Source organism: Podarcis liolepis (assembly GCF_965112155.1).
Source record: "Podarcis liolepis genome assembly, chromosome: 16".
Lineage (NCBI taxonomy): Eukaryota > Metazoa > Chordata > Lepidosauria > Squamata > Lacertidae > Podarcis > Podarcis liolepis.
This window is the reverse complement of record NC_139567.1, coordinates 730,060-874,238: the sequence shown is the minus strand read 5'-3', so window position 1 is coordinate 874,238 and position 144,179 is coordinate 730,060. Positions and strand designations below refer to the sequence as shown.

At 46.9% G+C, this 144,179-nt stretch overlaps 1 protein-coding gene across 9 annotated transcripts; it reads left to right on the top strand.

Annotated features, from left to right (window-relative positions):
* Positions 1–27,347: 27,347 nt before the first annotated feature.
* Positions 27,348–117,263, top strand: TACC1 (transforming acidic coiled-coil containing protein 1). 9 transcript variants are annotated; one of them, XM_083480426.1, is made up of 15 exons: positions 27,385–27,528; positions 29,254–29,378; positions 68,670–68,785; positions 84,904–86,047; positions 92,344–92,379; positions 94,836–94,896; positions 96,468–96,594; positions 102,842–102,903; positions 105,346–105,486; positions 107,520–107,596; positions 109,637–109,680; positions 111,604–111,764; positions 113,162–113,268; positions 113,999–114,119; positions 115,284–117,263. In XM_083480426.1, the coding sequence occupies exons 4-15, from the start codon at positions 84,921–84,923 to the stop codon at positions 115,350–115,352; spliced, it is 2,133 nt and encodes a 710-aa protein (XP_083336552.1). In that variant the 5' UTR covers positions 27,385–27,528; positions 29,254–29,378; positions 68,670–68,785; positions 84,904–84,920; the 3' UTR covers positions 115,353–117,263. The 9 variants fall into 9 exon arrangements, with proteins under 9 accessions (XP_083336551.1, XP_083336553.1, XP_083336552.1 ...); XM_083480423.1 differs by having other exon boundaries at positions 96,468–96,681; XM_083480425.1 differs by lacking the exon at positions 92,344–92,379 and having other exon boundaries at positions 27,348–27,528; positions 96,468–96,681.
* Positions 117,264–144,179: the final 26,916 nt, after the last annotated feature.

Genomic DNA, 144,179 nt, shown 5'->3' with positions numbered 1-144,179 from the left:
TATGAATAAGGCACAAAGACAGGTAGTCACCAAGGATGGTAGACTACCGAAAACATTTTTCAAGATGACAGACAACTTGGACTTAGTCGATATTTGGAGAACAAAGAATCCATTGGGAAGAGAGGGAACTTTCTTTTCTGAAGCCAAGATGACATGGACTAGAATTGACCAAATATGGGTAACTAGAGGAATGGCACCAAAGACAAGAAAAGTGGAAATCTGCCCAAAAACCTGCTCTGACCATAATGCTGTTAAGATGGAAATGAAACTAGCACCAACTGGCTCCTTTAGCTGGAGGATGAATGACACCTTATTCAGAGATGAAGAAGTGCTTAAGAAGGCCCAAAAAACCTTGAGACACTATTTTGAGATAAATATGAGCACCAATGTGGAAAAAAGAGTAATCTGGGATGCAAGCAAAGCTGTCATGAGCGGGTTCCTGATACAACAGAATGCAATAAAGAAGAGAAGTCAAAATGAGAAGAAAGATAAAATTTTGGGGGAAATAAAAGAAAGTGAGAAGAAATTGAGAGCAAAACCAAAGTCGCATGAGATTTTGAGAGAAATAAAGTTATATCAAGTACAATATATGGAAATGATGAATCAGGAAATAGAATGGAAAATTAAACAAATGAGACAAAAAACATTTGAATCAGCTAATAAATGTGGGAAATTGTTGGCCTGGCAAATGAAAAAAAGACAAAAATTAAATACTATCACAAATTTAGAAGTGGAAGGAAAAAACATACACAATCCAACTGAGATCAGAAACTGTTTCCAGAGGTATTTTAAACAACTATACACACAAAGGCCACAGAAAGAAATGGACATAGGCCGATTTCTGAAGACAAATGATTACAAAAAATCATATTTTTTTTTTGTAATCAAAGATTACAAAAAAATCTCTCAAGAAAGTAAATTAATGTTGAATTATAAAATAACTGTAGAGGAAGTAGAAGGCGCCATCCAAAACATGTAATTGGGCAAATCTCCAGGACCGGAGGGCACCAGAGTCGTGGAAAGAAGCGTACATTACACTTATACCGAGAACAGAGACTGAAAAGACTCAGCTTAAGAACTACTGCCCCATATCATTACTTAATGTGGATTACAAAATCTTTGCAGACATTTTGGCCAAGAGATTGAAAAAAGTTGTTGGGTGTAGTGAAGGGTTAACCTTCTGTGTCTCGAGTCTGAGAGCAGGCGCTTACAAGGGAAGTAAGCCAGGACATGACGAAAGCAGCTTGGAATGCTGTGAGCTGAGTGAAAAGTGAAAGCAGCTTTGTTACGCAGCTGCAAACAGAGGGAGAACATGCAGCTTGATTCAGATGGAAGTGCTTGTTTGTAAATATGCTACTTTGAGCAAATAAAGAGATATTAGGACAGAAGAAACGTGTTGGACTTAATTCACTGCTCTTTCAAATCACACGACTGCTGTGCAACTTTGCTATCTGCTAATTGCTTTACGACCTGCAGAGGCGTGCAGGGGAAGCGTGCCGGACACTGAACTCTAGAGCAATAAATCTACCTAACAATGGTTATGGGTCGACGTGAAGCATGTGAGAAAGGGCTTTGAAGCTTTATCTGCTGGACGTCAGCTTGATCGACTGCTGAGAGCAGAGGGCAGATCGGAGGAGGCTGATGGAGTGGGAGCTGAGAGCCACATCGTCCGGGTTTCCCGGTTTGGCTGCTGAGTGAGTACCTTTGGAAAAGCCAACAGAAGGGAGGCAATGGCTCAGCACTGTGAACATGGCTTTGAGTTTAAACTGCCATGTCAGAAACTGACTAGCCAAAATTGGTTGCAGTGGAGTTTCCAAGTAGAGCTGTTGCTGGTTGGGGAGCAGCTGTGGGATGTAATTCACCCCACACAGAATGCAGCAGGGAAAGCAGAAGCTAAGAGGGCTGCAGAGCAAAGTGAAGTTGAGAAGCATGTGTTTGCTTTTTTGGCAGAGAATGTGGATGCTCATTTGGTGCCAGTTGTCCTGGGTGCAAGGAAGGCCAGAGGCCGCTTGGCTAGCACTCCAAGAAGCTTGTGGAGCTGGGGTGGGAAGCAAGGGCCGAGAAGTGGCTGCATCCGAAAGGGAGAGGCAAGATGGCGCCGGCCACATTCTTGAGAGCCGACACACAGCTGGGAGGAGCTGGGAGCCCCCAGGGGGGGGGCGAAGGGACTGTTGTTGTTGCTAGCAATGCTGCTGGTGCTTTTGCTGACCCTGGGAGCTGTGTGGATGCTGCAACGTGTCTGTGTGAGGAGCCTGGAGAGAGAACAAGTGTTGGGAGCCCTTCACCCATCAGAGGGGGTGCAGGAAAACATCCTGGAGACCCCGTGAGCAGTGGGGGGGGGGCAGTGAGCAGTGAAAGCTCAGAGACACCTCTTTCTCCAAAAGCTGCCAAGAGTTGTTTATGTCGTGAGTCGGAGCCTGGGAAGCTGGAAAGAGCTAGAGGCTCCAAGGTCGGCCACCTGCAGCAAGTAGAGATAAGAGCTGTGGAGTTGTGTGGGGACGCCGAGACAAGTCCGGTCTCCAAGGCAACTGAGAGAGTTGCATCTACGGAAGCTGTGAAGGTCGTGGGCAAGTCTTCCTGCCGGGGGAAGTCTGTTGCCGTGACAACCAGAGGGGACATCTGCAGAAGCCCCAAGGAGGGGGGTAGTGAGGAGATTGTTGCCCTGGCGACCCAGAAATGTCAACAACAAGACTTTCTCACTGTAATAATAGACTCTGGTGCAACAAATTCATTGGTGCCATCTCCTGGTCTTTTGAGGAATTGCAGGACAGTAAAATCTGAGAAGTTTGTTACGATTGCAGATGGAAGCAGAAAAAGGCTAACAGAGACAGGCTTGTTCTTCTGTCCTTTCCTTAAGCATGAAGTCAAAGCTTATGCAGTGCCCGGTTTAACTAACTGTTTGTTAAGTGTGCATGATCTGCTTATCGATGGTTTTCAAATTTCTTTTGCAGGTGACAAATGTGAATTCTCCAAGGATGGGAAACACGTGTACACAGTGCAGTCTAAAGATAATTTGTTTTCTGTAAATGTGCCTTTTTCCACAGGAGAGGATGACACCGAAGATGCAAAGGGCCAATGTGTGAATGTAGCGCCCCTTTGAATTAATTCATGCAGATTTGTGTGGACCCATGTCTGTTGAGTCACTGGGAGGTTCGAAGTATTCTCTGCTTTTGATTGATGATTTTTCGAGGTCTGCTTGGACCTTCTCTCTGAAAACGAAAGGGGAGGCGGCTAAAATGATCAGGGATTGGATCACCGCAGTTCAGGTAACATTTTCCACCAAAGTTCGTGGTTTTCAAAGTGACAGAGGTTCTGAATTCACTGGTTCTGCTTTACAGGATTTCTTTAGGGAGAAGGGGATTAGCCACAGACTGACCGCTCCTTACTCTCCACAACAGAATGGACTGGCAGAGAGAAAGAACAGGACGGTGCAGGAAGCTGTGTCTGTGATGTGGGACGCAGGGCTACCCCAGAAATATTGGTCTGAGGCCTGGCACTATGTGGTCCATACGCAGAACAGAGTGTACAACTCTAGTGTAGGAAATACACCGTAGAGTTATTTGTCCTGTCTTCACGCTTTTTATGATGGAGGACCGCTGTAGCCACCCCCAACGACACGTTCTCAATATGGAGGGGGAGGGAACAGCTGCAGTCGCCTGCGGTTCCTGCACAATGTTTGCCATCTTCCCAAAGGTTGCAGGCAGCTTTACCTGCAGCAATTGCATGTTGATTGCCCTCTTAAAAGACAAAGTCCAGCAACTGGAGGAACGTGTAGCTACGCTCCAAAGAATTAGAGAGCTGGAGCTCTTCTTGGAAGCAACAGAGCACACCGTCTCCACCAAGGAGGAGACAGGGGACTCCCCTGAGAAGGAGGCTAGTTCACCAACACAGGAGCCAGATATATGGAGAAACGTGACTCAAAGAAGTAGGAGGCCCAGGGTTCGCTCTGATTGTTTAGAAATACACAATCGCTTTGAGGTCCTCTCCCCTAACATGGAAGACGAAGAGCAGACTCCATTTGAGGATCTCTCCCTCATTACAGTCGATCAGGTATATGAAGACGAGCAGCAAAGTCAGTCCTCAGGGAATGTGCAGGCGATCTTGGAACGGACAGCTCACGGAAGAACCCCGACCAAACCTAAGAGGAGGCGTGTAGTGGTGATAGGGGATTCCCTACTGAGGGGAACAGAAGCAGTGATCTGTGGGCCTGACAAGATATCTCGGGAAGTGTGCTGTCTCCCCGGGGCTAAGATCCAAGATGTAACTGAACGACTGCAAGGAATCATAAAACCCACTGACAAATACCCCTTCCTCTTGGTTCATGTGGGAACCAATGACACTGCAAGCAATAGCCTCCAGAAGATCAAAAGAGACTACGAGGCTCTCGGCAGGAAATTGAAGCAACTAAATGCACAAATTGTCATCTCATCTGTCCTCCCAGTTGAACGACGTGGCCCAGGGAGAGAGGGAAAAATAGTGGAAGTGAACAGCTGGCTTCGCAAATGGTGTAAACAGGAACGGTTTGGATTCTTAGATCACGGACTGCAGTTTCTTGAAGATGGACTTCTGGCAAGCGATGGGCTGCACCTCACAACGGGTTGGGAGAAATGTTTTTGCCAAAAATCTCAGAAACCTCACCAGGAGGGCTTTAAACTGACTAATGTGGGGGAGGGAGACAGTGCTCCTGAAGGTAGGAGTCTATCAATTGATGAAGATGATCATCCAAATGTCATAGACCAAATGAAGCAAACAGCACGCAGACCTAGTGGTGGGAGGAAAAAATCCTTAAATAAGAGACATGGGGGAATGATTAATGGACTTCAATGTCTGTACACTAATGCGCAAAGCATGGGAAATAAACAAGATGAGCTTGAGCTCTTGGTACAGCAAACTAAATATGACATAATAGGCATCACTGAAACCTGGTGGGATAAGTCCCACAATTGGAATGTAATAATGGGGGGATACAATCTATTTCAGAGAAACAGACCAGACAAGAAAGGAGGAGGAGTGGCGTTATATGTCAGGGATGTGTATACCTGTGAAGAGATCCAAGTTTTAGAACCTCAAAGCCAAAGTGAGAGCATTTGGGTCAAAATTAAGGGAGAGAAGAATAACAGAGACCTCATTGTGGGAGTTTACTATAGATCCCCAAGCCAAATGGAGGACATAGATGATGCCTTCCTGGAACAGATGGCCAAGCATGCAAAAGGAAGGGAGATAGTAGTAATGGGGGACTTCAATTACCCAGATATTTGTTGGATGTCAAACTCAGCCAAGAGGATAAGGTCAAACAGATTCCTCACTGGCCTTGCAGACAACTTCATTGTCCAGAAAGTGGGAGAAGCAACAAGAGGAACAGCCATTTTAGATCTGGTCCTAACCAATGTTGATGACCTGGTTAGTGGGGTAGAAGTGGAAGGATCATTAGGTGCGAGTGATCATGCTCTTCTGAAGTTTACTATACAGTGGAAAGGAGCAGCCAAGCATACTAGGACTCAATTTCTTGACTTTAAGAAAGCCGACTTCATAAAACTTAGGGAAGTGCTGGGTGAGATCCCATGGACAGTAATACTAAAAGGAAAGGGAGTTCATGATGGCTGGGAGTTTGTTAAGAGGGAGATAGTAAAAGCACAACGTCAGGCAATACCAATGAGACGGAAACATGGAAGGTGCTTAAAGAAGCCAGGGTGGCTATCTAAAGAACTTTTAACTGAGTTAAGATTAAAAAAGGATGTGTACAAAAAATGGAAAAGGGGGGAAACCACCAAAGAGGAATTCAAACAAATAGCCAGCACACGTAGACACAAAGTCAGAAAAGCTAAAGCACAGAATGAACTCAGGCTTGCTAGAGAGGTTAAAAGCAACAAAAAAGGTTTTTATGGGTATGTTCGTAGCAAAAGGAAGAACAAAGAAACAGTGGGGTCACTCAGAGGAGAAGATGGTGAAATGCAAACAGGGGGCACAGAAAGGGCTGAACTCCTCAATGCCTTCTTTGCCTCAGTCTTCTCCGATAAAGAAAACAATGCCCGACCTGAAGAATTTGGAGCAAATGATTCAGCAAAGGAAACACAGCCCAGAATAACTAAGGAGATAGTAGAAGAATACATGGCTAGTTTAGATGTATTCAAGTCTCCAGGGCCAGATGAACTGCATCCAAGAGTATTAAAAGAACTGGCAGATGTGATCTCAGAACCACTGGCAGTCATCTTTGAGAATTCCTGGAGAACAGGCGAAGTCCCGGCAGACTGGAGGAGGGCAAATGTTGTCCCTATTTTCAAAAAGGGGAAAAGAGAGGACCCAAATAATTACCGCCCCGTCAGTCTGACATCAATACCAGGGAAGATTCTGGAGCAGATCATTAAGCAAACAGTCTGTGAGCACCTAGAAAGGAATGCTGTGATCACCAATAGTCAGCATGGATTTCTGAAAAATAAGTCATGTCAGACTAACCTGATCTCGTTTTTTGACAGAATTACAAGCCTGGTAGATGAAGGGAACGCAGTGGATGTAGCCTACCTTGATTTCAGCAAGGCATTTGACAAGGTGCCCCATGATATTCTTGTAAAGAAGCTGGTAAAATGCGGTCTTGACCATGCTACCACTCAGTGGATTTGTAACTGGCTGACTGACCGAACCCAAAGGGTGCTCATCAATGGTTCCTCTTCATCCTGGAGAAGAGTGACTAGTGGGGTGCCACAGGGTTCTGTCTTGGGCCTGGTCTGATTCAACATCTTTATCAACGACTTGGATGATGGACTCAAGGGCATCCTGATCAAATTTGCAGATGACACCAAACTGGGAGGGGTGGCTAACACCCCAGAGGACAGGATCACACTTCAAAACGACCTTGACAGATTAGAGAACTGGGCAAAAGCAAACAAGATGAATTTTAACAGGGAGAAATGTAAAGTATTGCACTTGGGCAAAAAAACCGAGAGGCACAAATACAAGATGGGTAACACCTGGCTTGAGAGCAGTACATGTGAAAAGGATCTAGGAGTCTTGGTTGACCACAAACTTGACATGAGCCAACAGTGTGACGCGGCAGCTAAAAAAGCCAATGCAATTCTGGGCTGCATCAATAGGAGTATAGCATCTAGATCAAGGGAAGTAATAGTGCCACTGTATTCTGCTCTGGTCAGACCTCACCTGGAGTACTGTGTCCAGTTCTGGGCACCACAATTCAAGAAGGACACTGACAAACTGGAACGTGTCCAGAGGAGGGCAACCAAAATGGTCAAAGGCCTGGAAACGATGCCTTATGAGGAACGGCTAAGGGAGCTGGGCATGTTTAGCCTGGAGAAGAGGAGGTTAAGGGGTGATATGATAGCCATGTTCAAATATATAAAAGGATGTCACATAGAGGAGGGAGAAAGGTTGTTTTCTGCTGCTCCAGAGAAGCGGACACGGAGCAATGGATCCAAACTACAAGAAAGAAGATTCCACCTAAACATTAGGAAGAACTTCCTGACAGTAAGAGCTGTTCGACAGTGGAATTTGCTGCCAAGGAGTGTGGTGGAGTCTCCTTCTTTGGAGGTCTTTAAGCAGAGGCTTGACAACCATATGTCAGGAGTGCTCTGATGGTGTTTCCTGCTTGGCAGGGGGTTGGACTCGATGGCCCTTGTGGTCTATTCCAACTCTATGATTCTATGATTCTATTATTCTCCTGAAGACACCTAGTTTGATTCTTCATAGGGATTTTAACATCCATGCCGACACGCCCTTACAAGGGCCCCTTGGGACTTCATGGAAAGCATGGCCTCCATGGGGCTGTCCCTGAATAAGTTTGGCTCAACTCATAGTCACGGACGTGCCTTAGTCCTGGTGTTCACCTCTAGTGACGTGGGTGATCTGACACTATGTAAAAGCAAAACAAAAGTAGTGCCATCGTCAGATCATTTCCTGGTGTAACTGGACTTCTCTGCGACCCTTCTCTTCTGCAGGGAGGTGGGACCAATTTAGATGGTCTGCCCCAACCACTTAATGGATCCAAATGGTTTCCAGAGAGTGGTAGGGGATGTTATATCCCATGTTGATGGCCTTTCGTCTGATTCCCTGGTGGCCGGCTGCAGTGCAGAGTTAACCAGGGCTATTGACTGTCTGGCTCCGAAGCGCCCTCTCCAATAGCATGGAGCCCAGACACCCCTATGGTTTTCCCCAGAGCCGAGGGCGATGAAACAATTGCTGAGATGGCTGGAGCGCTGGTGGCGGAAAACTCATTCTGAATTGGACCAGACATGGGTTAAAGCTCAACGTCGAGCCTACCAAGTGGTGATAGCAATGGTGAAGAGGACCCTCTTCATCACCTCTATTGCATCTGCAGAAAACAGCAGGAGGAGACTCTTTCAGGTGGTTTGCAATCTAATGGAACCACTTTCACCATTGGGGCCCGGTAAGGCTGAGACCCTACCTGCCCGCAGACTGTCTCACCACAGTGGTGCATGCTCTAGTTATCTCCCGCTTAGACTACTGCCATGCGCTCTATGTGGGGCTACCTTTGAAGGTGACTCGGAAACTGCAATTAATCCAGAATGTGGCAGCTAGAATGGTGACTGGGATTGGCCGCCAGGACCATATAACACCGTATAACACCTGAAAGACCTTCATTGGCTCCCAGTACATTTCTGAGCACAATTCAAAGTGTTGGTGCACCTTTAAAGCTGTAAACGGCCTCGGCCCAGTATACTTGAAGGAGCGTCTCCACTCCCATCGTTCAACCCAGACACTGAGATCCAGCACTGAGGGCCTTCTGGCGGTTCCCTCCCTGCATGAAGCAAAGTTACAGGGAACCAGGCAGAGGCCCTTCTTGGTAGTGGCGCCCGCCCTGTGGAATGCCCTCCCATCAGATGTCAAGGAAATAAACAACTATCTGACTTTTAGAAGACATCTGAAGGCAGCCCTGTTTAGGGAAGTTTTTAATGTTTGATCTTTTATAGTGTTTTTAATGTTTTGCTGGGAGCCACCTAGAGTGGCTGGGAAAACCCAGCCAGATGGGTGGGGTATAAAGGAATTATTATTATTATTATTATTATTATTATTATTATTATTATTATTTCTTGGTACAAAGGTTCAAGACCCAATGAGGTTGGGGGAAGCACCTTTTGCCTAGCAACAAAATGGAGGGAGCAGGACAGACCACAGAGGAAGCAGAGCCAGCCATACCATTGGGGAAAATGAGGCAGCTGCTTTAAGTGGCAGACACTTGAAGGGTGGCATGTTAAGTATAATTGGTTTAATTGACCCTGAAATGGGAATGGCTATGTGTGTTGCCGAAAAGATTTAACTCTGGGGAAATTCCACAGTAGTATTCTAAAAGACTCTGAGCTTTAAGTGAGTTGATAATTCTTTGCTAGCTGACACATGAGTGTCTTGATCACATGAGAGGTATTGAACTGTAAATTCAATATCTTGGAAGGGTGGTAGAATCTTTGCTCTCAGATTCGGTGAGAGTGAGGATGTAAATGACGCTCTCCAGGAAAAAACAGCTCCAGGAAAATGGAGGATGTAAAGAGAGAGAGACCTTTGCTGATAGGTTTGTAGAGTATTCACATTTTCTAAAATGATGAGTCTGTGCTAGACAGCACAAGATGCCTTATGGAATTATTTGGATGTATCTTTGATGTTTTTGTTTTGTTTTGAAGAAAATTCTACAATAAAAGTTTGAACAAACATATTGGCTTTGTCCATATTTTACTTCCCAAAGGGAGTCAGTTTCCATGCATCCAGTCACTTCACACTCTGCAATATTCATATCTGCAATATGGCGATACTGGAGAACAGAGCTGTATGGGCTACACAGGTGGTCTGTACCCCCCTAAGCTTGCCTGCTGTGGCCCTCAGGTGTGCAGTGCTAAATAAGAGTCAGTCGTCTGGGCATTCGTACATGGACTACAGGCGTCCAAATTTAATTGGGGGGGGGCAAGAGCATGCCACTGCTCTCAGAAGTCTGAGGAGGTGGCAAAGGGGTCAGCGTTGAAAATGTGTGTTCTTCCCAACTCTAAGTCACCTTTGGGCCTCCAAGGTGGGGGTCTCTTCTGTATCCACTGTTCTCACTTTTACCCCTTCCATCTTTTATCTTGCTCAGAACTGAATTCAAACCAACATCCTTTGAAAACAGAGAGAATAATGGGATTGCAGGAAATGAGTGTGCCACAAGTTTGAGCTCACTGTCTGAAATGCACCAAGGATGTGTAACTGCAGGGCAGAGAGGGGGAACAGCAATTACATCCACCAACGCAGCCAGCTCCCAGAGCAAATTAAGTGCCAATTTTCTGCACTGCTGAAGAGTAAAGAATAAAGATGATAAATAACAGGAAGTTTCAGATGAAAAGAAAGAGTGAGGCAAAGGAGGCTGACTGGCGATCAGCCAGCAAGTCAGCAGCAAATGCGCAGGCCCAGTCGCCCTCTGCCGGCCAGCCAGTCTCCAAGGGAGGAAGCGGCCTTTGTGTTGGGATCAAGCACATCCCACTTTTGTCTATTATTCATTAGATTTATATGGTGCCCTTCAATGTAAGATCTCAGGGTGATTCACAGAATAAAACACAGGTTAAAAGCAAGCAAGTAATTAAAACAAAAACAGCAAAACAATAGCACCCCACCTTTCCACAGACACATTTAAAAGGCTGTAGAACCGTGGTTCCCGTTTAGGGGTCTGGGGACCCCAGGGGGTTCACAGCACCTTCCCTGGTCAGGGACTCACTTTAGGGCTGTGGGATAAATTGCCATGCCATACCAGTATTGAAATTACTGGTGAACAAAAGGTGGAAACCGACAGCCGGGGGGGGGGGCATCAGTCTCTCCTGCTGTGTTTGCTTTCTCCCTTCTCCCTCCTAACTGATGAGAAATGGCAATAAGCTCTCACACAAACCAGAAGACTTTTAAAGTTTAACCAGTATGTTGGTGTCATGTACTGAGTTGAATAGGATCCAAAAGGCAGCAGTCTGATTGGTCCTAGAATAATACAGCAGTCTGATTGGTCTGCAGGAACCACCCAATCCAGCTCCAGATGGAAGTGAATCCACAACCTGATTGGCTTGCAGGAGAATTCTGGAATTAACCAATCATGTGCACCCCATTGTGTAACTAATGTATATAAAGCAGATACTTTGGGGAAACTTCCATTTCCCTCCTCACCACTATGAGCTGAATAAAGAGCATGAAATTCACTCTCGACTCTGAGTATATTTCAGTTGGCTAGACAATCAAAGATCCAGCGGCAAAGTAAACGAACACAAACAACAAAGAACTGGAAAGTGCTTCTTTCTTTCCTCCAACACGCCCACACCCACCAATGAAAAAAAGGGGGGAAGTGTTCTTATTTTTATTTTCCCCCTAAATAGCTTTCCTCCATATTAAAAAGGAAGGTTGTTTGTTTGTAGGAGATTATCTCTTTGCTTGCTTGCTCTCCTTCCCGTTGTGATATATCGTGATATTGAAAACCAGATATCACCCAGCCCTAACTCAATTATCTTATTAATTGCACAGTGAAGGTCACCATAATGATCCACAGGTCATCCAGCCTCTGCTCACAACCAGCGCCTGCTTGCTGGCAAGGGGAAAACTTGTGAAAGTGTTGTTGCATGGCAAGTGAGCTGAGATTGGGCACAAACCTCTGGCACAGTGTCTTAGGGCTCTTGAGATTGGAGGTGGGGGGAGAGTGCAAACAGCTCACATACTTATTATTTTTAAAAATGCAAGCAATTCTTTGTCCTTGCTCTCTACTCTTTAACTGAAAATAACTTTGTTATAAGAATTATAAGGTCTAAAATATAAAATAAATGTCCATAAACCTACCACGCAAACACATTCATAAATATATAAACCACATGTCTGAACAGTACAGGAAAATAGTCCTGACACCATTTTGACTCTCACAAATTGACCTTAAATGTTCCTCTGCAAGGAGGAAGGAAATGGGAAAACCTCCCCATTGTGTCTTTGCTCACAAATCCTGTCTTATGGGTTTATCTGTGTATGAATAGGGTGAGCCTGTGACCTGGATTCAGGAACTGAGTATTTACCATCACAAAATAAATGCCCAGAATGCCCAGAAAATGCAATCAGTGACCATTATCAGGTACCCTGGCAAACAGGATTTCTGCTGTAGACCGCCCCTTCTATGATGTATGGGGTGGTGGTCTTGAGCTGGGGCAGGGATTTCAAAAGTCTAAACACCTTTGTTCTGGGTCCCTCCTGCCTCTTGCCTGTGGCTGTGAGCACCCTGTTGCAACGATTAATAAAGATCAGGCTTACCAGCTGCTTTGCTTCCCAATATACTCTGGTTGGCCTCTGTTATTTTCTCCTACTGATAGGTAACCTACATAAGGGCTCTATTTGGACTATTGGGAAAAAGAGCAGTTTTTTTTTTCTTATAACAAACTTCTGACTGCTTTTAATGACTATTGGGTTTAGAGGACTCTTCTGCTGCTTGTAGGGAGGGTTTTCAGTGAATTTTGCCTGATGGGTTTGGGATTTCTCATGTTTCATCTTGGATGTCCAACAGGGAAATAGCTAACAAAATAGCACTAGGATTAGCACAATAGCTCACCCTTTGATGATTTTGTTTAGTGCTAGGGCTGGGTGATACTTCCTTTTCAACATCCTGATATATCAGCCACTAAATACCAGTATATGGTGATATATCACAATGACTGGAATTTATCTCGGTGGCTTCTTCCTGCCTTATGGACAGAGATACATGACCCAGCTCTACACAGGGAGTGAGTCCCAATGCCTCTCAAGCGCATGTGTGAGCTGCAGAGCATCGGGGCTTCACTGAACTGCTCAGCTTGGGATGCAAGACACCTCCCGCCCCCCAGCTGAATGAGCCAGTGGTGGACTGGGGGCTCCATTAACTGCTTAGCTGAGGGGAGCAGCAACCCTGCACCTCTCAGTGGAGCAGTTTCATGGGGCCTGCACCTCACTGCTGGCTCGTGTGAGCCAGTGGCAGGATGAGGGCTTTGTCAAACTGTCTGGCTGAGGCAAGGGCAGCCACACACTCAAGCTGCATCACACCTCACCAAGGCAGCTTCTTTCTCCCTCTGCCAGTATGAGGACAGAGTGGGTTGGGGGTGGCTTCACTCAGCACTATATCAATGGTGAAACTGCTGCCGCTCCTGAACCCCTCTGCCTCCAGTGCCAGCTGCAGGGAGCCAAGAGCAGTGGTGGTTTTGCCGGTGATATACTGTCAAATGAAGCTGCCATTGCAGTCTGTTTGGGATGTGAAACACAGAGCAGTCAAATACAACATCCCTAGAGCGGACATAAAAGGGGATGTCTGTGTTGCACATTTAGCAGATTAATTGCACTGCAGAAAGCATGCTGGGGAGACCACACACACATTCAGGAAACAATGAAGAAACACAAAAATATATTTTGCTTGGCTTTAATTACAAAAACAAAAACTCCTCTTATTTTAAATCTATAAGTATGACCCAACTATCAACCCATTCACCAAGGTACTGAAACAGGTACACGCTGCTCTTTATATGCTGTACCCAGTTGCTGACACAGCTTAATTAACACAACCAAACAGCACCTGCTATACTGCTTCACAGCTGTAAAACTAGGTCATGATATTTACTCTGGCCTTTAAAGAGATACACATCTTGTGAAACAATAATGAACCTTAATATTTAAATAAACCATTTAGTCTGGACCAGCCAGTCGCAACTTCCTGCTTCCTCCTAAGCTGGGACAGACTTCTTCTGCATGTAGCCAGAGGTGGGCATGGCCTCATCTGTGCAGGTAACAAAATACCTCAGCGGAGGCCGCCATCCCTCTCTTTGACTCGAAAGAAGCAACATCTCCTTAAACTGAGATGCTATCTCCTTATGGGATAGTTTCCAGGTATATTACTTTTGTAACTTAAGCCTGCCTTCTGGGATCCATTTGTGAACAGAATGAGTGCGTGAGTAAACTCTTTTTATACTTTTATAGAAGACTGTGTTGTGTCTATCTTTTATGAGGGACTAAAGGGGAAATTACCAAGGAAACTTATTTTAGAGGCTTATGCAAGCCTGGCAAACGCTATCCGCTGCACAAGTTTGAAAAGGGGACTGTTACTCTGCTAAATTTAAGAACTTGTTAACACAAAATGGAAAGGATATACAGTGAATTTCTTCAGCTGCAGTGGTGCCCCACAAGACGAATGCCTTGCAAGACGGAAAACCCGCTAGATGAAAGGGTTTTCCGTTTTTCAATGCGCTTCGCAGGATGAATTTCCCTATGGGCTTGCTTCGCAAGATGAAAATGTCTTGCGAGTCTTGAGATTTTTTTTCGCTCCCCCCCCCTTTTTCTAAGCCGCTAAGCCTTTAATAGCCTTTTAGCAGCTAAGCCGCTAAGCCTTTAATAGCCGCTAAACCGCTAATAGCGCTAATCCACTAATCCGCTAATAGGGTTGCTTCGCAAGACGAAAAAACCGCTAGACGAAGATACTCACGGAACGGATTAATTTCGTCTTGCGAGGCACCACTGTAATTAAACAATATATCCTCTCCTGACTCCCTGAACATTCCCACAGTCTGCCCCTCATACCGGGGACTCGATGGCCCTTGTGGTCTATTCCAACTCTATGATTCTATGATTCTAACTTGGACAGTTTTTATAAGATATTTATTAAAGGTTTAGACAATAAAACAAACTTCACATTCACAACCAAAAAAGAAAAACACCGTCACAATCAATCAAAGAAGCCAAAAAAGACAAAGAAAACATACAAAAAAGACAAAAAAGCATAAAAAGGACATTAAAAATTATTCAATTTCTTGAATATTATTTCCATAACCCTCTTTCCTGACTCCCTCACATCTCCCTTTTCTGTGTTCCCATTTACAAAATCTTATTCAGCAATACTTCACCTTCTTTCAACTAACTTGGACAGTTTTTAAAGGGGCTTAGACAAATCCACAAATGGTTGTTTTATTTGTTGTTACATATGTGCCCCTCCTTTCCTCCAAGGGGCCCAAGGCAGCATATGTGGGTCATCTCTTCTCCATTTCTGTCCTCACAACAACCCTGTGAAGTGGGTTAAGCTGAGAGACTGCGACCAGCCCGTGAGTTTCATGGCTGTGTGGGGAACCAAACTCCAAACACTGCCTCTCAATGGCCACTAGTCATGAAGGCTACATGTACTGCCTGCAATAGCAGAGTCAGGATGCCACTGTGTGCCATTGCTCTCCTGTCCTGCATGGGGCTTCCTGCAGACATCTGACTAGCCACTGTAAGCCGAAAAGGCTGGATTGGGTTGGATTCAGTTTTAGCTTTCCTTAACCCCCCTCCCCTGACCTTTGGGCAGAGCTCATCAGGGGTGTCGACAGCAAGTGCAATCCCATTCTTGTCCTTACACACTGTCAATCTACACATATGCCAAACAAGTGTTTTGAATAAGGCTCCTGGGTTGCAGATGTGCAAATAATATCTTAGCCATTCCTTGGTTCTGTGCTCCCTCTGTTGGACATGTCTTCTTTCTTTTTGTCTTTGCGGGGATCTGACTTTTTTCCTTTGCTTTATCAGGTGGAAAAAGACAATAAGCATTTTTAAGGTACTAGAAAAACCCACAATGTCTTGTTTCTGTCTATTCCTATTCATTATCTGATGGGGAAGCTACCAGCTCTCAGCCCCACCAGCTGAAGAACTGGCTGTAGTTTATCCACTGAGCAAACAGTGTTTCTGCTGTTGATTTGGACACTTCATTGGCGTGGTGAATCTGGCCTAGGAAGGAAGACACTGACCCTAGTGCATTACACTATTCTACAGGCACACCCACCCACCCCCACTCACATGTAATCAACTCGTGTGTGACTGCATATATGCATGGTGCTGGGAAATAGATTAAAGAAATATAATCATACCAGGAAATGGCAGGGGAGGGCTGGAGAGTCCTTGTGACTCGCAAGGAGTCCCTCTCTGGAGCCCAAACAGGACGTCAGTGAGGGCCGAGAAAGTCCCAAAGAGACCAGAGGCTCAGTGGGGCTTTATTTGGGCTGCTCAGCCACAGCTGACATGCGAGACAGCACAACAGCCACCGCCACTGCTTTTCCACACATCCTCCAGCCAACCTCAGAGCTTCAGCTCTAGTTGGAGAGAGAGTTGTGTGGAGAGATTGCTGGAGAGCAGGAAAAAACAGGCATTGGGAGGCTGCTACCCACTTTATGTGATTTCACTTATGCACATGGGGCCCCCAGAACATAACCCCTACATAAGGGGGAGGGACTCCTACATTTCCTTCACTCTGCAAACATACACAGAACCACTATGACAAATAAATAAATAAATAAACATACACAGAAGGACTATGACAAATAAATTATGGCACAAGCCAAGACAGCCAGCAGGATGGATCTTTGCTCTTTGGGGGGGGGGGATGATATATTTTTTTCTTGATTTCCCACTCTAAAAACTAGGTGCGCCTTATGGTCCGGTGCACCTTATGGAGCGAAAGATACGGTACCTGAAACAAAACTACAAGCAGGCTCTTCTAATAGTCTTGTGGGGTGTCAGAAAGAGAGAGTTTTTTTGAGTAGGAACCTACTCAGAGGATGGAGCAACTTTGCTTCAGCTGCCAAGCAGGCACAAGTCAAATGTCATCCGCTGAAGCCTAGGGAGCAGGCAGGGGACACAGGACAAAATATTACCTCCACCTCATCCTGCCCAGCCCAAGCTGCTACTACAGAGTACAGGATCTGGAGCAACTTGTCCCCCAATCACAGCAGGGTGACTGTATATAACACACACACCCCACCGCCACTGCTGCCCCAAAGGAGGGAGGCCATCAGGTGGACAACTCTGGGCCCATCGTCTTCCGCAAACTGCTGCCTCCAAAACATCTGAGGATGCCCGCTTGGGAAAGGCTGACTCAGCTTGGGATAGGCTGTGCAGCGTGTGGGACTGTCTCTCTAGTACCTTTCAAGAGTGTTTAGATTTTTCCAATTTATAGATCACTTCCCACCAGTGTTTGGAATGAACTAATACAGATTAACAAATCTAATGAATTAATTCTGACATCTTTGAATAACAACTGAAAGCAGCTCTTATTTCTGAGTGAACCAGATGTGAATTAAGTTCTTTTTGGGTGGAACTTTGGGCAGTTTCTGATTTAGTTTGACCTTTATTCAACACTGGCAGTGGGACAATTTCTTGCCCTGCACCTGAAGGCAGACAATGGGTTTAGGGGGCAAAACACCACACATGGTTCTGTCTTGCTGCTGCTCTCCAGCCCCACGGCCCCAGCACCCACTTCCAGAGGCAGATGCCGAATGACAGGGTAGCCCTGGGGGAGCCTGGCTTCACAACGGAAATGGCTGACACACCCATCAGCAAATCAAAGGCCACCTCAGTTGTCCCACGCAACTTGAAAGTTCACTGGGTGACCTTGGGCCACTCTGACTGCCTCAGCCTAACGGACCTCACAGGGTTGTTGGCAGGACAAAATGGATGGAACAAAATGGATGGAAATGTAAAAGTAAGTGACTTCTGGTTTACCGCTAAGCCCTTAGGGGAGAATCCAGCTTTTCGGGGGGAAATGGGGGCTTTGCAAGGGCGTCGCAAGCCCCCAAAAACCTCAGGAGGAAGATCCTGAGGGCAGGTTCCCAGCTAGCCAAGAAGCGGTCTCTCCTCTGCCTGAAAAGCTCCTTTTAGGAGCAGAAAGAGCAGCAAAATCAAGACGCCGGCGCGGGACGCCATTTTCTACCCTCAAGAAGCACAGCCTCAAGCTTACCCGGCACAGCGATAGATTCAGAAACACTAAAAAATCCGGATTTAATTGGTGGAAAAAGTTAAAAATAATGATTAACAATGATTTGGAAGCAGCGGGGTGGTAAAAAGGAGGTCAGCCCTGACTGGGATCTTATTTATATGCAAGAAATACCCACGGAACAACAAAACAGTGAGTTGTCCTACAGCGGAATATTTAATTTAATATAAACACTTTACTTTATTTAAGACTGTGCATTAAGCAAAGGAGGGGGGGTGAAAGCCCTTATTAAGGGGATTGTTTGTCTTTTTCGTGAATTTCTGGGACTGCAGGAGGAGAGTGTTCGGGGAAATTTATTACTTTCGTTTTAAGAGAACTGCGTAGTCAATTGTTGTTTTTTTTAATTGATTTTTATTTGTTTTGCTACATCAAACATTAAAACAAACGAAAAAAACATACATCACACATACAGACAAAAAAGAAATACATAAAAAAAGAAAAATAATAATAAAGAAAACAAAAGAAAAAACATCTCCTAACATAAGATGCCAACAAATTAGGTTACATTTACTAAATAACAAACAACACTAATTGACTTCCCTTCAACTCGGTTTCAGAATATATTATATGATTTTTTATCTGCAGTTTCTTTTCCTTAAAAAACTCTTTACATCACAGGTGTTACGTCATACCTACTGTAATTTTTAGATTTTTTACCTCTGTTTCCATGTATGTCATAAATTTATTCCATTCTTTGTTAAACTTTATGTCTTTTTGATTTCTTATTTTATGTGTCATTTTTGCCAATTCTAAGTAATCAAACTATTTGCAAGTATGCTAGCAAACAGATTGAAAAAAATATTGAATGAGATAATTCATAAGGATCAAGCAGGCTTTTTACCTGGCAGACAGATGAAAGATAACATAAGGAATATAGTTAATATAATTGAATATCTGACTGCCAGAAATGAAAAGCAAGCGATGTTAATTTTTGCGGATGCGGAAAAGGCCTTTGATAATATATCTTGGGAATTTATGTTAAAGAATTTGGAACTAATGGATACTGGACAATTTTTTCTAAAAGGAATGAAATGCGGTCTTGACTATGCTACCACTCAGTGGATTTGTAACTGGCTGACTGACCGAACCCAAAGGGTGCTCATCAATGGTTCCTCTTCATCCTGGAGAAGAGTGACCAGTGGGGTGCCACAGGGTTCTGTCTTGGGCCCGGTCTTATTCAACATCTTTATCAACGACTTGGATGATGGACTCAAGGGCATCCTGATCAAATTTGCAGATGACACCAAACTGGGAGGGGTGGCTAACACCCCAGAGGACAGGATCACACTTCAAAACGACCTTGACAGATTAGAGAACTGGGCAAAAGCAAACAAGATGAATTTTAACAGGGAGAAATGTAAAGTATTGCACTTGGGCAAAAAAAAAATGAGAGGCACAAATACAAGATGGGTGACACCTGGCTTGAGAGCAGTACATGTGAAAAGGATCTAGGAGTCTTGGTTGACCACAAACTTGACATGAGCCAACAGTGTGACGCGGCAGCTAAAAAAGCCAATGCAATTCTGGGCTGCATCAATAGGAGCATAGCATCTAGATCAAGGGAAGTAATAGTGCCACTGTATTCTGCTCTGGTCAGACCTCACCTGGAGTACTGTGTCCAGTTCTGGGCACCACAATTCAAGAAGGACACTGACAAACTGGAACGTGTCCAGAGGAGGGCAACCAAAATGGTCAAAGGCCTGGAAACGATGCCTTATGAGGAACGGCTAAGGGAGCTGGGCATGTTTAGCCTGGAGAAGAGAAGGTTAAGGGGTGATATGATAGCCATGTTCAAATATATAAAAGGATGTCACATAGAGGAGGGAGAAAGGTTGTTTTCTGCTGCTCCAGAGAAGCGGACCCGGAGCAATGGATCCAAACTACAAGAAAGAAGATTCCACCTAAACATTAGGAAGAACTTCCTGACAGTAAGAGCTGTTCGACAGTGGAATTTGCTGCCAAGGAGTGTGGTGGAGTCTCCTTCTTTGGAGGTCTTTAAGCAGAGGCTTGACAACCATATGTCAGGAGTGCTCTGATGGTGTTTCCTGCTTGGCAGGGGGTTGGACTCGATGGCCCTTGTGGTCTCTTCCAACTCTATGATTCTATGATTCTATGATTCTATGAAAGCTATATATTCAGAACAGAGAGCAAAATTGATTGTAAATAATATAGTAACAGAAAGTATTGAAATTACGAAAGGTACAAGACAAGGGTGTCCATTATCACCATTACTATTCATATCAGTACTGGAAGTCTTTCTAAGGACAATAAGGAGAAATGAAACAATAAAAGGAATTTCAGTCGGTTGGAATGAGTATAAAGTGAAAGCCTATGCCAATGACTTGGTACTAACAATAGAAGATTCAGTTACAAGTGTGAAAGAAGTATTAGAGGAGATAGAACAGTTTGGGCAAGTGGCAGGTTTTAAATTGAACAAAAAGAAAACTAAAATGATAATAAAAAATATGAAACAGGACCTGGTGGAAGTGTTGCAGCAGCAAATTGGTATAGAAGCAGTTTAAAAAGTTAAATATTTAGGAATTTGGTTAACTTCAAAAAATATTGATCTTTTCCAAAATAATTATACACCGGTGTGGAATGGAATTAAAAGATACTTGGAAATATGGGGAAGGGTGGAACTGTCATTTTGGGGAAGGATTTCTGCTATTAAAATGAATGTGCTACCAAAGATGTTATTTTGGTTTCAGACAATTCCAGTAAACAATTTTTAATGAATGGCAAAAAACAATTTCAAGATATATCTGGCAGGGAAAGAAGCCGAGAATACAGTATAAGTTGCTAACAGATGTTAAAGAAAGAGGAGGCTTCGCCCTGCCAGATTTGAAATTGTATTACAAAGCATGTTGCCTCTGCTGGTTAAAGGAATGGATGTTATTAGAAAATACAGATTTGTTAGACTTGGAAGGTTATGATAACAGATTTGGTTGGCACGCATATTTATGGTATAATAAAAAAAAATTCCATAGAGGATTTGGAAATCACATATTTCGAAGATCTCTAATAGAAATATGGGATAGGTATAAAAACCTATTGGAACGTAAAACACCGCATTGGTTATCTCTATTAGAAGCAATGAGCATGAAAAAGATCGATGTGTGTGGGAAATGGATAACTTATGGGAAATTAATACAAAAAGAAGGAAGTAAGTGGAAGATGAAGCCATATGAGGAAATTAAAGAATATGTGAATGATTGGCTGCACTACCGTCAGGTCAATGAAATGTTTAAACAGGATTTTAAAGAAAAAGGATTTAATGAAAATAAATCAAAGTTTGAAGTAGAGATATTAAGGAATAACTATAAAATTTTGTCTAAAATGTATAAATTGCTGCTTGAATGGCATTTGAAGGATGAGGAGTTAAAGTTGGTTATGATTCATTGGGCTAAAGATTTTGGGTATAATATAAAGCTGAGTGATTGGGTAAAATTATGGAAAGAAGGTTTAAAATTTACTGCATGCAATGCCTTAAAAGAAAATGTAATGAAAATGATGTATAAATGGTATATTACACCCGTTAAATTAGCCAAAATGTATAGTTAGCAACAAATGTTGTAAATGTAAAGAAAAAGAAGGAACATTTTATCACATGTGGTGGGAATGTAAAAAGGTGAAAAACTTCTGGGAGATGATATATAATGAGATGAAAAAAAATGTTGAAATATACATTTATAAAGAAGCCAGAAGCATTTTTTATTGGGCACTGTAGGAAGTGATATAAATAGAAAAGATTTTAAGCAGTTTTCATATGCAATGACGGCAGCAAGAATATTATTGGCACAAAAATGGAAGCAAGAAGAATTACTGATGAAAGAAGAATGGAGGATGAAATTGATGGACTATGCAGAATTAGATAAACTAACAGGAAGAATTCACAGAATACTGGAGTAAATTTACGGACTATTTGAAAAGTAATTGTGATGATCAGGTTATGTTTGTAGGTTTGCAAGAAGTTTTGTGAGGTGAATTATTTGAATTATTGCAAAAATGGATAAAGGGGAGGATGGTTAGTTAAGACAATTAAAGGCAATATGAACTTAAGAAATGCAGAAGAAGTGACAAGAATGGTGGATCATCAGAGGTGCTGATGGAAGTCCAAAACCAGATTGTATAAGATGTGAAGTTTTGTGGTATGTATTATAATTTATATGTTAAAATTAATAAAAAAATATTTTTTAAAAAAGGAAATGTAAAAATAAATAAATAAAATGAGTTTATCCCATTCATTGCCAGGTTAATTTAAGGAGGGGAGTTGCATGTGTGTAAGTGTTTTTAAAATGCAAAACTGCTCCACAGATTGGGCAGGGCAGGTTTTTTGGGAATTTCACAAACAGGCCAGCCAACCTGCCATGTGGACAGGCAAGTTGAGCCACTGCTGTTTCTGGGACAGAGGGCGGGGGTTGAACTGAGTGAGGATCTTGCCATCACACCCCCCTCCCCTGCAATTATATCTGCCTTGGCTGGTTTTTCCTTTCTAGAAGGAACCACTAGGTGGCTCTGCTCTGCTCTAAAGGTAAAGGTACCCCCTGACCCTTAGGTCCAGTCGTGACCGACTCTGGCGCTCATGTCGCTTTACTGGCCGAGGGAGCCGGCGTACAGTTTCCGGGTCATGTGGCCAGCAGGACTAATCCGCTTCTGGCAAAACCAGAGCAGATCATCACGGGGCTTGGGCTGGGTGTTCGCCACCGTGTGTACCCAGCCCTACCTCTCTTTCAAATCGGAACCAGTGAAGGTTCCCAGCAGATGTCAACCAAAGTGGCAGCCCCTTTGCCCTATGGAGACCAACATATAGGAAACCAACTGAGCTCGTGGCCCTTTGCAGTTCAGCTTAGCAGAGATCACAGTAACCAAAATAGCTGCCACGCTCTCGTGATAAAAACAGGAAGATGGCATCTGGGAAGAAGGCATCCTGGATTTTGTCTTGAAAGTGTTGGAGAGTATGATAAGGCAGCTTTCTATGTTCCTATGTTTGCAGCCCAGAGAGCAAGTGGTCCTTCGTGAGCATTTCTGGGTCCTAACAAACAAAAATATTTCACTGCACCTGCGTTTTTATCTATTTGGACTCTGGGCTGTTTTTATCCCCTCAGCCTTCACTGGTATCTTTATCCACATAAAAATACTCCCTGCATTTTCCTGTGGTCAGCTGCAGGTTGTAATTTAGGTGTGTATTTATGGTCCATGAACAAAGCTATTTAAAGCCCTGCTAACTGCAAACTGGTCTTTAGCAAAGACAAACAGAGCCAGCAGGAAGATGCAGGTGAAGTAGCCTATGGGCCCTCCTCCCCCCCTTGTCTGTGCTGGAGGGTGAGGGTCCCCAGGATGGGTGAAAAAAGAAGGAGAGGTCAAAAGAGCCAGTGTGGACAGGCACCTGCGGAGAGAGCACATCCGCCAGCCTGGTGTGGCATCTTCGCCCGGGAACACAGTGGCAAAGAGCCTTACCCAGCTGCTCCCCAGATGCTACAAGGTGCATCAGTCCCAGGCAACCTGTGTAGAGTATCTGTTTATACCGTTTCAACCTGTCTTGTCTATTTCTATCTGGCTGCAGTTGAATAAATCCATTGATTGGATTAATTCAATACTGGCTTGTATCCAACTAAATTGTGCTCAGGATAAAAAGGTAAAGGACCCCTGACAGTTAAGTCCAGTTGCAAACGACTCTGGGGTTGTGGCGCTCATCTCGCTTTAAAGGCCAAAGGAGCTGGCGTTTGTCCACAGACAGTTTTTCCAGCTCATGTAGCCAGCATGACTAAGCTGCTTCTGGCGAAACCAGAGCAGCACACGGAAACGCCGTTTACCTTCCCGCCGGAGTGGTACCTATTGATCTACTTGCACTTTGACATGCTTTCGAACTGCCAGGTTGGCAGGAGCAGGGACCGAGCAACGGGAGCTCACCCCGTCATGGGGATTCGAACCGCCGACCTTCTGATCGGCAAGCCCTAGGCTCTGTGGTTTAGACCACAGCTCCACCGGCATCCCTCAAAAACTTGCTTCTGTCTTTCAGAAGGTAAATTGAAATAACTATTTTGCACATTGCTTGAGGTTGCCAGCTTTGTTTTCCTGCCCAATCTCCTATGTCCTAAACATGCAGAAATTTCAGTGGGGCAGTTCTCCACCCTCCACCACTTTGTCTCCATGCCTGGCAAAGCCTCACCTGCTCAATGTCTTTGTGTGCAGGTTGATGTTCAAGTGAGGGGCAGAGGGCCAAGGCTGGCCAAATTCTGAGTTTATACACCGACTCACCTGGACGATAAAAGTGGGAACTGGTCTACAAAAGCATATCCCACTATAAATCTGTAGGATTTGAAAATGCCACAAGACACTTGTTTTAATTGGAGTTATTTTTCCTTTTCTTAAAGCAGTTTATTGTGAGAAACAGTTGCTGTTGCCAATAACACCAAAATGCCTGAAACTGTGTACAGCACATGTGTAAAGCACCTCTACCTCTCTTTCAAATCAGAACGAGTGAAAGCAGTGGAGGTCCTGTGTGAGTGTTTGGAGGCGGTTGGAGGATGGATGGCGGCTAACAAATTGAGGTTGAATCCTGACAAGACAGAAGTACTGTTCTTGGGGGATAGGGGGCGGGCGGGTTTGGGGGACTCCCTGGTCCTGAATGGGGTAACTGTGCCCCTGAAGGACTAGGTGCACAACCTGGGAATCATTTTGGACTCACAGCTGTCCATGGAGGCACAGGTCAATTCTCTGTCTGGGGCAGCTGTTACCAGCTCCATCTGGTATGCAGGATGAGACCCTACCTGCCCACAGACTGTCTCACCAGAGTGGTGCATGCTCTAGTTATCTCCCGCTCGGACTACTGCAATGCGCTCTACGTGGGGCTACCTTTGAAGGTGACCTGGAAGCTACAACTAATCCAGAATGTGGCAGCAGCCAGACTGGTGACTGGGGGTGGCCACTGAGATCATATAACACCGTCCTGAAAGACCTACATTGGTTCCCAGTATGTTTCTGAGCACAATTCAAAGTTGGTGCTGACCTTTAAAGCTCTAAACAGCATTGACCCAGTATACCTGAAGGAGTGTCTCCACCCCCATCATTCAGCCAAGACACTGATGTCCAGAGCCAAGGGCCTTCTGGCAGTTCCCTCACTGTGAGAAGTTACAGGGAATCAGGCAGAGGGCCTTCTTGGTAGTGGCAGCTGTCCTGTGGAATGCCCTCCCATCAGATGTCAAGGACATAAACAACTATCTGACTTTTAGAAGACATCTGAAAGCAGCCCTGTTTAGGGAAGTTTTTAATATTTGATGTTTTATTGCTTTTTATTATTATTACATCTGTTGGGGGCCACCCAGAGTGGCTGGTGAAACCCAGCCAGATGGGTGGGATATAAATAAGTTGTTGTTGTTGTTGTTGTTGTTGTTGTTGTTGTTGTTGTTGTTGTTGTTATATGAAATATTTTTTTGTGATGGTGTCTGTATATTCTCCACAGAAATGAACAGCACAATGGATGGATCTTTGCTTCCGGGGGGGGGGGCAGCAACCCCCCTCCAAAAAAATACTAGATTGTGGCTTGAGTGTCAGGTGTCATGTTCTGGACCAAAGTCAGATCCCACAGAGAAAGCAGCAAAACTTGGAGGCAACTTAGAATCATCATCTAGTTCTAGTGCAAGAATCTTTTGCCCAACGTGGGGCTTGAACACACAATCCTGTTATTATGTTGAAGCTTGTTGGACCATGGAGGGAGCACCTTGCTCCATGGAGGCTGAGATCTTTTGAAGCCTCTGGCTCCAGGCTCCTCCTCCAGACTTCACCCCTTGTAGAGGACTTCAGAGCCCTAAAGGGCCAACCTTCTGACCTGAAGATGGCCATGCCGCCACCGCCTCCTCCTCCATTCCATAGCCTCCTTCCTGGTGTGCCCTCTAAGCCGCTAGATGCCAGATTTCTTTGTTGTCATTAGAAAGGTTATGAAGGGAGGCCATGCTTCTATGGAGCCTTCTGAGTCCTGTGCACCATTCAATGTTTCTCCATCAGTGCTATTGTCCACACCTTCTGTCTTCACAGAAAGAGCAGAAGATGGTCCAGATTTTTCCAGTTCTGCGGGATGAGCTGTCAGGCCACCACAAGTAAGATAATCAATACTGTAAAGCCAATTATGGTGCACAAGTCACGGCAACTGGTTCTTCAAACTCTGGGTAAGGTGCCTGCAGGGGTCTAGACTCTGGCCCTACAGACCTCCCTTGGTGGTCTGGGAGGGTCCTTTGGGGACTCCTGTCCAACAGCCTCAGGTGCAAAGGTCTCCCGTCTTCATTTCTGACCCCTGACCCAGACGTGGCTCCCCATCTGGTGCCCCAGCAGTCTCCGACTTCGTGTCCAGATCATGGACTGGCTGGGTGCAGAGGAGTGGTGGGAGGCACCATCTGGGGAACCCCAGGGAACCCCCGGGGGAAGAAGGCTCAGAGCCAGGGGACTGGATGATGATAAGTGGTCAGAGGGGGAAGAGGGAGAAGACTGGGAGGAGGAGGTGGTGTAAGCTGAAGAGGCAACAGGGCTTAGTGAGCAGGAAGAGGTTGTGGCAGAGAGCAGTCCAGAATCAGAGGCAGAGGTGGAGGCTGGAGAGGAGGAGGGCCAAGAGGCAAGCTGCTGAAGAAGCCAGGATATCTCCCCTTCCTGCTGTGACCAGCTCCCCTCCACCCTGGTCTCTCAAAACCCCAAGAGGAATAAAGAGGGTTGGCCAAAGAGAGAGAAGACAAAGGAGCCTTAGGTTGCTAGGGAAGGAACCAGGGAAGGAACATTAGAGAATGGTGGGAAGGTGGGGACCTTCAGTCCTCACAACTGCCTCATTGATGCAAGACCTACTGGGAAGAGTTGCCATGGTCAATAGGCCTGTGCTGTTTGGGTAACTTTGTGTAACTTCACTGACACCGGGGATCTTAGTGCTGACCTGTTCCTGACTCTGGCTCCTGACATAGATTCAGGAATCCTGACACTGGGGCCAGGAGTGGGGAGCCTCAGCCCCAGGGGCTGAATGTGGCCCCCCAGGCATCTTTCTCTGGTCCTTGGGACTCTCCCCAAGCCACAGCCTGCCCCCATACACCCTTCATGATGACTTTTGCCCACCCACCCAGCATCCTTGAGCCTGCCTGGGGGGAGAGACAGGCTGACTGCACCAAGGGAAGTGTATGTTCTCTGCTCCACTAAGCTTTGCCTCTGGCCTTGTGCACTGCAGGGATTTGGCCTCCAGAAGGTTTCTTAGAAAAGAATGTGGCCCTTGAGCTGCAGAAGGCAGCCCATTGCTCTCTTAACCTAAAGGAAGCAATTGTAGTCTTCTTTTTTTAAAAAGGAAAAGGAAACAATCTGTGCAAGCTCTCGAAAGTTCTCTGGTGGAGAGGCCTCCTGCTCTCGCTGCAGCGCATGTGTGCATTTTAACAGCATGACAGGAGTGGGGCTGTTACTGGAGCAGGCAGGAAAGGGGTGAACATGCCCAATCCAACCTGGGTTTCCGTTTGCAAGGCTGAAATCCAAGGATTCTCAAGCCCCACTGCCAAGTCCTGAGACTCAGCCCAGGCTGTCTGGCTGGGGGATCCCCAGCGCACTGTCAAGTTCCTTTTGCCAAAGATTACAAAACATCCATTTCCTCTGACCAGAAGCTTTGCTCCCTCGCGCTCTGACAGATACCCCCATCCCGTCCCTCCCTGCCTTGGTTCGTCCCCTTTCTTCCTCAAAGCTCCTCCGTGGCCTCTTCCTACTTCGTGGTTGTTTCTTAAGATGCAAGGAGCAAAGGACTTTGCAGCTGGAGGAAGGTAGGACGCAATCAGAAGAGGGGAGTGAGGGGGGCAGCCACACAGAGCTTGGCTGTTGCTTCAGACCAAGGAGGAAAAGAGCAGGGGGAGGAAAGGGACTTTCAGCACAGCACACACATAAAACGGGCCGGGCCCCCCACCCCACCCCACCCCCGCTAATCCTGGTGACTGCAAGCAGAGCAGAGAGGCTGGTATGTCTCTAAGTTGCCAGGCACAGTCCATCAAACAAATTATTATTTGTGTGTATCACAAATGATTAGTTTGATGGACTGTGCCTGATAGGTTAGGGACATGATGTGTACCTCATATGCTCTTTTTTTGGTGACGTGATTCCTCTCTCCCTCTCGCCCCCTCTCCCTCTCTCTCTGCAATGACTTTCCTAGGCTATATAGTACAGGGTGAGTAGTGCCCATTGAAATTGGCAGGGCAGAAAGGGCGATCCAGGATGGGCAGAGGCAGAGTTAATGCATTCTAGTCACACACACACACACACACACACACACACACACACACACACACACATCCTCTTGCAATTCTAGTTGTAACAAGCAAAGCAGGCAGGTGGGAGCAACTGAGGTTGGTGGGCAGTTCCTTATTTGCCTTAATGGAGCAGCCTCTACTGTGTAGTGCATGGGACCTTAAAGTTCATGTACAGGTATTTCCATGTGTGCACTTTGCAGTCAAGATGTACAGGCCCAGAGGTTTAGCTTTTAGAGCAGACTTCATCAACTGGGTGCTCTCCAGATGTTTCTTCACAATTCCCATCAGCCACAGCCAGTCAAAAACATCTGGAGGGCACCAGGTTGATAAAGTCTGTTCTACAGAAACTGGTGAGAAAGCTCAACTCCAAAGAGTGATAACTCTAGTAACTCTTGCAAACCATTTTTGCAAGGCATTCCTCAAGGCCAAAAATAGGGACAAAATAGAGACAGGGGTTTTTCCAACAATGTGATCCATAAAATAGAGACCATGGTAAATAAGGGCAGCTGGAATGTCTGGAATGCATCAACCATGGAGATGAGTTGTGTGCTAGAGTTCTGTAAAGAGCAATGGCTTTAAAAGAGGATTTGACAAATTTGAGGCAGAGAAGGCTGTCAATGGCCGCTAGCCAGGATGGCTCTGCCCTGCCTCCATACCTGGATGGTCATGGCTATCAGTTGCTGGGAGAGGGTTCTTGTGCTCAGATCCTACTTGCAGGTTTCCCAGGTGCACCCGCTTGATCACTGTGATAACAGGATGCAGAACTAACTGTTCATTGTTGAATAACTGCCCCACAATTGGATCAAAACAATTGCTCTATAAACACCAGATAGAATCTAACCTCCACATGGGCTATCAAATCAGAACCAATGCTCAATGAAGGTCGGGCTAACCTCCCCATAAGCTTTGTGCAAGCAAATCAGGAGGAACACTCTGGGGGAGTCCCATGAGAGCCTGAGGTTGTTTCATAGGGGCTGCATGCTGACAACCCAAGGGATCTCTCCCAGCATTGATGAGATCGTAGTTGTCATTGCTCAAATGTCCTGAGGGACATTTAAAGGAGCAATGCAAGTCATGGTGAGACAGTTGTGCTTAGTCACACGCCCCAGGAATACATCAGGAAGGCTGCCCTTTGGCTATAGGGTGAGGGAATGGTCTCAGTTTGATCATTTCCCAGCACACGGAACTTTCCATGGGGTTGGTTTGCGTGGCTCATCTTTCCCATCTGTTGCTCTTTCCTGGCAGCTCCTGCTATGGCACAGCCTGAGGAGCAGCTAGCAGAAGTTGGAAGCGGTGCTGAGCTCCAAAGGCTCTGGGACGGGTGCTGGCTGCAGAGGACGCCTTGAACTTCAGAGGCTGCACCACACAGGGTGAGTTTGCCACCTCCCTCCACTTTGTCTAAAGAAGTCTGAGGGATGTTTCCAGTGTGTGGAGTATTGGGCGCTGCCTTGGACCAAGTGACAATTGGTTCATCTGGTTTCATGTTGTTCACAATGACTGGCAACAGGGCTCTCTCCCAGTGGTTTGGGGGAAGGGTGTAGCTCAGTGGTAGAGGATCTACCAGGTCAGGCTGGGAGTGAACCTTCCCTGAAATCCTGGAGAGTCACGGCTAGCAGCAGAGTTTGTAACCAAATCCATACTTAATAAACAGAATACTGAATTAAAAGCTAAGCATATGGACCTCCTGATAGTTTTAAATAAGTGCTATACAGGTAGAATTTTTCCAAATCTTTATTTACTGTATTTGTTACTTTATTACATATACAACAGTGGCTTCTATAATGCTGGACTTATACAACTAAAGTGGGGTGTACAGGGTGTTAGGAGAGGGGGTAGCACCTCTGGTGGGGGACACATCATGCTCCTTCAAGAGTAGTTTGCCCACCTTGTCCCCATCCTGCACTCAACTCTCACCTGTGGCTCCTAGAAATTGTCAGAATGTAACTGCAGCCACAACCCCAGAAATGGCTTCAACTGGCTGGCTAAGCAGGTGAGGTTGGCTGGTGGGTCTTAAACCCTTGGAGAGTTAGGGTCTTCCCTGCATGCAAAGATAGGCTCTGGCGGATGGAGCAAGTGAGGTCAAGAGTGGGTCCAACGGTCATGAAGGCGGTTTCTGCATGTGCTGGAGAGGGAAGTGAGGGGCACATGGGGCTTGTCCACCATTCCCCATCCAGGGGAAGGAAAACTCTGATCCTAAACCTCTGCTGTCTTGCGGGATATCTTTGGGAGAAGGAAAGGCTCAGGAGGAAACCCTACAGAAATCCGGAGCGGAGTCCCTAAGACGGTTGGGTGGCACCTTGTACACCTCCTTCCAGCTACTACTGCAGCCCAGCTGGGCCAAATGTCTTGCTCTGCCTTCCTTTGGACCCCATCAGTGAGGCTGAGAGACAGGGAGGCCTCCAAATACATTGCCCAGGCTTGCACCCAAGGGAGGCCGCTTCAGTGCTGCCAATGCACCTTACCCCTGGAGGCGCACTCCATTGTCTCTCGAGACAGACAGATGCAAACTGAGTTTGTGTACATACTTAGGGTACATATTTAAATGGCTTGTTTATAATTCTATTTGGGAATGATTCATGTTTTTATGTAGCAGCATTGTTTTATACTTTTTGGGTGTCTCATGATCATATTATAAAGTAGTTGTGTTCTGTGTTACAAATGAAGCATTGCTGGGAGTTGTTTCTCCACCCCGCCCCCCACATATTTCTTATCAATAAAATATTTGGTGTGGTACCAGCAGATATTTATTCTGAAAGTGTGGCCCAGAGCAGTGGCGGAGGAAGCTTTTCCGGCACCGAGGGCGGAGCGTGCACACGCGGCAGCCTGTACTGTCGCTGCACCCTCAACCGCTGTACAGCTGGGGGGCAGCAGGCCATCTTGTCACACACACCCCCAGGTGGCACCCGGGGCACGCCCCCTGCCCCCACCTTCGTACGCCCATGGCCCAGAGAAAATAACTTTGAGACCCACTGACCTAGATGGGCCAGCAGGGCTTTTTGATGCCAAACATGAGAGCAGATGCCAATGGGCTCCACTGCACAATTTAAACAGGTCTTAGGATATGGATGGTCAGGGTACAGCATTTTATTTTATTTTACCTTTTGCGCTGCCCAAATTTATGTGTTGATCTGCTGTCCATGGGGTGCAGCAACTACCAAACTGGTCACAGAGCTGTAGGAAACTGCCTTGTTGAAGAAAGATCTTAGGTCCGTCTAACTGAGTAATGATGACATTGGCTGGCAGCTGCTCTCAGGAGCTTCAAAGATAGCGAATCGTTTCCATCCTCACCTGGAGATGTTGGGAACTGAACCAGAGGTCTTGTGCATACAGAATGTGAACTCTACCCTTCAGTTATGGCCCAGTTCACCACCCACACCCCCAAAACTGCCATATACCCAGCACTGAACAGTCTGTAGCACAAATCCTTACCATCAACTGCTCCCTGATCCTTTTACTTGGAGATGTCAGGAACTGCATCTGGGATCTTTATCATGCACAGCACCTGCTCTGGCACAGGCTATGGCTCCCAGGGTCTTCTGCACACACACACACACACACACACACACAGCTCCAACTAGGGATGAAGAAGAAATTCAATATTTAAAGGCAAATTTGCATTATTTGTCCCTTCTAAAACAACACAGCAAGATCCTTTGAAATACACACTTCTCTGAATTTTGCAGTACCATTTTTCCAGCCAAGTAATCTGCACAACTACTATACTAGGGTGAAGCATGCATGGAGACACATGTACTAGTGAAAGTGACATACAAAAATGGGAAAATGTGCTTTGCAAATGTGTATATTGGGCAAAGCTGCATATAAAGGTGTGTGCTTCAGGAAAATTTCATACTAAAATGCTGATGAATTTTCACAAGGACTGCTTGAAAGAAATTTGTAAGTTCATGTGGAGGTGTGAATACCAGAATACCAGAAATCAAAAACTGAGAGAAACCAAAGCAAACATCCCTAGTAAACAGATACAATAAATTCTCATTTGGTGCTTCTTCATCTCTGAGTGTGTTGGCAACGTTTTTACTGTGGATTCCACATATCTAGTTAAAGAGCAAGCCAGGGGCCAGTTGTGTGTGTTTCTCTTTAAAGTTGGGCCTCAGTTTTGTGGGACGGGGAAGGGGGGGATGAGTTATTGCCACTTGGCAGAACTCCCTGTTTCTGAAAGCATTATGAAAACCTTCCCAGAGAGAAGCGATGACATTCTTGGGACGCCAGAAGAGCACTGCAGTCCTCCAAGAGCCAACCATTCTGCCTGCTCTTCTGCCATTTACTGAAGAGAATTGACTTGACCATTGTGCGCCATCTTTATCTGTTGCTACTTGGGCTTCATTACTTGACTATGCTTTCTTATTTTAGGCACCTCAAGCTTTTGCCTAAGGAGAAAACAAGGGTGATTTTTATTGCTGTTGCAAATAAAAATAGCTACTGATTTATTTTAAAACCCCACCCACTGCCTCTCCCATTAACAAACTTTCTTTGACCAACCAAGACTTGAGAATCTCACTGATCTCATCTGGGGTCTGTGCCTTTCTTACTTTCTTATGGTAGGGCAGGGTGGGCTTTTCCAAATTCTGCAATTGTGCATCTCTCCACATCAAGAAATAAGTAGTTTGGACAGGCAAGTAGAAAGGCAGGCAGCCTTTCCCAGCTCCAGGGCTACGTCTCCACCTGGGCAGCCTTCCAGGGGCCGCATGCTGGGGTAGGCAGGGCCAGAGGCAAACAGTGTGCAATGCAAGAAACTTTGTACCACACAAAAGACAGAGGTTTCTTCACATAGGTATCTCCATCCAAGTGAGCAAGAGACATTGTCACCATTCAAGGAAACATTCCAGCCAGGCAAAAGCTCCCACGGAGGGTGTGGAGCAGGGCAGTTGAGGGACATGGCCTGGGTTAGAGACCTGAGGGCCTCTGGTGCTCTGCTTGGTATTCCTTCCACTGCCACAAAGTGGCAGGAAGTTCCACATGCAGCTTTTGACAGGTGCAGTTTTCTGCTGTTGCTTCCCTCCCTCCACCAGCAAGCAGATTGCTGCTCTTCAGGACAGCTGCATGCACCCTCCTAATGGCATGTCCATCTATCCAGTACTGATACTTTGTTCCAGGACTGAAAGTTTTCCTAGGGCTGCAATTGCATTTTCAGGGGAAGTTTCAATTCTGGCATTCCTAGCTGTTGTACAGATAGAAACACTTCCTGCTAGGAAAATGAGGCGGCCTAGAGCACTGCTGTCAGGAAACACACAGGTGCCCCTCTCACAGGTACTTACGCATGGCACTATATGCACACAGATGCCCAAAAAAGAGCAAGCCGATTCCATATGAAGTTACCATTTTCTTTCGGCTGGATTCGTTCTAGTCCCTTTAACAGCAGCCGGCGCTGCTGGGTGTTTTCCTGGCATGGGGATAAAATCTCACCAGCTTCATTTGCACCTCTAAGGAAGCTGCTATATGCACAGAAGCAAAGCCACGAGAATACATTGGCAGCCCCATTTCCAACAGCAAACCAGGACCGACCAGCCCTCACCGTGTGCTCCATACAGCAACTTATTTTATTTTATTTTATATTTTACCAACTCCACTCCTGTGCTTTTGATGAGAAATCAGCAAGTGACATATTTCTTGGCACCAAGCAGGATGGCTTCAGAGAAACTTCACCTGAGAAATTATTGCGTTATAAAGGCACAGGCGCCCCGCCAGAGAAAACATTGGTTTCCGGCGCAGTTAACAGAAGAGAACTATAGCTCCCTCGGCTCGCTTCGTCTCCACGTCAGGAAAAGACTCGCTGGCTCAACTTCGATGTCTCTGAGCTATTATTGGAAAAAAGCAGAGGAGCACTGCAGCAGGAAAAGTTGGCAATTCCGGCTCCTACGGTTCCCTCGCGTCCCCTCTGCGCTGCTCCTGCGCTTGCAACGCGGCCGATCTTTGCCCTTCCGCACCTGCCGGCTGGGTCCGCCCCTCCGGCCGGAGCTGGGCGCGGCGCGTCCGCCTGGAGCTGCGAGCCGGCGACGCCCCGGCCCGACGGGCGGCTCTCCCCGTGGAGCGAGGCGCCTTCGGGGGCAATGGGGGGGACCCTGAGCCGCCGCGGGCAGCAGCCGCCTCCGCCTTGCAGGCTGGACGGGGCCGGGTAAGTGCAGGGGGAGAGACTGGCAGGTGACCCTCCCTGGCAAGGGGGGTGTAACTCCCCCATTGTGAACCCGGGACGGTTTCCTTAAGAGTGAAACGATGAGGAAAAGCTGGTGGGGTAGACAGGGTGGTGCAGTGGTTAGAGCGTCCGAGAGCCCACGAAGTGACCTTGGCCCAGTCCCTATCTCTCAGCCTAGCCCACCTCGCAGGGTTGTTGTGGGGATAAGACGGAAAGGGGAGGCGTGTGCCCGCCCTCCCTGCGCTCCCTGAAAGGTAGTGGGATACAGATGACAAAATAATAGCTCCCCTCTTGTTCCGGTCAAAGCTAAGGCTGATCAGCCCCCTATGAAAATTGGAATTTTTGAAAAGCCCCGGGCTGCTCGGAGGGAGGCGTTTTCTGTGCATCATAGTTAGGCTGCAATCCTGGTCGTCTTTGCTTGATTAGAGAATAAACTTCCTTGACATCGGACAGGCTTCAGTGAGCCTGCAGAGGATTGGGCCCTTCTTCTCTTGTGGGTCAAAGATGGCTTCTGGGTGGCTGTCTCCATCCCACATTCTCCCCCATTGATGGTCATGTTCTCTTTCCTCTCTTGGAGGCAGAACTAAGGCTTCTGAATGGGGAGGGCAGTGCAGTTGGGGGCTTTCCAGGCACCTGGAGGCAGGGGGCAGGAGGGAGACTTACAGACTGCGGCCTCCTCTGCCCTTTTGTCCCACTGCTGCTGCTGCTGCTGCTGCACCTGGAGCAGCCAGAAGGCTGAGCCTGCCAGCCCGGCCCACGGGCAGCCAGGGGAAGTTTCTGCCATAGCGGTTTGGGGGGGGGGGAACCTGCTTATTTGGAGGCTCCATAACCTTGGGCCTCCCCAAGGGGGTATTTTCCCTTGGGGTTTATCCTCTGGAGGTGACAGGATTCCCCCTGAACTGTTGTTTGTGGGTGGGCTTCCTCCTTGGTGGAACAACTGTGGCTGGAAGGAGGCCGGCAGGCAAATGGGGGTCAGACTGGCTTCTAGTTGAGACGCGGAAGGTTTGGAGAGTGGAGCTTGGGGTGAGAGCGCAAATGCAGCACCTCAGCTGATGGTGTCTCTGGTTTTTGCTGTTTTCTATATCTCCTGTAGTTATTGTACTTTTGTGTTTGCAATTACTGCAATTTTATTATATTTTCTTTTGCATTAATCTGTTCACTGCTTTGGGGGCCTTCAGGCCAAAAAGTCCGTATAAATAAACCAATCAATGAGTGAATCTGGTTGAGAACAAGATGCTGCCCTAGATGGGCTTTTGGCCTGATTCAGCACAGCATTCTTGATCTTTTGCAATCCTGTTCTCATGCTCTCCTGTTCTGCACTTGTCTACCCCTTTGCAAGGGCCCCCATTAACTTTCATGGACTACTGGAGATAGGACAATAAACCAGCTGAGCCTCTTCTCTGTGTGTCTACATCAAAGTAACTCCCACTGTGACCAATGGGGCTTACTTCCCAGGAAGTGGATTTAACATCCTGGCCTCTGAAATTTGTGACTAGTCTAGCAGCTTTATTTTGACATCTTATGCCATAATAATAATAATAATAATAATAATAATAATAATAATTTATTTATATCCCGCCCATCTGGCTGAGTTTCCCCAGCCACTCTGGGCGGCTCCCAATCAGTGTTAAAAACAGTACAGCGTTACATATTAAAAACTTCCGTGAACAGGGCTGCCTTAAGATGTCTTCTGAATGTCAGGTAATTATTTATCTCTTTGACATCTGATGGGAGGGCGTTCCACAGGGCGGGCGCCACTACTGAGAAGGCCCTCTGTCTGGTTCCCTGTAGCCTCACTTCTCACAATGAGGGAACCGCCAGAAGGCCCTCGGCGCTGGATCTCAGTGTCCGGGCTGAACGATGGGGGTGGAGACGCTCCTTCAGGTATACAGGACCGAGGCCGTTTAGGGCTTTAAAGGTCAGCACCAACACTTTGAATCGTGCTCGGAAACATACTGGGAGCCAATGCAGATCTCTCAGAACCGGTGTTATGTGGTCCCGGCGGCCACTCCCAGTCACCAGTCTAGCTGCCGCATTCTGGATTAATTGCAGTTTCCGGGTCACCTTCAAAGGTAGCCCCACGTAGAGCGCATTGCAGTAGTCCAAGCGTGAGATAACTAGAGCATGCACCACTCTGGCGAGACAGTTCACGGGCAGGTAGGGTCTTAGCCTGCGTACCAGGTGGAGCTGGTAGAAAGCTGCCCTGGACACAGAGTTAACCTGCGCCTCCATGGACAGCTGTGAGTCCAAAATGACTCCCAGGCTGCGCACCTGGTCCTTCAGGGGCACAGTTACCCCATTCAAGACCATGGAATCCCCCACACCAACCCTGTCCCCCAAAAACAGTACTTCTGTCTTGTCAGGATTCAACCTCAATCTGTTAGCCGCCATCCATCCTCCAACCGCCTCCAGGCACTCACACAGGACCTTCACCACCTTCACTGGTTCTGATTTAAAGGAGAGGTAGAGCTGGGTGTTATCTGCATACTGATGAACACCCAGTCCAAACCCCCTGATGATCTCTCCCAGCGGCTTCATATAGATATTAAAAAGCATGGGGGAGAGGACAGAACCCTGAGGCACCCCACAAGTGAGAGCCCAGGGGTCTGAACACTCATCCCCCCCCCACCACTTTCTGGACACGGCCCAGGAGGAAGGAGCGGAACCACTGTATGACAGTGCCCCCAGCTCCCAGCCCCTCTAGACGGTCCAGAAGGATGTTATGGTCGATGGTGTCAAAGGCTGCTGAGAGATCCAGCAAAACTAGGAAACAGCTCTCACCTTTGTCCCTAGCCCGCCGGAGATCATCAACCAGCGCGACCAAGGCAGTTTCAGTCCCATGGTGAGGCCTGAATCCCGATTGGAAGGGATCCAAATGGTCCGTTTCCTCCAGGCGTGCTTGGAGTTGTTCAGCAACCACCCGCTCAATCACCTTGCCCAAGAATGGCAGATTTGAGACTGGGCGATAGTTGGCCAAATTGGCCGGGTCTAAAGATGTTTTTTTTAAGAAGCGGTTTAATGACCGCCTCTTTCAGCGGGTCTGGGAAGGCTCCCTCACAGAGGGAGGCATTCACCACCCCACGGAGCCCATCGCCCAGCCCTTCCCGGCTCGCTTTTATCAGCAGGGATGGGCAAGGATCAAGGAGGCAGGTGGTCGGTTTCACTTGTCCAAGCAGCCTGTCCACATCCTCGGAGGTAACAGATTGGAATTGATCCCATGTAACAGGACCAGACAGAACTCTGGCACTCTCCCGCCCTGGCCCTGCTCCCATGGCGGAGTCTACCTCCTTCTGAATCTGAGCGATTTTATCTGCAAAAAACTTTGCAAAAAGCAGGAGATCTTGGGGTCCCTACCAGGCCCCGGTGGTACAGGTGGTTCCGATAGATTGCGAACCACCTGAAAAAGTCTCCTGCTGCTGTTTTCTGCAGATGCAATGGAGGCGGCGAAGAAGGCCCTCTTCGCCGTCACCATTGCCACTTGGTAGGCTCGATGTTGAGCTCTAACCCGTGTCCGGTCTGATTCAGAATGAGTTTTCCGCCACCGGAACTCTAGCTGTCTCAACGATTGTTTCATCACCTTCAGCTCCGGGGAAAACCACGGGGCTGTCTGGGCTCCATGCAATCGGAGAGGGCGCTTCGGAGCCAGACAGTCAATAGCCCTGGTTAACTCCGCATTCCAGCGTGCCACCAGGGAATCAGCTGAAAGGCCATCAGCTTGGGATAAAGCATCCCCTACCACGCTCTGGAAGCCAATTGGATCCATTAAGTGGCGGGGACGGACCATCCGAATCGGTCCCACCTCCCTGCAGAGGGGAAGGGTTGCGGAGAAGTCCAGTTGCACCAGGAAGTGATCTGACCATGGCACTTCTTTCGTTTCGCTTTTACTTAGTGTCAGATCACCAACATCCATAGAGGTGAACACCAGGTCTAAGGCATGTCCACGGCTATGAGTTGGACCAAACTTATTCAGGGACAGCCCCATGGAGGCCATGCTTTCCACGAAGTCCCGAGCGGCCCCTTGTAAGGTCGTGTCGGCATGGATGTTAAAATCCCCCAGGACAACCAAGCTAGGTGTCTCCAGGAGCATATCCGCCACGACCTGAAGCAGCTCGGGCAGGGAATCCTTGGTGCAGCGGGGAGGTCGGTACACCAGTAGGAATCCTGTACTGCCCCTATTGCCCAACTTCCAGAACATGCACTCAGAAAACTGGGTCTTCCCAATAGGACGCCTGGTGCAGACTAATGACTTCCTAAAAATCACTGCAACCCCCCCTCCCCGCCCACATGACCTGGGTTGCTGTGCGTAAGAGAAACCTGGTGGGCAAGCAGCGGCAAGGACAGGCCCATCTGCTTCATCCAACCAGGTCTCTGTCACACATGCCAGGTCAAATCCTCCATCCACAATCAGGTCGTGGATGGCAGTGGTTTTATTCATCATTGACCTGGCATTGCACAGCAACACTTTCAGGTCATGTGGGTTTCCCTTACTGATTACTGTATCCTTCCGGTCAGGACCAGACCTGGAGGCAGGGATAGTCCTCAAACAACGACTAAACCTGCCTCCTCGGTAATGACATGGTCTGGTCTTAGCATAACTCCTCCTCCTGCCCGTGATCACTGAGATCGGGTGTCCCAATACATCCCCCCCTGTGGAACCTGCCCCACCCAATCTATTGGCTGAGGCCCACTCCCAGGCAGCCATGACCCTTCCCCTTAAAAAGCAAAATACAAACTATATAATAATTTAACAGAATAATAATAATAAAACAAAACAGAACAGAACAGAACAAAACAAAACAAAGCAAGAAACAATAGCGCTGACTAAATGCTTATCCCACCCCAAGCAAAAATAAAATAATGAAATAATATAATATTATAAAAAACAACAACCACCATTTAAGGTGCTGCAAATTAAAATCAATTAAAACATTTAAAACCATTTTGTCCATTGCTGCCGGTAGCTACTCAGGCCTCGAAACTGTAGTGGTAGTGCAGGCCCCGCCCCCTTGGCCGGATGGAGTTGGCAGGAGAGGGAGCGGTCTTCCCAACACTCACGCGAGCAGCAGCAGCTAGTCTTTAAGGTGCCACAATCTTTTTGTTGCTGCTGCTGCTGCTTTTGTTGAAACACAATGCTCTCCCCTCTGGAATTTGTCACAGTAAGCTAGCCTGATGGTTACTCACTTGGATGCATTTATAAATGAAAGTATTAGAAGTGTTGGAGGGTGAAAAGGATTGGATGTGTAAGACTGGAGGAGGATTCTCTCTGTGCTGTGTTGTACCTGTGGGCAGCTGTGAGGTGGGTGGCAGCCCAGTGGGAGAGCACTTGTTTTGCCTTAGGGGCTCTGAGGTTCAGTCTCTGGGATGGTCAGGTAGGGCAGGGAAACTCTTCTCCCCAGGGCCCCAGAAAGCTGCAGCCTGTGAGTGCGTAGCCAATGTTCCCCCAAATAATTACAGGGTGCTACTTGGTTAAGGGTGCTGAGAGTTGTTAGGGGACCCCATTCCCACCCCAGAGCTACAATTCCAGAGTCCCCTGGGAAGAAGGATCAAATGTGAAGCCACTCTGGGAAGCCAGAACATGGTACCCTAGTACTTTAAATGTACTGTATGTTGTGACTTTGACCTAACATGGATGGAAAAGGTACAGCGAAAGGGCACACCAGTTCTGCCAGGTGTGACTAAAAGGCAAGGGGACAACTCCTGTTGCTGCCTCATTTCCTGCCAGGCTCTTGCTCCATGACTTTTGACAGCTCCCTGGCACACAGATATTACACAGGTGGAAGGTATCCTGTTGCTTCATCTCTCTACCAGCAATGGAGCACGTGCCATGCACACACCTTGTCTCAGGCAGGTTCACTCTCTGGCATCTCTAGAAAGGGCTGTCCAGAGCCCTGGAGAGCTGCTGCCAGTCGGTGTAAACAATATTGAGCTGATAAAAGGCATGGGAGCTCTACAACACTCCCCTAAAGCCCCCACATGAGTGCTGACTCTTCTACTGAGACCTAGTACTGTCTCAGTGCTTGCTGCTTCCACACACCCGCCCCCAAAGCAGTCCACCACACCTGCCCAACCAGGACACTTGTCAATAAAGAATTAATACATCACAGAGGTCCAAATCCTTGTTTTCTCTCTGTAGCCCTTGAGACCTTTGATGAAGTTCATGCAGCTGCACAGCTTCTGCCCCCACACTCAAATCCTGCCACTGAAATTGTGCTTATATAATATGTCCCTACTGTACTGGTTGAGAGAAATTAACACAACCAGAGGACAAAAGATCTAGGATTGAGAAAATATGGAAAGTGTTTATTGATCATACACGTGCAGATGCCCCCTGCCCTCAATATAGACTACAGAGCTTTTCAGTTACCTCTTTACCTTGAAACCCTGTAAAGAATAAAGGAGAACCATCATGATTCACATTAGCAAACCCCTCTTCTTCCCTTACTCACCTAATGAGGAATCCAGGAAGATCTAATTCTCCGCTCCTTCTGCTTGGCTGTGATCCATGTTAAGTAGGAACATCTTTTTTATTTTATGTTTCTCTAAAAGATAAGATACGAATTAAAAACAAAAGGGATACAAAGGGGGAGTTACTAACTGAGGCTTACGACTGCTCAGTACTTGCTGATAATCTTCACACTTGCTATCTCTGCATGGCAAAGGTGTCCCTGCCCAGGTAAGGAGAGGATAGTCCTCTTCCCCACCAAAACAGGGAGAGAAGAGTGCTTTGCAACTTGGAAGCCACACTTGCAAAAGTCCCCCTTGCCCACCACCCAATGGTTTCACATTTACACAGGCAGCAAATGTGGGATGTCACACAGAGACCATTCTGGAATATGCTGTCTTACAACCTAAGCCCTGGGTTCCTGTTATTAGTTCCAGTTGTATTTTGTTTTGTTTTTAAAAACGTTCTAAACTGGATTTAGATGTTACCATGGGAAGTCGTGCAGCAATTACAAACTATCTATGAGAACCCATTTATAATTTTTGGTGAAAACAGTTCTGTGAGAAGAAGCAGCAGCAGATGCTGTCTTGAGGACACCCCCGCCTTAAAAAAAACAGGTTCCAAATTTGCACCCCACCTGAACATTATTGGCATCCATCTGTCTTGGGAGATAATGGAAGAGTGTGCCTTCAAGGGTAAAGTCATACCATTGGAGAGTTATCGCACCTGCTGTGGCTGTAGAGACTGATAGGGGAGAGACATGTTTTGTTGCAGCTGGGGCAGTGAGCACTCAGGGCTGATTTTTGTAAGAATGGATAAGTTTGAACTTCTTGCAGTCCATGGGACTCTCAAGAGTCTCTTCCAGCACCATAATTCAAAAGCCTCAATTCTTCGGCGCTCAGCCTTCTTTATGGTCCAACTCTCACTTCCATACATCACTACTGGGAAAACCATAGCTTTTACTATACGGACCTTTGTTGGCAAAGTGATGTCTGCTTTTTAAGATGCTGTCTAGGTTTGTCATTGCTTTTCTCCCAAGAAGCAGGCGTCTTTTAGTTTTGTGACCACTGTCACCATCTGCAGTGATCATGGAGCCCAAGAAAGTAAAAACTCTCACTGCCTCCATTTCTTCCCCTTCTATTTGCCAGGAAGTGATGGGACCAGTGGCCATAATCTTGGTTTTTTTTTATATTGAGCTTCAAACCATATTTTGCGCTCTCCTCTTTCACCCTCATTAAAAGGTTCTTTAATTCCTCCTCACTTTCTGCCATCAAGGTTGTGTCATCTGCATATCTGAGGTTGTTGATATTTCTTCCGGCAATCTTAATTCCGGCTTGGGATTCACCCAGCCCAGCCTTTCGCATGATGAATTCTGCATATAAGTTAAATAAGCAGGGAGACAATATACAGCCTTGCCATACTCCTTTCCCAATTTTGAACCAATCAGTTGTTCCATATCCAGTTCTAACAAAACCTTATTAATGTTGCTTTTAATTTGACATGCTCTTAATTTTGACTAACAGTCAGAGGGATAGTTAGGATGATAAGGATATTGCCTCCCTCTGTGGGTGATGGATAGTCATGTCTTCTACAGTCATACCTCGGGTTACAGACACTTCAGGATGCGCATTTTCGGGTTGCACACCGTGCCAAACCCAGAAGTACCGGAACAGGTTACTTCTGGGTTTCAGCACTCGCGCATGCACAGAAGAGCTAAATCGCGCTTTGTGCATGCAGAGAAGTGCCAAATCGTGACCCATGCATGTGCAGATGTGGCACTGCAGGTTGCGAACGTGCCTCCCACACGGATCACATTCACTACCCGTGGGTCCACTGTATTCTGCTTTTCTGTATTCCTGCTGAAGAGCTTTCTTGCATTTGGTCCTGTTAAGATGTGCACTGGCTGTCTCCCAGCAACAGTGCTGAGTGAGTGTCAGTGTGTTTGCAAAGAAAAGGAAGTTCCATTTTGTTTGAACACAGTCAGTCCTCACACTGCAGAGATCTGTAACTGAGAGGTGGCTTGACTGTGTTTTCTTTTTGGCTGTGATCCTGTGGAACACAGGAAGGCGCCTCATGCCAAGCCAGGCCATTGGTCCACTGAGCTCTAGATTGTTGGCACTGACTGGCAGTAGCTCTCCGGGAGGCATTCCAGCCCTGCCAGGAGATGCCTTTGGAGATGGAGCCTGGGTCCTTCTCCAATAGCTATCAAACCCCTTGAGGATGTACTGTTTCTGTCTCTGGCTGTCACTCCAACTGGTATTGCTCCTCTGTTTCTTAGCTGAAATGCAACTTGAAACGTATACTGCATGACCAGCTGAGTCACAACAGCGGTTGCAGTTCATCTCCAGGGCACCACGTACATACCACAAATCAGAAACCGTTCGACTGAAATAAATTATGCCAGTTTGCATCTCTCTTGTTGCTTTATTAATTGTGCCTCAGATCTGCAAAGCAGTGATAGGGACATTTCAGCCTGGGCTATCCCTGCTTCAAAGCTCTGGAAGTTCTCTGTCACCCCAGGTTGCATGAAGACAGTTGCTAGAGTTGGCAGCAATGGGGGAAGCTGGAGGCTGAAATCCTGAAGGCAGAAACATATTCTCTGCTGGGCGGGCAAAAGTCAAAGGCCAAGCTCCTCACCTTTGCCCGGGGCAGAGTCTTCTTACTGGCTCCCAGTCCCAGAGGCTGAGAAAGGGCATCCAGGATTTCCATGGCAGAACTGATGCTCTGCATGCTGAAACTCTGGGAGCTGCTGCCAGGCAGACCATGCTTAGCTGTTAGCGTGACTCAGTACAAGGCAGCCCTCTGGGATGAGAGGACACACCCAGCCCCTTCTGAGCCCCATGAAGGCTTGGCGGTTCCAGGTAGCTCATTTGACCATGTTCCAGGTAATCCCACCATGACATTCCTGGTTAAGCCTTGGAGTCTTTGAGAAGTCCTGAGGATGGGGGTACTGGTGCTTTAGTGGCAAAGGAATGGAAGACATGGGGGGAGACACACCACCCCGATCTCCAAGTGATGCAAGATTGCAGGAGTTCCAGGTGATTACCAGTGTTTGTGTTTCCTTTGGAAATGAGGCACAACAGAGACTGTGGAGTCCTTGTGATATAGGGTTTATGTACACATATCTACGATGGAGGAACTCACAGCATTACACACCCAGAGGTTCTTGCTTCTCCCGTGGTCTCAGTCTTGAACACCAGCAGAAATCAGCCACGGCCCTCTGTCTCTCTACTCTGTGTTGCCACTTTTTCTCTCTCAGCTCACATCCCAGCCAACTGCAATTCTAAAAACAACTCCTCTCCTTTCAGCTCTAAAACTCTACTTCAGAGGCCTCTGACATGGAGCCACTCGCTTTGTCCCCCAAGACTCATCTTTAGGGGGCCATCACCAGGCTAGCTCCTGCCTTGTATTTCAACATGCTAAAGCCAGGAATTAGAAGGGGGGTCCCGGAGTCAGAAGGGGAGTCCAGGCACCCCACATATTCATAACAATATTGAAATCTAAGACTGTGGCACAATGTGGTCCCTCCCTCTGTATTTTGAACTCCCAACTCAGACCCAGCCAGCATTGCCATCGGTCAGGAATTATGGGAGTCAGTGGCCTCCATGGGGTTGTCCCTAAAAAAGTTTGGCCCAACTCACAGTTGTAGACATGGCTTAGATCTGGTGTTCACCTCTATAGATGTTGGTGATCTGACACTAAGTAAAAGTGAAACAAAAGAAGTGCCATAGTCAGATCACTGCCTGGTGCAACTGGACTTCTCTGCAGCCCTTTCCCTCTGCAGGGAGGTGGGACCAATTCGGATGGTCCGTCCCCGCCACTTAATTGATCCAAATGGATCCAAATGGTTTCCAGGGAGTGGTAGGGGATATTTTATCCCATGTTGATGGCCTTTCAGCTGATTCATTAGTGGCCCGCTGGAATGCAGACTTAATCAGGGCTATTGACTATCTGGCTCTGAAGAGCCCTCTCTGATTGCATGGAGCCCGGACAGCCCTGTGGTTTTCCCCTGAGCTGAGGGTGATGAAACAATCTTTGAGATGGCTAGAGTGTCGGTGGTGGAAAACTCATTCTGAATTGGACTGGACACGGGCTAAAGCTCAACGTCGAGCCTACCAAGTGCCAATAGCGACTGCAAATAGGACCTTCTTCACTGCCTCTATTGCATCTGCAGAAAACAGCAGCAGGAGACGGTGGTTCACAATCTATCGGAACCACCGTCATCACCGGGGCCTGGTAGGGACCCCAAGATCTCCTGCAATGCTTTTGCAAAGTTTTTTGCAGATAAAGTCTCACAGATTCAGAAAGAGGTAGATTCCACCGTGGGAGCGGGAGAGTGCTAGAGTTCTGTCTGGTCAAGTTGTGTGGGATCAATTCCAGTTTGTTACCTCCGAGATGAGTGAACAGGCTGCTTGGACAAGTGAAACCGACCACCTATCTCCTTGATCCTTGCCCATCCTGGCTCATAAAAGCGAGTCTGGAAGGGCTGGGCGATGGGCTCTGCGGGGTGGTGAATACTTCCCTCTGCAAGGGAGCCTTCCCAGACCCACTGAAAGAGGCGGCCATTAAACCCCTTCTTTAAAAAAAAACATCTTTAGACTCGGCCAATATGGCCAACTATCGCCCAGTCTCAAATCTTCGATTCTTGGGCAAGGTGATTGAGCAGGTGGTTGCTCAACAACTCCAGGCATACCTGGAGGATGCGGACCATTTGGATCCCTTCTAGTTGGCATTCAGGCCTCATCATGGGACTGAAACTGCCTTGGTCGCACTGGTCGATGATCTCCTCCAAGCTAGGGACAAAGGTGAGACCTGTTTCCTAGTTCTGCTGGATCTCTCAGCAGCCTTTGATACCATCGACCATAACATCCTTCTGGACCATCTAGAAGAGCTGGGAGCTGGGGGCATGATTATACACTGGTTCCGCTCCTTTCTCCTGGGCCATGTCCAGAAAGTAGTCTTGGGGGATGAGTGTTCAAACTCCTGTGCTCTCACTTGTGGGGTGCCTCAGGATTCCATCGTCTCCCCCATGCTTTTTCTACATGAAGCCACTGGGAGAAATCATTAGGGAGTTTGGGTTGGGTTTTCATCGATATGCGAATGATACCTAGCTCTACCTCTCTTTTAAATCAGAACCAGTGAGGGAGGTGAAGGTCCTGTGTGAGTGCCTGGAGGTGGTTGGAGGGTGGATGGCAGCTAACATATTGAGGCTGAATCCTGACAAGACAGAAGTACTGTTCTTGGGGGACAGGGGCGGGCTGGTGTGGAGGTCTCCCTGGTCCTGAATGGGGTAATTGTGCCCCTGGTACACAGCCTGGGAGTCATTTTGGACTCACAGCTGTCCATGGAGGCACAAGTCAATTCTGTGTCCAGAGCAGCTGTCTACCAGCTTCATCTGGTACACAGGGTGAGACCCTACCTGCCCGCGGACTTTCTTGCCAGAATGGTGCATGCTCTAGTTATCTCCCAATTGGACTACTGCAATGCACTCTACGTGGGGCTACCTTTGAAGGTGACTCGGAAACTGCAATTAATCCAGAATGTGGCAGCTAGACTGGTGACTGGGAGTGGTTGCCGGGACCATATAAAACCGGTTCTGAGAGACCTACATTGGCTCCCAGTACATTTCCAAGCACAATTCAAAGTGTTGGTGCTGACCTTTAAAGCCCTAAACAGCCTCAGTCCTGTATACCTGAAGGAGCGTCTCCACCCCCATCGTTCAGCCTGGACACTGAGATCTGGCACCCAGGGCCTTCTGGTGGTTCCCTCATTGCAAGAAGTGAAGTTACAGGGAACCAGGCAGAGGGCCTTCTCAGTAGTGGCGCCTGCCCTGTGGAACGCCCTCCCATCAGATGTCAAGGAAATAAACAACTATCCTACTTTTAAAAGACATCTGAAAGCAGCCCTGTTTAGGGAAGTTTTTAATGTTTAATGCTGTATTGTGTTTTTAATATTCAATTGGGAGCCACCCAGAGTGGTTGGGGAAACCCAGCTAGCCAGATGTGCATGGTATAATATGATGATGATGATGATAATGATGATGATGATGATGATGATGATGGACTAGGCGGACTAGGGTAGTCCCCTAAATGTTCCTCTGCCACCTCCTTCCCAAAGCCCAGGAAGTTTCTGCCCAGCTTAGGGAGGGAGTCGGAATGCTCATACAGTATGCGCAATGTCGCACACACACCGCCCCATCGTCCTTGCAAGCTGGCACCTCTGGCCCTAACTGTTCCACTACCAAAAAAAATCACCACACGCCACTGATGGGAGTTGTAGTCCAACAACATCTGGGGGCACCATGTTGGCTTTTCCTGCTCTCCTGTTGAATTTATTAAAACCATACTTCACTTTCTCAGATTTGGCAAGAATGACCTCCACCTTTTGGTACTTTCTGGGGGAGCTTTGAAGTGCTAGAAATGTGTGCTGCTTCAAAACTGAGAAGCTGAGAGTCTTAAGATCTGGCTAAAATATTGTGTGTTGGATGCAATTCTGTGCTAGTCATATGCAGAGCTAGAAAAGGATAGAGCCCCTGCTTGAGTGCAGAAGGTCCAGGTCTAGTTAAATAAAGGATTGGGTAGCAGATGCTGGTCGGGGGCGGTGGGGGGGTGGAGGAACCTGTGCCTGAGACCTGGAGAGGTCTGTCAGTTCCAGTAGACAATACTGGGCTAGATGGATAAATGTGTTGACCTGCTAGAAGGCAGCTTCTGATGTTCCCATCCCCAACTGGTAGCAACAATATTTTAGGCACCCAAGTAAATCAGCACATGGAGTTTCTTCTACCACTCTGAACCCATTTTCTATCGCAACATTTTGTCAGTGTATGGGGATGCACAGCCTGTTCCTGTGCGTGTTTACTCAGGAGTAAGTCCAACTGAGTTTGGCAAGACTTATTTCCAAAGAAGTGTGCATTGTCTTCCTGAATCCTTGGACAGTTGCTGTAAGAACAGCTTATCTCCTCCTGTATTTATTTGCAGGCTTTCTCACAGCCACATCAGGGCCTCTTCCCACTCCACGTTTCTTAGCAACTGCAAAAAATGTTATGTAACTACGGTTACAGGAAAATTATATGCTGAGGGATGTGCGTGTGCAGCCCTGATGCCAAGTGGTGTGGGAGTAAGCCAAGGCTGCAGAGAGTCTAGAGAATCTCAATGGCTCAGATTCTTCCAGAAACAAAACCACAGGCCTGCTGTTTGCTGTTCTGACTCTGGAGAAGGGAGCCTTCTTTTTCTGGTGCTTTCTGTTGGAAAAGCCATCTCAAAGCTCCCTCTAGTGAGTTTTGCTGCTAGAGCTCCCAACAGAGTGAGGGTAGCATTTAACAACTCCAAACTCAATCACAACTGAGATTCTGGACTCCTCCAGATGCTTTGCTCATTGAACATTTATTCTGACCCAGCTCCACCCCTCATCCACAGTGCTTGTGAGGCCCAGTGTCCTGCCTATTGTTAGCAATGAGGGAATCTAACAGTTTCAGTTTCTTCTTTTTCCAGCCTCAGATTCAGTTCTCCACATTTCCACGTCAGTTTGTAATTTTTTTAAGTGCTCGTGAAAATTTACCTGCATTTCAGGGCAAATTTCTCCCACTATCCACATTTTGTATGCAGTTTTGTCTAATTGATCCATTTTTGTTTTTAAATTTTCATAGTTTGGTGTCTACATTTTTTTGCACATTACTTGGCTGGAGAAGTGCACTGTAGAATTTGGAGAATGGCTGAGTTTGTGGCCACCTATTGTTTTGGAAAGTGCAATTTCAGTAGATTTGCCTAAGCATAGAAGAGCTTACAGGGGCATCGAAAGGTTGGGAGAGAAGGTGCCTCTTGTTGCTGAGGCCTGTTGTGTTTCGTTCTAGGTGCTCCATCTGGCAGTCACTTCACTTTCACATATGTTCATATGCAATTAAAAAGGGGGAGCCTGCAATGAGAAAGGGGGGCCTGTGTGCACATCTAAGATCACTTCTTAATTTTAACCTAGAGTGGAAGTGTTTGCAGGGGGGTATGAAGGTGGGGGGGTGGCACACCTCGGGTGCCACCCGGGAGGGTGACAAGATGGCCTGCTGCCTCCCCCCCCCCCCCAGCTGCAGAGCGGCTGAGGGCACAGCGTCCGTATGGGCTGCCAAGCATGCATACTCCCCTAGGGTGCCAGAGAGGCTTTCTCTGCCCCTGAGTGTTTGCATTTGGCTCTGAGGCTCTGAGCAGCAGCTGGGCAACTGTGTGCTGGCTGTGAGAGGAAAGCCTTCTGGTGCTCCCTGCTTGAACATCCGTCCTTTCTTGACAAAGGGCAGGGACAACAAATATGGACCTCAGTGACAAGAGCCCTGGCAAGGCACAGATTGAAATGGAGCCAATTCCCTTTCATTTTTTTTAAAATAATATTTATTAAAAGTTTAAGAATTAAAGAAAAAAGAAAAAAAGAAAAAGAAAAAATAAACAGTACAAATCAATACATTACAATACATATAAAAAAGCAAAAGACACAATACATCAAAACAAAAACAAAAGCAAAAACAGTTAAAAACCCACCCAATATTTCCATATCTTTATCTTTCAGTAGCTTGTTTCATCGACCTCCTCACACCTCCCTTTTTGTGTTCTAGTTATTAATTATTTCAGCAAATCCTTTCCATCTTTCACTGTTTTCTGTCATTTAATTATCTTAATTTATTTTAACCTTATCTTACCATTAAAACCCTAAAACTTATTTATACTTAACTCCTTATAACATTTCTACTAAAGCCATATAATTTCATTCCAACATTTTTCTAACACTCATTAATTTTGCAACATTTCTCTAAATAATTTTTTAAAAAAACTTTTTTTCCAATCTTCCTCCACCGTCTCTTCTCCCTGGTCTCGGATTCTGTCAGTCCTTTCTATCAATACCATATAGTCCATCAATCTGGTGACCTTCTGTCCGAGGCTCTTAACTCTCTTCCATGTCCCTTCTGCAGATCTTCTTCATATTTATACATGCACTTTACTTTATCTTCTGCTGATCTTGTTCTTAATTTCCTTCCTTTGGCACTGAGGAGTAGATCTCGGGGAAACTCCAACCTAACAATGTCTTTATTCCTTCTCGACAGGTCAGCCCATTCTCCATAGTCAGAACTAAAGTCCAAAAGATATTTCAGAGCGCCACTCTCCCCCTGACCCAAATCCAGATCCCAAAGGCCAGAGCATCCCTGCATAGGAGGATCTATCCAACTTTCCTTCTCCAATCCAAGCAGGGCTCCATCCCACCAAGTCTGGCTTTCTCTAGATTCGATCATAGAGGGCAACAGCTTATGTTCATCAAATTGCCTCTGTGAGGCCGGGGCTCTCTCCACTTGAATTACTTGAGGTTCAACAACAACTTTCTCCTTCGTCTTCTCCGCAGCTTGCCATGTCAAAACAGATTCCTGGGTCAATTCCTGAGTAATTTATGTATAGGTATTCCCTTTTTGTCCCAACTCAGTCATTTTTTGTCCCAAATTGTCAATTTTAATAATCATCACATACATCTTCTCATGAAGCGGTTCCAGTAAAGCACTTGTCTTGCAAAATGCAGTCACTAAGGCTTCTTCTGTCAACATTCTTGTCCAAGGTCAGACTCTGATTCTCACGCTCTTTAATCTCTGCAGCTGGAAAATTCCCCAGCTCCACTCCTGCAACAGTTTCAAAAGCTCCCTCTAGGGGAAACAATTTCTATTTGTATCCATCCTTTTAAACGCAGATCCAGCGACAGAGTTAGTTTCGATTTTCAGTTACTTTTTTTGCTCCTTTTTAAGTGCAAAAGGAAACAATGGAAACAATATATTTCTCTTATTTAACTATCTGTCAACATACATTTTATTCACAGTCAATGAACTTTCCCAAAACGTCAATCTTACTGGCAGCCCATTCCCAGGTTCGAAACGGTGGTGATTTACTCTCACTCTCTCTCCTGCAGGCTTAAACGATCTAGAATTTCCCCCCTCTTCTCCTGCTTCCAAGGGGGGTTTAGTAATTTTAACCGATGGAGATTTAATCCTTTACAAAAGACTTTCCAGGCTTTAGCTTGCAACGTCTTTGCTTCAATCTGTTTACAAAAGAGGAAGGCGGACTTCCTGTTTGAAGCCTTCCCGTTTCGGTGCCAAACTAAGATGTTTAGAGATCCAATTTTCCGTTCTACTCACGGGTAGTTGTTTAGAGTCCAATTGTTCACAGGAAAAAGTCAGCACTCTCCGGCAACAGCAATGCGGCTTCACTCCGTGAAAGAAGCAGTCGATTCGAAGCACCGCGCCGCTCACCCCACGTCGCTCCGGATCCCCGAAACCGGGTTTCCCCACGAGTAGGGGAGGCGCAAAAGGTGCCAGCCGAATCCCACATCCACAGGCTTCTCCCGCCTGTGGTTTTTGATGGGTCTCCGCCTCGCCGTGGTGGTCCAGATCCTGATTTCCACGGAGCGGATTCCTCCCGATCAGAGGAAATCTGCCATTGCCGGAGGCGCTAACCCGGAAGTCGAGCCAATTCCCTTTCATGTGAGCCTGGCATTGGCTGTGCCATCATGTTTCATATGCTCCCACAGTATGACTGTCCTGCATCCAAGAAGAGATGCTCTGCTGGGAAGGAGCAGCTCTCAGGGAAGATTTCAGCCACAGTGATGGGATCATGTTCCAGCACCTAAATCTAGTAAACACACAGTGTTATCAAGAATAGACATGGACGGATCTTTTGGTTTCAGTTTCTCCCAATTTCTTCTTTTTTCTAATATTAAATTCTCTTCTGCCCATTTCCACACCTGCAAGGTGTTTTTTTTAAAAAAAAAAAAACGTCCTGAAAATTCAGAAGCATTTTAGTGTGAATTTCTTCTCAGATATACAATTTTGCATGTGGTTTTTCTTCATACCCTGAGTTATCTTCATTTTTATAACACTTTCCCCTAATATATATGAAATATACTCAGAGTCGCAAAGTGATTTCATGCTCTTTATTCAGCTCATAGTGGTGAGGAGGAATGAATGGAAGTCCCCTCACAGTATCTGCTTTATATACATTATTTACACAATGGGCTGCACATGATTGGCTAATTCTGGAATTCTACTGTAAGCCAATCAGGTTGTGGATTCACTTCTATCTGGAGCACGATTGGGTGGTTCCTGCCAACCAATCATACTGCTGCATTGTTCTAGGACCAATCAGACTGCTGCATTCTGAATCCTATTGTTCTAGGACCAATCAGACTGCTGCATTTTGGATCCTATTGTTCTAGGACCAATTAGACTGCTGCAGTTTGGATCCTATTCAACTCAGTACATAACACCCCTCCCCTCTAAGTTCCAGTCCTGCCCGGGAGGTTGCATTCATAGTCCTCAAGGTACGTCGGCGGCCTACGTGTGCGTTGCGGCCTGGGGTGTTCCCTGGTCCGGGGTTCAGGTTCTGGCTCGTGTTCCAAGGATGCTGGCTGTGATGGGGCTGTTTGGTCTGGTGCAACTGGCTCGCTCAGTCGTGGTTCTGGTTCCGGTGTCCTTTCGGCCTCACGGGTCCTCTCTGTATTTACTGATTCTGCCTCTCCTGCTGGCCCCTCTTGCTCTATGGGCCTCACTGCCCCGCTGTTCCCTTGGGACTCCTCTGACCTGTCCTCCTCCTGGTTTTCTCCCGGGAATCGTCGCCGTATCTGGTCGCAGTGGCGGCGCCAGCATTGCCCCCCATCCGTTAGCACTTCGTACGACACGGGGCCAGTGACCCTGGTGACTGTGGCGGGTACCCATGCTGGGCCTGCCCCAAAATTCTTTGCATACACTGGGTCCTGGGCCTTGAAGGTCCGGGGGTTCCTGCCTTCCCCCACCACTACCTCATCCTGAGCTCTATCGGGGTAAAGGCGGTCCAATCTGATTGCAAGGCGCCGACCCATTAGTAGTTCAGCGGAACTCTGGCCAGTCGTTGAGCTAGGGGTGCTGTGCTGTGCTAGAAGGAATGTGGCAAGGCGGTACTCCCAGTCCCCTTGCGTCATGCGGCGAAGGGTGTCCTTGGTGGTCCGCACCATGCATTCTGCTTGGCCATTGGTGGCAGGGTGGAACGGCGCCGAACGGATGTGGCGGATGGCGTTCTGCGCTGTGAAGGTTTGGAATTCTCCTGACGTAAATGCAGTCCCGTTGTCTGAGACGAGAGTGTCAGGGAGCCCATGGGTTGCAAACAGCCTGCGTAGTACCCGGATGGCTGCGGACGTGGAAGTGGATGGTACCAGTGCGACTTCCAGCCATTTGGTGTAGGAGTCCACCACTATGAAGAATGTTTTCCCCTGAAAGGGGCCTGCAAAATCCAAATGCAGGCGTGACCATGGTGCTCGGGCGGACTCCCAGGACTGGACTGGGGCCCTTGGGGGATCTGGGCGGGATTCTTGGCAGGCCTGGCAGTGTTTGACCCAGGCCTCTATCTCTCCATCGATCCCCGGCCACCACACAAAACTCCTGGCAAGGGCCTTCTTTCTTACTACCCCTGGATGTGTCTCGTGTAGGGCTATGAGGACACTTTTGCGGAGGGGCTGGGGAACAACGACTGCTTCCCCATAACAGGCACCCCTTGTGGGCCAACAGTTCATGTTTGCAGGTTGTGTAGCCGGCAACTTCTGGCCCGGGGCTGCTGCTGGGCCATTCCCTCCACACCCAGTCCAGGACCCGGGAGATGACCCTATCTTTCTTGGAATGGTGTGCAACTTCTTGTGCCTGAATGGGGCGGTTGGGAAGCAGCTCCAGGCTCATAACCTCCTGTGCAGGTGCTGGGTCAGGGCCTGTTTCCGGTAGTGGTAGCCTGCTGAGGGCGTCCGCATGGCCCATCGCCTTCCCAGGTCGGTGAATCAGTGCATACTGGTAGCTGGCAAGGAAAATTGACCACCTGAGGACGCGAGGAGACAGCACTTGGGGGGTCTGCTTTTCAGGGGCAAACAAGCCAAGCAACGGCTTGTGGTCAGTCACCACGGTGAAGGGCTGCCCATACAAGAAATCATGGAATTTTTTTACTCCCTTCACGATTGCCAGACCCCCCTTGTCGATTTGCGAGTAGTTCCGCTCGGTTGCATTGAGTGTCTGGGAAAAGTACGCCACCGGTACCTCTCTTCCATCCAGGAGTTGGTGCCCCAGGACAGTGCCAATGCCATAGGGTGAGGCGTCGCATGCTAGCACCACCGGCAGCCTCTCGTCGAAGTGTGCCAAGACTGAGTTTGAGACAAGCAAGTCCTTGACTGCCTGGAATGCGGCCTCCTGGCGCTGGCCCCACACCCAAGGGGCCCGCTTGTCCAGGAGTCTGTGTAGGGGCTCCGCTACCGCCACCTTGTGGGGAAGGAAGGAATGGTAAAAGTTCAATAGTCCCAAGAAGGCCTGAAGTTCAGTCTTGCTCTTGGGCGCTGGGGCATCACAAATGGCCCGTACCTTGTCCCCAGTCGGGTGGACCCCTTCTGCGTCCACCATAAATCCCAGAAAGTCCACCTGAGGCACTCCTAGTAGACATTTTTCCTGCTTCACCTTGAGACCCGCCGTCTGGAAACAGTGCAGAACGGTGCGGAGGCGGTCCTCAAACTCCTCTGGTGTGGGCCCGGCAATCAACACATCATCGAAGAAGGGGGTGACGCCACGAATCCCTTTAAGGAGAGAGTCCATTAGATTCTGGAATATGCCTGGTGCCACGCTGACACCGAATTGCAGCCGCTTTACCCTGAATGCTCCTCTGTGCGTCACAATCGTCTGTGCCTCTGCTGTAGCCTCATCTACTGGCAGCTGTTGATATGCTTGAGCCAAGTCCAGCTTGCCAAAAATTTTCGACCCAGCCAGGGTGGCAAGGACATGGCTGACCACTGGCACTGGGTATGCGTGGGCTGTGAGGGCCTTGTTTATGGTACATTTGTAGTCTGCACAGATGCGGACCGAACCATTAGGCTTGACGGGTGTGACGATTGGGGATTCCCAGGGGGCATTAGGCACTGGCTCCAGCACTCCTTGCTCCACGAGTCGGTCCAATTCCTCGTCTATACGGGGTTTCAAGGCGAACGGGACCCGGCGGGCCTTGAGCCTGACCGGTCGTACTGCGGGGTCAAGCTGTAGCGCAATGGGGGGGCGTATACTGTCCCAATTTCCCATCGAAAACCCCTGGAAATTCCTTGCATATGGTGTCCACGTCCACTTGTAAGCTAGTGTGGTTCACCCCGGTGACAGCTAGCCCCAGTGGTCCAAACCATGCCAATCCCAGTAAGCTAATGTAGGGGCCCTTGACCACAAGTAAGTCCAGTTGCCGCGTCCGCCCTCGGTATTGCACCCTGAAGGTCCCCACCCCCATTGTGAGGACCTTACGTTTCTGGAAGTCCTGGAGGGTGAATGGGGCCGGCCTGAGTTTGGGACCCCCAGTAGGACACAGTTTCCTTAAGGTCCTTGCTGAGATTATGGATAGAGTTGAACCCGTGTCAAGCTCCATGCGGCATGGGGGCCCCTCTATCTGTACCTCTACATAAATTTTCTCTACGTTGGGGTGGGGCAACTGGTATACCTGGAAGTCTGTGAGCTCCGTCGAGTTGCCTTGGTGCGTTGGGCCCCGGGACCTGGGGTTCTTGGATTGGTCATCTGATGCCTGGTGTCGGGTGGGCCGAGCCCGACACACCCGGGCAATGTGTCCCGATTTTCTGCACTGCCTGCACTCAGCATTGCGGAAACGGCAGGTCCTCCTCTCGTGACTCTCCCCGCAGCTTGCGCAGTTCCCTCCTTCTCGTCGAGGCAACTGTGGTCTGTGCGCTGCTTGAGTGCGCTGCTGCACTCGCTGCACCTCCTCCCTGTCTGATCCTGAGTCGTCGGTGAGGTCTTCGTGGTGGACCCACGGTGGGGATGGCAGGCTCGGCCGTGCCTCTTGCGTCGACCTCTCGGCAGCTTCTGTTGCCAGGGCCTCCTCCAGAGCGACCTTGAACGTTAGGTCCTTCTTAGCATAGAGGCGTCATTGCAGCTTCTCATCCTTCAGGCCACCGACGAGGCAGTCACGAAGCATGTTCTCCAGCTCTGAGAAGTTGCAGAACCGGGCGGCTTGGCGGAGAGAGGTCACAAACCCAGTTATGGTTTCCCCAGGGGCTTGCCGCTTTGCGTAGAAGGCATTTCGATGAGCCACCACTGAGGGCTGCGGCGAAAAGTGCCCCTTCAGCTGTTCCATTATTGTTTTGTATGGAACAGTAGCGACGTCTTCAGGCGCAAGGAGAGCCCGGGCGATTTCAAACGTCTCCTCTCCGCAGACGCTGAAGAATATCGCCCTCTTCTTGGCGTCTTCTTCATCAGTGACCCCTTTGGATTCTAGGAGGAAGGTGAAACGGGAGGAGTACACTTCCCAGTCTCCAGATGCTGGGTTGAATGGTGAGAAGCTGCTGTTGGCTGCCATTCTGAGTTCCTTGTGTCCCGGAGCTGAAGCCTGGATACACGGTGCGAGGCAGCGGTGCGGCAGTTGGCAGTGCTGCGGTGCTGTGTGTGGCAATCAGCTCAGCGGGATCCCATCCTCGTCGCCAGTGAAATATACTCAGAGTCGCAAAGTGATTTCATGCTCTTTATTCAGCTCATAGTGGTGAGGAGGAATGAATGAATGTCCCCTCACAGTATCTGCTTTATATACATTATTTACACAATGGGCTACACATGATTAGCTAATTCTGGAATTCTACTGTAAGCCAATCAGGTTGTGGATTCACTTCTATTTGGAGCAGAATTGGGTGGTTCCTGCCAACCAGTCATACTGCTGCATTGTTCTAGGACCAATCAGACTGCTGCATTCTGAATCCTATTGTTCTAGGACCAATCAGACTGCTGCATTTTGGATCCTATTGTTCTAGGACCAATCAGACTGCTGCAGTTTGGATCCTATTCAACTCAGTACATAACAATATATGATGCTGGAGAACTGTGTTGCCAAATTTGGAGAAGTGCAAAATTTCAGTGTTTTTGGAAGTGCAGATTAATTATTTACACATAAATATGAGAAACAACATCAAAAAAACGAAGATCATGGCCACTGGTCACATCACATCCTGGCAAATAGAAGGGGGGGAAATGGAGGCAGTGAGAGATTTTACTTTCTTCGGCTCCATGATCACTGCAGATGATGACAGCAGCCGCGAAATTAAAAGACGCCTGCTTCTTGGGAGAAAGGCGATGACAAACCTAGACAGCATCTTAAAAAGCAGAGACATCATCTTACCAACAAAGGTCCGTATAGTTAAAGCTATGGTTTTCCCAGTAGTGATGTATGGAAGTGAGAGCTGGACCATAAAGAAGGCTGATCGTCGAAGAACTGATGCTTTTGAATTATGGTGCTGGAGGAGACTCTTGAGAGTCCCATGGGCTGCAAGAAGATCAAACCTATCCATTCTTAAGGAAATCAGCCCTGAGTGCTCACTGGAAGGACAGATCCTGAAGCTGAGGCTCCAATACTTTGGCCACCTCGTGAGAAGAGAAGACTCCCTGGACTTTACCCTGATGTTGGGAAAGATGGAGGGCACAAGGAGAAGGGGATGACAGAGGACGAGATGGTTGGACAGTGTTCTCGAAGCTACCAACATGAGTCTGACCAAACTGCGGGAGGCAGTGGAAGACAGGAGTGCCTGGCGTGCTCTGGTCCATGGGGTCACGAAGAGGCGGACACGACTAAATGAGTAAACAACAACAATGAGAAACAAATGGACTTTCTCTCCTGAATTGGCAAGGGAAACAAATTCTTTGGATTCCCATGCCCTTTATTTCTGAGGCTCGTCATTCCTATTTAATTTTTTCACCCTGTACCTCATAAACATCTTTTCTACCCTTGGGGCCTTTTTGACCACCTGTCCACCATGGGGCCTTTCTTCACCTTCTGAATTGCTGGTCATTGCAGGAACAATGGTTTAGAAATTGGTGCCTGGGTATTTCTTCTTCTCTCCTTGTTCCTTTTCCCTTGTGTATTGTGCTTTTTTAAGACTGTAAACCTGAGGGTGAGGACTGTCTTGTTCTGCTTGTAAGGAAGCCCCTCTGGGAGAGTCTTTGGCTGAAAAGTGTGGTGCAAGTGCTCCAGATAAATAAATGCATACATGGAGAAGCCTTTTGAAATTGAACCTGGGACTTTCTGCCTGCAGAGCAGATGCTCCACTTCTGAGCACACAGCAGCCCTCCGGATCCTCTGGGGCTGTGTTCCCTTTACCACAGAGCAGTGATGGCGAACCTTTTAGAGACCAAGTGCCCAAACTGCAACCCTAAACCCACTTATTTATCGCAAAGTGCCAACACGGCAATTTAACCTGAATACTGAGATTTTAGTTTAGAAGGGGAGCTTGGCGCATCCCCGCGGAGAGACAGTGGAGCAATACAGTGGTGCCTCGGTTTTCGAACTACTTAGTTCTCAAACTACTTGGAACCCAAACACTTCAAACATGGGAATGAGTTTTCTGGTTTTCAAACCTTTTCCAGAAGTGGCCCTTGCTCTGTTCTGAGTATAACATCCGTTTTGAGTGCCACACTTCCATTTTAAGAGGGAAGGCGGGCTGGGCAGCAAGTGAGCAGGCACCTGCTGCCCTCCAGTGCTGGGTCCCTCCACTGCCACAACAGCAACCACCCCATCCTCCAGCTCCGGAGGCGCTGAGTGAGGGAAGGCTGGGCTGGGGCGAGCAGGCAAGGGATGCCGCCTCCACCCCCAGCCTGCTCGTGCTCCTGAGGCGGCTCTGCTAGGCAGTGTAGCTGCTTGCACAGGAACAGGAGCTGGATCGGGGCTGCTGAGCTGGGGAGGGACAGGCTCCATCACACTTTCCATTGAGGGGTTCGCGGCTGCACTCCCCTCAAGGGAGAAGTTTAAAAGAGCCCCCACCTCCGCATGAGATCCCCTGCAACCCCGTGAAGGCAGCCAGGCTGAATAGTTGCTGAGGTTGGGGAAGGTGGAGGCAGCCCAGAAGATGCATCTGAGAGCCCCTGCACCACCTGAAGGCAGCTAGGCCCTCCCCAGCTGAGCTGCCCGATCCCGCTCCTACTTGCGAGCAAGCATGAGCATGGCTGGAATCTCTCATAGGGGAGGCTTCGTGCTTCCGAGAGACCCCGCCCTGCTCCTGCTTGCGATCGGGCAGCACAGCTGGGGAGGGCCTAGCTGCCTTCTGGCGGTGCAGGGGCTCTCAGGTGCAGCACGAAGCCTCCACTCCACTTCGGACTTCGCTCCCACATCGCAGGGTGTGTAAAGCCTCAACCTCGCAGCAGCAGCAGGAGGAGGAGGAGGAGGAGGAGGAGGAAAGCGGCTGCTTGGAAATCTCGGCGGCTCACCAACGCAGCAGTGCCCTTCTGAGCGCGTGCATAGCGCTATGCCCTCCCCACCCACAACGGAGGCTCCCCAAGGGAAAATGTGCACCCTGGAGGTTGTGGCTCCATTTTGCAACCCCCCACCACCACCCTATCGGAGGCACTTCTACTCAGACACAAGCTGAGCTGAGGACTCGACGCGCTGCCCTTGCCTTCTGTCGGCTCTGTGCTGGGGTGAGGGCTCTTGAGTGCCCCCTCTGGCACGCGTGCCATAGGTCTGCCACCACCGCCATAGAGTAATCCTAGCCTGACCTGGGATTTGGAGGAAGAACATGCCTGTGAGTCTTTTGTGGCCACCCCCTCGCCTGCCCTATCTTCTTGCTCACCTGGCAGGAGTCTCTCTTCTTGGCAGCACATGATGTCCTGCCCAGACAACTGAAGGATGTTGCTAATGCCCTCCTCCAGATTGGCTGCAGCTTCTCCTGGTCCTCATCTAGCAAGTGCTGGTTTAAAGGAATTTGCTGTTCTGCGGCCTGACTTTTGGCAGTCAGGAGAAAGTTGAGCTCTGCAGCATCTGCTCCTCTCTTTCTGTTTTGCAGCATTATCTGCAGGGTCATGTGGGGCTCCTGTGCTGCAAGCCAAATTGCCAAGTGTTGCAACCAGTTGCACATAAGCTATTCCTAGGGAAGGGGTTTTTATAAGAAAATTGGCACCAACTTCTGCCTCATGAACCTTAGAGTGGTAATGAAGGATGATCTGACTGTGTGGCTATGGGAGGGGGAAATTGCTCCCTGTCTTCCCTTGCAACAATCATTGTGTGAAGAATTTCTTAAAACAGAAAAATCGACCCTGGCAACCATTTCTAATAGACGATTCATCCGCATGCCTTATTGACAGAAGCAGGTCCAGAGGTCATTGCCCCCATCCTCCAGGGCAAGCTTTGTGTCCTCTCCTGCTGCTGCCGCCCCACAATGCCTCTGGATAAGCCCACATCCCAGACTTGCCATTGGGGGGCTGGTCTCCAGGCTCACTGGAGAGAGCGGTTTTTCTCCAGGGGGGCAGTTCAAATGGACTTCATGCCCAAAGGGAATGGGGACTCCAATAATGCCAAGAATCTTGGGCTGTGCCTTTACTCTGGAGATTGCAGCAACCAAAGGCAACCAGCACAGCTGGATGGGTCACCAAAGCCTGTAGCAACTAAAGGGAGGGCAGCTGTGGTGGGGGGCTTTTCAAGCAAAAGTTGGGTGGCCATCTGTCAGGGATGCTTGAGCTGTGCTTCCTGCAGTGCAGGGGGCTGTAGATGACTCTTGGGAATCCCTTCCTGCTACACAATTATAGAGTTCTATGATCTCTTTGAAAGGTGTTCAGCTGAGTGAAGTCTGCAGGATGAGAAGGGACCTGCCTGCCATTTTACAGTTGTACTCCTTGTGCTTCCTCACGACGGAAGGGATAAGATTACTCAGTAGTAAGGGAAATGCACACTGCATGTTATCATGAACCCATCCTTCCCCTTGCTTTCTAGGCAGCCTCCCTTTGCTGAAGTTTAATGGACTCCCTTGGAGTAGACTTGTCATCCTGATGACATTGTTCTATGGAAGTGTCATGTGTCTGGGTGGCATGTTGGCCCCCATGGTGTCTTGCCTTCTCTGCCGGCCATCTTTTGAGAGCCAGTGTGGTGTAGTGGTTAAGAGCGGTAGTCACGTAATCTGGGTAACCGGGTTCGCGTCTCCGCTCCTCCACATGCAGCTGCTGGGTGACCTTGGGCCAGTCACACTTCTGTGAAGTCTCTCAGCCCCACTCACCTCATAGAGTGTTTGTTGTGGGGGAGGAAGGGAAAGGAGAATGTTAGCCGCTTTGAGACTCCTTAAAGGGAGTGAAAGGCGGGATATCAAATCCAAACTCCTCTTCTTCTTCTTCTCTCAATGCATGAACATGTCCTGACAAGCAAGCAGGCACAGGGGATCTGCAGCTTTAATCCTCCTTGAATAAGGAGTTTCCTCGCCAATACAGGTCTTGCTACAAAAGTCGGGTGCCTCCCCCACTCCCTGCTGAGCTGCAGCAAAAGTCCATGGGGCTCCAGGTGCTCACCGGGTCTGTGTTCCTTTGGAGAATTGACACACGGCAGAGACTGTTGTAGATTTAAGAACTACGGCTTATTCACCTTTTTACATGTCTGCATGGAGAGAGTCCAGATCTTACAGCTTGGTCATTTCAAGAGGAGCTTGTCCCCCATGGCAGTGCAGCCCTGGAGTCCAAGGCATCTCTCCCAGCCAGCCTGCAGCCAACCTGCCCAAGATGGATCCCAATCTTCCTTCCTCCTTCTTCTTCCCAAACGCAGCTCTGCAGCTTGTACTTTCATCCATATCCCAATTAATAAAAATCCTGCCATTTATTAATTTTTAGGGTTTAGGGGGGTCCCACCCCCAAAATTTATATATATATTATATTATATTATATTATATTATATTATATTATATTATATTATATTATATTATATTATATATAACAATGTTATATATATCTCATTGCAGACATCTCTAGTAACACTGTTTGAAACAACCTGTTTGAAAAACACTCCCTTTCTCTTCAGGTCACATCCTTCAGTAGCCATGCTTCATACCCTCCTCCATCAGGGTTTTCTCCTGGCTCAAATATGTCCTTGAATTCCATTAAGAACTCTTGCCTACCTCCATGGAGGAGAGAGGTGTGTGTGAGTGTGTAGAAACGATCCTATTGTACAAAAGCAAAATGTATTATTATTAGAACAAAACAAACCAGTAAGCCCCTCTCCAACAAACACATTCAAAAGGCCATAGAATGTTAATCAGCCAAAGGCCTGGTTATAGAGGAACATTTTTACCTGGTGCCTAAAGGTGTATCATGAAGGCACCAGGCAAGCCTCCCTGAGGAGGGCATCCCACAAACATGGAGCCACCACAGAATAGGCCCGTTCTACTGTCGCCACCTTCCAGACCTCTCATGTAGAAGGCACTCAGATTATGATTGCAGAGTCTGGATCACTTCATATGGAGAGAGGCGGTCCTTGATGTATCGTGATCCTGAGCCATTAAAGGCTTTATAGGTCCAAACCTTTATGTATCCAAAATGTGTATTCATTGCTCACCCACTTCTGCCTCTGGCTCTGCTCCCCAGTGGCCTGTGTTCCCCCAGAGGGTTCCCATGAAGGGAAGGTGCCCCTTTGACTGGAAAAGGTTCGTCACACACCCCTTACAACTGGGTCCCTTCTCCCAGAGACTGTCGTCAGAGTGCCCCTACCATAGGAAGTCTACAGTTGAGTTGTGAGAGTCAGTGCCTTTGCCGTTTTTTTACCAGCACCACCCCATGTGCTCTGAATGCTTTCCCTAGGAAAGATCCCTCAGCTCCCATGTTGTTCTCTCCCCAGAATCAGGACAGGGTAATTTTTTCTGTTCTTTCGGTTTTATGGTTGGAGGTTTCAGCTCTTCTGTTTTTTTACTTGTTGGGTCTTAGTTGCTGTTTTTAGCTCCTATGAAGAATTTTAGCTCTGGTTTTGTGATTTTTCAATATATACCGGTATGTACTGGCTTGGATTTTATGTCTTATTGAAGATGTGTGTGTGTGTGTGTGTTGCTATGCTTTAAATGCACATGAAAACCCATGCAATAAATCTAGTAGATATCAGAAATGGCAATGTTGTTGTTGTTGTTTAATCGTTTAGTCGTGTCTGCCTCTTCGTGACCCCATGGACCAGAGCACGCCAGGCACTCCTGTCTTCCACTGCCTCCCGCAGTTTGGTCAGACTCATGTTGGTAGCTTCGAGAACACTGTCCAACCATCTTGTCCTCTGTCGTCCCCTTCTCCTTGTGCCCTCCATCTTTCCCAACATCAGGGTAAAGTCCAGGGAGTCTTCTCTTCTCACGAGGTGGCCAAAGTATTGGAGCCTCAGCTTCAGGATCTGTCCTTCCAGTGAGCACTCAGGGCTGATTTCCTTAAGAATGGATAGGTTTGATCTTCTTGCAGCCCATGGGACTCTCAAGAGTCTCCTCCAGCACCATAATTCAAAAGCATCAGTTCTTCGGCGATCAGCCTTCTTTATGGTCCAGCTCTCACTTCCATACATCACTACTGGGAAAACCATGGCTTTAACTATACGGACCTTTGTTGGTAAGGTGATGTCTCTGCTTTTTAAGATGCTGTCTAGGTTTGTCATCGCCTTTCTCCCAAGGAGCAGGCGTCTTTTAATTTCATGGCTGCTGTCACCATCTGCAGTGATCATGGAGCCCAAGAAAGTAAAATCTCTCACTGCCTCCATTTCTTCCCCTTCTATTTGCCAGGAGGTGATGGGACCAGGAGCCATGTTGTTGTTGTTGTTTAATCATTTAGTCGTGTCCGCCTCTTCGTGACCCCCTGGACCAGAGCACGCCAGGCGCTCCTGTCTTCCACTGCCTCCTGCAGTTTGGTCAAACTCATGTTGGTAGCTTCGAGAACACTGTCCAACCATCTCATCCTCTGTCATCCCCTTCTCCTTGTGCCCTCAATCTTTCCCAACATCAGGGTCTTTTCCAGGGAGTCTTCTCTTCTCACAATGTGGCCAAAGTATTGGAGCCTCAGCTTCAGGATCTGTCCTTCCTGTGAGCACTCAGGGCTGATTCTCTTCAGAATGGATACGCTTGATCTTCTTGCAGTCCATGGGGCTTTCAAGAGTCTCCTCCAGCACCATAATTAAAAAAGAAATGGCAATACTTACTGCTTAATTTCACCATCAGTGATGAACAGTTGCAAAGCAAGAAAACATGCCTGTGTGTGCGCGCGTGCGTGTGCACACACACGTGCACACACACACACAAGCCAAATAAGGAAGGGCATTGCCTGAGTGTGGGGGAGAGGTAAAAAGTCAAGAATGTAAATAACTCAGGCGTATGATGAAGGAAAATACAAGTGAAGGCTGTCTTATCTAGATCAGGCAGAATTGGCTAAGAATGTAAGAGTCCTGCTGCATCCAGCCAGTTACCTCTGGGGAGCTTACAGGCCTGGGCCCAAGGGCAATAGCCTTCCCTGCTGCTGATCCATCAACAACCCATATTCAGGGGCTTAAGGTTGCTGATATTGCAGATAATATGTAGCCCTCATGGCTGGTAGCTATTGATAGCCATATCTTCCACAAATTTCTCTAATCCCCTTCTAAATACATAATTATCATTATGGGTGCGTAATCCCATATTTTATGGCAACAAACTCCATACTTTAATTTGGGTGGGGAACCAGACCTGTCCAGCTCTCCTCTACCAAGTGCAGGCCAAATGTGACAGGTGGGTGCAGTGACTTCAAGCCTGCTTTCTGCATCTGATGTCACACAGGTATGGCTCTGGGAAAACAGCTCTGGGTCAAACTGGAGCACATGCTAAGCCACATCCAGCATGCGGGCTAGAAGTTCCTCACTCCTTGTTTCACTAGATGCTGTGTGAAGACGCACTTCCTTTTCTCCACCCAGAATCTCCCAATATCTATTCTTCACTGGATGACCCCAGTTTGCTTTCCTCCTCTTCCTTATCCACCCACTTCCCAACATGGTAGTCTTTCTTTGTAAGATTATCCTACAATCAGAATGTTAGCAGGTTGCATGTGGGGGCTGAGGAAAGAGATTGTTTGGTGACATGTTTTGAGAGCCTGGTTTTGTGCGCAGGTGTTGCGCTCAGCGGAGCAATCCATGGTGCTCCAAAAAGCTGTTCCAGTTATGCATTTCCCTAAAGTCAAGCAGTGTGCCAGAGCAATGGAAGCATTTCTGCTGACACTTTCCTTTGTAGTTGCTTAGCCCTGAGATGGTGAGGTTGTGGCTTCAGATGTCACATCGCAGGAGAGAGGATGTCAGCATTTGTATCAAATCAGTTGCCAGAGCCAGGACATTATGCACTACCTGGACTGCAGGACTCAGAACACCTCTGTGGACCAAGTTACTGGGAATGGCAACCAAGTTGTGCTCACATCCTGCTTGCAGAGTTCCCAGGCAGTGCTAGATTAAACCCTGTGGAGGCCCCAAGACAGTTGAAATCTCCCCCCCCCCTAGTGGGATAACATTGAACTAAAAAAGCTTGAATGTAATCCCCCCCCCCCCCAGATCAAATCAATATTATTTTCAGCGGTTGTCACATGGGGCCCAGAGGCTGGTGCCTACTCTGCCTATTTGGTAATCTGGCACTGTTCCCAGGGGCATCTGGTTGGACAGAGTGCTGGTCTGGAAAGGCCTTTGGTCTGATCCTGCAAGGCTGGTTGGTTGGCACCTGTCTGTCTCCATTGGAGACAAGGGAGGTCAAGTCAAGCTGTTGGGAGGTTGCAGCGCCTGCTGTGGCTGCAGAGTCTGTGCAGCAGGAGAGACAGGCTTTGCTGCAGATGCAGGCTTCCAGTTGTGCTGCTGCAGATGCACCCGGGCGTTTCTTCTCTCTGCTTCCTGCCAGTGGTGCGGATGCCGGGCCTGACTGACTGTCTCCAGGCAGCCCTGGATTTAGGATATTCGCCCGTGCTCCGGGAGCTGCGGTCGTCTGCCAAGGCTCGCCCCTTGTCCCCAGCCCTGCCTCTCCTCTCCCGTGGCGCCGCTGCGGCTGATGGCGACTCCTTTCGTCTCCCGGCGACCAGCCCGCAGCTCGTGCTGCTCCCTCGTGAATGCGCCTCCGCAGCCCCGCCAGACGTGGCGTGTTTGGGGCACCTGCCCCTCTTAATCCCCGGGCCCGCTGGATGGCCGAGCGTAACGTGTGAAGCGGCCGTGCGCGTGCAGGCGGGGCGAGCTCGCCGGGGCGGCGCTCGGACGGCTTCTGCTCCGAATTGGGCGCGCTCCTCCCGCGCGGCGGCGGCGGCGGCGAGTCCGCGCAGGGGCGCCCCGGACGGGCGCGGCAATGGGCTGAGCGAGCGCGGCCGGTCCGCGGAGGCTCCTCTGGCGCGGCCCTTGGGCCCGATCCCCTTCCCGGCGGCGGCGGCGAGCGAGCGAGCGAGCGAGGGAGGGAGGCGGTGAGCCGGGCGGAGGCGGCGCGCAGAAGCGGAAAGCCGCGCTCACGCCGGAGCCCGTCGGCGCCGGATCCGCGCCTTCCTGCCGGCGCCTCTGGGCCGCCCCTCCATTTTGAAGGCAGCCTCGTCCCCATGGCGTTCAGCTCGTCGTGGCAGCTGCTGTCGCCCGTGCAGTGGGCCAAGTGGACGTGGTCGGCCGTGCGCGGCGGCGGCGGCCCGGCGGGGCCCGAGCAGGACGGCCTCGCCGGGGCGGACGGGCAGGGGCAGCCCGAGGACGACGACGAGGACGCGCAGGCGGACACCAAGTCGCTGAGTCTCAGGCAAGGCGGGCGCCCTCGGGGGTCGACGGGGCCGTTTCACACGAGACGCGCCGGGCGCAGCTCGGGGCGCGGGCGGGCGGGCGGGCGGGCTGCGCGCTCGAGGGGCGCCTCGTGGGTCCCCGGGCCGCTCTGCCCAGGCCGGGCTTCTCCGTGGCGCCGGGAGCCAGACCGGCCGCGGGGATCGGCAAATGCACGTCGGAACGGCCTCGGTGGGAAGGCCCATCTTCATGTGCAGGGCATCCTCTGACATGCTGGGTGCGTGTGTGAATTAGCCCAGATCGGGCATCCGTGAGGAGCAAACCTCTGTTTTAGACACATCCATCCACAGCGTATGCGCAGCTAAAAACGTGCTAGATGCCTATTTTGTTTCCTGAATGAAGTGTTCCAAGAAGCTGGGTCTTAGTCCTTCCACCACATTTTGACTATCTTTACTGTGCCTGGAAGAGAAATCCCCCTGGAGATGTGTCTCTGAGTAAAGGCAAAATGTGTTTACTTATCGTAGCGGTTGTATTCGGGGCTCCATAGGTGAGCCCCCTTCTCCTCTTGCAGCCGGTTCTCAGGCCTGCCTTCTGTGGCTACTCTGTGATAAGAGGAATGCTCTCCGCATTTGGTGCTGCTTCTCAGGGAGATTTCAGAGAGGTCAGGGTTTCTAGGTCAAACTTTTTTGGCAGCATTAATTTCCGGGAAGTAACTGCAGGGCTTAACTCTCCTTGGACCTCACTTCATCTCTTGGAGGTAAATGTTCTTACTTCTAATACCAGATGCTTCTAACACATGCTCAGAGGCACTCCCTTGGCTGTATGCTGCTGTAGAAAACTGGTTGTGGGAGGACAGCCTTACAAAGTGAGGCTCAGCCAAAGTCCTACCTATAAGCAGATGAAGCAGCTGCCTCAATTCATCCGGCAATGAGGCAAGGTGGGAGGCTGCCTGAGTGACATTCCATAGGCTGGGTGTGAACCACCTCCCTCTCTATCCCAGATTTCTATTGGGGTTGCTAGTGCTTGCTCTGGAGAGCGGAGGCACTTGACACATGCTTTTAAGGCCAAATTCTTTATCACGGCTTCACAGTTTCCATACCTGAGCCCTGGCACAAAAACTGGGTCTTGGGTTTTGCTTTACTTCTTAATGTATGATGAATTAATACTGTGAAATGCAGCCCTCTCCCAATTTGCTGGGGGCCACTGACCAGGGAGTCATGCCTAGTTGCAACTCCCTGCAGAGTGACCCCCAAGCATTTGCAGACCTACAGTTTCCTGTCCTGTTTTCTGTTACGGGTTAGCAAGTGGGGCTGAATCTAGGGCTGAATCTGGCCCTCTGAGGCAGCCTAGAGAAGAGTGGCTGATGCAGCAGTGGGACTTGCTGGCTCTCTGATTTGGAGGGTTGCCCTGAACCCTCCTGCTCAGAATCGCTGCCCAGTGAAACTGATGAGCAACCAGGGCAGGGATGGAGAACTTGGGGTTCTCCAGACGTTGTTGGGCCGCAACTCCCAACGTATTTGGCTATGCTGACTGAAGCTGATGGGAGGTGGAGTCCAATAACATCTGGAGGGCCGCAGGTTCCTCATCTGTGGTCTGCTTCAACCGCTATTAGCTCTGTGTTATGGACAGAGGGTCCCCATCAGGAAAGGCCTGAGCAAGGACTTCTGCTTGCTCAAGGGGTCTTCACCCCACCTGCATCACCTGCACTCCCTAAAATTGGCTCTGGGGAGTCCAGAGAACCCCAGAAGCGTGCACGGGTGGAAGAGAGGCCAGCAGAAATATTTGCCCTGATCAACACTCTGCAATATTGAATTCCTCCCTGAACCTCCATATGCAGAGACAGTTATGCTTCAAGTACTAGACATAGGCAGCAAACCATGGGAAGGGTTGGGGAACCTTGATCCCAGGGGCTAAATTTGACCCTCCAGTCTTCTCCACCTGGTCCTTGGCCTCTCCTCAAGAAGCACCCCTCACTGGCTTGACCAAGGGACTCTTTTTGCCTGTACAAAGTTTGCATTCATTGCTCCTCCCACTTTTGCCTCTGGCCCTGCTGGCCACTGGCATGTGGCCCTCACAAGGTTACTCAGAAGGAAATGTGGCCTTTGGACTGAAAAAGCTTCCCAACCTCTGCCATAGTGGGGATGCTCTGCTATGTGTGTTGGAGCATGCATGTGCTGAGACAGCCCCATGGCTGTCAGGGATGTCATGAAGTCCTGAGCCAGCTCATTTTGGCCACCTTGGCTTGGATATTGAAGTCCCCCAATACCACCATGTGAGTGAGTGGATCCCCCAAGGGCACCATTGGTGAGTTTTCTCCCTGTGCAAACCCTACTGGCTGTTTGCCTTTTAAGAACATGTGTCTGTTAACTGCAAAACTCATAATGACATTGTGCATTGTTTGGCCATGACACAGACGTTATTTTGTCTGATTCATCAGAAGTCTCAGTAAGAGAAATTCTGAGTGCCTGGCAATGGCCGGGAAGGTTTGTTGAAACCCTACTTGAGAAGATGTTCAGAGCTGGGCTGGGAGGAGTGGCTAATTTGTCCTTCTCTTCCCTCTCCTTGTCTGCAGTTCAGATTCAGAAGGCCATTTTGGGACTCCCGAGGCAGAGACCCCAGTCCGCTCACTGGGGAAGGAGCTGGAGGAGCCATCCCTGCACCTGTTGGAGTCTGAGACTGAGCCCAAAGGTAAAGAGGCATGGAGGTTCCTTTTCGCACCTTTCTAATGGAGTTAGAAGATGCCATTTGATGCACAGGTGCCTCTTGTGCAGGCAGACTTGATGGTCTTGCAGACCCCTCTGTGAAGACCAAGGTTGCAGATCATCTCTGTTTGGCTGCTTTGGGAAACAGGGTGCTTGGCTGCAGCCATGTCTAGCAGACAACAATTGTGCAGCAGCATCTTGGTTTGTGTCTGTCAGTTTCTATAAATAGGTGATGGCCACCCCCCAGTCCCTCTGGGTTGTGTGCCGTCTGAGGGAAGGGTGTCATTTCTCAGGGGTCTCCCTGAAGTCTCTTAAGGCAACCTACTATGATAGCTTCTACAGGTGAGATGCTCCGCCACTGAGCAATGGCCTTTCCCAGGCTTCTGCTAGAATGAGCATCTTTGGACGCTTCAAGATGACCTGCTTATTGGGCCTTCATTCTGATTTGCTTGCGGGAAGGTTTGTGTCCAAGCAAGGGCTATCTTGCACTTCCTAATGTGTTCTTCTGTCACTTTTCTGATCTGGTGGGGAAGTGGGTTTGTTGCACAAGATCTCTTAATCAGCTTCTGCTTCACAACCTGAATCTGCTGTTATGTGAATCCCACCTGAAAATAGTAAGCATTCTTGGAGGCACCTTTCATTGTTGTTGTTTTTTTCTATTTTCTTTTTGCTGCAACCGACTAAAACTCTTCCCCTCCGGGAGTTCCTCAGCAGCATGCAGTTCCAGAGCCTTGGCCTGGAATAGTGCAAAGGCTCCTAGCATGTTCAAGGTGCAGCTCTTGGAAAGGCAGCTCTTTGCTTCACCCTCCCCATAGTATATTGGGACCAGTTTTGGGCTCGGTGGGCTGAACCCTGCGACCATGAGGTGGGAAGCTCAGGCAGAGAGGCCTGGCAGCTGAGCTCTAGAAGGCAAAAAATCATTGCATCTGCTTTGATCTGCCCATGCTGGAAAGCAGAAGAAACACTTTTTTGCTATTGTGAGTTAGAATTTGTAACAGTTCATTCAGTAGCTATTTTCATTCAAATCTGTGTAGCCTTGTTCTGAGAGCTGCAGAGATACTGTATCTGCAGAAACACACTAAAGTGCCAAGTATTTTGTTGTATGTGTTTATTCTTGGTCACAATCTAAAACACAATTCTATTAGCCAGTGCATCTTAATGGACAAATGTTTGGGCTTAGATCTGGTTTTGAGCCACAGTGCTGCCACAGATTTTCAGCCTCACCTCCCCCCAGTGTAAAATAGTGTTGTTTCTCTCACCTGATTTTGAACATGAACATAGGCGCCGACTCCATGGGGCTTGAGGGGGCCCGAGCCCCCTCAAAAATTCGTTTGGGGGGGCTCCGCCCCCCCAATAATCTCCGGCGCCCCTCCAGCAGAGCGCCATCGCCGCCCCTCCTCCAGCCCAAAATGCACAGGGTCGGGCTGCATGCCTCCTGCCCTCCCTCCCGAGCAAAAGCTCCACCCAATTTCCTTCGGAGCTGATTAATAGGCACAGCACGCTCTCCCCTATTCGCTCACGAGGAGGCGGCGCCACTTTATTTGCATATTCATGAGCTTATTTATTATTCATGAGCTTTCCCGGCCCCCCCCCCCAATATTTTTTATAAGTCCGCGTCCCTGAACATGAATGCTTTGGCTCCATTTGTATGTAACATGAAGCCAAACCATCATCTGCTGGAGAGGAGATTGTGGCTGCTATGCTCCTCTCTGGTTGTGCTGCTGCTCTGCTCAGCCATGGTTTGGTTTCGTGTGTCCACTCAGTGTGGGTTGGTGTCGAGAGCAGGTATGGTTGGGCACCTGCCAGGAGCCCACGCCCCAGCAGGGGTGCCCTTGATGGGAGCCTCGTGGACCTGCTCCCGCTTCTCACTGCAAGCGGCTTGTTCACCTGCCTCTCTCTTTGACCCAGACCCAGAGGGAGTGGGCAAACAAACATATGATGGCAAGCTGAGGAGGTGGAGTGTCTGCCATTGTTTACTTGCTAGCTCTTCCCACAACAAGCAAGAAGGTGATGAGAAAGAGCAGCAGCAGCAGCAACTGGTGACAGTGGGCAGCGGCACTGGGGGTTTCTTGCCCAAGAAGCCCAACCCCAAAACCTGTGGCATTGGTACTGAGATCAGATACGCTGAAGCAGAATGCAGTTGCCCCCTCTCAATGTAGCCTTCCCCCAAATAGTCTAGCCGTGCTGCACCTTCTGCGTGTTCCAGGTGCATCCTGAATATGGATGCTACAAGAGTCTGGAACATGATAGCTCTTTACCTTAGCTCTGGGGCAGTTTTAATCCTTATTGGTGATGCTGCTAACATTAAAAAGAGATTTTTGTGTCTCACAAAATGGCCAGGGACTTCCCCTTGGTTGTGGCAGTTGCACTCCCATTATTGTTGTGAGTGCCTAGTATCTTTCCATTGTTCTCTCATGCCTCACTGACATTTCTCTTCTTCCTCCTGGACTCCCCACCGCTCTCTGCAACACCACAATCCTTTTCCCCCCCTGAGGAAGTGACACTTCCTGCCTGCAAGGTTCTGATTGCTTAATTCCACCCCTTTTGAAAAGGCTTCTTGTGGCCGTTGAGGGTGCTTTGGTCCTCTGACATCCTTCCAGCAAATGTATTGAGAGAGGCAGCCTGGTAGAGAAGCTGCCTGGTTTCATGGCATATGCATCTCTGCCAAGGGAGGGAGGAAAGAGGCCGCTTGCTGCAGTTTCTACTGATGGGCAATGGGGTGGTGTGGAGAAGGACATTTCAGGGCATCCCACTGTCCCCATCTGGAAATTCTTGGTTAGTGCCCAAAGAAATGTAGGTGACCTGGTTTACTCTGCCTCCAGGGATATTTAGCCAGTGGGTATTTTGATATATTGCAGCTTGCAAATCCTGTGCTTTTTAAAAGGGCTATATTTGGAAGAGCTCACCTAGTCCAACATCCTGCTCTCAGGGTGGGCTGGGGTGGGGGAACCAGATGCCCGTGGGAAGCCCATATGCAAGATCTGAGTCTAGCAGCAATTTATGATTCTCAACATAAGCTTCTCAGCATTCAGAGCCATTTTGCTTCAGACCTTGGTGGTAAAAGATAGCCAGTGTGGCCATTAGTCTTTGCCTTATTCTGTGCCTGCAGAATTCTAGGTGCAACCTGCTATTTCTGGCAGAGTTTGCGTTCCTGGGAACTTCAAAACTTCTTTCAAAAGCAGAAGAAAGTTACTAGTTCTCAAGGCCTGATAGCAATACTTTGCTTTTATCCAGCACTTCGCCTAAAGCATTCACCCCCACCCCCGGTGCATTATCTTAATACTGTACTTAATGTTGCAAAATGGGCCAGTATTATCGCACCTGCATTGTATTGGGACTGATAAAATGTGGCTTGTCTAGGGCTGCTACTGGGTCGTGTGCAGCAGACACTGAATTTTGTTGAGTTGACAGAGTGGCTGATATCCAAAGTCCTGCTCCTGGGAAGGCTGTCTTTCAGCTCTGTTTGGTTGACAGCTGGCTGTGCTGGGCCAGGAAGGATGGTGCACATCCATCTCAGCTAATGACCATCCCTACATTCTTTGGAAGAGAAATATGTATTATTATCTTAAATGCTTTATTTTTGTATCTGTTGTTGTTTAGCCATCTTGGGCATGATATGTGGTAAGGCAGGATGCAAATGTTCACACATTATAATAAGTTAATTGCATGTTATTGGAACAAGTACTTTTTAAACCCCACCTGAGCCAATTGCCAAGGCCTGCTGTTGTGAGAGGAAAAAACTCCACACATTCTTGGTGGTTGGTGGTTGAAGTGTTTTGCTGCAACCTGGGAGGGGGGGTTTAAATCTCCCCTCAGCTCACTGGGTGACCTGGGACCAGTCAACCTAACCCCCCCCCCCTCCCACAGGGTTGTCATGAGGAGGGGGAAGAACTATGCACATACCTTCTTGAGCTCATTGGAGGAAAAGCAGGATAGAAATGCCAGGAAGAAGAAAGTTATGAGGTCCAACTGCAGTGCCTCCTTTGGGTGCTGTGAAGAAGCCACTGGCCCCCATCATGGGAGGTGAGAGGTGTGGAGTTGTTGTTGTTATTTGGGAGGGAATTGCGAGACTTTTTGACCTTGTTTAGGTATTGTAGGAGTAGGTACCATATTGACTGCCTGAGAGTTGTTGTTTGGACTGAAGCCTGCTTTTGTCTTTGAGCATATAAGGAAAGGTCTTGGCTAGTTAAGAAGATCTTGGCCAGTGATGGCGCTCAGTCTCCCTCCCTCCCTTTCTCTCCCCGCCCCCAAAACTCTCTGGAGCCAGATCTGATTTAATGGCTGTTTGGGAGGAAGAGAGAAAACTGTTTCTCCCTCTCAGCTGAGGTTGACTCAACACCAAGTCACAGAAACCACAATCTGTTTTTTTTCTTTAAAAAAGAAGAATCAGTATTTGGACTCTTCCCTGATTGAGTGTGCATAAGAGTAAAGGAGGGTCCTGCTGGGTTGGTCCAAGAGTCTGCCTTGTCAGCATCCCATTTCCCACAGCAGCCGGTGAGGTGCCTGCAGGAAACCCACCCGCAGGGCTTGGCAACTACAGCCCCACCTCTCTGCTTTGGCATACTGCCATCATAACTTGCAGCCTCCATGTCATCTGCTTCTCAAAGCTGTTTCAAGCTGGAGGCCATCACTGCCTCTTGTAGCAGAGAATCCCAGAGTTCAGCTGGGTGCTGTGTGAAGAAGGCCTTCCTTCTGCCTGTCCTGAATCTCCCTTGTGTCCTAGTGTTATGCAAGAGGGAGGAAAATGTGTCTCTGCTGTTTCCAAGCCATGCATACTTTTAGAAACCTCTAAGTAGGGGCCTGATTTCACCTTCATAGGCAAATCATGGGATCTATGGATCCATCTTTTCCTGTCCTTAGCTGCACGTCTTCTTACTGCTTATATCACAGCAGGTTGAGCCTTGGCACTGTGAATAGGTTCAAGAGCTCATCTCTGAAAGGAGGAATTTAGCCGTTCAAGGGTGCAGCAGTTCCTCCTTCCTCTCCACTCCATTGCACAAGACCTGCTCGCTGGGTAAACTGTGCCTGCCAGTTTGGAGATGACAGACTGACTTTCAGAATTCTCCAGTCAGGCTCCACCTATTAAAGCGATGGTATTTGAGGCTGGCCAAACATCACACAATGGTGCCCTTCTCAGCAAATCCTCAATCCTCCTCCCAAAGTCTGTGCTTGGAACAAATTGTGTCAATGAAGGGAGTTTGTGTGCTTCTGCACAAGTGATCCCCATTGCAAGGCTCTGGTTTGGATAATTCACAGTATTGCTGGGAGACGGAGGGAGGAAGGCAGACAGAGGATCTATAGAGGTGCTCAGGATAGAAGGAGCCCTGAAAACACCTGCAAAAGGTTTTATTTGGTCTTTGGTTTTACACAGATGTAGCAACCTATGCAAGTTCAGAATTTCTCTGCAGCTGCAAAAGACATTATTATTTATAAAGAGAAAGGAAGCTGAGATTCCAAGGAAATTATGTTCAGCATTTTATTCCCGATTTTGACAGTTTACACACACATACATTTCTTTCAACAGGGCTTGCAAAAGATATTTTGGATGGGTGGTGCCAGAAGTGGGGAGGATTTGCTACCTTGGATGCCCAAATGTTTTCCCTTAGCCCTGTATTCTGCAAATGGACAAATGCATGGCTTGCAAATGGTTTTGGGTACTGTACTTTTTATTGCTGCAGCCTCTATTTCTGCTGGAGCTTGACTAATACATCCATTGAAATTCTCTTGACCTGAATGGCTTTGCTAGATTCCCAGAAGGCCAAGAGAAGCATGTTTTCTGCAGGTAGCACGTGCCATTCGTGCAAGCGACCTGCTGCCAAAGTGGTAGGGAGCTCTAAAAATACAAATAAAATGTACTAACTAGGGCATCTGTTTCATTTAACACACACCTGTCAGTGGCTAAATAACAGAGGTGCCATTCCACAGCGATTAAAGGGTTTTCTCTTATGCACCTGTTGTATGTGAGGCCTACAAGCAGCCACACTCCTTAGTGGAGGGGCAACCCCACTGCCACACATTTTTCTCTTTTGATGCCTCTGCCTGGCCACTTTAATTTGGCTGATCCCATGCTAAGCTGGGGGACCTTTGGTGCTGAACTACAACTCCCATCAGTCCCAGTAAGCAGGACCAATGGTCCGGGATGGTGGGAGTTGTAGCTGAGCAATGCCTGGAGGGCCAGTGATTCCCTACACCTGAGCACAAGCAGGTTGGTTTGGGGTCATTCCATAAGGACCAGACACTTCATTTTAAAAGAAGAAAGCTGAGATTCTCCATAAATGGAACCCTGCACAGCTTTCCCGCACACAGGTCTCCAAAGCTGCCCACTTTCAGGCTGGCAAGGCAACTGTGTGTTTTCTCTGAAACCACCATGTTCAGAAGTGACCTATATAATTTTTTGTACCTGATGATTCAGAATAATTGCAAGTCTTTGTTTCTCCATGCAGTTGGGAGAGTTTAGCAGGCAGACATGGCAGGATTCCCTTCTCTGCATGGTGTGTGTGTGTGTGTGTGTGTGTGTGTGTGTGTGCATAGATCACTAATTTCCAAACATAGCTGCCTCTCAGGATCTCTGGTTGTGGTCACCCATGTCACCCACCCAGGATGCATGGTGCAGCAACAAAACTGCTAGCACATTTGCAAATCTAAACAGGGTCTGGTCTGGTTTCAAATTGGACAGAAGATTGTGTGTTGAGATTCCTGCATTGCATGGGGTGAGACTAGATGCCCCTTGGGATCCCTTCCAATCGACCACCCTCATTACCTCATCCACATTACCTGCTCCTTTTTTATGGTTAGGCTGGGGGTTGAGCCTGGACCCCTTCTGCATGCAGAGGTGGTGTTTTCCCACTTAGGAGTCCTAGTCGCTTGTTCTCCCCTCCAGCCACAGCTTCCACCAAATGAGAGGAACCCCCCCCCCCCATCTCAGTCAGCATGCCTGCAGTCCTTGAAGTGCAGTGGACTGAGCACCAGTAGCCAGGAGCCTTCTGTAATTCAGTGGGCCTCTTGCTGCTTACATTCAGCCCCCAAGAGACAGTGGTACCTTGGTTCTCGAATGCCTTAGTAGTCGAACAACTTGGAACCCAAATGCTGCAAACTGGAAATAAGTTTGTGAACCTTTTTCAGAAGCCGAACATGTTTTGTTTTGAGTGCCACACTTCTGTTTTGAGTGTCATGCACCGGTGGTTGTAACTGACAGTAGTAACTATCAGGGCAAGGGAAGAACAGCCCCCCTCCACCTGCACCGCTCGCACCACCTGAGAATTCAAAGCTTCCCCTCGTCGCCCTTTCAGCTGCCCTCTGCCCCGCTCGCTGTGTCCTGTCAGGGCGAGGGAAAAGATGCCCAGTGGTGCCTTGTCCCGGGCCAGCACTGAGTGAGGGAAGGCTGGGCTGGACTGCAAGCGAGTGGGCAAGGGTTGTCCCTCCGCCACTACTGCTGCGGCAGCAACCACCCCCTGCAGGTCCTGCTCCCTCTGCCCTCCTCCGGTTCCGAGTGTTGCCCGTGGCCACCGCTCCAGCCCCCAGAGCAACGCCAAGCATCTCAGCCCCATCACTGCCTGCCTTCTCACAGGGTGCAGGGCAGCGTGGCAGGATGCAGCCCCGCTGCTGCAGTACGGGTTCTGCTTGTGCCAGCCCTGAAGAAGCCGAGGAAAGGGGGCTGGGTGCGGGGAAGGGATCCAGAAGGGCTGGGGGGGGGGGAAGCTGCTTTGGGGGAGGGGTCATTCCGCACCAAATCACCTGATTTTAATACTCGACCGTGCTCTCACAACATTTTTGAAGTAAAAAATAAATACATACTTTTTTTTTTGCTCATTCAGAAAGGTCATATTGCATACAGTGGTCAAAACAGCATCTTTGACCATATTCCATGTATGGAAAACAAAATAGCTTTGACCATAACATTGCAGAAGTGTTTTACACAATAAAATGAACAAGGGCTCTGAGATGTGTTTTGTTTTTATTAAATAATCAATAAAACTTAATTTTTAAAATATATCAGATGACATTGTAACATAAGAGGGTACAATTTTATCTATTCTCATGAATGTGTGAGTTATTTCAGGCTCAAAGAGACCTTAAAACCTGTACCCCCCCAAAAAAAAAATTGTAAAAAATTTACTTCAAAATCAATTTATTTTATAACGACAAAAAACACCCTGCTTATTTGTAAAACATAACAAGTACATGGTTAGCCCATTCAACAAAAAAAGGATGATACATGTGTTAGTTGTGGTTTGCGCGCTATGGCTTATCAAACCTACCGGGAATAAAATGACAAAAATTCACTTTGAATGGTTGATGACCCTTTTCTGTGGCACTTAATACCATTTTTATACCTTTTTGAAAGATACGACAATTAGCTTTATTTTGATACCAAAATAAGCCCAATTGGTCGAAAAATAAGTGAAAAAGGAGCTTTTTCTTTTCTTTTCTTTTTGAAGCAATATTTATTGAAATTTTACAAACAATAAAAAGTTTCAAAGTTTAAACATAAAAAATAAGAACAAAGAATAACCCTAATAAAAGAAAAAAGAGCTACAAATATACAAAAACAAAACACGTGAAAAATGCAAAATGTTGTTGTTGTTTAGTCGTTTAGTCGTGTCCGACTCTTCGTGACCCCATGGACCAGAGCACGCCAGGCACTTCTGTCCTCCACTGCCTCCCGCAGTTTGATCAAACTCATGCTGGTAGCTTCAAGAACACCATCCAACCATCTCATTCTCTGTCGTCCCCTTCTCCTTGTGCCCTCCATCTTTCCCAACATCAGGGTCTTTTCCAGGGAGTCTTCTCTTCTCATGAGGTGGCCAAAGTATTGGAGCCTCAGCTTCACGATCTGTACTTCCAGTGAGCACTCAGGGCTGATTTCCTTAAGAATGGATAGGTTTGATCTTCTTGCAGTCCATGGGACTCTCAAGAGTCTCCTCCAGCACCATAATTCAAAAGCATCAATTCTTCGGCGATCAGCCTTCTTTATGGTCCAGCTCTCACTTCCATACATCACTACTGGGAAAACCATGGCTTTTACTATACGGACCTTTGTTGGCAAGGTGATGTCTCTGCTTTTTAAGATGTTGTCTAGGTTTGCCATCGCCTTTCTCCCAAGGAGCAGGCGTCTTTTAATTTCGTGACTGCTGTCACCATCTGCACTGATCATGGAGCCCAAGAAAGTAAAATCTCTCACTGCCTCCATTTCTTCCCCATCTATTTGCCAGGAGGTGATGGGCCCAGTGGCCATGATCTTCGTTTTTTTGATGTTGAGCTTCAGACCATATTTTGCGCTCTCCTCTTTCACCCTCATTAAAAGGTTCTTTAATTCCTCTTCACTTTCTGCCATCAAGGTTGTGTCATCTGCATATCTAAGGTTGTTGATATTTCTTCCGGCAATCTTAATTCCGGCTTGGGATTCATCCAGCCCAGCCTTTCGCATGATGAATTCTGCATATAAGTTAAATAAGCAGGGAGACAATATACAGCCTTGCCGTACTCCTTTCCCAATTTGGAACCAATCAGTTGTTCCATATCCAGTTCTAACTGTAGCTTCTTGTCCCACATAGAGATTTCGCAGGAGACAGATGAGGTGATCAGGCACTCCCATTTCTTTAAGAACTTGCCATAGTTTGCTGTGGTCAACACAGTCAAAGGCTTTTGCATAGTCAATGAAGCAGAAGTAGATGTCTTTCTGGAACTCTCTAGCTTTCTCCATAATCCAGCGCATGTTTGCAATTTGGTCTCTGGTTCCTCTGCCTCTTCTAAATCCAGCTTGCACTTCTGGGAGTTCTCGGTCCACATACTGCTTGAGCCTTCCTTGTAGAATTTTAAGCATAACCTTGCTAGCATGTGAAATGAGTGAAATTGTGCGGTAGTTGGAGCATTCTTTGGCACTGCCTTTCTTTGGGATTGGGATGTAGACTGATCTTCTCCAATCCTCTGGCCACTGCTGAGTTTTCCAAACTTGCTGGCATATTGAGTGTAGCACCTTAACAGCATCATCTTTTAAAATTTTAAACAGTTCAGCTGGAATACCATCACTTCCACTGGCCTTGTTATTTGCAGTGCTTTCTAAGGCCCATTTGACTTCACTCTCCAGGATGTCTGGCTCAAGGTCAGCAACCACACTACCTGGGGTGTACGAGACATCCATATCTTTCTGGTATAATTCCTCTGTGTATTCTTGCCACCTCTTCTTGATGTCTTCTGCTTCAGTTAGATCTTTACCACTTTTGTCCTTTATTATGGTAATCTTTGTACGAAATGTTCCTTTCATATTTCCGATTTTCTTGAACAGATCTCTGGTTCTTCCCATTCTGTTGCTTTCCTCTATTTCTTTGCATTGCTCGTTTAAGAAGGCCTTCTTGTCTCTCCTTGCTATTCTTTGGAAATCTGCATTCAATTTCCTGTATCTTTCACTATCTCCCTCGCATTTTGCTTGCCTACTCTCCCCCGCTATTTCTAAAGCCTCGTTGGACAGCCACTTTGCTTTCTTGCATTTCTTTTTCATTGGGATGGTTTTAGTTGCTGCCTCCTGTATAATGTTGCGAGCCTCCACCCATAGTTCTTCAGGCACTCTGCCCAGCAAATCTAAATCCTTAAACCTGTTCCTCACTTCCACTGTGTATTCATAAGGGATTTGGTTTAGATTGTATCTTACCTGTCCAGTGGTTTTTCCTACTTTCTTCAGTTTAAGCTTGAATTTTGCTATAAGGAGCTGATGATCTGAGCCACAGTCAGCTCCAGGTCTTGTTTTTGCTGACTGTATAGAGCTTCTCCATCTTTGGCTGCAGAGAATATAATCAATCTGATTTCGATGTTGCCCATCTGGGGATGTCCATGTGTAGAGTCGTCTCTTGTGTTGTTGGAAAAGCGTGTTTGTGATGACCAGCTTGTTCTCTTGACAGAACTCTATTAGCCTTTGCCCTGCTTCGTTTTGATCTCCAAGGCCAAACTTGCCAGTTGTTCCTTTTATCTCTTGATTCCCTACTTTAGCATTCCAATCCCCTATAATGAGCAGAACATCCTTCTTTGGTGTCACTTCTATAAGGTCTTGTAAGTCTTCATAGAATTGGTCAATTTCAGTTTCTTCAGCACCAGTAGTTGGTGCATAAACTTGGATTACTGTGATGTTAAAAGGTCTGCCTTGGATTCGTATCGAGATCATTCTATCATTTTTGAGACTGCATCCCAGTACAGCTTTCGCCACTCTTTTGTTGACTATGAGGGCCACTCCATTTCTCTTACGGGTTTCTTGACCACAGTAGTAGATATGATAGTCATCCGAACTGAATTCGCCCATTCCCGTCCATTTTAGCTCACTGATGCCCAGGATGTCAATATTTATTCTTGCCATCTCATTTTTGAGCACATCCAACTTACCCAGGTTCATGGTTCTTACATTCCAGGTTCCTATGCAATATTTTTCTTTACAGCATTGGACTTTCCTTTCGCTTCCATGCATATCCACAACTGAGCGTCCTTTCGGCTTTGGCCCAGCCGCTTCATCAGCTCTGGATCTACTTGTACTTGTCCTCCGCTCTTCCCCAGTAGCATGTTGGACACCTTCCGACCTGAGGGGCTCATCTTCCAGCGTCATAACTTTTATATGCCTGTTGTCTTTGTCCATGGAGTTTTCTTGGCAGGAATACTGGAGTGGCTTGCCAGTTCCTACTCCAGGTGGATCACGTTTGGTCAAAACTCTCCACTATGACTTGTTCATCTTGGGTGCCCTGCTCGGCGTAGTTCATAGCTTCTCTGAGTTCTTCAAGCCCCTTCGCCACGGCAAGGCAGTGATCCATGAAGGGGAATAAAATGACAAAAATTCACTTTGAATGGTTGATGACCCTTTTCTGTGGCACTTAATACCATTTTTATACCTTTTTGAAAGATACAACAATTAGCTTTATTTTGATACCAAAATAAGCCCAATTGGTCGAAAAATAAGTGAAAAAGGAGCTTTTTCTTTTCTTTTCTTTTTGAAGCAATATTTATTGAAATTTTACAAACAATAAAAAGTTTCAAAGTTTAAACATAAAAAATAAGAACAAAGAATAACCCTAATAAAAGAAAAAAGAGCTACAAATATACAAAAACAAAACACGTGAAAAATGCAAAATAGAAAACAGTTAAAAAGAAAAAGAAAGAAAGAAAGAAAGAAATCAATATTTTCATATCTTATACTTCATTTACTAGTTTCCTGACTTCCTCACACCTCCCTTTTTGTATTCCAGTTCAGATATTTAATTCAGCAAGTCCTTACCCTCTATCATTTGTCCTTGCTCAACATCTTAACCTATTATAAATATATATTTTCCACCATTATCAATCCATATTTACATATTCTTGTTAATCTTTTTACCAGTACTGCTTGTTTTCAATCCAACAACTCTTTAACATTCATTAATTTTACAGTATTTCTGCAAGTAGTCTTTAATTTTTTTTCCAATCTTCTTCCACCACCTCTTCTCCCCGATCTCGGATTCTGCCAGTCATTTCTGCCAATTCCATGTAGTCCATCACCTTCATCTGCCATTCTTCCAGGGTGGGTAGATCTTGTGTCTTCCAATACTTTGCGATGAGTATTCTTGCTGCTGTTGTGGCATACATAAAGAAAGTTCTATCCTTCTTTGGCACCAATTGGCCGACCATACCCAGGAGAAAGGCCTCTGGTTTCTTCAAGAAGGTATATTTAAATACCTTTTTCATTTCATTATGTATCATCTCCCAGAAAGCCTTTATCCTTGGGCACGTCCACCAAAGGTGAAAGAATGTACCTTCAGTTTCTTTACATTTCCAACATTTATTATCGGGCAAGTGATAGATTTTTGCAAGCTTGACTGGTGTCATGTACCATCTGTAAATCATTTTCATAATATTCTCTCTTAGGGCATTACATGCCGTAAATTTCATACCTGTGGTCCACAACTGTTCCCAGTCAGCAAACATAATATTATGTCCAACGTCTTGTGCCCATTTAATCATAGCAGATTTCACCGTTTCATCCTGAGTATTCCATTTCAACAGCAAGTTACACATCTTTGACAAAATCTTAGTTTTGGGTTCTAACAGTTCTGTTTCCAACTTTGATTTTTCCACCTGGAAGCCCATTTTTTTATCCAAATTGTATGCCTCTCTTATTTGGTAACAATGAAGCCAATCTCGCACTCTGTCTTTTAGTTTCTCAAAGCTCTGCAATTTCAATTTGTCTCCTTCTTGCTCCAAAATCTCCCAATATTTTGGCCATTTGGCCTCCATATTGGGCCTTTTCTGAGCCTTTGCCTCCATTGGTGACAACCACCTTGGGGAAAAAGGAGCTTTTCCCTTCACTGACACAGAAAATGCATTAGCCTAAATCATGTGAAAATCGAAATTTTAAAAAAATTCTCCTGCGCCCAATTTTGGACCAAAAAATCTTTAAAAAAATTTTGTGGTTATCTCATAGGTATCTACACATAATTTTTTGAAGAAAATCTGAGTCGTGAAAGCACATGGTACCAGGTAATTGGGCGTGGAATGACCCAGAGAGAGAGAGAGAGAGAGAGTGCTGTTTTAGTGGGGAGAGAGAAAGGGCTGGCTTGGTGGGGAGAGAGAACTTATTTATTTATTTATACATACATACATACATACATACATACATACATACATACCCCGCCCATCTGACTGGGTTTTCCCAGCCACTCTGGGCGGCTCCCAATCAAATATTAAAAATACAATACAGTCATACCTCGTGTTGAATGTGCTTTGCATTTCGCCACTCATGCATGCGCAGACACTCAAAATGACGTCACGTGCATGCGCGGAAGCGGCCAAACATGATCCGCGCATGCGTAGACGGGCCGTCGCTTGTTACATTTGCTTTCAGGATGCGAACGGGGCTCTGGAACGGATCCCGTTCGCATCCCGAGGTACCACTGTACAACGTTAAAAATACAATACAGAAAGGGCTGGCTTGGGGGAAGAGAGAGAGAGAGAGAGAGAAAGGGATGGCTTCGGGTGGGAGAGAGCTGCTTTAGGTAGGGAGAGGAAGGGCTGGCTTGGGGGGTGGGGGAGAACTTTTGCCTCCCTTTCCTTCCCCACTGCTTAAACTCCCCCCTCTCGTGTCCAGTTAGCCACCTCCTTCCACACACGCATCCCGCAATCACTCCTCGTCCCTGCAATGATGATGGGTAGATCACTGCCAGTTTTTGATACTGGGTAGATTGCAGTTTATTTGAAGTTGGGCATGCCTGGTTTATTACTTTCATTTTATAGATCAATGGTCTCATTAGATAGTAAAATTCATGTTGAATTGCTGTTTTAGGCGTCGTTTTTAAAAATCCTGGGAAAACTGAGCTTTTGAGCAGGCCCAGGAAGTTCTTAAATCTGACATTGTAAATTGCAAAACTCACTTTTCTAGCTGTAACAACCAGGAATCTCCCATGACATCTTAAAGGTGAGAAGATTTATTGTGGTGCCTACATAGAAGTATCTTTTTCTTTCTTAGATGTTATCTAACACAGTGCTTTCTTCATTAGACAAGTGCTTTACAACTACTACTACTACTACTACTACTACTACTACTATCGTCATTATTTATTAGGTCAGGGAAACTCTCTTGTACAATGTGATTCCCTGCGGAACAGTACAGAATATACCTGTAGGTACACTGAGATGATCTTTAGAGACCCTTCCAGCAGCTGGCCGTGGGAGAGAGTTTCTTACCCCCACATTGCCCCACACCAGGGATGATGGGTTGGGGCCACGTTCATGTCTTTCCAATGCCAGGCACAACCCCCAAGTTCCCGTACCCCTATGTAACTCAGGCCACAACGTCCCCACACATTTAAAGCATTATGCTGCCACTTTAGCAGTCATGCACAGAAAAGGATATACCAAGAACTCTGGCCACAAGTTTCAATATAAGGAATAATTCCTACTCGAGAGTTGAAACGAAAAACGTGTATATTCTGCTAAGAATAACAGTTTGAAGCTAGTAGTAGATTTAAACACAACGTGTAAGTACAATAGTTTTAAGGTAATAGTAAGTTTGGATACAACGTTTAAATACAGAAATAATGTAGTTTCAAATATGCAATGATATAGTACAAAGGTACATAAAATACCAGTGCACAACAATTGTTTTGTACAAGTCTCAATGGCAGTCAAAAAGAGTCCATATTATATAAAATCAGATTAAAGAATAAAGGATCAAATAGGGCCAAAAAGGAGTATCTTTTAAATTAATGGACCTAGGTTCGCCATGACTATTAATTTCAGTGGGTCTACTCTGATGTAGAATTAGCTTTGGGTACAACCCTTGATGATGAGGTGGTTGTTTTGAAATCATTTTTGTAAGATGCTTTGGAGGTAGCAGTGCTTGTGGGTGTGCAAACATTTTTTCAATAAACACGTGAAGCCACCTGGCTGCTCCCTTTTGCTGTGCCATAAAATAAGTTAGCTTCATTAACTATAAATTCCAAAATCTGGGATCCCTTCAAAATTGGTGCCAAAGTTTTGCAGTTGTTTTTCAGTGAAAACCCTGCGCTTTGCAGCGCCCCACAAACAGCGATAGAACGTCAAACCTGGGGGTCACCCAAAACCCCAACATCATCTGAATCACTGCAAACTGGCACCACACTGGTTGGGAGTGAATTGGACAACATTGGGCTTTTGGGTGACCCTGTGGCCCCCGGGTTTGAGGGTCTATTGCTTCATTTGTCATGTCATAATCCCTTTATCATGTCCCTGGTTAGTCTCCCCCCCCCCGCCCCCGCCCAATACTTTAACCTACAGGTGGGCAACTTGTGAATTTTGCCCTAAGTGTATGTGGGGGGCAAGGACAGAGAAAGAGGGTGGGAGAAATGGGGGAGTAGGTGGCCCCAGCTACCCAGTATACAGTCATTTACAGTTTTAAAACATTTTATATAGTGCTGATATCCATGTACACAGCACTTCTGTAGAGGAATAACAAGATAATAGTCCCCTGCCCCAAGGAGCAAACACTTTCATTTCTGAAAGGAAAGAGGGTAAAAAGAAGGAAGAAGAATGCTGTCCACCACCAGGGTTTGCTGGGGAGAAATCTTTATTTATGAGCCATATTCTTTATTCTCTTGCCCCCTCACTCTCTTTCCCTAGAATCACTTGAAGATGACATGCCATTTGTGGCTGACATTTTGGAGGAGAATGTGCACCTAAAAGGCTCAGCTGCAGCAGAGGATGAATGGAAAGCAAAGCCTGCAGTCCCACGTGCCAATGAGGTCTTCACGCCAGAAAGCAATATTGGGATTGGTGTAGGTCCATCCATGACCCCATCTGCACCAAGGCCAGAGCCGTCCACGGAGCAGCAAATTGTGGAAGAAAGCGCTGCCCCAGAGAGGTCGGATCCAGACCTAGCTTCAGCAAGTGCTGTGCCCGCAGCAACTCAGGAAGAACAACAGGGGACATCTTGGGGATGTGGAGTAGCACCCATTGAAGGGATTTCGGAAGCCAAAGCAGTTGGTGAGACACTTGTGATCAGCAAGAGTAAACTCCCCAGGGCAAGACCAGCTGCCCTCCTGAAGAAGATGGGAGGAGAGAACCCTGAGACCGAAACGGCCGCAGAGAGCTGCCCCATCCCCAAAGCCTCCTACCGCTTTGATCCAGAGGAGTACAACGAGAACACCAACCCCTTTGTGATTGGGGGCTCCAAGCTCCAGAACTCCCCCCCGGCATCCCAGCCAGGCTTTGCTCTTCCACACAGTGACCCCAAGGTGTTGGGACTGGGAGTTGCTGGTGAGTCACAGAGCCGGGCTGTGAAGCTTGAATTTGATTTTGCCGATGGTGTGGAAAGTGCAGAGTCGAAGAAAGCCTTGCCAAGGAAAGCCGGAAGGAAGCCAGCCAGCAAACTGTCTCCTAAGAAGCAAAGAGCCGGTGCCAACCGACCCACTGTGGGCCCTGAGGGAGCAGAGAAAGCCCTTGCTGCAGATCCACCCGAGGTGCCCCTCCCCAAGGTCTCCCTCCAGGTGGATGCCGTCCATTGGGATGGTCCTAGTTGTAACCCCCTTGCAGGGAGTGCAGGCTTGCAGAGCTCGCCAGTCCTTCCGAGAGATTCCTGCAACCTTGACGCGCCTGATCCTTTCAAGCCCACCCAGACCTTGGCTGGCCCAGGAGCCGACTCCTGCCCCTCTGCAGAGAACAGTCTCAATGAGATATTGGAGCTGCAGACCCTGGATGCCTGCGAGGGCCAAGAGCTGCAGAGCGGTTTCGCCTCTCCAAAGAAGCCCAAGTCCCGGCTGATAATGTGAGTGAGGACAGGCGGGGGGGGGGGAGAGATCTGACTTTGCTGCAGGGTAGCACAGAAGCCCCATAGTTTACAAGGCTCTGGACAGGGCCGAGCGTGTTCTGGACCCACCAATGCACCTCAAGGAAATTTCTTCACCCTGCAAGAATCCCCTGATTCTGGTGGAGGCAGCAAAAAATAAAAGTGCAATGACCCAGTGCTGGGCTGGGGAAGTTTCTTCCCCTCTGGCCAACCCAGCACCCCAAGGGTGCTGCATATCACCCACCCACCCAGGCATCTGGCCCCTCAAGATGTTTTTTGTTACTGTGGGTTGTGGCCAGCTAACTTCTACTCAGAGTAGAGCCATTGCAGTTAAAGGGCCTAGTTTATATTGTCTATTCATTTCAGTGACTGAGTATGACTAAGATTGGATGTAACCCTACAGATGGGGTTGGTGGAGTCTGTCAATATCTGGGGGGGCACAGGGGTATTTACTACTTATTTATTGAGAATATTTGGCACCCGCCAAAAAGGCTCCTGGAGTGGCTTATATACAATTGAAATAAGACAGTCCCCACCTGCAGACTCACAACCTATTAAATGAAAAAGACACACAAGGGGAAATGGGCAGGGAGGGAAGAGGAAAAATCCAGCCTCCAGCCCCAGTTCTTGACTGTTGCTCTGATAAGGAATGGCTGGCCCAGTTCAGGGGCAGGAGGCACCTGGTGCAATGAGCCTCCCACTGAGGCAGCCTGGCAGAATGTAGAAATCCCAGTTTCTACTGGGATTCTGCATTTTTCCCTCTGGGGTGCAGGGAGCAGTGTGGTGACTGTTTTTCTCTCACTCTTAACTCTTCCAGGTATGGAGTTTTGCTGTGAAAAAGTCCCAGAAGCTCATGGGCTGCCCGTTTCCCTGGCCTGAATAAATATTTGCAGCTGGAGAGAGGGCAGTGTCTTGTTTTTCAGCTGCTCTAGGAGCATAAGGATGGAGGATGCAAGGGTGTCCTGTGGTCCCAGGGCAGTAGTCACCAAGCTCTGTATTTTCAGGGATTCTAGCAAGACGTGGGGGCGCAGAGGGGCCACGAGAGAAACAGCTCATCGTTCCCAAACGCTACCACCAAAATCTTGGGCCATTAAATAACCTGTGGCCTGTTCTATGTGGGGTGAAGGGGGACTATTGTCTTTTTATGCTGTGTATTATGTTTTTATTATTATGCTGCATAAATTATCTTCTTAATGTTGTAAACTGCCCTAAGATCTTTGGATAAAGGGCAGTATAAACATTGAATTAACAGCAACCACAACAGCTTCAGCAGGGGTGGGAATCTCCGGCCTGAGGGATGAATGCAGTCCTCCAAGCCCTTGGGATGCCCCCCCCACACACACCCTGCCACACCCCCCACCGGCCTTGCTTCACGTCCTCCTTGATTGCTTTTGCCTGGCTGGAATGTGTCCTTGAACTCTGATAAGGTCTTTTGCTTGGAGGGAGGGAGGATTAAAAGCCTTGTGCAGAAACTAGCCTATTGGACAGAGGTAAAATTTGCATCCATTTCTCTGCCTGCCACTGAGAAAGGCTCTCCAGCCCTGAAAAATGGAGTGCATGTGTGGGAACTGCCTGATCGAATGCTCAGTCCTAAGAGAGATTGTGTGTGTATTGCAGCGGCGTAGCGTGAGTTGTCAGCACCCAGGGCAAGGCAAGTAATTTGCAGCCCCCCTAACCCCTAACCTGCCATGTCAGGTGATCTGAGGCGAGTTGCCGCTGGCGCTGGCGCCCAAACAATGCTGCTTGCCCGGAGGAGGAGGGGGGCAGAGAGGCGAGGAAAATGCGTGAGTCATCTTGCTTGTTTTGGCCCAGTTCTCTAATCTGTCAAGGTCGTTTTGAAGTGTGATCCTGTCCTCTGGGGTGTTAGCCACCCCTCCCAGTTTGGTGTCATCTGCAAATTTGATCAGGATGCCCTTGAGTCCATCATCCAAGTCAATAAAGATGTTGAATAAGACCGGGCGAAAGACAGAACCCTGTGGCACCCCACTAGTGACTCTTCTCCAGGATGAAGAAGAACCATTGATGAGCACCCTTTGGGTTCAGTCAGTCAGCCAGTTACAAATCCACTGAGTGGTAGCATAGTCAAGACCGCATTTTACCAGCTTCTTTACAAGACTATCATGGGGCACCTTGTTGAATGCCTTGCTGAAATCAAGGTAGGCTACATCCACTGTGTTATTTTTCAGAAATCCATGCTGACTGTTGGTGATCACAGCATTCCTTTCTAGGTGCTCACAGACTGTTTGCTTAATGATCTGCTCCAGAAACTTCCCTGGTATTGATGTCAGACTGACTGGGCGATAATTATTTGGGTCCTCTCTTTCCCCCTTTTTGAAAATAGGGACAACATTTGCCCTCCTCCAGTCTGCCGGGACTTCGCCTGTTCTCCAGGAATTCTCAAAGATGACTGCCAGTGGTTCTGAGATCACATCTGCCAGTTCTTTTAATACTCTTGGATGCAGTTCATCTGGCCCTGGAGATTTGAATACATCTAAACTAGCCAAGTATTCTTGTACTATCTCCTTAGTTATTCTGGGCTGTGTTTCCTCTGCTGAATCATTTGCTCCAAATTCTTCAGGTCGGGCATTGTTTTCTAGCAAACCTGAGTTCATTCTGTGCTTTAGCTTTTCTGACTTTGTGTCTACATGTGCTGGCTATTTGTTTGAATTCCTCTTTGGTGGTTTTCCCCCTTTTCCATTTTTTGTACACATCCTTTTTTAATCTTAACTCAGTTAAAAGTTCTTTAGATAGCCACCCTGGCTTCTTTAGGCACCTTCCATATTTCCGTCTCATTGGTATTGCCTGAAGTTGTACTTTTACTATCTCCCTCTTAACAAACTCCCAGCCATCATGAACTCCCTTTCCTTTTAGTATTACTGTCCATGGGATCTCACCCAGCACTTCCCTAAGTTTTATGAAGTCGGCTTTCTTAAAGTCAAGAAATTGAGTCCTAGTATGCTTGGCTGTTCCTTTCCGCTGTATAGTAAACTTCAGAAGAGCATGATCACTCGCGCCTAATGATCCTTCCACTTCTACCCCACTAACCAGGTCATCAACATTGGTTAGGACCAGATCTAAAATGGCTGTTCCTCTTCTTGCTTCTCCCACTTTCTGGACAATGAAGTTGTCTGCAAGGCCAGTGAGGAATCTGTTTGACCTTATGCTCTTGGCTGAGTTTGACATCCAACAAATATCCGGGTAATTGAAGTCCCCCATTACTACTATCTCCCTTCCTTTTGCATGCTTGGCCATCTGTTCCAGGAAGGCATCATCTATGTCCTCCATTTGGCTTGGGGATCTATAGTAAACTCCCACAATGAGGTCTCTGTTATTCTTCTCTCCCTTAATTTTGACCCAAATGCTCTCACTTTGGCTTTGAGGTTCTAAATCTTGGATCTCTTCACAGGTATACACATCCCTGACATATAACGCCACTCCTCCTCCTTTCTTGTCTGGCCTGTTTCTCTGAAATAGATTGTATCCCTCCATTATTACATTCCAATTGTGGGATTTATCCCACCAGGTTTCAGTAATGCCTATTATGTCATATTTAGTTTGCTGTACCAAGATCTCAAGCTCATCTTATTTATTTCCCATGCTTTGCGCATTAGTGTACAGACATTGAAGTCCATTAATCATTCCCCCGAGTCTCTTATTTAAGGATTTTTTCCTCCCACCACTAGGTCTGCTTGCTGTTTGCTCCATTTGGTCTATGACATTTGGATGATCATCTTCATCAACTGATAGACTCCTACCTTCAGGAGCACTGTCTCCCTCCCCCACATTAGTCAGTTTAAAGCCCTCCTGATGAGGTTTCTGAGATTTTTGGCAAAAACATTTCTCCCAACCGTTGTGAGGTGCAGCCCATCGCTTGCCAGAAGTCCATCTTCAAGAAACTGCAGTCCGTGATCTAAGAATCCAAACCGTTCCTGTTTACACCATTTGTGAAGCCAGCTGTTCACTTCCACTATTTTTCCCTCTCTCCCTGGGCCACGTCGTTCAACTGGGAGGACAGATGAGATGACAATTTGTGCATTTAATTGCTTCAATTTCCTGCCCAGAGCCTCGTAGTCTCTTTTGATCTTCTGGAGGCTATTGCTTGCAGTGTCATTGGTTCCCACATGAACCAAGAGGAAGGGGTATTTGTCAGTGGGTTTTATGATTCCTTGCAGTCGTTCAGTTACATCTTGGATCTTAGCAGTTTCAGCCCTGACGAGATTTCTGTGTGTGAAGTGCTTCTGCATCCAAGAGAGCGCATGTATACCTGATGGGAATCCTTGGTGGGTTGTGGCTCCCCTGCAAGCACACACCAGCTGTGTACGCCCACAATGCCAAACAGACTATTCTGGCTTCAAAAACCAGTTAGTGCACAAGTGGTCTGTGCTACAAAAAGGGTTTCCTTTGCAGCCACTTCACTGCTTCTTTCAGATGAGTAGCAAAACAAGCCAGGATGCAGCTCACAGCTATAGCTTCCTGCTGCATGTAAACCTTGAAATTTTGGTTAATGGATTCAACACAAGCCAGGTTTGAAGCCATGGTTTGATACTGGCTTCATATCTTGTCTTCATTTGAAACCGTGGTTTCCAGGTTTTCATGCAACAGGAAACTATGGCTGTGAGTTGGCTTGTTTTGCTACACAGGTGAAAGGAGGAGCCAAACAGCCTCAGAGAGGCTCTGCATCTGCAGAAAAACCCATGCGCAAGTATTTTTGGCTTTGCATTGTGTGCAAACACGCCCCTCCCCCTATATACATGAAGCAAAAGATGCTTGGGCATATGCGAGCATCACAACTTGGTCACATATGGCTCCTAGAAGGGCTCCACATGGAACTAAAACATAAGAGTTTTACTGTGTTGGAAGGTGGTCTGTATTGTTCCAGCCCTAGTAGCGTGGTTGGCAATGTACAGTATTGTGTAGAAATTCAGTGCATTTCAGGAACGGGGATGTACTGTAGGAAGAGGATAGATGTCATAGACGTTAAAGCCCCTGTTCATAGCCTATGCAAATTAACAAATACAGTGGTACCTCTAAGAGCTGTTCGACAGTGGAATTTGCTGCCAAGGAGTGTGGTGGAGTCTCCTTCTTTGGAGGCCTTTAAGCAGAGGCTTGACAACCATATGTCAGGAGTGCTCTGATGGTGTTTCCTGCTTGGCAGGGGGTTGGACTCGATGGCCCTTGTGGTCTCTTCCAACTCTATGATTCTATGATTCTAGTTACGTACTTAATTCGTTCTGGAGGTCCGTTCTTAACCTGAAACTGTTCTTAACCTGAAGCACCACTTTAGCTAATGGGGCCTCCTGCTGCCGCCGGGCCGCCGGAGCACGATTTCTGTTCTCATCCTGAAGCAAAGTTCTTGACCCGAGGTATTATTTCCGGGTTATCAGAGTCTGTAACCTGAAGCGTATGTAACCTGAAGCGTATGTAACCCGAGGTACCACTGTATTGGTATGACAAGTTTGCAAGAACTGAGCTGTTAGATCAAACTAGAGCCTTGTCCTAAAGGTCAACTCTAGCTACAGTTGGCTTTGAGTAGTGCTAGGTCTACACTATGCTAAAAACGCAAGAAACCTATGCCTGGTAATCCTGGTCCTTCCCCCTCAAAGATGAATTTTACAACTTTGAGAATGTTTGCATAGTTTCCCCTCCACTGCACAGTTCTGCAGTTTTTGTTTTGTCTCGTTTTACTGCTCTTTTGTGTAATTTCTTTTTGTTCTTCTAGTTATACTGAGGAGCAGGCGCCACGTGGAGCTAATACTCTTCTGGCTTTTGAAATTGCTGTGGGGCTTGCCAGTGCAGAAAATTCATGGCTACAGCCTTCCTGATAGGCAAGGGATCGGGCTGGATGACCTTTGAAGTGTCTTTTGCCTCCATGATTCTATGTCCACACATATTGAGGCATATCTTCATAGCCATGAGGGCTAGAAACCTGAGATGTTGTTTCCTGATTCTCAGGAGGCTAAATTATATTCCCTCATGTAGCATTCTCCAGCCTTACATCAACAGGGGGCTCACATAGCCCTGGCTCTAAGTTATGCACTCATTTGTAGGGCTTCTGCACACCAGCAGCAAACATTTGAAGTTTTACATCTCTTCTTTGCATAGTCTTTCCACTCATAGTATGACTTCTGTATTTATCCAGGGAGAAAATATATATACTGAACACACACACACACACACACACACACACACACCTGGGTCTTTTACATGTTCTTTTCCCCCCCTCTCCCTCCATCTCTCTACCTTTCTTTCCTGTCTGTTCATTTTTGGTGCATCAGGACTACAGAACAAGTGAAATTTCTCTGTTTTCTGTTGTAAGTACTCATTTCCTTTCTTTTTCTTGTGTTCCTCTTTGGGTTTTGGTGTTTTTGTTGATCTTTTCTCTCCCTCCCCCCCCCCTCTCTTCACTGCATGCAGCTTCCTCGCCTATTTATTCTGAGATTTTTGTCTGTCTCTTGTCTCCAGCCTCCTCTTAGAAGACCATAATTTCACCTGGCAGCTTAGCTTTGCAGCAGAATGAGGCCTGGGAGATGGCTGGGCTGGCTGTTGTGGCATGCTTGCTTTCTATGGGTTTCCAAGGCATAACAAATTCTGTGCATTTGCTGTGTGCTCCCCCCCCGCTCCCCCCCCCCAAAAAAAAACACACACATTATGGCTCTTCTTTCATTCCAAAGCCAAGAATTCGTTTTTGGTTAGCCCACCTTTTTCAGAAACAAATGTCTGGGTCTTCAGTAAAAAAGCCACATAGTTTCAGAGATCATGGCCCTTCACAGTCTCTAGTGGGGAGCTTCAGCTAGCTCTTATCTTCCACATTACAGAAATGGAAAACCTACAGAACTAGGCACGGTAAAAGTTTCCCCAGAACAGAGTGGGAAGGATGTGGTCCTCCAGTCCCAGGTGTCCTGGCCAACAGCATAGGGAGTGACACCCTGCCATCTGAAGAGAGGCTGCAATAGGCGCCTTTTCTTGCTTTAGGAAAAAGGAGAGCCTGAGGCAGCACTTAGAATCATAGAATCATAGAGTTGGAAGAGACCACAAGGGCCATCGAGTCCAACCCCCTGCCAAGCAGAAACACCATCAGAGGAACCTTGGGGAACCTTCTTCATCCCAAGGGCCGCCTTCTCTTCTGGGCAACGTTCTGGGGGCCACCTGCTAGCAGTAGGCAGGGATCAAGGCAGAAGTGGGCGGAGGAAGGACTGCCATGTTGATCTTTGTTTATAGGGCCAGTTTCCACACACAGCTGGGAAGCAAGAGGCATCGCTGCCACTCCAGGACACCTTTGCCAGAGAGGGGTGTGGTCTACAGGGAGGGGCATGGCCTGGAGAGAGTCCCAAGGGCCACAGAGGCCACACTGGGCTCCTGGGCCTGAGTTTCCCCACTCCTGCTATAAGGCCAAGGCATAGATCCTCTATTAAAAGCTGCACAATCCTGATGGAGATTTTTCCCATCACATTGGATGGATGGGCAGTTTCAGGGCAAACCAAAGTCAAGTCTTCCTTCATGTTGCTGTGGCAAGATGACTGTGAGGGCTAGCAGCTTAGAAAAAGGGATTAGATGCCTATGGGGTGGGTCTTGCTGCATGGCGCCTCCATGGTCAGAGGCAGCTTCTGGGCAGCTGTGGCGAGAGGGGGCTCTTGCTGTCCAGCTTCATTGGTGGGTTCCTAGCACTGTGTTCAGTTCTTTATGGACCTGAGCTGCTTTGGGAGGCCAGTTCTGTATGAAAAGTAGAATAAAATCTGCCCAGCCTCTGGCATAAGTCAGGCTTCCTGGCTTATCATGGTGTTTCTGTGAATGAGCTGCCTGCTGGTGCACTCTGCCTACTCTCGCCTCCCCTGGCAAGAGGCGCTGTGCCCATTACATCTGAACAGGGTATCATGATTTGCGCAGGGCTTCGCAGGCAGAAGCAGCTCTCCTGCTCCTGGGGAGAGCTTTTTGTTCCACTGTGCTATCCTCTTGTGCCCTTTCCTGCAGTGGCATCACTTGGCTTCCTCTTCCAAGTCCACAGCAAGAAAGAAAATCTGTAGATGCCACCACATCCATGGTATTGTTCCTCTGCTTCTCTTGGAAAGTGTTAGTCCACTTGGACTAGATGATCCTTGCGGTCCCTTCCAGCTGTACAATTCTGTGGTGCTATGATTTCAGTTTCAAACATTGTTGAGCCAAAGTCATTACAAGAGGCAAAGTTAACTTCTGAGATGCTTTAGCAAGAGACCAGTAGCAGCGTAGGAAGGTGCCTCGTATCAAATCAGATCATGGATCAATCTAGCTCAGTATTATATTCTCTGACTGTCAGCAGGTCTGCAGGTATTCAGGCAGGACTCTTTCACACCCTACCTGGAGGTGCTGGGGGTTGAACCCAGGGCCCTCCTGCATTTAACAAGTACTGTGCCGCTGAATCGTCACCCTTTCCCTAGCTGGAAAAACTGACTCTGCCGCTTAATATCCAGGATTGGCTGAGTTGGCAGCAGACCTGTGTTTGCCCTCGTGCAAAACGGCTTTTAAGTGTTGGCTGTTTCAGAGTCTATGGTCTTTTGAGCACAGTAGCCATTGTGTTGGTCTCTCCCTTCTTCTCTCCCCACCTCCTGCTTTAAGAAAGAACATGGCCTTCCCTGATCAGGGCCGAGATCTGCTATGCCAACAACGTGGGTGCCAATTCTGGTCCTGCCATCTGGTCTGCCTACTTGCCTCCCTCCCTGACTCCTCAGCTCCCTACCCCACACCCAATAACAGAAAGTCCAACGCTGACCCTGTCCTCCCTTTCTCTCTGCAGGAGTGGCTGCAAGGTGAAGAAATACGAAGCACCGTCCCTGGTTCTCGATGTCTGCTCCCAGGTATGGAGTAGCCAAGAACTGCCACCTGCTCCCCACATTCACAGGCCCACACGATGGCTATAGTCTCCCTCCACTGTCAGAGGCTGTGCACCTCTGGGGGGGTCGGGGGAGAGCCGTGGCACTCAGGTCCTGCAGGCTTGCAGGCTTCCCTTAGGCATCTACTGGGGGGAACGTGAGAGCAGGAGGCCGCGTTCAATGGGCCACTGGCTGGATCCAGCAAGGCTTTTCTTAAGTAGTAATCCATGTGGAAGAGCTTTGGATTTGGAGAAGGGTTCCTTGCACCAGCAGCTGGGGACAGGTGCACCTTCCAGAGTTGGCATCCTTGGGACTCTCCCTGGGCCCACGTCCCTCAGAATTACTCTCTGCTGTTCCTGCCTCTATCTGCCCTCTTCCTACTGTCCAAAAGGAGACAAGGGAAGAAGAAGGAATGGCAGCTTTTGCTTGCCTTGCTCTTTCCTGCAGGGGAGCGGAGCAGGTGGGGCACAGGGGAAGAGGGCAAATGGGAAAGAGGGGGATCCACTCAGGGAACGGTCCACACTGAGGGCATCTTAAGAACCTAAAGCAGACCCTGGAATATAGGCTGAGTCAGACCATTGGTATTGTCTGCAGTGGCTCTCCACCAAGCTACATTGGGAGCCGCCTTGTGCCAGAATAGGCTACCTATCAGCTCCAGCACTGGCAGGATCTCTCCAGTCTTCCAGAGAGGGTTCCCCCCGCCCCCAGCCTGCACAGGAAGAACCAGAGCCTTGTTTGAGATACAGCATGAGCCGTACCACTGAGCCACCGCCCTTCCTACGGAGGCATCCGACTGCCTGCCTGTTAGGAAGACCAGAGCTGCAGACTAAATTAACTCTTTTTCCAGAAGCTTTTAAAATAAAGTATAATAATAAAAATCTTTATTTATTTAAACAAGAATATACACCTCAGTTGCACACAAGAACTGGGGGGGACGACGAATGAAAATAAAATTAAACATGCTCATACAAAGCACAAATCTGAGTTGTTTCCTTCTCATCCCCCCCCCAAATATTATTATCATTATTACTGGCGTTGAGAAGTATCAGCATTTTTTTTAAAAAAAATGTGATTTATTTAAAAATAGGATATTGTCTTTAAGTTCTTGTGATATTCTCACTTTAAAAGGTTACTAAGAATTCCAAATAGAAGCATATTTGAACATTTCAATCATCATTAATATATGAAATACATTTTGCCATGTACCGTAAGCAAGAATGAATCCTTTTTGGAGGGGTGTCCTCTGGTGTACCTTAATTTTCAAGTTTGCTTTTCAGTGTATTAGCTATGGACCAGATTTGATTCTACCAGATATCCTTATTCAACCCCCCTAAATATTTTCATTTTCTTGCAAGAATCATTTTGGTGGCTGACAATAAATATAGAATCAATTCAGTGTTTTAAGAAGCTGGAAAGTGAAAAGGAGTGGAATGGAAGGCACAGACAGCTGTCCCTGGGCACTTCCGGATTCTTCCCCCCCCCCCCCCCATTAATGTTATCCAAGTCCTGGGCAATGGGCTGATCCCTGTTTAATCCCTTTGTCCTTGCTTTTGCAGGACAAAGAGGAAGCCGTGCTTGCCTCCAAAATCCCAGACCTTTCCAACCGAGATGGGCATGCCACTGACGAAGAGAAACTGGCTTGCACATCCTCCAGTCAAAAGGCAGCGGACTTGGAGGCGAAAGGTGAGCCAGAGGAAGACCTGGAGTACTTTGAGTGTTCCAATGTTCCTGCGTCTGCCATAAGTCATACGTTTTCATCCCCAGGAGAAGGTACGAAAGTCTCTCCCTCTCTGTTTCCCGCCCCTTGTCTTAACCTTTAACCTCCCCATCCTATGCCCTCCAGGTGTTGGGGACTACAGCTCCCAACAGTGCTGGCTATTCTGATGGGAATTGCAGTTGCCAACACCTGGAAGGCTCCAAGGGGAGAAGCAGCACTGGGGGGACGTGTGTGTGTTTCTTGAGAGGACTGTCGGCTGATAAATGGATTTTTGGTCAAATAGTCACCTGCCATTTTGAAAGCAACTGTGCAGCCCTATCTTATGTGTGTTCACTCGGATGTAAGCCCTGCTCCATTTGATGGAACACTCGGTCCCTAGCAAGTGTATTTAGGATTGTAGCCTTAATTCCAGTTAAGTTTCACTTAATGTGCTTATGACCAAAGCCTATGTAAAGGTGTCTTTTTGAAATTGGTAAGCAGACATCTAATTTCATGGCCATGCATTCACTCACCCCCCCCCCCATTGCTAATTTTGCACTCTTGGTGTAAATCTCCTACCCCCAGTGAACTTTGCTTTATCATGAAAGTACCTGTTCACACCAGGAGAACCTTTTCTTCTAAGGCCAATTGCAGTGAAGGGGGGTGTCGAAATTACAGCTGGGGAGAGAAGACTTTCTCCTCTCTGGTTGCTGCGCTCTCAGTGAACAGGAGGGGCTCTCACATGTATTGGTATTTAACTTTAGGACAGAGGAAGAGGCCTTCTTCCAGTGACCGTTGGTTCATTTAGCCCAGTATTGTGTGCCCTGACTAGCAGTGGCTTTCCAGGGTCCCAGGAGAGGGTCCCTCCCAGCCCTGCCTGGGGATGCTGGGAATCCAACCCGAGACCTTTGGCATGCAGTGCAGATGCTGTGCCCCTGAGCCCTTCCCCTTTTAAACACCCAGACATAGTTGCTGACCCTGCAACTGGAGTAACACCAAGTTTGTCCCTAAGCCAGTGCACTGTTTAATTATTAGGTGGCTGGACATCTTTTGTGTTTTCCACATTAATTTTCTGGTAGGGCTATGTAGCAAAACCAAAATGGCCTACTAGAAAAAAGAAAACTGAAGAGGGGAACCTTTAACTCTGATTAAAATTTATCCAGTCCGATTAATTAATTAATTAATTAATTAAAGCCTTTTGTGATCTACTGATTTAAAACTATTGAAACTTCCTCACCTTGTAGACTCTCTTTCATTAACTACAGAACCATCCTCATTCCATGCTTTGCCAGATTTTATATCTCAAAAGCATTAGAAAAAGCTCTAAATGTCTCTTTTTCGTGGGTGGCAAGAGAAGGAACAAAGCCTGGAGCCTTGCTTATCTCTGCATTTGACAACGGTGCAAACAGTTACAGGAACATGTTCAGCATTTCTGAAGCAGAACGACTGAAGTCTGTGCTTATCAGCTATGAGCATAAAATTCAATCTAGCGAGGAATGCACTGGCAAAGCAGACCCCTGCCTGCAGGCCAGTTGACATATGACCTCATGGTGGTCTCAGATGATTGGCAGGTAGATGGCCCTGCCCAGCTGCCAAAGTCGACACGTGCAGCAAAGAAAGAGAAAGATCTGACCCAGCAGGATCTCCACCCCTGAACTAAGTGCTGGATCATTCCATGTCAAGTGATCAAATGCCTTTTACCTTACCATTTCATACTGCTTTCAGTTTCAGTTTCCTAAAAGTAGTCTAAGAGAAGGTCCCAGGTCTCAGTTTTTAATTTTTTATCTCATCCTGTTTTTAGTTATGAGGGAATTTCAAAAAATGGTCAATTTTGGCCTTGCCATGCTACATAAAAACCTTTAAAGCTCAACCCAGAATTTCAAAACTAAAAATACTAATCTCTTCAGATCTTCATGGGCTTTAATGTGATATGTCACATGATGGGCTTGCTTTGAATTCTAAATTTAAGTTTCAAAATTTAAAAAAATAATTAAAAATTAATATGATTAAAAATTTCCTAAGTAATGTATTGATTACACCATATTTCTAAGAGTTACTTGCAAAAATTCATCTTGGGATCTCAATGTGATCACATTAAAAAAGAAATATTTTGTACATACATGTCTGCCTTATTGGGTTCTATTTAGGATAAATGGGTCTTCTTGGAGTAAAATATAGCAGAATAAACAAGATTTCAAACTATAATATCAGTTCCTTCAGGCATTTCTTTAAAATGTTATTCCATTAAAAGGAATCTGAAGAACCAGTCAGGCTTTTCTTTTAAAAGTGTGTTCCAAGGCGGAGGGATCTTTTGTTGTTGTTGCAGGATAGAATTAACGCTTTGAAAAAACTCTTGTTAGCTTGTGGCTTGCTTGAAACAAACTATGAGTGATAACCCAGGACAAAATTTGGCTGCAGTTTGTTTGGCATGAGACAAACTATAAGCCTCGGTTCACATGGCCCACAAAGCAAAAATACGACCCACAAGCTATAGCCAAGGTTGGTTCTTGGGTTCATAGTATGTCCTGAGTGAGACAAATCACAAGCTTCGGTTTGCATAAAACGCAGAGCAACACCATGGCATAGCTCCTGGTTGCAGAGCAAATCAGCTGCAATTTTCACCCCATGCATCAGCTTGTTCACACTAGGCCACAGTTTGGCTTCCTGTTTCTTATGAATCCAAGTCAGTGTGTAGGAGGGGAAGCGCCATTTGGTAGGGTATTTGAAAAGGAGATCTCAGGCCCATGTAGCTTGTCTTGCAAATGAGCAAACAAGCCACAGCTTGGTTCTGTGGCTCCAGCCCCATCCCCTGTAGCTTGGTGAGTTCCAAAGCAACCCTTGGTTAATCAAAATTGTGGGGTGTGGAAGAGGAGAGATGTGCAGTCCAGAGGCCAGAGAAGGAGCTGGGGGGGGGGGAGTGGTGGCCTATTAGCCACCCTTTGGCTCCCCTGAGACACTTGCCCAATCAAACCTGCTGTTACCTGGAACTGGGTGACTGGCCTCCAGCTGTGGGAGGCCTGAGGAGGCGCCATCATCCTCGGTGTCTGCCCATAAAAGCAAGCCTCATGTGAGAGACTCAAGTGCAGCCAGCGGGTTCCAGGAACCTTCTTTATTGTGAGATCTCAGGGGTGATTTGGGAGTTTGGGCCCTCAGTGGGAGCCAGGAGGCTGTGACATGTTGAGTAAGGAGGTGTGCCAGGAGGAGGAGAAATAGATATCTGTATATATTTAAGACTAATTTATATAATGGTTTATGTGTAATTTTATAATATTTATTGTTGCTATTTTAGTTGCTTATACACCACCTAGAGGTATTTTTATATATTAAGTAGTATAGAAATAGTCTAGATAATGATCATGATGCCAAATCATAGTTAAAACATGCCACAGTTTGTAAGCCCACAACTGACCTTGGCTTCACAACCTGATTTTGTTGTCAGAAAACAACCCCTAGTTAGTCTGCTATTCTGGGTTTAGACATTCACGCAAACCTCACTTCAGCTAAACAAACCATGGCTTAGCATTATTTGTGAACCAGGCTAGTATGAAAAGGGTTCCCTGCAAATACACAGTCTTGAATGCTTAAGCAGATCCCCAAAGGCCAAAGCCCCATGGCTGAGTCCAGGGGGCTTGAGGAGTATTCTGAGGCAACTGGAGATGGCATTTATTGGCTTAGCTGATAAGAATAGAAGAAAACACATGAAACTTGTTTCGATCAGCTTTGGCTATTATGATGCTTGCATTCTTGTTATTCTGGGGAGAGAAAACAGCTGCTGCTAAGAACCACATGCAAATCTCCACAGGATGTGATGCCCCATTTCATGGAGTGGAGCAAAACGACAGCTGTTTTTTCCTGCAAAGCAGTAAGAACAAGGAAGGGAGAACAGAGAACAAAAACTAAGTCACCCTATTCTAGCACTTCTTATTTTCTGCAATTTTTCAATGTTAGTTTTTGCATGTGGAGGAATTCACACAAAATCTTACTATCTGAAGCAGAAAAGCTAAGCAGCAAGCCCCCCCCCTTCTGTTCTGCTAGTCGACATGTGCTATGATCTGCAATGAAGATTTCCTGAGCATGCCTCATTGAAATGAATGGAGCTGCATAAGAGCAATGGATTGTTTCCTTCCCCCCATCTCTGCACATCCATGTGTTATTCAGATCCTAAAAGCACAAGAAGAGCCTGGCTAGATCTGTCCAGCATCCCATTCCCAACCTGCCACCCAGATGCCTCTTGCAGAAGCCCACCCCAAGCAGGAGAAGAGGGCAAATGCTCTTTCCTACTGTTGTTCCCCAGCGACTGGTATTCAGAGGCATCCAGCCACTCAGACCTTGTACTCCATTGGCCCAGCTGACTGCAGCAGATGGAGATGGGAAGTCTCACAACATCTGGAGCACCACATCCCATTGACATGGAGGTGTCTCAGGTTACCTGCAGAGGGTGAATGGCTTGGTTCAAGGTCAGGCTTTATGACTGATCTGGGATTCCAACCAAGCATTTTATTTTAACCAATTATGCAGCACTCTTGGCTTCCTCATTGTCGAGCATCCTCCAACCTTTCTCTCCTAGCCCCCTCTCAGGCTCTGACATTGATCCAAAGGGCTGCTTCGCACATTACAGGAAGCTGCATGCAGGCTTGCATAGCATAGCTAATCTTAGTTCTCTGGGGCTTAGATTTGCATGCTGCAAGCATTTCCAAATGTTTCCAGCAGCCACATCCTTGCTTTATACACACAGCAGATGTACATCAAAAAGGGGGCTGTAATTCTGAAGGAGGAATATGGGGAAGCACTTCTGAACATCTAAAATGTGAAGGATGGGCAGTGCAGTGCACACCCAGTGACTGCCAGAGAAGAGGTCTGCTGGATCCCAGCCCTTTCCCTTCTGTAGGGTCTTGGCATTTCCAGGGACATTCAGGTGGCCTCCCATGATCTCTTTATGCAGTTTCCCAGGTTGTCCATTTTGCAAAATTGCCCAGCTGGAGAAGGTGTCTGTCCTTCCCATCCTTGGTCATTGAGCCACTCCAAATGAGGGCCACTTCACCCAAATGTCATTTGTGAAAAACGTCAGAAAATCATCCCAGATCTAACAGCTCAGCTGGTCCTTTCATGTCATCCAGGATCTCCACTAGTGTTTCACATCTGACCGAGATGAGATAGATGCTCAGTTGTTGAGCTGCCAAGTAATAAAAGAATCAAGTGCAGGGATGAAGCAGGGAGGGACCCAGCTCACTGAGCGAGCACATGCTTTCCATACTGAAAGCTCCAGGTTCAATCCCAGGAGTCTCCACTTAAGAAGGCACAGGTAGATTAGGTGATAGGAAAGAGCCTTCTCTGCCTGGGACCCTGAAGAGACACTGCCAATCAGAGTAGACAGCAATGGACTGGATGGACAGGTATTCTGGCCGGATATAAGGCACCTGCCTAGGACCTGGGCTGGATCTACACTGATCTCCTAAACGTATTGAAAAATAATGTAGAAAACTGCTTAATAGCAGTTTCCCACTGCTTTTGGCTTGCTGGTGTGCAGCACCCTCTGGTGTCACATTTTAATAACACATTTTTAACGTTATGAATGACAGGTGTAGATCTGCCCTTGGTGACCCTTAGAGTCCTTCATATCAGGACAGGTCTGATCCCTGCATCTCAGTTCAAAGCATTGGGTTTATCTGCCCAAGACCCTGAAGAAGAAGTGCTTTTTTACTTGTCCTGAATTTTTGAACATTCTACTTCCCTGGATGTCCAGGAGTGCTGGTGTGATGAGAGAGGGAGACAAGCTTTTCTGTATCCCTGTTCTCCAAGCCATGCATGATTTTATAGGCTCCTCCTCCTTAGTCTCAGTGTCGCCCTTGTAGAACTCAGCAGGGAAGAGGATCACAATGCGTTGACTCTCCCTGTCTTTGGCTCTGGCCCCCTGCTTTCCACCCCCATCAGTCACAGCGGGCACCAGACACCACTGCCCTGGAGAGCCACTGCCAGCCAGAGCAGATAAGCCTGAGCTGCATGCTCAAATAGCCAAACCTGGGATGAGCTATCTTCCTATGAGCCATTGCAAGGAAGCACAGGGGGGAAATCTTCCAGGTGCGACTTTGGCATCCCATGGCCTTAAAAATAGGGGTTGGGTGGAAGGGCAGGAGAGTCTCGACTCAGAGAAAAGGGCTTCCACTTTCTTCTTCCAGTCATCACCACTGAGACTCCAGCAACCAGTGTGTGACCCACTTATTTCTTCTGCTTTAGGTTTTGAGAAGGACACATCGTTGAGCAAGGTGGCGGAGAGGGGCAACCCTGGGGATCCCTTGGTAAGCAGAAGAGCGGTTTCTGCCCTCCATTGAGCAAAGAAATGCAGTGGCTGCACCTGTAGAAGCCGTGGATCATGCTTTTCACCTGAATGCATTGCAGCAAGGGCTCTTTCACCCCTCCCTTACTTTTGAATATATGTGGGGTTGTTTCTGCTGAAGCATGGAAGAGCCACAGGTGGCATTGCTGGCTAGGGAATCCTGCTTGGGAAGGACCTCTGGTTTCTTCTTTGTTGTGTGGGTGTACATGCATGCATGATTTCTCTGATTTTGCCTTAGAGCCAAACTATGTGTGATGTTATAAAGGGTACTTGGTAGCTACACCTGCAGATTCCAAAAAATGTAATACTAGTTGGGGGTTGGGATTTCATGGGGACTGCAGTGTGTGGAGGGGGGAGCTTCTCCCCCTCCCTCAATCTTACAGTACTACGAGGCGGGCAGTTTTTGTTGGGATTGCGTGTAGAAAGTTTTGCCTCTCCAGGGTCTCGCACAGGGACAGTCCCAGTGTGACCTGGAGATGCAAGGATTGAACTAGAGAGCCTCTGTGTGCTGTGGATGTGGGCTGTAAGCTCCTGCCCCACATGTGCAGAATGTGAACATGGGTGCTATCCAGTGGCGTAGCGTGGGGTGTGCAGGGGGGGCGGCCGCAACATCTGGGGGTTAGGGTTAGGGGGCGCAAATCCACGGGTTAGGGGGCGCAAATCCATGGGTTAGGGGGCGCAAATTACTTGCCTTGCCCCGGGTGCTGACAACCCACGCTACGCCACTGGTGCTATCTTCAAAGTTTGCTACAAAGGGATGTGGGAGACGAGCTGTGTCTCCAAGGGCCTCTGTTGGCAGCTCTGCTGAGAGAGCCCTTGGCTGGAATAAAGGCCTCTTGGCAGCAACATCCACCCCATACATTTAAAGTGCTGTGACACCACTTTAAACATTTGTGGCTTCCTCCACAAAGAATTCTGGGGGCTGCAGTTTGTTAAATTTGCTGAGAGTTGTTAGAAACCCCCATTCCCCTCCCTGAGCTACTACTCCCAAAGTTCCCTATGATGAATGATTGATTGTTAAATGGTTGGTTGAATGGGGGTCTCCTAACAGCTGCAGCTCCCAGAATTTTTGGGGAGGATGTGGCTGTTTAAAGTGGCATTATGGTACTGTAAACATATAGAGGGGAGGGGGGGAGAAGAGATAGAAAAGGGCAGATTTAAAATGAATCATGCCACTTCCTTCTGGGATGGATCAGGGCTGGTTTTTACTTTGCAGCAGCCTCTCTCCAAATTTTGCAACCAAAAGGTGTGTTATTGTGTTTAAAATGAATGGTGCTAAAAGTTGCATGGACATGCTCAATTTATTAGAATCTGAGGCTGTGATGGTCAGGTTTTCTTTTGTTTTTAACCTACTTTGCAAGTAGTATAGTGGCAAGAGCAGGGATACTGACATCGTGTTTCTTTCCCTGGAGTCCTCTGTGGAGAGAACGCAAAGGAGATGTAGGCAGGTAGCAAGGGAGACGTAGCCAAGGACCGCCCACCCACCACACACTTCCATCACATTAGTTCTCGGATTCTGAAACTCAAAATAACAGTGGACAGTGGAACCTTGGTTCTCAAACGGCTTAGTTGATGAACAAATCAGAACCCGAACGCCACAAACTTGGAAGTAAGTGTTCAGGTTTGCGAACTTTTTTCGGAAGCCGAACATTCAATGCGGCTGTCGGCTATTGTTTCCAAGGTGCCTGTGCCAATCAGAAGCTGCACCTTGGTTTTCGAACATTCCTGAAGTCAAACAGACTTCTGGAAGGATTACATTTGAGAACCAAGGTACCACTGTAATCCTATACATGGTCGTCTGCCATGGCTGCTTTAGCTGAGATTCCTGCGTTGCAGGGGGTTGGACAATCTGAATTGTAGAGTTAGATACAGCCCTGTATGGTTGATGTATCAGCACCTTGGTGCTGCCCTGGCCATCTTTGCTGCTTCTTTTTCCTAAGCCCAGTTTGCCTGGCCAGAGCCCTTCCCCCTCCTTTGACATTTCCCCCTCCTCCTCAGACTTTCCACAGGATTTTAGACTTCAAAGACCCACAGATTTGCCCCCCATCATCACGTTCCAGAAACAATTGAAGACATTTTTGTTCCAACAACCTTTCCCAGATGGATGGCTAGGGATCTCTGCTGTGGGTCTCAATTTTATGTTTGTGTTTTAAATTGTATTCTATTCTTGGTGTCCTTTTAAATAGTTGTTTTTATTATATCTTTTTCCATTTCCTTGAAATATGTATGTGGAAGGTGGTTTATAAATTCTGGATTGTATCCAAAGTTGCACTGAGTAACATGTTCCCATCTCCTTGGAACTCTTGTTTGGACCACTGGAATTGGGGGAACGAGTTCAGGAAGAACTTTCCCAGTTCGAAAGGGATGGCTGGTTTTTGTCTTGACGCAGTCCTTCTTTCCACAGGGAAGTTCTGAACTATCCCCTGGGGGAAAGGCCTCTGGAACTGCACCCCATGAGACGCCAGGGAGTGCTGAAAGCCCCCTAGATGCGATTTGCCTCAGTGAATCTGATAAGATGGCAGTTCTGACTCTGATCAGAGAGGAGGTAAGAGCTGCACCTGGGGGGGGACCCCATCAGGATGTCAACCATGTAAGGCTCGTTGGTGGTCTATGTTTCTGGAGTGTATGTTAGTTTAAGTCACTTAAATAATGAAGACAGAAAACATACAAAAAATACAAAAATTTCTATTCATTTTATAACACAAATAAAAAACACGAACAGAAAAAACAAACAATACAAACAAATTCTTGTCATATCCTTATTTTTCTAAACATTGTTAAGTGGGCTTCAATTCATTATAAGTCCTTTCCCAGAAGCCTTTTACCTTGGGGCACGTCCACCACATGTGGGAAAAGGTTCCTTCTTTTTCTTTACATTTCCAGCATTTATTATCATGAGTATGATACATGTTTGCTAACTTCACTGGTGTTAAGTACAATATATACATCATTTTCATCAGATTTTCTCTTAACACATTACAAACTGTAAATTGGATTCCTTTTTTCCACAATTTCTCCCAGTCCACCATCATAATATTGTGCCCCACATCCCTAGCCCATTCAGTCATTACAGATTTCACTTGTTCATCTTTTGTATGCCATTCCAGCAATAAATTATACATCTTAGATAGGTTTTTTATTTTTGTGTCTAGTAATTCCGTTTCCAGTTTGGATTTCTTTGTTTGAAAACCGATTTTCTTATCCATTTTCAACACTTCATTTATCTGGATGTACTGGAACCAATCATCTAATTTATATTTCAACTGATCATAAGATTTTAAATCTAAATTGGTCCCCTACTTCCATCAAAATATCATTATACTTGAACCACATATCTTTCATATTCAACCTTTTATGGGTCTTAGATTCCAATGGTGATATCCACCTGGGTGTTTTCCTTTCTAACAGATCCCTATATCTTATCCAAACATTGTATGAAGATTTTCTAATTATATGGTTTTTAAATCCTTTGTGGGCTTTTATCTTGTCATACCGTAAATATGCATGCCAACCAAATACATTATCAAAACCTTCCAAATCTAAAACATCTGTATCTTCCAACAAAAACCATTCTTTCAACCAACAAAAGGCTGCAGCTTCAAAATAGATCCTTAAATCTGGCAGGGAGATTTTAAAAAGCAGGGATGGGCAACCTGCAGCCTCAGGCCTAAAAGCCAAAGAAATCTGTGAGTGATCAGACCCTCTCCTGTCTCTCCTGGGAGGAAGAGGGAATGAGAAAGGAAAGGCAGAGAGAGAATGTGCCGCCCCCCCCCAGACTGCCCTTGAGGCACTGGCCTTCAAACTCTTGGGTCAGCACCCACTGCCAGGACATCAAAGCATGACCGAAGGCAAGTCACAGGAGCAGCACTGCCACTATGCAAGTAGCTTATTTAAAAATTCAGAAATGGGTCCCCAAATGTATGTTTGGGTTGAAGCTGCGTTCCAGGTCTGCAAAGTCTGAGGACCACCCTAAGAGAAAAGCTTGCCCACCTCATTGTATGGTGTGCAAGGGATCAGGGTTTTCTTCTGATCTGAGGTCAAACCCTACAGAGTGCTACAGAGCACTCAGGCTTTACAGCCTCTTCAAACACAGACACGAACATCAGCTCCTCTGACTGGCAGGCAGTATCAGTGGCCAGGACTGGCAATAAATGCCAGGAGCCTGCTCTAGCTCTTTCTCACTGTTCTGCCCTCTGGAAATGAGAGGACCACAGTCTGGGCCTGAGCCTGAGCATGTGAAAACTGAAGGTAGCCTTCTCCAAAGTCCACTAGTGCCTCAGAAGTGCTGGGGTCCAGGCCTGCCAGAGGGTCCTCCCAGTCTGAGGTGGGTGACGTTTACATGCAAGCTACTAGACAGTGACCCTTCTTGCCCACAGAAAGGGGTGCCACAATTTAAAAGTGGCAGGCAGAGTTTTTACATTTGCGCCTAACCACTCCTGATATGTGCCTTCTGTGCTGAGTTTATCCCATTAGGTATTTTTTGAAATGCCTCGTAGTGGCTTCACACATTACTTTTTACAGTTAGGAGGGCTCTGAAATGGAAAGCTAAATGATGTTCTTTGTTCCCATGTTTTGTAGATCATCTCCAAAGAGATTGAAGCAAACGATTGGAAGTGGAAATATGAAGGAAGCCGGCAAGAGGTTTTGGAAATGAGGTAACTCTCTCCATCCAGCCCAGGGCCCTGGTGGGGATGTAAATTGTACCCTCTCCTGTAGTTTGATGAGCAAGAAGAGTGATAGCCCCCTACCTCAGCTGATGTACGTGTGGGTGTCTATAATTTTTTATTTCATAAAATTTATATAATAATAATAATATCTTTATTGTCATTGCCCCCTTCGGGGACAACGAATTATACCAATTGAAATATACCAATTGAATGTAAAAACAAACAAACAAAATACCCTGAAAACTGTTTTCAAAATAATAAACCAATAAAATTACTGGTAAAAACAGTTAAGAATAAGTACAGTGGTGCCTCGCAAGACGAAATTAATTCATTCCACGAATTTTTTCATCTAGCGAATTTTTCATCTTGCGAAGCACGGTTTCCCATAGGAATGCATTGAAAATCAATTAATGCGTTCCTATGGTCAAAAAAAGTCCAAACAAAGCCAAATTTGGTAGAACAAGAGTTTATTAAGTGCTCTTTAAAGTCACAAATACTGTAAAGAGCATTTCAAAATTCAAACCCAGAATTTATTTTAAAAAACAGCAGAGTGGCCCAATGGTCACAGAAAATCATAAAAATGCAGAAAAAAACACACAAGCTTCCAAATTCTTGCAAACCCCTTCCCAAAAGCAAGTCCTTGAATTCCAAACACCCCAACCCAAAATCCAACCCCCCCCCCCAAAAAAAAAGTTTTAAAAGCTTAACTTACCAAATGGCTGCAAAAGAAGTTTTGGAAAAGCTTCAAAAATCACCAAAGTCTTTAAAAACCTCAAAAAAGGCTACTAGGTACACTGCGTTCTATGAGTTGCTCCTCGAAGTCAAGTCGCAACTGTATTAACGGTGTTAAGAAAAAGGAAGCAAACTTGCAAGACGTTTTCGTCTTGCGAAGCAAGCCCATAGGGAAATTCGTCTTGCGAAGCAGCTCAAAAACGGAAAACCCTTTCATCTAGCGAGTTTTCCGTCTTGCGAGGCATTCGTCTTGCGGGGCACCACTGTATTTAAAATGTTTAAAAAAAATCATTGATAAACTAAAAACATATTAGAACACATGTTAACATTATCTATATTTGGGTAGGCTTGTCTAAACAAAAATGTTTTTTGCAGGCACCAAAAAGAGTACAGTGACATGTTCTCTTAAGTGTGTAGAAAGGCAACATCCACTTTTGTCCGCAGCTGCCCTTTGGCATGCAGCCTCTGGAGGGTTGGCCAAGGGCAAGTGTGGCCCCCGAATGAAAAAAAGCCATCCCTGGCCTAGGAATTTGACTTGGGCAGGGAAGAAGAAGAAGAAGAGTTTGGATTTGATATCCCGCCTTTCACTCCCCTTCAGGAGTCTCAAAGCGGCTAACATTCTCCTTTCCCTTCCTCCCCCACAACAAACACTCTGTGAGGTGAGTGGGGCTGAGAGACTTCAGAGAAGTGTGACTGGCCCAAGGTCACCCAGCAGCTGCATGTGGAGGAGCGGAGACACGAACCCGGTTTCCCAGATTACGTGACTACCGCTCTTAACCACTACACCACACTGGCCCCAAGTCAATCTCCACTCAGCCACAAGACTTCCTGGGTGATCATCAGCTTGTTCCTCTCAGTCCAGCCTGCCTACCTTGCAGGCTGGTTGTGAAGATAAAAGAGCAGGACCTTTGTGTGCACCACATCAGGAGAAAGAACAGGATACAAATGGAATAAATTTGTACATAGTTGTTTGTTTGTTTGTTTGGATGTTAACAAAAAAGCACCCAAATCAAAAAATGTGTCAGTTTTCTTTACCTACATTTTTGTAAAGAGTTCTGGAAGCCAAACAGGTCTATGCAGTGAAATGGGTGCGCATGTAACCATTCTCAAGATTGCATGCATCTTAAGATGCCTGCAGAAGAGAAACTTTGAGTGATGGCTGTCTGTCTGTCTTGCATAAGGATGAAATAATGTAAAAGGCATCCCGCACTAGGATGAGTGGGTGGAGCTGGTACACTGAAGCAAGAAGTGAGCAATTCTGATTCTTGTGTGCTGTTTCCTGACTTTTCTGTTTAGGAAGATTGTGGCTGAATACGAGAAGACCATTGCCCAGATGATAGGTAAGCCATGGCTTTGTGGGCAGAAGGGACAAGAAAGCTGTGCCTCACCCTCTACAAATCATCCCCTCCAGCTAATCCAGGCCATAAATGTGCAGGAGGCATATCTTTATTTATTCATTTTATTAAATTTGTATACCGCCCTGTCTATACTCATAGATCTCAGAGCTGTTCACAAATGCAGTTTCAATGCAGTGTGTCCGGTCTCTGTGTCTGTGACACGACGTGCCAATTTTTCAAGTGGTAACTTGGAGTCTTGGAGTCTGGTCAGCGCTTGGAGAAGCAGTTATAGTCAAGTCTCTGTGTAAATGCTGTGAGCATGATAAGAACATAAGAGCCAGATAGATTAGCCCAAGGCCCATCTAGACCAGCACCCTGTTCTCACAGTGGCCAACCAGATGCCCATTATAATAAGAATTTTTATTATTTGTACCCCTCCCATTGGACTGGGTGTTCGAAGCCACTCTGGGCGGCTTCCAGCATAATAAAACCACAGCAAACATCAAACATTAAAAACTTATGGATACAAGGCTGCGTTCAGAAAGTTGTGGGGTTGTTTATCTGTTGGACATCTGATGGGAGGGCATTCCACCTGGTGGGTGCCACTACCAAGAAGGCCCTCCACCTGGTTCCCTGGCTCCGCAGAGGAAGAACAGAGCACAACAGCACTCTTTTTAAAAAATATTGGCTAATTGGTGGGAAATAGCAGATATCAAGGACAGGATACGTCTCCATTTCAAATTGGTATCTGAAGAAGTGTGCATGCACACAAAAGCTTATACCAGAACAAACTAAGTTGGTCTATAAGGTGCTACTGGACAATTTTTTATTTTTATTTTGACTACATCAGACCATTACGTACCTGAATTTGGAATTATAGAATCATAGAATCATAGAGTTGGAAGAGACCACAAGGGCCATCAAGTCCAACCCCCTGCCAAGCAGGAAACACCATCAGAGCACTCCTGACATATGGTTGTCAAGCCTCTGCTTAAAGACCTCCAAAGTAGGAGACTCCACCACACTCCTTGGCAGCAAATTCCACTGTCGAACAGCTCTTACTGTCAGGAAGTTCTTCCTAATGTTTAGGTGGAATCTTCTTTCTTGTAGTTTGGATCCATTGCTCCGTGTCCGCTTCTCTGGAGCAGCAGAAAACAACCTTTCTCCCTCCTCTATGTGACATCCTTTTATATATTTGAACATGGCTATCATATCACCCCTTAACCTCCTCTTCTCCAGGCTAAACATGCCCAGCTCCCTTAGCCGTTCCTCATAAGGCATCGTTTCCAGGCATTTGACCATTTTGGTTGCCCTCCTCTGGACACGTTCCAGTTTGTCAGTGTCCTTCTTGAATTGTGGTGCCCAGAACTGGATACAGTACTCCAGGTGAGGTCTGACCAGAGCAGAATACAGTGGCACTATTACTTCCCTTGATCTAGATGCTATACTCCTATTGATGCAGCCCAGAATTGCATTGGCTTTTTTAGCTGCCGCGTCACACTGTTGGCTCATGTCAAGTTTGTGGTCAACCAAGACTCCTAGATCCTTTTCACATGTACTGCTCTCAAGCCAGGTGTCCCCCATCTTGTATTTGTGCCTCTTGTATTAAGTTAGCCTTCCCCAACCTGGTGCCCTTCAGAGGTTTTGAACACCAACCCCTCTCCATTTAGTTCAGCCTTGGCCAACCTTCAGTCATTAATGGGAGTTGTCGTCCAAAACCTCTTGAGGGTGCCTGGTCAGTGAAAGGTGAACTAAACCTTTGGCGGAGCTCTTGAACACGTGAAAACCTGCCCTCCTGCGCTGCTGTTCAGCACTGTCTTCTCCGATAGGAATCACAGCTGGGGAAGAAGGGAACGCCTAACTGCTACTTAGGAGCCAATACTTTCCAGGTAGGATTAATGTTCTCCTTTTCATTTGAATCCACAGAGGATGAACAGAGGACAAACATGGCATCCCAGAAGAGTCTTCAGCAACTGACGATGGAGAAGGAGCAGGCTCTGTCTGACCTGAATTCTGTGGAACGGTCCCTTTCCGACCTGTTCAGGAGATATGAGAACCTGAAGGGGGTCCTGGAAGGCTTTAAGAAGGTCCTTTCTCTGCATAAAAAGGCCTTTTCTCCTCCTTACCTGCAGCTCAGAATCCCTGCCTTATCTGCTGTAGGCCAGAGGTGGGGGACCTGTGGGCTCCAGAAGTTCCTGGACCCCTAACCATTAGCCCTGCTGGCTGGGCTGATGGGAGTTTGAATGCAGCAATTTCTGAAGGGCCACAGGTACCCTGATGCAGGAGGGCGTATCTTTTTTCGGGGTGAAATTGCATTTTTGCAAATTTCTTCAGTGATGCGTCTTAAAAATATGTTTCTGGGTGTGATTCAAATCTGCTATTCTTTTTGTGACTGGACAGTATTCAGTAAGTCTATGTCTGAGGAAGAAGCACATAATTTGCTTTTGGAAAACCAAAAAACCCCAAAGGATTTTAATTTTACCTTCTGAGAATGTCAAAAATGCCTTATTATTATTATTATTATTATTATTATTATTACTACTACTACTACTATTATTATTAACAATAATAATAATTTATAGTAAAACTGCAAGTACTTGGTAAGCATTTTTAATGATTTCTAGGCAATTTTAAACACATTTTACTTATCAAGTGAAATTACCGTAAATTATGTTACTGTGCTTTTCCATGTAGACTATGCCCCCGTGTATTAGACGACCCCTATTTTTGGGGACTCCAAATTAAGGAAATGGTTGGAGATTGCCCAGAGCTGTTAAACTTTTTTGGGGGGAGGCACAGTTGTTTAGCTTTTGGGGGGATTGCAGACAATCACTCACCCACCTGACCGCCACTGCCAGTCGCATATCTCGCCAAAGCCACTGTCCAATCACCGCCGGCAGCCGACAATCAACTGCACAATTGCCGTATTTTAGCAGAGGAAATAATCCCCCCTCATATATTATTGCATTTATTCCCCTGTGTTAGTCAAGGATTTATGGATTAAGCCTCTTGCAAAGTCTCATATCTTTTTAAAAAACACCTAGTTTATGAAGGTGTATTCTTTAATATTCATTATCCAAATGGGTGCATTCATTTTGATGAATGTATAATCTCCATTGGAGGGCTGGATCCAGAACTGGCCCACCCTCTGCACCCCTTTTGACCGATAGGTGTGGGCCTCCACCAGTCTGTTTCCTGACATCACATGGCAACAGGCGATTCAGATTTTCCCCAATGGGGCAGTATCAGGAAGCCAACAATTCTGCTCCAGGTCAGATTTCAGTCCGTGCTGGAGAAGAATTTAGAGGCTCGTGAAGCTTGCATGCTATTTCCCTATGGACTTTAAGAAGCCTTTGAAGCACTTTCCCCAAGTTCAGCTCTGGAGAACTTTGCTAGCTTCTCCATCTTGATGCTCTGCTAGTTGGCACACTTGCATCTTTTGTTGCTAAACCTTTTGCATCTTCCTCTCACTTTTGTCTTCTAGAATGAGGACGCGTTGAAGAAGTGTGCTCAGGATTATCTCACTCGGGTCAAGCAAGAAGAGCAGCGGTACCAGGCCTTGAAAATCCACGCTGAAGAGAAGTTGGACAAGTAAGGAATTTTTGGCTTTCAAGGAAAGAGAGAATGGCAACACTGAAGTGTGGTTAACAGAAAGCGGGAGTGAAAGCTTCCAGATTCCTCCCTGTGGGTGTGCTGGAGGAGGAGAAGGGGAAGCAAGTGAGGCCAGAGGAAGGCTCTCATGGTGTCTTGATTAAGGGGGGATGGGGAGCAAAAGCGTCTTTGCCTGCAACAGAATATACAAGTATAAGCTCAAGTTTCAGGAATAATGATGACGATAAGCAGTTGAAGGATCAGTGGTGGCTGATGCCCTTTGGGGAGTGATAAGATGGAAGCAGAGTGAGCAACAGCTGGTGCAGAGCTAGTTAATTTTAGTTTTGTCCCCATCATCCTCCATGCTGGGCTCTACATAGGGAAACACTAAGACCTAAGGCAGAGGAGGCTCGGAAAGCAGGCAGGTGGCAGCTGTTTGAGGGCAGAGCAAGGTTGGTGGGCAGAGCTACCTGTTTGCTGCAATGGACCAGCCTCCACTGCCAAAGGATTGCAGCGCATCATGAATAATATCAACAGTGGGCTGCTATATTGCGGACAGCAAATCCTGCAGTTGAAAGCCTTCACCCACAATCTGAGAGTCAGTTTTCTCTGCTAAGGACATTTTTATTACAGTCTGGCTGAGCACAATACTGTCACTCTCAAGGGCTATCCAGAAGATGAACCTTATTTGCATCTCTGTTTCTATTGCTGTCTTCCCCCTTCAATGCAGAGCCAATGAAGAAATTGCTCAGGTGCGCAACAAGGCCAAAGCGGAGAGTGCAGCTCTTCACGCTGGGCTCCGAAAAGAACAAATGAAGGTGGAGTCTCTGGAGAGGGCCCTCCAGCAAAAGGTGAAGGAGCCTCTCTTATCTTTTTCCTGCTGCAAAGAAAAGAGCAATTGTCTGAATCTACCACATGCTGCTTGAAATTCCTTTAACATGGACAGCAAAATGTACATTGAGTTTTCAGTATTCTCCTGATCTTGTGATATTGCTATTTTTTATTCTTCTTAATTGTTCAATGGCCTGATTCATTTATTGTGTTTATACAATATTTCTATTGTGCTTCATTTGTCCTGTGTTTTTAATATTTTCTTCTGTGTTGGGAGAGCCTTATACACTGAAGGGTAGTACAATCCTGACGATGATATACAGTAATCTGTGTTCCAAATAGTACTCCTGAATCTGTTTGGGTTAACTTGGTTATGTTGGTTGATTTCCTCAATACCAAGACCCTATTGCTATGGTCCCTAACTTGAGGCCCACCTTGGTGCCTGCAAAAGCCCTTCCTAGGTTTCTTTTTCAAATACTGAGTTTTGGGGACGTTGTTCTTCAGGATGGTTTCCTTAGCTACTTCTTCTGTCAGTGTTTGATTTGGTTTGGGATGTGTGTAGATGTTTTGCCTGCTTTGAGGGCATTTTGTGATACTCACAACAGTTTCTTTGGTTTCCAAATGTGGTCCAGGGCACAGAAAGGTGACCTAGTTGAAACTATGAAAATATGATTGCACAAGCATTTAAAGGAGACTCCATTGCACTACAGGTGCCTTATTGGATTTTGCAGGTTTCAACTTTTGCAAGTCTGTGGGGTTTTTTTATGGAAATGCTCTACAGCAGGCATTGGGATCCTGTGTGGAGTCCACAGCATGTTGGCTAGATTGCAGGCTCCCCATCCCTGGACTGTGGCCACTGCCTATACCAGAGCTTTCTAAACTTTTCATGTTGGTAACATACTTTTTAGACATGCATCATTTTGTGACACAATAATTCAGTTTTACTAGCACTAACCCCTTGCCAGTCCCAGGAGGAGCAGCATTCACATGAAACGCCTGCACACTGAAGGCAACATGCTAATGTGTCGCAACACACAGTTTGGAAAGCTCTGGCTTATCCCATTATCCCATTCGCCAGCCCAAACCCTCTGCATTCTCTTGCACCCAATGGTGGCAACAAGAAAGGAGATTTAAGAATGTGTCATTAGCAGCTCTTCACTTCCTACGTTTTGTGTGTTTTTCAGAACCAGGAAATTGAAGAACTGACCAAGATCTGCGATGAGCTGATTGCCAAGCTAGGAAAGGCGGACTGACCCCCCCTCTCTCGTCCAGAGCAACCATGCTCTGCTACTTCCTGTTGTCTATCTGCATCTTCAAGTGAGCACCCTGCCTTATTTTCCAGAACTAATCTTCCCCCTGCTGCAGGAGAGGGAAAAGCACATGCACTTGCCTTCTGTATCAAGCAGTCTTCACCTGCAAGAGGGAATCAGAGGCCCTATTATGTGTTCATTTCCAACATTACACACCAGTCCAGGTCTCCTCCTTGGCTTCACTTCCACTGTCCACTTTTTGTAGCCCAGCTGCAATTGGTGAGGCATATGCAGTATATACATATTAGACATGCCATTTTATTTGCAAGAAGGCCTTGAGAACAGCCACTCTGTTCTACAACTAGGTGGGGCTCCAGCCCACAGAAGATGCTGCATTTGCTGCCTTGAGAGCTGATGCCTGATGAAAAGGGACATTGCTGTGAATACCTGCCAATGGGTGATGGGGAGGGGCCAGGAGGAGGTGCCGTTTACCTAAACAGGTGCTTTGCCATATGTGGTTGCAGTGAGCATGGGGAAGGCACAAGTGAGATGTGAAGTAAGCTGCAATGGAGGGGGTGCGCAACAAGGCCAGTTTTAATGCAGCTGTTGCATGACACAGGCTGGTGTCTAGATTGCTTCCTGAGGGTGGATCACATGTAGAATTCAAATTAGGGTCTACTGGATTGTGCGAGAGCAAGTCTTTGTGAGCCAGAATTGGCAATGAAAAAGGCAGTGCTTCAGGGCACCTTAAAGACTTTATAAGGTCTTATAGATTAGAAGGTTTGTGCCACGATACATTTTCTTAAGGCTCTTGTGTGTGTTCAGGCACAGAGCAACATAGGGTACCCTCCTGGAATTTCTCTTTTCAGTTAGTGCACTTTAATGCTGCGGTGGGAGGACAGTGTTCCCTCCCAGAGAAAGAGAGAGAGCACATTTCCCAGAATGCACTTTGAATGCAGGGCCTCCCAAGTGAGTAACATCTCCTAGACATGGAAGAATATGAATATATAATCTCCTCCCTGTTAATGGGATTCTAGATGCTCCTGTCATCTCTTTGGAAACTGGGTGAAAGTATGGAAGGCAAACTATGCAGCAGACAGGTGCGGTTTCTAATGCAGTTGTGCTCACTAGCAGGAACAGTTTTGGCACTGGGTTACTCCATGCTACACTGTCCCAGATTGCTTTTATTTTTTAGTTGCTCATCGACCTTGTAATGGCTTCTGCAACTTAGTTCTGGTGGTGGCAGATGCAGCCTGTTCCCATAATGTAAGAAGTATATGATTCTCTCCCAAATGGTCGATGTAATGCAGGCGACCTATGTCCTGAACTCAAAATCGGGGTGGAGGGGAAGGTTCTGGTGGTGTATTTTGGAAACTGTGCTTCCATATTAGGCTGCCTTGCATCAGAAAAATCCAGACTGGATGATTCTCTTATATCTGGCTGATGACTAGTTAAATCGTCCAGTTGATGCGGTTTAATTCCAGAACAGAAGCAATTTGCTAGTCTCTGGTTCCCAGCATGCCTTTCTCTCTCTGCTGTGAAAGCTAAACAACCCTTTACACAAAGGAGCCTGCCTATAAACCCAGTTATTGCTGTCTGCCAGCATACAGTTGCTGAAAGCACTTGTCTGCCACAAAGTCCCCAAGATATATTAACCTGACAGTTACTTTGGTTCCCTTGTACCATCCAGCAAAGGGTCTCCAGCCCCTGGACCAGGATGCCCTGCGGCTGGGGCTGCTTTGTGCAGTGGGTGTGACTTGCTACCATCACACATTTGATATGTATGATAATTTCCCTTTTCTATGTCAGGTAAATATTTGTAAGAGTTATACTCACACAAATGAGATTATAATAATGATTACTAATATATTTTTTCCATGTCCCATTGCCTGAATAAAAATAAAGTGTTTCCAAGTTGGGAGTATTTGTTTTCCTTTTATTACTGTGCTGTGTTTTCAGTGGGGGGGGGGGAGAGAGAGAAGTCTGTTTTGCCTCTACCCTCTTGTGACTTTCCAGTGAGACAAGGCTAAACTGGCCAGCCAATGAGACTGCGTTCACACCATACATTTAAAGCCATGACCTCCTCCAATGAATCCTGGGAGCTGCTGAGAGTGTAGCTAGGAGAGGCCTATTGCCTTCCTGGAACTCCCGGGGGGGGGGATTTTTAAACCTAAGCCAAGTTAACGTTTTTCCTCACACAACTGTGCACTACTCCTCAGTGCTGAGGGAACGAACCAGGGATGGGGAACTTGTGGCCCTCCAGATAGTGTTGGAGTCTAAATGCCATCCTGGCCATGCTGAACTCCAACAACATCTGGTGGGCATCACATTGGCTGACAGCTGTGAACCACCCTGAGACCTGTGGGTATAGGGTGGTACAGTGCTTTTTTCCTGGGGACGCATAGCCCTAAACATTTTGTGAATCTTTGTACTTTTGTCCATTTACTGCATATATTTTTCCCAATTCGAACTATAAAATGGTGATTTTCTTGAGTCAAAATGAGAGTACCCCTAAAGATGTTCTTATATACAGCTTCAGGGGGCCGCTAACCCAGAAATAGTACCTCGGGTTAAGAACTTTGCTTCAGGATGAGAACAGAAATTGTGCTCCGGCGGCGAGGCAGCAGCGGGAGGCCCCATTAGCTAAAGTGGTGCTTCAGGTTAAGAACAGTTTCAAGTTAAGAATGGACTTCCGGAACAAATTAAGTTCTTAACCTGAGGTACCACTATATATAGAAAAAAAGCACTGGGCTGGTATACAAATTTTAATAACAAAATGACCTAAAGGGCCATGGGTCCTCCTCTCCTGGAATAATCCTTTCCGGAACACACATGCTGCTCCGGGGTGGGGGGGTCAGGGGTTGACTCAATGTGGCACCTTTGCTCTCCCACTAGAGCAGCATTTCTCAAACTTGGGTCTCCAGCTTTTTTTGGACTACAGCTCCCATCACCCCTGAGAACTGGTCTTGCTAGCTAGGGAGGATGGAAGTTGTAGTCCAAAAACAGCTGGAGACCCAAGTTTGGGAAACGCTGCTCTAGAGGAAAGCCTGGTGTCCATGTGGTGGAGCTTGGTCCTATTCACACACCAACCAAAATACAGAGGAGCCGAGCATGTGTAACGGGTGGTTAAGTCTGGGTAAAGGAGTGCCCTTCTAAGGCACTCTGGGAGCAATGGAGACAAGTCCAAGGGTTTCCAGAAGGTAAAGGTTTTATTGAAAGAATATAATAAAGGGCAATTAAATGGTTAGCTGGAAGCAGTGGGGGGTTTTTTGGTTAAAAAAATGAGGTCCAGTGCTCATCTCTTGATAAATGTATCATACATGCTGGCATGAAACGGCTGCCAAGGGCAGCAAAAAAAAAAAAAAAGCTGACGGTACTCCATATGGTGAGTACTATCAGATAAAAAAGCACTTGCTGTGGAATTGTGGGATGAATTGGCTATGTGGTTGTGGCAGCACAGTTTCAGCTTACATAAGGGGAAGAATGGTTAGGAAAGGTGGGGAACTAGGCTTAGAGGGGAGAAGAGGCGATTGTGACCCATCCTTCTGGCTAAGGGAACGGCTAAGGGAGCTGGGCATGTTTAGCCTGGAGAAGAGGAGGTTAAGGGGTGATATGATAGCCATGTTCAAATATATAAAAGGATGTCACCTAGAGGAGGGAGAAAGGTTGTTTTCTGCTGCTCCAGAAAAGCGGACACGGAGCAATGGATCCAAACTACAAGAAAGAAGATTCCACCTAAACATTAGGAAGAACTTCCTGACAGTAAGAGCTGTTCGACAGTGGAATTTGCTGCCAAGGAGTGTGGTGGAGTCTCCTACTTTGGAGGTCTTTAAGCAGAGGCTTGACAACCATATGTCAGGAGTGCTCTGATGGTGTTTCCTGTTTGGCAGGGGGTTGGACTCGATGGCCCTTGTGGTCTCTTCCAACTCTATGATTCTATGATTCTATGATTCTGCTTCGGCTCTGCCTGCAATATGAGAAGGGGGTGATGATCTCAGAATGCAAGATGGGCTCCAGCCAGAAGCTTATGAATATGGGGAAAGGAAGGTGGGGAGACTGGAGAACTGGGTGTTGTGTTCTACATGCAGCTCACAAAGACCATGAGAGAGAAAGGCTGGGGTGTCCAAGCAGTTATAGACTTGAGTGTTGAGGAATTTACACAAGGAAGGGGATTGTCTCTCTTAGGGTGAGAGGGGCAAAACAGGCTTTCCTCTCCTGCTTCCGCATATGGGCTCCTAACCTTCATGGGTGCTAAAGCAGTTATGGTTTTGTTCCAGCAGTCCTTTCACAGTGATTCTTCCATGGGGCTCTTCTACCTCTGAGGCCTCCTTAGCCAACACAATCGGTGTATTGGTGGAATTCTGGGGTCGTATACTGTTACACCTCCACAGGGGGTTCCAGGCACTTAATTTGGAGCGCTGAAGAATTGAAGATGTGGCAGAGATTGTTGCTGCTTTAAGAAATCTGGGTCATTCACCTATTTTCACCTTCCATCTGCATGGAGATAGTCCAGATCTTACAGCTTGGTCATTTCAAGAGGGGTTGTCCCCTACAGCAGTGCAGCACTGGAGTCCAAGGCATCTCTCCCAGCCAGCCTTCAGCCAGCCTGTCCAGGATGGATCTCTCACTTTGTTCTCCCCACTTCTTCTTCCCAGCACTCCTTGCTCTCAAGACTCTCTTTCCAACACATCAGACACACCATGACAACCTCTCCCCAGGTCAAAGATTCCTCCTAGATGGGCATCAACCCCTTTTGTGAATGCCTCCATCCCAGGTGAGGCCCTGGCTTGGAAAGGAAGCTTAGCCTGTATTTTTCCATTGGCCTGCAATCTTCCCTTCAATACTCCAACTAATTAAAATCCTACCATTTATTTTTACTTTTTTATAAAAAAATTATTTGATTTTCCAAAATAGAGAAAGAAAAGAGAAAGAAAGAAAAAGAGCAATCTTACATCAAAAGATCATATGAATTCCACATATCAAGATTACTCTGAATCTCCTGGCTTCCCCCCATCCCATCCATGGGTCCTCTTAATTCTATTTTCAGCTGCATATCAATACTTCTCCAATTTTTCGTCTTCCTAAGTTATCTGTACTTTCTATTACATTACAATTGTATTTAGAATCCTGCTAATGTTTTAACCTGTTTGCAATGATCTTATATATAGATTATAAGCATTTCCCATTCTTTTTTAAATTTCTTGTCTTCTTGGTTTCTGAGCTTCACAGATTGTTGTTAGCCGCCCTGAGCCCGGCTTTGGCTGGGGAGGGCGGGATATAAATAAAATTTATTATTATTATTATTATTATTATTATTATTATTATTATTATTATTATTTTGCTATTTTGGCATAGTCCATCAACTTGATCTGCAATTCTTCTCTGGTTGGGGTTTTCTCTTCCTTCCGTCCCTGGGCTAGCAACATCCAAGCGGCCATTGTAGCATACATGAACAGTTCCCTCTGATCTTTTGGGATCTCAGTACCTATAATTCCTAGTAAAAAGGCTTCTTTTTTTTAGGAAAAGTTATTTTAAACATTTTTTTCATTTCATTATATATCATTTCTCAGAATTTTTTGAGTACATTACAATTCCACCACATATGATAAAAGGTACCTTCTTTTTCTTTACATTTCCAGAATATTGGTACTTGTTCTATACATTTTTGCTAATTTTACTGGGGTTAAGAACCACCGATACATCATTTTCATATAATTTTCTTTCAGTGAGCAACATGACATAAATTTCAGATCTGTTTTCCATAGCCTCTCTCAATCTGACATTTGTATATCATGTCCCACATCCTTCACCTACTGGATCATCACAGATTTGACCTGTTCATCTTTAGTGTTCCATTCCAGGAGCAAATTGCACATTTTTTTTACACCAATTTAAAGTTATTTTATAAGCTCTAAACCATTCTTTTTATCCATTTTCTAAAAATTAATTGATGATATTGTATTCAGTCTGTTACCAGTTCTCTCTCCTCTTCGAAATCTTTTAATTTTACCTGTTTTCTACCTTAGCTCTCTGTATGTTGGCCAATTAGTCCTCATATGCACTTTGTCAGCTATATCCCATTGTTGACAGAGGGGCAGAGCTGGAGAGACAGAAGGAGGTAATTAGGCAGGAATGCAGAATGAGGGAGGAGCAGCCTAGTGGCAGTAAAAGCCTGAGCTCCGAGAACATGGAGGAGGAAGGGGGGAGTTCAAGGGGGAAGACACAGACTGACAGGTAAGCTTGGACTCAGAGGGAGGGCCACCGGAAATAGCCCATCCCATGACGTGCAGGCGCACAAGAAATAATGAGAGGTGTGAACAGGAAAGGAAGCAAAAGTGGGGCTTTAAATGGGGGAAGAGGAAGGGGCAGAACTCAGACTCAGCAACAGCTAATTTGGAAGCAGACGCTGAGTGACTGAGTTCCAGAGCGATTTGTGTGTTTTGAGCAATAAACCTGAGTTAATTGCTGCCAGAGTTGTCTCTCTTCTGTGGGAGAGACCCAACGATTACACACTTTCTTCGGGTGGGGGGTAACTCTCTTTGATTTATTAAAGTGGGGGTTTTGATTAGGTATTTAAGGTGTTTGGGAATAAGCATTTAAGGAAAGAGTGGAAGGAACAAAGGAAAATGTCTCTCTCTCCTTGGCAGGGTAGAAAAATAGTAATAAGAAAATAAAATTCAAATAATATGTAATTTGCAGTTAGAGAATCAAGAGAGTCAGAAGAGGTCACAGTTCCAGTAATTTCTTCAGCTACAGTGGTGCCCCGCAAGACGAATGCCTCGCAAGACGGAAAACCCGCTAGACGAAAGGGTTTTCTGTTTTTGAGCTGCTTCGTAAGACGATTTTCCCTATGGGCTTGCTTTGCAAGACGAAAACGTCTTGCAAGTGTTCCAATTTTTTTTCGCTCCCCCCCCCTTTTTCTAAGCCGCTAAGCCGCTAATAGCCTTTTAGCCACTAATCCACTAAGCCTTTAATAGTCGCTAATAGCCTTTTAGCCGCTAATCCGCTAAGCCTTTAATAGCCGCTAAACCGCTAATAGCACTAATCCGCTAAGCCACTAATAGGGTTGCTTCGCAAGACGAAAAAACCGCTAGACGAAGAGGCTCGTGGAACGGATTAATTTCGTCTTGCGAGGCACCACTGTATTTCTGTAAGTCCAATCCAGGAGCAGAGAGGTTTAGTGAGTTCCCCCTTCCACAGACCCAAAACAGATCTGGAGTTTAAATATCCACAGTTCCTAATTGTCTTTTGGTAGGTCCAGTTTCAAAGTACAGTGGTACCTCTGGATGCGAACGGGATCCGTTCCGGAGCCCCGTTCACATCGCCACTTCTGCACATGCATGTGACGTCATTTTGAGCGTCTGTACATGCACGAGCGGCGAAACCTGGAAGTAACACATTCTGTTACTTTCGTGTCGCCGCGGAGCGCAACCCGAAAACGCTCAAGCTGAAGCAACTTTAACCCGAGGTATGACTGTATATATCAACAGTTATGAACAAAAAGGTAACAGAGCAATTCTTGCAATAGAGTCCTGCCCCATAGTCAAAGTTAATATGCAAAATTCACATTCAAGATCCAAATTACTTAGTTTAAAAGTCCAAGTTCATATTTGAAGTTCAGATATTGATATTTGTTGGTACAATCCACACTCAAGTTTAAAGGAATCCAAGTTCAAAAGTAAAGTCCAAGTTCATGTACAAAAATAAAAGTCTAGAAATCAAAGTTCAAAGTGAAAATCAAAGTCAAGCTCCAAATTACAGCTTCCTTTTCCAAAGAAGGGGATCATACACCCATATATTCCAACTTTATCATTAACTAGGACAAAGCCATAAAAACAAAGTGTTCTTTTTAAAAAATATATTTTTTACTGAGTTTTACATAACAAATTTAAATTCAAACAAAACATCATCATTTAGGATCCCCTGAATCCTTTGACTCCCCTCTGCCCTTTCATGGTTACCATTATCAATCTTTTTCTCCAACTGTTTCCCTTATTTTCTCTATTTTTTAAAGAAAAATAATCCACTTTTATCATAGTTTTTCATACATTACAAGCATTACTCACAACCTGCCAAAGTGTTTAGTTGTTTACAGTGTTCTCTTAAATACATTATAAATTTTTTCCATTCTTTTTTAAAATTCTTCTCTTCCTGGTTTCTGATTTTCCCAGTCAATTTCACCATTTCAGCATAGTACATCATCTTCATCAACCATTTGTCTCTGGTCAGAACTTTGTCTTCTTTCCATCTTTGGGCCAATAGTACCCACGCTGCTGTCGTCACGTACATAAATAATCGTCTCTGCTCCTTTGGTTTCTCTGTACCTAAAATACCTAACAAAAAAGCCTCTGGTTTTTTCACAAACATTATTTTAAACATTTTTTTCAACTCAATGTAAATCATTTCCCAGAATGTTTTGTTATCTTGCATGTCTACCACAAAAAGCAAAGTGTTCTTGATTCACCTGTAAAATATTCCCATGCAGAGTAAACTGCACCACTGATGGGATGGACTTCCTTTTTCTCTTCCCGTCGTTTTGCTGAATAAAACCAAAATAAATTCTTTACCTTCTGCCTTCTGATGAGGTTTTTCAGTCAGCACTGAAGAATTTTGGAGAGGAGAACCACTGTTGGCTGGAGCTGAGGCTTCTCTTCACTGAGTTGCAGTGGAGCCTTTTTACCCACCGGCTCAGATCCTGACTCCTCTCCCCCCACCTTTCGGAGCAGAGAGAGAGAGAGAAAGGAGACAGGGGAGCTCTTTCTTCAGGTCGCAGGACCCCAAGGAGCCCCCAATGTTCCCTTTGGGGGGGGTTGTTGGGTGCGCTTCGCCTTAGCTTAGCGCTTCCCCCAGCCTCTAGTGATGACTGAGCCTGTCAGAACAATCAGGCTCGCACTCCAATCGCTATTACGCAGCACCCAAAAGTGAAAAATCCTACCATTTATTAATTTCTTGGGAGTCCACTCCCAAATCTCTAACAATACTTTGGAAGTGTATTATTTGTAACTCAGATCATTTTTAACCACCTCCAGAATAATTCTCAATTTCTAATCCAGTATGCATTGTTGGCATGATGGCTTGTGACCCCAAGAGTTAAGTCCATCTCCTGGAAATGTTAAGGGGTCCTCTAAAGCATTGGTGCTGCCCTGTGCCCTTGCAAGCCTATGCTCTGAGTAGCCAGAGCTGTGAGCACCGCACAACACTTCATATGCCAGAATGATGCAGGTGAGGCCAAGCGGTGCCAGACCTACCAAGAACAACAGACGGCACAAATAAGCAGCAGTTTCTGTATCCAAACAACTTGTTCCTTTAAATGAATAATGTTTACAGTTGTTTAGTCAAGTCTACTTCCCAGCTGAGATTCTTCTCTCCTCCCCTTTCTTAATACCTCATCCTCAGCAAAACTCAAAATTTGCAAATGTGAGCATTCTGGAGCAGTTGTTTTGCTGGTGAGGGCTGGGGCAGGGAAGCAGTCAAACAAGCTGCCTCCTTAGCTGCCACTTGAGGGCTCTGTTTAGTTGAAAAAGTGAATGCAAGGCCTTTTACCAGATGGGAACTGAAAAAATTCAGATAGATTTGCACAACATGGGTTGTTCCATTTTTAACCACATGTATGAAGTCACCAGCTCCCCAGTTTCTTGGCTAGCTACTGGCATAACCTCTCCCCTTAAAGCCCAGGTCCTCCCCAAGGTTTCCCTCTTTTCCTCAGTCCATGCTCCTGCCTTTAAAAATGCATTTGTCTGCTGAATTGTATTGTGTGGTGTAGTGGTTAAGAGCGGTAGTCACGTAATCTGGGAAACCGGGTTCGTGTCTCCGCTCCTCCACATGCAGCTGCTGGGTGACCTTGGGCCAGTCACACTTCTCTGAGGTCTCTCAGCCCCACTCACCTCACAGAGTGTTTGTTGTGGGGGAGGAAGGGAAAGGAGATTGTTAGCCGCTTTGAGACTCCTGAAGGAGAGTGAAAGGCGGGATATCAAATCCAAACTCTTCTTCTTGTTGTTTAACAATACGCACTCTTACACACCCACCCCAAGTGGCAAGATGCTTAAACAGTGCCAGTGCTTACCACTGGGTTCCGTTTCCTTTGAACGGTGGAGTCTTTATGATATATGATTGCATTTGCGCATATATACAACTTGAGCATAAGATGGAAGGGCTCACAGCATTAACACTCCAACAAATCTGGCTTCTCTGCTAGGTTTCTACACACCCCACCCCAGAAAGCCATAGCTTTGGTTTCAGCACCAAAATCAAATCATGCCTCTGTGTCTTCCTAGCTCCACAGGAGACTTTGACAAAAGGCACTCATCCCCTGGCCTATTGTTCTCCTTCCTCTGGAGTGAGGGGAGAAGGCCTGTCCCTTCCTTCTGGAAATATCTCTGACTAGGTGTCTCTATAGCAACACATCTGTACTGGACCAACCCTTTAGACATATAAATGGATTCCTCACAGACTTCATCAGGCCCATTAACTTAACAAAGAAACTACAAACTCCAAGTCTTACGAACATAAAATAAAAGGTTTGGAGGGGACCCAAAGACATTCATATGAAACCCCCAATCCTATAACAAGAGAAGAGCAGACAGTTAAGGTACAAGAGGAAGAAGCTATATCTGACAAGGAAAAATGACTGGTGTGAACAAAACAGATGTAACTGTACAGGCAAGTTGCTTTCGTAGATCAAGTTGTGGATAAAGGCACTGGAGCAAGCCATTCTGTTTCTAATGGTCATTTGGCAACTCTGGCCTCCTTAACATTACCACCACCCTACTTGGAGCCTGGGCCCCTAAGCTAGCTGTGCTCTCCCTTGCAAATGGTCTCTTGGCTCCTGTATTAGGGTTGCCATATTTCAAAAGTCCAGATACAAAAGTTGTTTTGTATGGCAATACATTTTGCAACATGGACTTTTCCTGGCCTTCTAACATGGATCCTGCAGTGAAGCCACAAGAGAGATTTCTGCAAAGTGATACAAGTATTTTTCCAAATTATGGACAGTTGAAACACCTTTTGTAGGGGTGCCACTTTTCTTTACTCTTGTGCCTGGAACAACAGAATTTAAAGCAAAGCAGAGGTAGAGCAGAAAAAGACTCTCTTATAGGGAAGCAAATTGCAAGCTTTCCAGCTTCTATAAATAGTTCTACAACATGTGTGTGATCTGTTCGTGTCTAACTGTCAGAAAAAATGTTTCAGATCTGGACCTCAGGCAGTCACAAGGTTTACAAAAGATGCCCCAGTTTCAGAAGGGAAAAAGTAAGGAACGTTACAGTTACTGGGGTGGGAAGGAGAAGCAGAAGCAGATGAAAATGCCATTTCTTTCATTTGCTGACAAAATAAGTCCTTCAAAGACAAACTAAGAATTGCAAATAAATAAATAAATAAATGTGAATATTGCAAGGTCTAGCAATTCAGCAGAATTAAGCAGAAAGGTAGTTCCCAAACTGTTATTTCATGCAGCAAGTGGAGGGTTACATGTTTGGAAAAACTCCTAATTTATTTTGTTCCATTTTTATCCCACCCTTTCCTCCAAGGAGCTCAAGGCTGTGTATATTGTTTACACATGCATCTTTCATCCTTACAACAATCCTGCAAGACAGCTTAGGCATAGGAAGAGAGCCTACCCAAAGATCATCCCGTGAGCTTCACAGTTGAGTGGAAATCTGAAGCTCTACCCAGCACATCGCTCCTGGCTCCCTTGGGGCAAAGAGAATATGCCAGTAAGAGGGGCTCAGCCTAGTCGAGGGGCAAGATGCTCTCTCAGGAGAGGGTTTGGGGGAGCCTGGAGAGCAGTCAGACATGAGATCTACTGAATAACTCTGCCTGCAGCCCAAAGTTATTCAGCTGTAGACCAGATTACTAGCATCTAACACATATTATTATTAATAATAATAATAATAATAATAATAATAATAATAATAATAATAATTTAATAATAATCTGACTCTATACCCAGAGGTCTCAGGGCAGTTCACAAAAAGATCAACATAAAAACAATAATATATATAATATATTATATTGGGTTGTTATCCAATAACACTCCCACCCCCCAAAAGAGCTGCATTTTAAAAGGACATCATATGTAAATCAAAGACCTGGTTAAAAAGGAACATTTTTGCCTGGCGCCTAAAGGTGTATAGTGAAGGTGCCAGGTGAACTTCCCTGGGGAGAGCATTCCACAGATGGGACTCTGCAGAGAAGGCCCACTGCAGAGAAGGCCCGTTCTCGTGTTGCCACCCTCCAGACCTCTCAGAGGAAACACACAGACAAGGGCCTCAGAAGATGATCTCAGGGTCTGGGTAGATTCATATGGAAAGAGCTGGTCCTTGAGGTATTGTGGTCCTGAGCCATTTAAGGCTTTACAGGTCAAAACCAGCACTTTCATTTGGACCCAGGAACTAATTGGTAGGTAGTGCAGTTTGACCAGGATTGGTGCAATATACTTAAAGTGTCTTGCTCTGGTGAGCAACCTGGTCGTAGAATTCTGCGCTAGCTGAAGTTTCCAAACCATATTCAAAGACAGCCCTATGTAGAATGCATTGCAGTAATCTAACCTTGAGGTTACCAGAGCATAGACAACAGTAGTTAGGCTATCCCTGTCCAGATAGGGGTGTAGCTGGACTACCAGCCGAAGCTGATGGAAGGCACTCCGGGCCACTGCGGCCACTTGAGCCTTGAGCAACAGCAAAGGATCCAGGAAGACCCCCAAGCTATGAACCTGCTCCTTCAGACAAAAGGAGGTGATCTCCCACCCATCTGGTCTAGGGAACCACCCACTAACAGTGCCCCCATCTTATCTGGATTGAGCTTCAGTTTCTTGGCTCTCGTCCAGACCATTTCTGAGGCAAGACACTGGTCCAGCACTTCCACTGCCTCACCTGCAGATGTAAAGGAGAAATAGAGCTGAGTGTCATCAGCACATTGCTGACAACGTACTCCAAACAACTGGATAACCCCACCCAGCAGTTTCATGTGGATGTTAAAAAACGTGGGGAATAGGATTGAGCCCTGTGGAACCCCACATTGACAGTTCCACAGGGCTGAAAAGCATTCCCCAAGTAACACCCTCTGGGAATGACCATCCAAGTAGGACTGGAATCACCACAAAGCGGTGCCAGCCACCCTAGTTCAGAGAGTCGCTCCAAAAGGATACCATGGTCAATGGTATCAAAAGCTGCTGAGAATTTGAAAAGAATTAACAGGGACATGTTTCCCTTGTCTCTCTCTTGACAGAGGTCATCATACAGGGCAACCAAAGCAGTTTCTTTGCCAAAACCTAGCCAAAACCCGGATTGAAATGGATCCATAAAATCAGTTAATTCCAAAAGTGCCTGGATCTGCGATTGAAATGGATCCAGAAAATCAGTTTATTCCATAAGCGCCGGGATCTGGTTGGTGACCACTTGCTCCAGAACCTTGCCCTTGAAAGGGAGGTTAGCAACTGGCCAGCAGTTAGTTAGGTTTTTCTGAATCCAGGAAAGGTTTCCTAAGGAGTGGTTTTACCACTGCCTCCTTCAAGCAGGCAGGGACCACCCCTTCTCAAAAAGAGGTCTTGATCACCTCCCTTGCCCAGCCAGCTGTTGCCTCCCTGCTGGTTTTTATCAGCCAAGAAGGACAAGGGTCCAGAGCACAAGCGGTCACCCTGACTGATCCACATCCACTGATCCAAGCACCTTGTCCACATCCTCGAGCCTTCCCAACTGAAAATCATCCAACACAACAGGACTAGACTGCTCTCTGGACATCTCATGAGATTCATCCGCTTTAACAGCAGACAGCGGGGTAGCTAGCCGCTCGGGCACCCAGAGTGGCGCACATGCCATGCACCCAAGGCAAGCCCCCCACAGGACGGGGCGGGGCAGTGATCCCTGCCCACAGGGGTGATCGGCAAGGCGATCTGTAGCGATCCCCGCCCACTGTGGCGATCAGTGTGGAGATCTGCAGCGATCCCTGCCCAGGGAGGATTTTGTCACCCCCCTCAGAGATGGCACCCGGGGTGGACCACACCCACCATACTCCCCTTCCTACACCTCTGACAGCAGAGTCAAGGTCATGGTGGATGCAAGTGATTTTATCCTCAGAATGCCTTGCAAACAAGTCACAGTGAGCTGTCGTTGGTTCTATCACCTCCTTTGGGTCAGCCTGCAAAAGGCCAGTACAACCCAGAAAAGCTCTGCCAGACGACACGAGGGGGATGCAATGGAGGCAGCAAAGCATGCCTTCTTTGCTGCCTCCACTGCCACTAGGTAGGCTCAATGATGAGCCCTCACCAGTGTTTGGTTGCATTCATTTGAATCTTTCCTCCACTTGTGTTCAAGCCATCTCCTAGCTTGTTTCCTCGCCCTTATCTCCAGAGTATACCAGGGGGCCAAGCAGGCTCCATGAAGTGGGAGAGGGCACTCAGGGGCAATTATGTCAATACCCCAAGCCATTCTGGTGTTCCAGAGGTCAGCCAGGGCTTCGACAGGGGCACCAGTCATATCAGCCAGACCCCCCCCCACCTGAGCCATTTGGAATCCCACTGGATCCATCAGCCTCCAAGGGCAGACCTTCCTAATAGGTCCCCCACCTCTGCAGAGGGGAAAAGGTGCTGACAACCTAAATCCCAACTGGAAGTGATCTGACCATGACAAGGGACTGAAGTCAATGTTGTGGGAATGTTCTGGGGTGCAGGAGAGGATATATTGACTAATTATATCCTTATCCAACTTGTGCTAACAAGTTCCCAAAATATCAGCAGAGTTTATAGACATTCCCCTTTAAGTTCGCAACGGTAACGTCTGCACCGGTTCGCTAGAACCTCTATAATAATTACTCTGGTAATTTCCCCTTTTGTTCCCTCTTAAAATACAAGACACGACACAGTCTTTATAAAAGAGTTTACTCACATTCTGTTCACAATATGATCCCAGAAGGCAGACAGCTTAAAAGGTTACATACATTCAGAATCTATCTTATACGAAGATAGTCCTGGGATGCTGGGAGCCAAGAGAGCATCCTTAGATGTTTCCTCATCGAAAGAAGATGGCAGAGAGAGAGATATGGCTGCCTGCCCTGTGCTTTTATCATTTACCTGCACAGGTGAGGCCACACCCACCTCTGGTCACATGCGGAGGAAGGCCATCCCCAGGAAGTTTACCTGCTTGCTGGACTGACATCCCTCCCCATGTTCTAACATGTACGCTCTAGGAATGTTGTCATTGACTGCTCCTGGGTTTACATCCCACAAATGTTCCCCCCTTCAAATCACCCTCTTCCTGCCCCATTGAGAAAACAAGGTCCAGAGTGTGGCCTGCCATGTGCATTGGGCTAGTGACATGTTGGGACAGCCCCATGGTTGTCATGGCGGCCATGAAGTCCTGAGCCGCCCCACAGCCAGCTGCCTTGGTATGGATGCTGAGGTCTCCTAGAACCAGCAGTCTGGGAGTCCTCAACACTGCCTCTGAGACCAGCTCTGTCAGCTCAGGCAAGGAGACTGCTGAGCAGCGAGGTGGGCGGTAAACCAGCAGAATCCCTAATCTGTCCCAATTCCCCAACGCCAGGAACATACACTCTAGATTAACACACACACACACACACCCGTCTGGACAGAGAGCCTGGAGATAGAGAATCTCTGTAGACCACAGCAACTCCCCCTGCCCGACCCTCGAGTCTGGTCTAATGCTGCACTGAGACCAACTCCACCCTGTTCACCCACTCAGGTTCCAGTGAGACAGATCAGCCTCCTCATCCATAATCAGATTGTGGATGCGGGAGATGTTATTCTGGGATGACCTGGCATTCAACAGCAGCAGTCGCAGACACGAGGGGTGGCTGATATGACAACCACAATTCCCCAGGTTGGAGGAGGGGCTGGCACACAGCAGAGTGCCTGTGCCTTGTGCCCCTTACCTGGCCATACCTACACCATACCTCCCTCTACTCAGAACCACTGAAATTGGGCCTCCGCCTGCTCTGCCCCACTCCTCTCCTCCCAGGCACATCCCACCAAGTACCCTTACAGCCCAGTTAAAAACAATTGAAACACTATTTTTTTTTAAGAATATAAAAACTATTTAAAAACTATTTAAAAGAAGAAGACCTCTCTGCTGAGCAGCAGCAGTGTTTATAAAATCTATCAGGCCCCACCCTGGGCCAGGTAGACAGAAGCTGAAGCAGGGCCCCCAGGCTCTCAACGTTTGACAGAGGGGTGTGGTTATGGGGGGAGAATGGCCCTGCGGGGCAAATCTGAACCCATGTTGAGCCAAAGGTTCCCTCCTTGCACTAGAGGTGTAAGGTGAGCCTTAAACATAGCTGGAAAGTAAATGCAAATGCCACTGTGCCCATATCATAATATTTTTGCTCCAGAATTGATAGCACAAAGCAAATGAACAGAAGAAACTGCTTTCACTAGATGTGCTGACATTGCACCCATTTATTACCACTTGGGCTGCCATGTGGATTTTCTGCCTCAGGTAGCAGAATATCTTGGGCCATCTCTAATTAGCTGTGGCCATCCACTCCTTTGCGCATCCAGGAGAAGCTGCAAACAAAGTGGCAATGAAGATCACTGTCTCTCAGCTACAGTGGATCTCAAAAGGAAGGGAACCTTGAGGCCTGTCTTTTCATCAAGTTCTAGTTCAGTTGAAAAAACATTCACACCCCCTTTTTCAGGCAAGATCAGCTCCTATAGCATCATAATTAAATTCCACCAGAACATAACTATGTATTATATTGTTGTTTAGTCGTTTAGTCATGTCCGACTCTTCATGACCCCATGGACCAGAGCACGCCAGGCACTTCTGTCTTCCACTGCCTCCTGCAGTTTGGTCAGACTCATGTTTGTAGCTTCGAGAACACTGTCCAACCATCTCGTCCTCTGTCCTCCCCTTCTTCTTGTGCCCTCAATCTTTCCCAACATCAAGGTCTTTTCCAGGGAGTCATCTCTTCTCATGAGGTGACCAAAGTATTGGAGCCTCAGCTTCACGATCTGTCCTTCCAGTGAGCACTCAGGGCTGATTTCCTTAAGAATGGATATGTTTGATCTTCTTGCAGTCCATGGGACTCTCAAGAGTCTCCTCCAGCACCATAATTCAAAAGCATCAATTCTTCGGCGATCAGCCTTCTTTATGGTCCAGCTCTCACTTCCATACATCAATACTGGGAAAACCATGGCTTTAACTATACGGACCTTTGTTGGTAAGGTGATGTCAGGGAGAGGCAAACGGGGAAAGATTTAAAGGGAGAAACCAGCACGTATAGAGAGCCGAAAGAGATCATTAGCAGTCTGTCGTCTGACAGCGGGCCAGAGACAGGGAGGGAGGAGGATGAGCCCGGAACCAGTCATTCTGTAAACAGAGGAAGTCAGGGGTGTGGTTTCCACAGTCTTGGACGTTGGGTAAAAAAAAGGAAAAAGAAAGCAGACGCGGCAACTGTGCCGCCCCGGTCGGCCATGAATTGAAGCACTGGAGATGTACTTTTGAACTTGTCAAATAAATCAAAGAGATTATAACTGGCCGTGAGCCTGGAGTTTTATCTATGCCAGCTTGGCAGCACTCAGCCTTGTGACAACTTGCCGCGTCTCCAATTTGCTGCTGGGAAGCTGGTGGAATAAGGAAAAAGCCTCAGAATGGAAAAGGAGGTGTTGGAGCTGAAAAAGCGAAATGTCGCTCTGGAACAAAGATTGGCCGACTTGCAGAGCCGTCTGGAGGAAGCCAGGGCTGCTCAGAAGGAAACCCCAGGTGGGCTATTGGCAGATGGGGGCAAGCCAGTGTGGGTGGAACGGTTCCATGGGGACCCGGAAAGTTACCTTGATTTCAAAACAGAGATGCAATATTTTTTAGAGCTTGAATCAGCCAAGTTTGGGAATGATGCCCAGAGAGTTGCTCACATCATTAGACACCTGGCGGGAGGGGCTAGAAGCTGGATCAGGCCGTTAATAGCCTCGTCTAATGAAGCACTCAGAAATGAGGCCAAATTTTGGCAAGCTATGGACTTTATCTATGCAGATCAATGTTTAATTGACAAAACGCAGGAGGAGCTGCTGGCTTTGAAACAAGGCAAATCCACGGTACGCAGTTACTGGTCAGAATTCGCCATGTTCGTGCAGAAACTGGGCTGGGATTTAGAGACAGAGCCTGTACAAGCGTTGTTTAAAAATGGACTTAGCCCAGAAATTAAGGATGAGCTGGCAAGGGGCCCACGACCAAAAAATATGGATGAATTAACAAAGGCTGCGCTTGGGGTGGGTTTGAGACAGGAAGCCAGATGGCGGGAAAGGAAGCAAGGCAGAGAGCGGAGTTTCCATGGTGACCGCATTCCTGAGATGCCTGCAGCTGCCTCAGAACGTCAACAAGAGCCGGAACCTATGGAGATAGGCACAGCCCGGGCGCAGGAGAGTTTGAAAGCCCAATGGTTGGGCGGGAAGGAGAAAAAAGACTGGCAAGCGGCAAAAAGATTTTTGTGTGTCACAAGACTGGGCACTTTGCCAGAGTGTGTCCAGAGCGGCGTAACTGGCAGTGAATGGTGGGGGCCACCCAGCAGGTGGAGGCAGAGGAACCCCAGCCTTCAGGAAACGAAGAAGCCTGGCTGGTGGTGAACCGGAGCAACAGCCAGGTGGGAGCAACACAGAAAGTCCTTGGCTAGGGCACCCCAAAGCAAGCATAATGTTGAAGGTGGTCCTAGAACTCCCAAATGGCCAAGCGGTGGAGGAGTTGGCGCTCGTTGATTTGGGTGCGTCAGCGTCCTTTTTTAGCAAGGAGTTTGCTGCGCAGCACCAACTTAACCTGAGGCCTTTGGATTTTCTGCTGCAAGTGACCACAACTGATGGAAGAGAACTGCTGGGAGGTGAAGTGACGCATTGGAAACCCCCAATGCAAATGCGGGTGGCTACCCACTCAGAGGTCATTGCCATGGCCTCACTGGCAGGTCCGCCTATCATATTGGGCATGAGCTGGTTGGCATTGCACGATCTGGTGGTTTCCTGGCACCAACGGTCCCTGACATTCAGTTCGACGCACTGCATGGAGAACTGCCTGGCTCAAGGCCAACCTCGACAAAGTGAGGGCAGGAGGGCAGCAGCATGCAGAGCGGGGACGAGCAGGATTCCGTCGTGTTACAGGGATCTACAGGAGGTGTTCAGCGAGAAAGAGGCTGGTGTGTTGCCGCCACATCGACCATATGACTATCAGATCAACCTGGTCCCAGGGGCCACGTTACTGGTGGGGAAGACCTACTCCATGTCGGAAGGAGAGCTCAAGGACCTAAAGGAGTGTATTGAGAAAAATCTAAGAAGGGGGTTCATCCGGGAGTCCAAGGCAGCAGGGGGGAACCCAGTGTTCTTCGTGGACAAGAAATCGACTAAGGAAAGGAGACTTGTGGTGGACTTCAGAACCCTAAACAGCCTGACGGAACCGGTGGCTTTCCCAATGCCGAGGATAGACGACGTTCTGGCAAGGGTGCAGAAGGGGAAGATTTTCACCAAACTGGACCTCCGGGGGGCTTACAACCTCATCCGAGTGCGAGAGGGGGACGAGTGGAAGACCACCATGTTCACCCCGATGGGGGCGTTTGAGTATTTAGTTATGCCCTTCGGTTTACAGTGCAGAAGTCACTGTTTCCAAGCCTTCATGCACCACGTACTAGGACCTTTGCTCTACAAGAACTGTGTTTGTTTTTGGACGACTTGCTTGTGTACTCAGAAGACGAAGAACAGCACGTGAAGGACGTACGTCAGGTACTGAGCAAACTTAAGGAGCCTCGCTTGTGGGTCAAGCTGGAGAAATGTCAGTTCCACGCAAAGGAAGTCAAATTCCTGGGTTACCGACTGTCAGACCAGGGTTTGGCCATGGATCCGGAGAAAGTGAAGGCGGTGGTGGAATGGGAGAGTCCCAAGACCAGGAAAGATGTTCAGCATTTCCTGGGTTTCAGCAATTTCTACAGGAAATTTATAAAAGATTTTGCAAAATTGACGGTGCCCATAACGGACTGTCTCAGTGTCAAGAAGAGGTTTCAGTGGACGCAGGCGGCCCAAGAGGGGTTTGAGAAGCTTAAGAGGGCTTTCGCTTCGGAGGAGCAACTGATCCACGTAGACCCTGCTCAGCCACTATGGGTGGAGACAGACGCATCGGATCGGGCCATAGGGGCAGTGCTGTTGCAGCCTGATCGAAAGGGGGAGTGGCGACCGTGTGCTTTTTTTTCACGGAAACTGAACAAATCGGAGCAGAACTGCACTATCTATGGTAAGGAATTGCTTTCGATCGTGGCTGCTTTCAAGCAATGGAGGCACTTCCTGGTTGGGGCAAAGCACCAAATTTTGGTGTGCACTGACCACAAAAATTTGGAGTACTGGCATGTGTTGTGCCAGAGACAGATAAGATGGGCCGAGTTCTTTGCCAACTTCAACTTTAAGATCCAATATCATAGAATCATAGAATCATAGAATCATAGAGTTGGAAGAGACCACAAGGGCCATCGAGTCCAACCCCCTGCCAAGCAGGAAACACCATCAGAGCACTCCTGACATATGGCTGTCAAGCCTCTGCTTAAAGACCTCCAAAGAAGGAGACTCCACCACACTCCTTGGCAGCAAATTCCACTGTCGGACAGCTCTTACTGTCAGGAAGTTCTTCTTAATGTTTAGGTGGAATCTTCTTTCTTGTAGTTTGGATCCATTGCTCCGTGTCCGCTTCTCTGGAGCAGCAGAAAACAACCTTTCTCCCTCCTCTATGTGACATCCTTTTATATATTTGAACATGGCTATCATATCACCCCTTAACCTCCTCTTCTCCAGGCTAAACATGCCCAGCTCCCTTAGCCGTTCCTCATAAGGCATCGTTTCCAGGCCTTTGACCATTTTGGTTGCCCTCCTCTGGACACGTTCCAGTTTGTCAGTGTCCTTCTTGAATTGTGGTGCCCAGAACTGGACACAGTACTCCAAGTGAGGTCTGACCAGAGCAGAATACAGTGGCACTATTACTTCCCTTGATCTAGATGCTATACTCCTATTGATGCAGCCCAGAATTGCATTGGCTTTTTTAGCTGCCGCGTCACACTGTTGGCTCATGTCAAGTTTGTGGTCAACCAAGACTCCTAGATCCTTTTCACATGTACTGCTCTCAAGCCAGGTGTCCCCCATCTTGTATTTGTGCCTCTCATTTTTTTTGCCCAAGTGCAATACTTTACATTTCTCCCTGTTAAAATTCATCTTGTTTGTTTTTGCCCAGTTCTCTAAACTGTCAAGGTCGTTTTGAAATGTGATCCTGTCCTCTGGGGTGTTAGCCACCCCTCCCAGTTTGGTGTCATCTGCAAATTTGATCAGGATGCCCTTGAGTCCATCATCCAAGTCGTTGATAAAGATGTTGAATAAGACCGGGCCCAAGACAGAACCCTGTGGCACCCCACTAGTCACTCTTCTCCAGGATGAAGAGGAACCATTGATGAGCACCCTTTGGGTTCGGTCAGTCAGCCAGTTACAAATCCACTGAGTGGTAGCATAGTCAAGACCGCATTTTACCAGCTTCTTTACAAGAATATCATGGGGCACCTTGTCAAATGCCTTACTGAAATCAAGGTAAGCTATATCCACTGAGTTCCCTTCATCTACCAGGCTTGTAATTCTGTCAAAAAACGAGATCAGGTTAGTCTGACATGACTTATTTTTCAGAAATCCATGCTGACTATTGGTGATCACAGCATTCCTTTCTAGGTGCTCACAGACTGTTTTCTTAATGATCTGCTCCAGAATCTTCCCTGGTATTGATGTCAGACTGACTGGGCGGTAATTATTTGGGTCCTCTCTTTTCCCCTTTTTGAAAATAGGGACAACATTTGCCCTCCTCCAGTCTGCCGGGACTTCGCCTGTTCTCCAGGAATTCTCAAAGATGACTGCCAGTGGTTCTGAGATCACATCTGCCAGTTCTTTTAATACTCTTGGATGCAGTTCATCTGGCCCTGGAGACTATATGATGGGGGAAGGTCCTCCAGTGGCAAGACTGATGTTCCCTGAGAGCAAATGGATGTGCAGGGGGACGTTAGTCAAGGACGACAAACTGATGCAACTGCTCAGAGACTTTGCCTTTGCCAGGCAAAAAATGGGGGAGTTAAGAGAAAAGGGGGGTGCCGAGGGGGGGTTTGAAGTGAAAGGGGGGCTGCTGTACCATAAGGGGGCCTTGTATGTTCCAGGAGAAAACCTTCGGGGCAGGATTCTCAAGCAGCTCCACGACAGCTGCACGGCAGGGCATTTTGGACAGCATAAGACCATGCTACTGGTCACACGGGAATTTTGGTGGCCAAGGGTGAGAGAGGATGTAAAGGAATATGTGCGAGGGTGTGACACATGCCAGAGGGCCAAAGGGGAAAGGGTAGCACCAGCGGGGTTGCTGGAACCGTTGCCCACACCAGGGAAGCCATGGGAGGTGGTAGGGGGGGGGGGATTTTATTAATGATCTGCTCAGATGTAAGAGTAAGACTGCGATCATGGTGGTGGTGGATCTCCTGACCAAAATGTGCCATTTCGTGCTGTGTTCGCACACAGTGACGGCGGAAGAAACAGCCAAGTTGTTCATAGAGCATGTGTTTAGGTTGCATGGGGTACCTGCATGGGTGGTTTCGGACCGGGGGGCTCAATTTACCTCAAGAGTTTGGAACAAACTCATGGGGCTGCTCCAGGTGGAAGTAAGCTTTACTACGGCTAGGCACCCCGAGACCAACGGGCAAGCGGAGAGGGCGAATGCTGTTTTACAACAGTATTTGTGGTGTTATGTAAGTCAGAAACAGAACGATTGGGTGGACAAACTAGCCCTGGCAGAGTTTGCTTACAATAGCACAGAGAATGTATCCACTGGGATGACTTCGTTCTTTGCCAATCATGGGCGTCATTCAAGGGCTTTCCCCGGGAGGGGGGAGGAGTCGTGGAGTGTGCCCACTGCCAAACAGTTTGTGGAAGAGATGGAAACGATCCACAGACAGCTGCAGTTGAATTTGGAAAGGGCTAAGGAGTTATACAAGAAGGAAGCTGACAAACATCGGCGACCGGGGGAGGTTATCAGGGTTGGGGACAAGGTGTGGTTGTCCATGCAAGGATTGCCTTCGAAAGGGGGCTGCAAGAAACTCAAGCCCAGGAAAGTGGGGCCCTTTGAGGTTATCCAACAAATAAATCCGGTGGCATTTAAGCTCAGGTTGCCAGAGAGCATGAGAATCCATCCGGTGTTCCACAGGTCACTGCTGTTCCCCTACAGGGAGGAGGGAAGGAGGCAGGATAGTGGGGGAGGGGGAGGCCCACCACCCGAAATGGAGGAAAGGGAGCAGTGCAACGAGGTTATGGAAATACTGGACTCTCATTGGAGAGGGGGGAATTTGGAATATTTGGTGGCTTGGGAAGGGGCCCCGACATCAGAGAATACCTAGGTCCCGGAAGAAAGTATTTCTGACAAGGAACTGGTGGAGGAGTTCCACAGTTTTTCCCCTGACAAACCCAAAAGCAAGGGTAGGTCCTTTCAACAGGTGTTCGAAACAACAGACGACGAAGAGGAATTCGATGATTTCCCAGGATCGGACGAGGAGGAGGAAGAAGATGAAGGAGTAGACTGGGGAACACCAGGAATGGGGGGTTGGAGGGGGGTGTTCGAAGAGACGGATGAGGAAGAGGGTAGTCTTGCTGGCTTCTCCCCTACCACCCCAGAGGAAAGGGATATGGGTACTGTCGGGTCTCCAGAGCGGGAGGGGGCCTTTGAGGAGGGGGTGGATGTCAGGGAGAGGCAAACGGGGAAAGATTTAAAGGGAGAAACCAGCACGTATAGAGAGCCGCAAGAGATCATCAGCAGTCTGTCGTCTGACAGCGAGCCAAAGACAGGGAGGGAGGAGGATGAGCCCGGAACCAGTCATTCTGTAAACAGAGGAAGTCAGGGGTGTGGTTTCCGCAGACTTGGACGTTGGGTAAAAAAAAAGGAAAAAGAAAGCAGACGCGGCAACTGTGCCGCCCCGGTCGGCCATGAATTGAAGCACTAGAGATGTACTTTTGAACTTGTCAAATAAATCAAAGAGATTATAACTGGCCATGAGCCTGGAGTTTTATCTATGCCAGCTTGGCAGCACTCAGCCTTGTGACAGGTGATGTCTCTGCTTTTTAAGATGCTGTCTAGGTTTGCCATTGCCTTTCTCCCAAGGAGCAGGCATCTTTTAATTTCGTGACTGCTGTCACCATCTGCAGTGATCATGGAGCCCAAGAAAGTAAAATCTCTCACTGCCCCCATTTCTTCCCCTTCTATTTGTCAGGAGGTGATGGGACCAGTGGCCATGATCTTTGTTTTTTTGATGTTGAGCTTCAGACCATATTTTGCGCTCTCCTCTTTCACCCTCATTAAAAGGTTCTTTAATTCCTCTTCACTGTCTGCCATCAAGGTTGTGTCATCTGCATATCTGACGTTGTTGATATTTCTTCCGGCGATCTTAATTCCGGCTTCGGATTCATCCAGCCCAGCCTTTCGCATGATGAATTCTGCATATAAGTTAAATAAGCAGGGAGACAATATACAGCCTTGCTGTACTCCTTTCCCAATTTTGAACCAATCAGTTGTTCCATATCCAGTTCTAACTGTAGCTTCTTGTCCTACATAGAGATTTCTCAGGAGACAGATGAGGTGATCAGGCACTCCCATTTCTTTAAGAACTTGCCATAGTTTGCTGTGGTCGACACAGTCAAAGGCTTTTGCATAGTCAATGAAGCAGAAGTAGATGTCTTTCTGGAACTCTCTAGCTTTCTCCATAATCCAGTGCATGTTTGCAATTTGGTCTCTAGTTCCTCTGCCCCTTCAAAATCCAGCTTGCACTTCTGGGAGTTCTCGGTCCACATACTGCTTAAGCCTACCTTGTAGAATTTTAAGCATAACCTTGCTAGCGTGTGAAATGAGTGCCATTGTGCTGTAGTTGGAGCATTCTTTGGCACTGCCCTTCTTTGGGATTGGGATGTAGACTGATCTTCTCCAATCCTCTGGCCACTGCTGAGTTTTCCAAATTTGCTGGCATATTTTTTTTTAATAGATATTTATTAAAATTTCAGAAATTATATACAGAAAACAAACAAAGCACAGACAAAAAAAAACAAGTATAATTTCAGTCCCTTATTTTCTTATGCCTTACTTCGCTGACCTCCTCCTACCTCCCCTTTCTGTATTCCAATTTCAAAATATTTATTCAGCAAGTCCTCTCCCTTAATTTCATTTAGTTTTAACCATTCCTTTCTTTTAACTTAAACATTACTGCTATAAACCACTTAACTTCTAAACCGTCATCATTCTAACATTTATTAATTTACCTTATTTTCATTTAGTTTAGTTCATTTAAAAAAGAGAGAAATCCAGTTTTACCTTATCCAAACTTAATCATCGAACTTATACCTCAGTTCATATTCTTAAAACATTTTTTCTAAGGTCGACCAAGGTTCCCTTCCACGAATTTCCCAGTTTACATAGCAATAATAATAAAAAACAACAACAAAATAAATTATAATTGTGAACCCTTTGGATTCCCAAACTCCATCCCCCCTTCCCGGTTTCAGCCCCCCAAAATATCCATCAGTCTTAATCTACTATCAGCTTGGAGATCTCACGTCCGAGGCACTTAATTGTCTTTCAGTTCTTCTCTGCCGGTCTTTTTGATAGACCTTGAAATTAAACACCAAATCTTGGAGAGGCTCTTCATAGAATTGGTCAATTTCAGTTTCTTCAGCACCAGTAGTTGGTGCATAAACTTGGATTACTGTGATGTTAAAAGGTCTGCCTTGGATTCGTATCGAGATCATTCTATCATTTTTGAGATTGCATCCCAGTACAGCTTTTGCCACTCTTTTGTTGACTATAAGGGCCACTCCATTTCTTTTACAGGATTCTTTCCCACAGTAGTAGATGTGATGGTCGTCCGAACTGAATTCGCTCATTCCCGTCCATTTTAGTTCACTGATGCCCAGCATGCAATATTTATTCTTGCCATCTCATTTTTGACCACATCCAACTTACCAAGGTTAATGGTTCTTACATTCCAGGTTCCTATGCAGTATTTTTCTTTACAGCATTGGATTTTCCTTTCGCTTCCAGGCATATCCGCAACTGAGCATCCTTTTGGCTTTGGCCCAGCCACTTCATCAGCTCTGGATCTACTTGTACTTGTCCTCCGCTCTTCCCCAGTAGCATGTTGGACGCCTTCCGACCTGAGGGGCTCATCTTCCAGCGTCATAACTTTTATATGCCTGTTGTCTTTGTCCATGGAGTTTTCTTGGCAGGAATACTGGAGTGGCTTGCCGGTTCCTGCTCCAGGTGGATCACGTTTGGTCAAAACTCTCCACAATGACCTGTTCATCTTGGGTGCCCTGCTTGGCATGGTTCATAGCTTCTCTGAGTTATTCAAGCCCCTTTGCCACGGCAAGGCAGTGATCCATGAAGGGGATGTATTATTATTATTATTATTATTATTATTATTATTATTATTATTATTACCTTCCACACATCTATTTTTAAAATTCTTTTTATTTGATTTTCAAAAAAAGGGGGGGATAAACATACATCAAAAACAGTACAAAATCCAAATATCGAGATTACTCTGAATCTCCTGACTTCCGTCTATCCATTTCATGGGTCCTTTTGATTCTATTTTCAACTGCATATCAACACTTCTCCAATTTTTCATCTTCCTAAGTTATCTATACATTCTGTTATTTGTATATCATGTCCCACATCCTTCGCCCATTGGATCATCACAGATTTGACCTTTTCATCTTTTGTATCCCATTCCAAGTACAAATTATACATTTTTGACAACAATTTAAAATTATCTTCTAATATCTCTTTTTGAAATCTTGATAGTTCATAACTAAAACTTTCTTTTTATCCATTTTTTGAAAATCATTTAATTGATGATATGGTAGCCAATCTGTTACCAGTTCTCTCACCTTCCACACATCTCAAGGTGATGTACAAAACACCAAAATACAAAATATAAAAAACAGTGTAAATCCCCACAAAAAGAACAGCATATAAATTAAAAACAATACAGAATAAGCACACATGGCAGAGATCTCTACATTCAGCTGGGAAAGCTTCTTGGAATGAAAATATTTTCAGTTGTTCTGAGATAGTGAGGACCTCTTGTATCTCATACAGGGGGGGCGGGGAGTTATGGTGGGGAGAGGAGAAAGGGGTGTTTTTCTTGCATCTCACTTTTCCAGATTCATGGTCGTGCTTCTAGTGAGAGCACATTCCAAACTGAAGGTGTCACCATGGAGAAAGTATTATTATCATTATAATTAATTCATTTTAATCTTTAAACTGTTTAACATGGTTGCATTAAGATATATCTTTGTTTACTTAAGAGCATATGACATGAAACAATTACATAATATTAAAAATAAAACAATAAACATTCAGTTAAACATTTCTGAATATGTTAACAAAGTTGTGTCAAAGTGTATATACTAAAATTATTACAGTTATTACAGATAATAATTATTACATATAGTAATGTGTATTGCTTAGATTGGTGACCATAAGAAAAGGTATTTTGTATCAATAACAAGTAGAACTTATACAATTTTATAAGAAGGGAAGGGAGGGGAGAGGGGGGGAAAATAAAATAGGTCTTTCATTCATGCTGGACTATGCTGTAGACTATGATGCTGTGGTCTATACCACTGAGCCTCTTGGGCTTGCTAATCAGAAGGCTGGCGGTTCAAATATGCACAATGGTGGAAGTTTGAGCTCCCATTGCTCTGTCTCAGCTTCTGCCAACCTAGCAGTTCGAAAGCACACCAGTGCAAGTAGATAAATAGATAAATGCTGCCATAGCTAAGAAGAAACATAAGCTGGGCAGGGGGAGCCACCATTGGCACCTACACCCTGGAGAGGGGATGGGGCAGCGGAGACCGAAGGAGGCAGTGTGATTTGTTCTGCATCCTCCTAGAGTGAAAGATTTGTCTAGCAAGTAGAATGTTTACAGAAACAGGAAGCATAACTCAAGCAAATAGGTGTGTGCAGCAGTATTTGAATCAGGTGTGTTCTTGCATTCCTTGGAATACCACTCAATGGGCGTGGGTGACAATTGGTCAGTGAGACCTATATACCTGCCCACTCCAAAAACCAAATTCTGCCAAGGGCTGCCTCATATTTTGTGCTGCTTGGAAAAAGCAACTGATATTCTACAACGAAGGAACTTTCACACCTGGAAACACCATATGGATGCCTCTTGCCTTTTCAGATCTCAATTTGGCAGCGAGACCCTCATTCTCTTTTTTTGTATACATGCTTCCCTGTATTTTCAAATTTCCATATATTTTTGAAAAAACTTAATCACTCAAGTTCTTGACAATCAAACTGTTTATTAGTGTAACATTAGTAGCCTCCCACCAGAAACCATGACCTCTTTGCAGTTTTGAGATGCTTGTTTGCAGCACAGGTCTCTTGGTCTGAGAAATTGTCTCAACCTGAAAAGGAGTACAGTAGAAGGTAAAATAATGCTATCATCTGTATACGTGCTTGCCTGCTGCTGAAGGGGGAATCCAATTCCCTTCAGCAGTGATCTTAGTTTATTCTTCCAATAGTTCCTGGAAAGATTGCTTGGATTAGGCAACACTAGCATATTTTCCCCAGGTGTCTGTGGGAGGATGGGATCTCTCTCTCTCAAAAGCAATGTCCGAGTGTGCATTAAAGAGTAATCAAGTCAGTGAACATAAGGGGCAGATATAACCCCAAATATAGTGGCTAATGCCACTAAGTGGCTTAAGTGAGAGCAAACTCTGTTGAACTGTGGGAATTACTTCAGAGGAGATGCATGTGTAGGACTGCACTGTGAGAGACTGAGCAATGAACGCCGACA

What these genes read in the sequence shown, in the direction of transcription:
- TACC1 (XM_083480419.1), top strand. Translation starts at nt 65,932, where the DNA reads ATGGCGTTCAGCTCGTCGTGGCAGCTGCTGTCGCCCGTGCAGTGGGCC. An exon ending in GTCTGAGACTGAGCCCAAAG is followed by an intron (nt 68,786 to 84,903) that starts GTAAAGAGGCAT and finishes CTCTTTCCCTAG; the next exon opens with AATCACTTGAAGATGACATG. An exon ending in CAAGAGGTTTTGGAAATGAG is followed by an intron (nt 107,597 to 109,636) that starts GTAACTCTCTCC and finishes TTTTCTGTTTAG; the next exon opens with GAAGATTGTGGCTGAATACG.